The 144,179-nt window shown below is 38.1% G+C and overlaps 2 protein-coding genes across 5 annotated transcripts; both read right to left on the bottom strand.

Moving 5' to 3' along the window:
• Positions 1–44,099: 44,099 nt before the first annotated feature.
• ZC2HC1A (zinc finger C2HC-type containing 1A) lies at positions 44,100–69,715 on the bottom strand. Of its 2 annotated transcripts, none has more exons than XM_039344694.1 (9): positions 69,571–69,715; positions 57,923–57,999; positions 53,849–53,965; positions 52,595–52,736; positions 51,384–51,532; positions 50,120–50,195; positions 49,484–49,586; positions 46,959–47,069; positions 44,100–46,030 (listed from the first exon to the last, which is right to left on the bottom strand). In XM_039344694.1, the coding sequence occupies exons 1-9, from the start codon at positions 69,584–69,586 to the stop codon at positions 45,859–45,861; spliced, it is 963 nt and encodes a 320-aa protein (XP_039200628.1). In that variant the 5' UTR covers positions 69,587–69,715; the 3' UTR covers positions 44,100–45,858. The 2 variants fall into 2 exon arrangements, with proteins under 2 accessions (XP_039200628.1, XP_039200629.1); XM_039344695.1 differs by lacking the exon at positions 69,571–69,715 and adding an exon at positions 69,162–69,299.
• A 5,830-nt stretch (positions 69,716–75,545) lies between these two features.
• Positions 75,546–121,757, bottom strand: PKIA (cAMP-dependent protein kinase inhibitor alpha). 3 transcript variants are annotated; one of them, XM_039344692.1, is made up of 4 exons: positions 121,576–121,757; positions 83,023–83,227; positions 78,939–79,116; positions 75,562–77,668 (listed from the first exon to the last, which is right to left on the bottom strand). In XM_039344692.1, the coding sequence occupies exons 3-4, from the start codon at positions 79,087–79,089 to the stop codon at positions 77,589–77,591; spliced, it is 231 nt and encodes a 76-aa protein (XP_039200626.1). In that variant the 5' UTR covers positions 79,090–79,116; positions 83,023–83,227; positions 121,576–121,757; the 3' UTR covers positions 75,562–77,588. The 3 variants fall into 3 exon arrangements, with proteins under 3 accessions (XP_039200627.1, XP_039200626.1, XP_039200625.1); XM_039344693.1 differs by lacking the exons at positions 83,023–83,227; positions 121,576–121,757 and adding an exon at positions 121,130–121,503 and having other exon boundaries at positions 75,546–77,668; XM_039344691.1 differs by lacking the exon at positions 83,023–83,227 and having other exon boundaries at positions 121,576–121,738.
• Positions 121,758–144,179: the final 22,422 nt, after the last annotated feature.

Below are 144,179 nucleotides of genomic sequence, written 5' to 3'. Positions count from 1 at the left end.
ATTGATGAAGATATTGAAAAGTACTGGGCCTAAAACAGAACTTTCTCTCTCTCTCTCTCTCTCCCTCCCTCCCTCCCTCTCACACACACAAACACATACCATCACCACTTCCAAATTTCAAAACACAGCTGTAGTAATGAGATAGGATGGGGCCAGAAGAGACTTGAAAGCTGTGGGATCGTCCTGCTGCCTATGGACATTCATGCCAAAGCAGATACGAACTGAGATTATTCCATTCCATTAATCCTTTGTTTTGGATGCAGAGCACAAAAGGCAAAAGGTACTCCGCTAACCGAATGTCAGGGATCAATTTGCGGGAGGGGGAGCGGGAGTGAGTAGAAAGGAGCCGATCACTTCCACATGTCTGGCGAAGCCTGAATACCGACTAGGAACTGAAACTTGCCAGCCCATTCCCTTTGGGAGGACCCCCCGCCCCGCCCCGCCCCGCCCAGCATGACACTTGCTGCCATTCTCTCTAATGGTTCTTTCCACTCATTAACGGAGCCTTGGCAAACCCGCTGGTGGAGTGGCGATTCGAGGGTGATCCCACCTCCTCTGTCATCCAGCTATTTCATCCAGGAGAAAAGCTCCCAGCAGTTCCATCGACGCCCGTCAGCGAGCAAGGAGAACCGCGGGAGACAGCGGAGGAACGGTGGAAAGACCGCGCGGCCAGGCAGGACGGAAACATCTGAGCCGCGCAGTGGATGCGGCCTTTCTGCGCTTCCTTTAATTGCAGGTGGAAAAATGCGCAACTCGACCGCAGCCGGGAGCTGAAGGCTGAAACCCTTCGAAACTAGCGGCGATCGTTCCAGCCGGAAAGCGAAACTAGTTCGGTCCAGACGGAAGTTCTCGGCGGAAAAAAGCAAGCAACAGGCAAGTCTGGTTCGACTCCGAGAGCGGCTCCGGCACGCTTTCCTCGCCCTCCGCTCAACTAATCCCCAAAGTGGTTTAAATACGAGGCTATAAGACGGCTCTCCACCCAGCCTTTTTATTTAATGTTAATTATTACGGAAAGCTCAGTACAGACGCCGCCGCGGCCAGGATTTTGCACCAGGACCGTAGCGCCATGGACGTGACTCCGGCTCCATCATGAGCAACCAGTGTCCGGCTCGCGGACCATGTCCCATGGTAAGGCAACGGGCGAATGGCGCGCCCCCAGCCTCCACTCCATGTCCGGGAACGGCGTGCGCCCCCGCGCTATTTTGTCGGCCAGGCATCGGCGGACTGACGAGCGGAGCGCCTTTCCCGCCCCCTCAGCTTGCCACCCACCTCGCCTCTGGCCGGCCCGCGCCGTCTCGGACTACTTCTCCGCAGCAGCTTCGCCGAGTGTTGTGTCAGGTTTTGCGGGCTTCCACTGCGCTTTTATCCCTTTAGCCTCCGGCGGGACTTTCCCAATTTCTGAGGAATGAAAATGGAAGCGCCTTATTCCCAGCAGCTCTGGGAACAGATATCCGGAATGTCCGGAGGGGAAACCAAGGGCATAGATATAATCTAGCGGGAAGAGCAAGGCAGGTCAGAGCGAATCACCCTCGAGGTGGTTTCGTTTGGCTCCTGTTTGGGAAGCTTCCGGCGGCTGCACACCCACAATACCGAGAAAACCCACCTCTTTCCGACTTTGCCGGGCCAAGTTCCAGCTGCTGCGGCGGCATGGGTTCCGTAGACCGAAACTGAATCTGGGCTTGAGTGCGCGAGGCGTTCGCGCTCCTTTTTTCCCCGGCTTCTCCCTTGCCTTTTTCCCAGTAAACCTTTCCAAAATAAAGAATTAAAAGGCAATAGCGATGAAGATAACATTTCTGAAGCAGTCGTGTTTGAGATTTAAGTTCTGATAGCAAGCAGTAGATGAGAATTCTGATAAGTTTGAAATAGAGGCCTTTGATTTTCCGTAAATAAATAAAACAGCAACAACAGCAGGTATAGAGGATTTGTAGACACATAGAGCTTGAGCCAAGATCAAACTTCTGTAGATGTTTTGCAAGCAAGTAATTTCAAATGTTAAATAGAAAAATGTTACAGGAACCGAATTGCCATTATCTCATATATAATCTCAGAAATTTTCATTTCCTGGAATGTTTCCTAAAGATAACATTTTAAAAAAATGTTCATGTCCTATTAAACTAATATGATAGAAAATCATAGACTTTGACTTTACTCACATTCTTTATTTTAGCAGAAGCTTAATCTCTGGCAAGGTAAGGGGGAAAAGAGGCTTGTAATGCCTGCTAAAATCTAGGGACTGCCTGTTATCTTCCTTCTGCTCAGCTTTCTGGAAGTCATGTGTCTGAAGCATGTTTCAGTTTCATTGCATGAGGTTGAATGAGAATTATAAAACTGCCAAGCTCCAATGTTTGCTTTTAGTTCCCAGAAATCATGACTGGACTATGCCCATTAATTCAATAAAGTTGCCAGCTGAGGATCGAGTACTGTATTGCAAAGGTATATATAAACTGTGACTCCCCATTCATTTGCCATTCATTGATGGGATTTCTGTGTAACTTTGCTCCTGCCAGCTTTTTGCTCAATTGCATGTTTATTCACATGCTCATGAATCCCTAATCTATCTGAATTGTTGACTTGGCTCTAAAAACAATGTAAAAAACTAAGGTACCGCTTTGTAGCAAATTGAAATTAAGAATTATTTCTGAATGTGTTGAGGATTGTGTTAATGATATAGTACTCCCCAATGGATTACCCAGCTGTCTTCCTTAGTGTCCTCACTATTTTATATGCAGGTAATTCTTGATGTATGACCATAATTGGGTCCAGAATTTCCATTGCTAATCAAGATGGTTGTTAAATGAGTCATGCCTGATTTTACAACCTTTTTGGCCACAGTTGTTAACCAAATCACTGCGGTTGTTAAGTGAATCACATGGTCGTTAAGTGACTCTGGCTTCTTTCATATACATTGCTTGTCAGAATGTATCTGAGAAGGTTGTAAATGGCAATCATCTGCTCCCAGGATGCTGCAACCACCATAAATACATATATACAAATACATACAAATAAATGCATGCTTATTGGCAAGCATCTGAATTTTGATCAGATGACCATGGGGATGCTGCGACAGTCATAAGTGTGAGGACCAGTTGTAGGTCACTTTTTTCAGTGCCATTGTAACTTCAAACAGTAACTAAACTAATGGTTATAAGTTGAGGAGTACCTGTATACTTGTAGTGCCTAATGGAATATAAAGTAGGATTTTTTTTTTCAGAAGCAACAGTTTTATTGGGCAGAAGGATGAGCCAGTCAAGAATTACCAGTATGTATCTTCTAAAATGGTAGTTTGCTACCTAGGAAGCTACAGCCCCTTTTTATGTGTTTGCAATATGTGCAACACACTTGTAGGAAAGAAGTAAGAGGTTGATTGCCCATTGCCTTGAAAGTAGCTACTGTGAGATTACTCAAATATCCTACTGAGTTTAATTATACTTACTTCTAGGTAAGTGCACAGAAGCACATAATCTTTTTTTAAATTTTATTTATTCCTTTTTCACTATACAACAAAAATAATAAAAAAATTCCTTAACATTACTGTGTTATACATCTCATATATACTGCTCAAAAAAATAAAGGGAACACAAACATATTTATTTTTTTGAGCAGTATATATTATTTACAATTATTTACATTAGTAATCATATCTTTTTGTTTCTCTGTTCTAGCCAATCATAACATTTGTTCCATATCTCGTAGAATTCTGTTGCCTCCTTGTCTTTTAATTCTAGTGTAAGTTTGTTCATTTCTGCACATTCTAGTATTTTATATATAATCATATCATTTATAGGTATGTTTTCACCTTTCCAACACTGGGCATATACCATGTGGGCTGCTGTTAATATATGTACAATAATGTATTGGAGTTGTTTTTCCATCTTTAAATTTATTATACCCAAAATAAATACTTTAGGTTCGAGTTCAATTTGCACCTTTGTTATCTCCTATATCCAGTTCCTTATCCATTCCCAATAGATCTTTGCTTTAGAGCACAGCCACCACATATGATAGAATGTTCCCTCCTTATTTTTGCATTTCCAGCATTCCGGATTCATATTTTTGTACATTTTAGCCAATCTCACCGGTGTTAAATGCCATCTATAGAACATTTTATATTGATTTTCCCTATATGCAGTTGACAATGTCAGTTTACAATTTCTGATCCATAATCTTTCCCATTCTTCCAGTTTTATATTTCGGTCCACATTTCGTGCCCATGCTATCATTGGCCCTTTCACTATTTCTTCCTCCAAATCTACCTCTAATAAATATTTATAAGCTTTTGTTAGAAATTTTCCTTCCTTACCTGTTAAAATTTTATCCAATTGTTGTGGGGTCTGGTTTATTCTGTACTCTTCCATATCCTTACTATGTTTAGATTGGATCTATAAGTATGGCCACCGATCTATAATTATTCCCTGTTCTTCTAATTCTTTTCTTGATTTGAGATTTCCTTGGTTATCTAGTAATTCTTTGTATCTAATCATCTTTTTCTTATCCAGTGTGTTAGGGTGGATCATTGCCTCCATCGGTGAGATCCAATTTGGGATTTTCATGTAGTGTCTTTTAAAACTTTTTCTTATGTCCGAATCAGCACATCTCTTACCTGATGTTGATAAAAATATGTGTGTGTGTTCCCCATAAAAAGGCATGCCAGCCAGCCTGCAGGTCATGCTCTTCAATCATCAAAACTCTTTTATTGTCTAGGTTTATCCAATCCTTAATCCAGAGTAATCAGCTGCTTGGTAGTAAATTTCCCATTTTGGGAGCCCAAGTCCACCTCTATTTCTACTATCTTGTAACATTTTCATGTTTATTTGTGCTTTTTTTGGCCAACCAAATAAATTTGTTTATTATTTTGTTCAATTCTTCAAAAAAAAAATTCTCTAATTTTATCAGGACCTTTTTGGAATAAATATAATACTCTTGGTAATATATTCATTTTAATCAACGCAATCCTACCTAGTAATGATAATTGTAATTTCCCCCAGGTCTCAAAATCTTTTTTCATTTATAATATCAATTTTTTATAGTTGTCCTCTTTTATTGAGGAACATCTTGTGGTAAGCCAAATTCCTAGGTATTTAATCTTTTTTACAATTTGCAATTCCAAATTCTCTTCTAATTTCCATTTCTGTTTTTCAGTTAGGTTTTTAACTAACATTTTGGTCTTTTCTCTATTAATTTTTAATCCTGCCACTATTCCGTATTTTTCTATTTCGTTCATTAAAATATTTCCTCTCTGTAGTGGTTCCTCTATAAAAAAGACCAAATCGTCCGCAAATGCCTGTATCTTGCATTCTTCTGTCTTAACCTGTACCACTCTTTATTAGTTCTAATTTGAGTTAATAGCACTTCTAAAGTCAAAATAAAAAGTAGAGGTGACATTGGACATCCTTGTCTTATTCCTTTATTTATTTCAAAGCTTTTTGTATTATCTCCGTTGATTATCATGCTGGCCTTTTGTGTTTTATATATTGCCTTTATCATGTTCTCAAATTTCTCTCCAAATTTCATATCCTCAATCTGTTGGAACATAAATTGCCAACTGAGATTGTCAAATGCTTTCTGGACATCTAAAAAAATTAGTGCCACCTTTTTCCAGGGTGTGAGAAGCACATAATCTTAATTATACTGTTTTAAGAATAATCTGTATTAAAGTCACTGTGACTTATTTCCATGATTTTGTTAAAGATTTTAGTAACAATAATAAGAGTAAATTCAACTCAGAAAAAGAAGAAATAGAATAAAAAGTGCTAAATAAGAAAAAGAAAAAAGAGGTAAGATAAAGAAAAGGAAAGAGCCTTATTTTCATCACAACAAATAAAAACAAATTTGATAAGCCTTCACTCCCATAAGGTTACACATATCTCTTCCTATAACCTTTCTTATTTATATGCAAATATATAAATCATCAACTTTTCAGTCCTGATGTCAGGAAAAAGTGTCTAAAGGGCTACCAGAGGTATAGATAAAGTCTTAACCATCTTATAAATCTTTATATTCCTTCCTTTTTTTTCTAGCAATGTTGGTTTTTGATTCTTTAAGACTTGGTTTCTCTTCAGCTTTTTTTTTCTCTATCACAGAGGCTTCTTTAAGGGTTTAGCAAACCTCTTTTGTAAACCCAGTAAAAAGTCATTGTCAGGGTCATTCTCTGGGCTTTTAATTTGTAATTTTAAATTCATTCTCTATCTTGTAATCCACACTTTTTATTATCCAGTATTTTTAGTTCTTGTATTTTTGGATCAGATTTAACATGTTCTGGTCAGAGTGTTTCCATTGCAATGGACACAATTGCAGACATTTCTGATATTGTAGCTACTAATGTCTTGTCCCATTTTTTGAAAATCTCTTGAAATATTTAGAATTTTGAAGCAGTTTACGTCATTTTATAAGTTGCCATACCAACTGAAAACCAAATGCAAATTTATACCTTTTTACTTTTTTTCTGTCTGGAATATTTTGTCCCTCTAGTGTAATTTTTGAACTCATAGTCCCAAGTTACTGTTATGACTTAGACAAAATAATTTAGTTCCCATGAAATGCTGTTTATTTAATTATTTACAAAATGTTACAGTAAGAGTCTCAATATTCCGAACTTGTCTGGATTCTTAATTTCCTTAAATCAAAATCTTAATTTAGTTTTTTGCTATTAATTTCCAGTTCTTTAAATTTTAAAACTTATAGTCAATTTTTCCTCTGTTCAAGAAGAAAGGTAAACTCACCAAGTAGGTTTTCAAACTTCTTGTTTCAAAGTTCTTAGAATTTCAGAACAATTTCAGAAGTTGATTAGAAAAAAAGGTTAGCAAAGACGGTAAACATGATAATTGATCTCTTCATCTCCTAGCACTTAGACCAAGGGTGTAAAACTCGCAATGTCATGTGACATGTCGTGACATATTGCGACTTTTTTTGCCATTGCCAGCAATGAGTTGGGCGTGGTTTCGCTATGATGCATCCAGCCCATAGGCCGGCATTTTGACATCCCTGACTTAGACCCACAGGAAACGTTTCTTCACTATCTGAAGCACAAGTGGCTGATCTTTTATCTTCTCCTTGTCTGGAGAGGTTCTGAAGAGATGGTCCACTTGTTGGTTCTTTGGTCTTTGTCGCATTTGTCATTTCTGTTCTCCACGTAGATTTGCTTAGTTCACCAGGCCTCCACTGAGGAAGTCACCTTAATGGGACTTATTTCCAAGGATCACAATACTAACACAATACCATGGTTAATCAACCTAATCAAGTAGATTTGAAGTGCTATAATTATAAAACATCTGTGTATCTTCCTATAGTATCTCAAATAGTGTTTTTGTTTGATGTAGATTTCTAGAAGTTCAAAATGGTACATGAAGAACCATCTTTTAGGTTTACTTTTAGGTTTTAAGCAGCACAAATACATAGAGTTTTTCTCATTAAATCTGGTTTCTATATTGTGTTAAGCCATTATGTGGTCATTTGATTTGTTTGGGGCTGGCCATTTGTGGTTTATTTAATAAAAGTTGATTAAATAATGTTTAGTATGCTGAGTTTTAATCAACAGAAGAAAAATAAAAACTATTTGTACTGATTGTTTGTCCTCCAATAAATATTATGTGTTCAGATATTCACAGAAATACAATTTGAAGGGGCCAGGATGCTATTATCCAATCAACTGCTCAGAGTAGGAATCCACCTTAGAGAATTCCTGACAAGTGGTTGGCTGAATAATTGGCTTTTGCTTCAAGACACCTTCAATAATTGTTTCCACTATTAATTTGTTCTAATTATTATCAGCTGACATCTATCTTTTTATAAGGAGATAGGAGGAGAGCATTATTTTATGTCCTGCACTCTGATGCAGCAGAGGCTGACTCTGACTTTCTGTTATGTGTTCCTGTTAGTAGGAATCTTAGCAATCTTTTCTCAAAACTGAAAAATCTCAGTTCCCATATTCTTTCCATGTACGATTTAATGTCTAGTTCCTGATAATCTGTTTTGCTTTTCTCTGAATTTTTTTTCCAGTTTCCCTGATTATTTCTTAAAATATGGTCTCAGAACAGAAGCAGACTAAAATGGAACTATTACTTCCTGTGATTTGGAAATTGAACTTCTTAGGAAGCAACCTAAAATTATGTTTGCCTTTTAGCAGTTATGCCATATTGCTGACTCATATTCAGCATGTTATCATGTATAATTATAATATACTTTCACATGTACTGTTCCAAAAACTATTACTATATGCTTTTCTCAGCAAAAATTTTTGAATTTATTTCTATTTAATTTCATTTTGTTCTTTTTAGTCTATTTCTTTAACTTTTCAAGATAGTTTTACTTGCTCTTTCTCTGTTATAGTATATTAGCTTTGTGATAATATCTACAGTTCTAATTAATACATGTTCCCTTTCTCTTTTCATCCAAGCCATTCATGAAAATGTGGAAGAATACCGGACAGAGGATTTGAATCCTCTAGTATCCTGCCTGATACGTCATTCTGGTTTGTATATTTGTTTTCAAGTCCATTAATTGTATTAATCAGGAGCACTTTATCAAATGCTTTGCCCATAGGGCTCATCCAATATACTAGGATGAAACAAAATTAAAAAACAAATTTAACATGGTATATTTTGATAGAGGTATTAGTAATAATTCCATTAATTTTATGATACTTAAAGAGCAGACAATTTATTGTGTCATCTAAAATCTTCCCATTTGTTGTATATAGATCCCTGCATTTTTTTCACTTTCTCAAGGAAAAGAGATGGTGTTTGGCTAGACAACCAGCAGTGCTGTAGCTGATTTGGCACTGTAAGTTTGAAAATCAAAGTCCTAACCCTAACTGTCAATGCTGTAAACATTGGATGTTCCTGCTCTGACAGCTGGTGAAAATTGCAGCCATTTTCTCTTTTTGTTTTTAACATGCTTTTTCTTCTATTTAGATATCAGGTGCAAAAAAGAAGGGGGGTTGGGATGAATGCTGAGCTCAGCTAGCCATAATAATGAACACTGCTTTGTGGGAACCCAAGGATGAATTGATAACGTTTTGGCGAGCTGAGGAGAAAGCCCGTGTTTCAGGCTAATTGGAGAACGTGATTTATGACTGCTTGTTGGGGGTGGGAATTTGTTACTTTGTATCTGGGGGGAGGAAACTAGTTTTGGGTTCAACTATGTAGTGTCAATACTGTGTTTCCTGAATAAATGTTCTTTAAGGAAGAATTCTTGCCTTGATGTTCTTTTGATGGGTTTCATATATCAGAACCATGACACTAACTTTATGTTTCTGTCAGACCTGACTGTTGTGATTCATCGCCAGTCAGTGGATCTGGCAGCTGAGTCTGAGGAATCAAATGAGGTAGAGGGGCCTGGAGTGACATTAGAATCAGAGGAAGGCTCTGAGGAGCTCCAAGGCTTACAATCAGATGAGGAGCCTGGCCCCTCTACTCACGCGCAGGTTGAGACACAGCTGTGCTGGGAGCCTGAGTTGGATAGTGATATAAAACAGTTGGGACAAATCACAGATGCATGAATGAGCAGGAAAGAGAAGTGAGTAGAACAGAGGAATGCAATGGGGTGGCTCCAAAGGCAAAGGAGAAAGCATTAGGAAGCCATCCCTTGGCTGAATTATAAAAGGGAAGGTGTGGGGCATGCTGGTTGCCGAAGGCAACCGTTCGTGTTGAGGATTGAGTTTCTGTGGACTGTGTTTGTTTGCCTTGGACATTGACTCAGGTCTGTGAGAATAAAATGGGTTGTTTTTTTCTTGTGGTTCCTGCCTGTTTCTTGGAAGAGGGGTTTCTCCTTGTGGGCATAACAAGGACTCAACATAGGCTAGGACAGAACAGTTTGCCTTCAGCCTTCTATCCCCTATTACCATGGAGCAGTTATATGCGGAGAATGCCCAGATCTCCCAGCAGCTGGTTTTGCTGGTGGCTCAAGTTGCTCAGCTTCAAGTTTTCGCTCCTGCTGCTCCACAACCCTGAAGGAAGTGTCCAGTCGCAGTGCCTGACAAATTCAGTGGCACTCTGGAGATGTTTCCAGCTTTTTTGGGCCAATGCCAGCTCTTTATCAGCCTGAGAGCCACTGACTTCTTCACTGACCGTGATAAAGTGGGGTTTATGATCAACCTCCTCTCTGGTGCTGCAGCTCGTTGGGGCAAACCCCTGCTAGCACAGCCTAGTCCGTTGTTGGATAATTTTAGCAGTTTTTGTGACTATATGCATCTTATGTATGAGGACTCCATTAAGGCGTAGGCCACTACCCAATGCGTGAAAGCTCTGAGGCATGGCTGACGCCCTCTATAGGGATATATCAGTGACTTTCGGCTACTTAGCCAGTATTCAGCCTGGAATGAAGCTATACTAATGGACACTTTCCAGGATGGCTTGTCGGAGGAGCTGTTGGACGAGCGGCCAGTGTCGATGTTCCCCAAGACCTCAATGGGTTGATCCATCTCTGTTTGTGGACCGACACTCAGCTGCAGCAGCATAGGAATCATCATGTCACTCCAGAGACCCGGGTGGTTCCAGTTGTGCATGAGATTTCGGTTCTGCGGGAGGAACCTATGGAGTTCGATGCTGCCAGACCTCGGCTATCAGTGGCAGAAATGAATAGACGTTTGGGGGGTTGTGTTTCTACTGTGGGGACCCTGGGCATTTGGCTGTCTTCTGCCCCAAGAAGCAACGAGGGGCATCAGCTACCGAGCCTGCCCCACGAAAGCAACCTTATCTGTCAGGAAACACCCCGAGCCCAACCTAAAAGATGTTTTGGGTCGGGCTTCCCACAACACCAAGCGACGTCCTTTGGATGCTGCACTAGGAACTCCACGGCACTTGATATTGGCGGCACGCTTGATCCTCCCTGGGAAGCCACAGGGAATTCTGTTACATGCTTTGGTCGACTCTGGGGCCACCATAAACTTTATGAATGCAGCATTTGTGGCCAAATGGGCTGCTTCTCAGTGCCCAGTAGAACTGCCTCTGTTAGTAGAGACTATTGATGGCCCAGTGTTCCTGCCTGGGGTAATTAAGGCCGCCACACAACCGTTGGGTATGGTCATCAGCTGGCACAAGGAGGGTATTCAGTTTTACATAACCTCCAACCTGCATTTCCCCATGGTCTTGGGATTGGCGTGGTTCTGGATGCATGACCTACAGATTTATTGGTCCCAGAAATTGGTTACCTTTCCAAGTTTACAATGTGTGGACCACACCCACCAAGTCTGTGCTGGCCAGGTGGTGAGTCTCCCAGGAGTCTCCCTGCCCTCTGAATTGGTGACTTACACTGATGTGTTCAGCGAGACTGAGACGGATTGCCCCATTGACTTAGTTCCAGATGCACCTCTCCCAGTGGAGCATTTGTATTCCATGTTGGATCCTGAGTTGCCTATGTTGCGGGACTTTTTGGACAAAAATTTGGCTCAGGGTTTTATTTGGCCCTCATCTTCGCCAGTATCTATACCAGTGCTCTTTGTAAAAAAGAAGTCTGAAAAATTGAGGCTTTGCTCTGACTATTGAAAATTAAATGTACGTAATCGATACCCACTGCCCCTCATCCCTGAACTTCTGGAATAGCTCTGGGAGGCAAAAATCTTCATGAAATTGGACTTGAGAGGAGCCTACAATCTGATTTAGGATTCAGTCGGGTGATGAGTGGAAGACATCGTTTGGCACCCAGTACGGGCACTTTGGGTATACAGTGATGCCGTTTGGGCTGACCAACACCCCTGCAGTTTTTCAACACTTCATGAACAACATATTCCAGGACCTGTTAGATCAGTTTGTTGTGATCTATTTGGACGACATTCTGATCTACTCCCCTTCGTGGGAGATGCACCATCATCATTTCCGTCAGGTCCTGCAACGGCTGCGAAATCATTTGTATGCCAAACTGGAGAAATGCCAATTCTATCAAACGACCATTGATTTCCTAGGTCATCACATTTCTCCTGAGGGCATCACCATCGGCCGAGTAAAGTCGAGTCTCTGTGTAGTTGGTAACCCCGATGTCACGTTAAAGATGTCCAGCGACATCTTTGGGTTTGCCAACTACTATAGAACCTTCATCCCCGGTTTTGCTTTCATGACTGTGCCCCTCACTCAGCTCCTGCAGAAAAAGAGTTGGTTTCATTGGGATACCCCAGAGCAACAGGCTTTCCAGGCTTTAAAGGAAGCCTTCATGAAGAAATCCATCTTGAAACATCCTGACCCGCAACAGCCGTTTGTCATGGAAGCGGATACCTCTGAGATTGCCATTGGAGTGGTATTACTCCAGCCTAATGCGCCTGATGGTGCCCTCTTCCCTTCTACTCGCGGAAACTAAATCCAGCTGAGCGCAACTACACCATCTGTGAAAAGGAGCTACTGGCCAACAAAGTGGCGTTTGAGGCCTGGAGGCATCATTTGGAAGGGGCTCGGCATCAAATTGAAGTCCAGATGGACCACAAGAATCTGGAAAGCTTGCAGACAGCCTGGAAATTGAACCAGCGACAGATTCAGTGGTCTCTCTTCTTCGCTAGGTTCAACTTCCTCATTACTTACATACCAAGCAGTCACAACCAAAGAGCGGATGCTCTGTCAAGGAAGCCAGAATATTCCTGTACAGAAGACAAGCTTCTGCCTGGGACAGTTCTCCCCATAGAGTCTTTCTCTGCCATTTGGAAGCCAATAGATGTACGGGCTCAGATTTGGGAGTCACAACAGCATGATGTGTGGGTGGCAAAATAAAGGGAGGAGTTGGGGCCAGACTTCCCATGGACTATCACGGATGGACTCCTGAAATATTGTGATCGGCTCTATGTTCCAGGAGGGCCACTCAGAGGGCTCATTCTCAGCCAATGTCATGAGAATCCAGTGGCGGGGCATTTTGGCCTGTTCAAGACCCTGAACTTCATCTCCTGTACATTCTGGTGGTCCCAAGTACAACATGACGTCCACGCCTACGTCACTTCTTGTATACAGTGTAGGCAGGCCAGGTCAGCGATGGGGGGCCCACCAGGTCTACTTCAGCCCTTGCTGATGCCTGAAAGATCCTGGGGGTGGTGTCCATAGACTTCTTTTTTATATATAATATTTTATTAAGTTTTTTCAGGGTGGGGAAGGGGACAAGGATCATTATGGGTAGTGGGATTCGGGGTAGGGTTCAGGGAAGGATTTAGGGTGGGAATGAATACAACAATGGGGTTGCCCCCAATAACATTTCATGCTTTAGCAAGCAAACTATCGTCCGGATACAAGTATTCATCAGGGCTAATATAATAGTCAGTAACTGTAATCAACAAGAATAACAGAAATTATAAAACATATCAATTAATCAAAAGAAAAAAATCAGTCATCTTAATAAATTTCAATTTCGTTATCTCATTTTGCCAATCATTGATAAAAATTTTCCCATGTTTTATAATAGACTGAGTCTTCTTTCTCTTTAATCTCTAACATTAATTTATCCATTTCTGCACATTCTAAAATTTTCCTAATTATAATCTCGTCAGATGGTATATCTTCATTTTTCCAGCTGTCAATATATGTAATATTAAATACTCGTTCTCTTTCATAATTAGATCCTAATATCCCTAGCAGAACAAATCTGACCTAAATTCTGTATGTGTTTTAGTCATCTTTTCCAGCCATATATGAATCTTGAACCAGTATTTCTTTGCACTGGGGCACACCCACTAGATAGGATAGTAAGTGCCTGGCTTTTGTTTACACTTCCAGCTATTATTCGAAACATCTTTAAACATTTTCGCTAACCTTACTGGTGTCATGTGCTATCTGTAGAACATTTTATATACAAATTTTCTTTATATGAAGCTGCTTTAGTCAATTCGATATTTCTATCCCATAGCTTTTGCCAAGCTTCTAGGTCTATAGAATATCCAAAGTTTTTTGCCCATACTATCATTGTCTCTTTTACTTGTTCTTCTTCCATCTTCCATTTTAACAGAAATCTATAAAGTTTCTTAATTAAGTTTTATCTGTTTTCAAAAGTATTTGATCAAGTTCTATCTATTCTTTATAAAATCCCACTGTCTTTAAATCTTTCTCATATCTTGTTTTAATTTGTAAGTAAGGCCAACATGATAAGTCAATGCCTTGTTGTTGTAAGTCTTGTTTGTCTTTGAGTTTTCCATCATTATCCAGTATATCTTTTTTTTTTTCAAAGATAATTTTTATTAAATTTTTGACATTTTACAAAAACAAAACAATCATCCCCCCAACCTCCCCAACCCTCCCATTCCCTCTCCCGACCTTCCCAGAGCTGGATATAGGCTTAATTAAAATTTCATCAAAAAATCTTAAAAAAAGATATAAACCATAAATAAATCTAACATTAGTTAAAAATCTAAATACATTAATTAGAAAAATTATAAAATAATTAACAATAGTATATATATAAAAGAAACATGAATACAAAAGATAAATGTTTAGAAAAGAAAAGAATGAAAGAAAAAGGAAAAAGAAAAACAAAAAAAAGAAAGAAAAAAAAACCCAAAATATTCCATTTTAAATATAAATTGTTAAAAAACTAATTAATATTTTTTTATATCTAACTTGTATAAAATCTATCCATTTTTTCCATACCACAACATACTTCTCTTGCGATTGAGCCTTTAAAAAAGCCGAAATCTTTGCCATTTCCGCCAAATAAGAAACTTTAAGAAACCACTCTTGCAAAGTAGGCAGAGATTCCTTCTTCCAACATTGCCCTACTAACAACCTTGCGGCTGTAATTAAATTTAACATCAGTGTAGTCTCCTTAGTATCACAATCAATAACGATACCTAACAAAAACAATTGTGGGGTAAATTTTACCCTCCTTCTAAAAATTCTTTGAATATTCCACCATATCTTATCCAAAAGGCTTTTATATTTTTACACGACCACCAAATATGATAATAAGTAGCATCCAAACATCCACATCTCCAACATTTAGGCTGTAAGTCAGGATACATACGAGACATTTTTTGTGGATCAAGGTGCCATCTGTAAAACATTTTATAAAAATTCTCCCTTAAATTCTGGGCTTGTGTAAATTTAACATTTCTCACCCAAATAGTTTCCCAAGTATCTAATAAAACTGGTTCACCAAAATTTTGTGCCCATTTAATCATACATTCTTTAACTAATTCTGCTTCTGAATCCAATTCTATTAACACCCCATAAATTCTCTTAATGTGAGTTCGTCTTTGATCTTTTACTTGTTTAAAAAAATTCTCATCTTCTCTAAGCAAACCCACATTACAATCTACCTTCCACCTATCCACAATTTGTCTGTACTGAAACCATGAATATATAATATTTTCTTGTGCTAAGTCTTCCAAAGATTTTAACTGCCAATTTTTACCATCCCATCTAAGTAATTGTGCATAAGAAACACTATCCATCTTAACTCCTCTCCTTATCCCCTCTATCGCATGCCATGGTATGGCCCATAATGGAATTTTAGAATCAGTTCTATAATATTTCCTCCAAACCCGAAGTAAAGAAATCCTTATAATATGAGATTTAAAAACCCTATCAACCTTTTTATTAAAAATTAAATAGGCATGCCATCCAAAAAGTAAATCCCAACCCTCCAAGAGGAGTATTTCTGCATTTGTTAAATTAACCCAATCACTAATTAATGTTAAAACCACAGCATCATAATACAATTTCAGGTTCGGTACCTTGAGTCCACCTCTCTCACGAGTATCTTGCATAATTTTAAGTTTTACTCTTGGCTTTTTCCCTGCCCAAATAAATTTGTTGATACCTTTCTGCCATTCATTTAAATTAACCTCATTCTTTAAAATAGGTATCATTTGAAATAGAAAAAGAAACTTTGGCAGAACATTCATTTTAATCACCGCAATTCTTCCCAGAAGAGATAATTGCAACTTCTCCCAATTTTTCAAATCTCTTTGTATCTTGACCCACAGCTTTTCATAATTATTTTTATACAATTTTGCATTAGAGACAGATAAAGTAACCCCCAAATATTTTATCAACAACCTCAAAATCTGTCAAATTAACCAAAGTCTGCTTATCAAGATTGGTCATATTTTTGGGTAATATTTTAGTCTTATTATTGTTAATTTTAAAACCCGAAACCCATCCATATTGATGTATCAATTGTAATAACTCTACTACAGAATGAATAGGTTGTGATAAGGTAACGACCAAGTCATCTGCAAAGGCTCTTAATTTATATTCTTTTTTATTGACTTCTATTCCTTTTATTTGCTGCGATTCTCGAATTTTAATCAACAATATTTCCAAGGTTAAAACAAACAACAATGGTGACAATGGACATCCCTGTCTAGTCCCTTTTTCTATTATAAAAACCTCTGACAAACCCCCATTAACTATAAGTTGTGCCGTTTGTTTTTGATAAATAACACCAAGAGCTTGTAAAATTTTTCCTCCAAAGTTCATTTTCTCAACTAATCTTAACATAAATTGCCAATTCAATTGATCAAAAGCTTTTTCAGCATCTGAAAATATCAGTCCTGCAGAAACTTGATTATTTTTATCTAAATATTCTAATAAATTGATGATTTGTCTAACATTATTCTTCATATACCTTCCAGTTATAAAACCTGTTTGGTCTGTGTGTATGACATGATGCAAAACCCTCATAAGCCTATTGGCTAAAATTTTCACAAAAATCTTATAATCTACATTCAAAAGAGATATAGGTCTATAGTTCTTTGGTAAAGTAAGGTCCTGATCTTCTTTTGGAATTAAAGATATAAAGGCTCTACCCCATGACGGAGGAATCTCTAAGCCCTGTAATATATTATTAAAAAGTTCACTTAAAGATTGAACCATCTCTTGTACCAAAGTTTTATAATAAATAGATGCCAAGCCATCTGTACCCAGTGCTTTACCTAATTTTAATTCTTTAATCACCATCTCAATTTCCTCATTAGTAATCAAACCATTAATTTCTTGTTTCTGATCTTCTGTTAGTTTAGGGAAGTTGGCTTCGTTTAAATAATTATCTATATCTAAAACCTGTACTTTAGTACTCTTATATAATTTTTGGTAATAATCTAAAAAAGATCTCTTAATCAACTCCTTCTGATAAACTAATTTACCATTATAATTTATTTTATCTATAATTCTCTGTCTCTGTTTCTTTCTCAATTGATATGCCAACCATCTCCCTGGTTTATTAGCATTACAGAATGTATTTTGTTTCATATACAATAAATTAGTTGCAGTTTGATCAGCCATCAACATATTAAATTGTGATTTAAGCATTTTTATAGATTCTTTAACCTTCTCATCTGTAGGATTTAGAATCAAAGTTTTTTCTTTTAATTTAATCTCATTTTCCAATTCCTTACGTTTCTGAATCTGCTTCTGTCTATGAGCATTATTCATTTGTATCAAAATCCCTCGCATAAAGGCTTTACCTGCATCCCATACCATAGACATTGAAGCTCCCTTATGCATATTTAAAACAAAATAATCCTTTAAATGCTCCTTTAATTTTTGGACATTCTTTTCTTGTCTAAATAAGTTTTCATTCATCCTCCACGATCTCCTCTCCTCTTTTGCATCGACCAACTCCATCCAAACTGGACTATGATCCATCAATGTCCTAGGAAAAATTTTAACGTTCTTTACCCTGAAAAATAAATCAGTTGTGATCAAGAAGAAATCAATTCTTGAAAAAGATTGGTGTCTATCTGAAAAGAAGGTGAAATCTCTCTCCTCCTGATTGCGTTCACGCCAATAATCTCTCAGCTCCCAGTCCTCTTTCAACTCAAAGAAGGCTTTAGGTAATTTAGCCTGTTTGAAAGAAGTAGAAGATCCTTTTTTGTCTCTTTGAGTATCTAACACACCATTGTTCCTGTTGTTGATTTGGTGCGTACAATCCCACTATAAGTACTTTCTTGCCATATAAGGCAATTTCAATCATAACATATCTCCCTTGAAGATCAGATTCTACCAAACAGGCTGATAAGTTTTGCTTAACATAAATAACTACTCCCCCTTTTTTCCCAGGAGCAGAAGATACAAAATGAGATCCCAAACGAGCATTAACTAGATATTTTTGATCTTTAAGTGTAATATGTGTTTCCTGCAAACAAATAATATCATTATTGTGTTGCTTTAAGTAATGAAAGATTTTCTTTCTCTTTTGAGGGGAATTAAGGCCATTAGCATTCCAGGTCAGGAGCTTTACCATCTCCCTTAACCAGAAGCCTGGAGAAGACTGCTTGAAGATCTGCCATTGAAGAATGTGCTGCAGAACTCTTGGGTCTTGCTCCTCCCACCGGCAGTGAAACAATTTCTTGAAGAGATTCTTTAACTTCTTTCTTCTGTTGTTCCTTTTCCTTAGGTCTATATGCTGCACGGGTCATTCTTTGCTCTTTGATCTCTGTTTGTCGCGACCACTCTGCCTGTAGTTTTCCAGCAACCATCACACCTAATCCTTCAGATTGCTGTTCCACCTCTTTATCATCCAGACCTTTCTGCATCATAGATGATGGTGAGCCTGCTCCCAGGACCAAACTGTAAAACTCCTTTGCTTTAGTAACTGTGTTAAGTCTATAACGCGTCCCCGCATGGCTCACGACAATACTCATCGGAATCTCCCATCTAAATGGCATCATTCTTTTTTTAAGCTCATTAGCTAAAAAGGCAAAGTCTTTTCTCTTTCTTAAAATTTTAGATGGGATCTTCTTTAAAATAATGACATCTTGAGCAGCAATCTGGAATCTCTTATTATAGAAAGCTTGTATGATTTCATTACGCAGAGATCTCTTTGCAAAATAAATCACCACATCTCTTGGTAAATTTTTTTGTTTTGCGACCCAAGAGTTAATTCTGTAAATTTTTTCAACTTCTCTTCTTTATTTCTATTCAAAATAACAGCAAGGTCATTTACCACAATCTCTGTCAGGTCCTGCTGCATGTCCTCTTTCAGCCCCCTAATTCTTAAAGCATATTCCATTTCCCTATACTGAGACATAACAATATCATCTTGTGAAATTTCCATCTTTTTTTCCATGCCTTTAAACTTGTCTTCCAGAATGTCAACCTTGTCTTCAACCTCTTCCACTCTAGAGTCTAGCTTCTCAACCACAGAAGCAAGTCCTGTTAATGCCATAACTATGTCTTGCCTCAGAATAGTATTGTTCTGCTCCAAAAGCTCCTTCATTTCCCCTCTGATTTGGATTTTATTCTGCTCTAAAAGCTCCTTCATTTCCCCTCTGATTTGAGATACAGCATTTCCCATTATATCTTTCATATCTTGAACCGTTATTGTTGGCAAAGGAGGAGAAGGTGGTGGTGTAGCTTTAGGTTGTTGTGCCGGTAGAATCGCAGGAGAAGAAGCCACCTTTGGAACTGTAGAAGCTGCTTGTCTCTTTGAAGCCATTTTTTTTAAAAAAACAAAAGATCTTGTTTCTTCTTTCTTCCTTCTTAAAAAAAGAAAAGCAGTAAAAAATATCCTCAAAAAGAATAAAAAAACAAAGGAGAGTTTAAAAAATCTCAAATCCAGCTTTTTAAAAAAGGAAAAAAGTTTAAAAGAAAGCTATATAGTCCATAACGTTCCGTTTGACTCATTTTCTTCCGGAAAAAAAACAACAACTTTCAAATCACCATTTTACTTTCACTCTCCACCCAAACAAAAAGAAAAAAGAAAAAAAATCAACCTAAACTAAAAATCAAATAAAAACCAATAAGTTCAATCCTTTACCCAGCTCTGTCCGTTTTAAAAATAACTCACCAGGTTTCTTTAAGCACGGAGGTGATAGCAGCGTTTTGCTTTGTTCCCAAAGGATCAAAGACGGGAGGCGGAGGCAACCTGAACTCCGAGGGAGCTCTCTTTTCACCCCCCAAGAAAAAAATTCCTGGGGGGTTTGAGAGGCTCTACCTCTATTCGGGTGATTCTCTTCCCCCCCCTTCGCCCGGGAGGGGGATTTCGAGCCGCGGGACAGCTGGTATCTGTTGTGCTCCGCGGTTCTCACGCTCTCCCAGGAAGACGGCTACAAGGTAGCCGCCATCATCGACGCTATCCACCGGAAGTCCATTATCCAGTATATCTTTATAGGTGACCAGTTTGTCATAATTAATTAGATTTGGGTAGGCAAAAGCTTCCATTGTTGAAAGCCACTCTGGTATTTTCATATAATTTTTTTGTTTTATTCTCTCCCATTTTAAAAGGAGTACATTCCTTATAGCATAGCGTTGAAAGTATCTGTGTATTTTATTTTTCCCATACCACAGAAAGGCATGCCAACCCAATTGCAGGTCTAGGTAGAGCAGTCTTTTATTTCTCAACGTTATCCATTCTTTAATCCATGGTAAAATTGCTGCTTGGTAGTAAAGTCTCCAATCTGGAAGTCCAAATCTTCCACTATCTTTAGCTTCTTGTAACATTTTAGTTTTAATTTGTGCTTTCTTCCCTTGCCATATGAATCTTAATATTGTTGTATTTAAATCATCTAAGAAAGTCTTCCCCAGTTTTCAGGGATTGTTTGGAATAAAGAGTAGTTTCGGTAAAATACTCATTTTCACTGTTGCTATTCTTCCTAACAGTGAAAGTTGGAGGTTTTTCCATTTTGCCAAGTCTGATTTTATCTGTTTCAGCAGTCTTTCATAATTATCTTCTTTTAGTGTTGTACATCTTGGTGTAAGATATATGCCTAGATATTTAACTTTTTTGACTATTTGCAAATTTGTCTTTTTTGTAAAATAGGTTTTCTGTTTATCTGTTAAGTTCTTTGTTAATACCTTAGTCTTTTCTCTTTTTATTTTCAAACCAGGCACTTCTCCAATTTTTTCTATTTTCTGCAACAATTTAGTAGATGTTTCTAATGGCTCCTCCAAGATGAAGACCAAATCATCTGCAAAGGCTTGTAATTTATATTTTTGGTCCTTTATCTCCAATCCTTTTATTTCTGTATCCTGTCTGATGTTTCTAGCCAGTACTGTGTCCATGGACTTTTTGATTGACATGCCACCGTCTTCTGGCTTCACAATGGTATTTGTGTTGGTGGATATACTGACCAAGATGGCGCATTTCATTCCTTGCCGTGGCTTGCGTCAGCCCACGCCACCATTCGCATGTTCATCCAGCAAGGTTTCCAGCTGTACGGCCTCCCTAATAGGGTCATTTCAGATAGAGGGACTCAATTTATGGCCCATTTCTGAAAGGGATTGATGAAGGCCCTAGACATAAAAATCTGCCTCATCAGCACATCACCCACAAACTGATGGCGGGAACGAGAAAGTAATTGGAATCCTAGAACAATACGGGTGGACTATCTTGTGGTAGCCGAGTTTGGATTTAACAACTCACAGCACACCTCCACGCATATGACACTACTCCTGGCCAATGTGGGGTATCATCCTTGGCTTTTTCCCCTCTCGCAGCTCGACTCACCAGTTCCTGCAGCTAACGAATATCTGACTGAGTTATGGGCTATCCATCAATTGGTGTGGCGACAATTAGATAAGGCCAAGGCGGATTACAAGAAGGTTGCCGATTGGTCAAGGCGAGATATGACTATATTAACGGTGGGAGATCGGGTCAGGAACCTGCCGTTAAACCAACCAGCCAAGAAACTAGACCTCCAGTACCTAGGACCATTCCCTATCAAAGCTGTCATAAATCCAGTCGCTTATCGGTTAACTTGGCCACAGTCGTTAACGGGTACATCCGGTCTTTCACCAGTCTCTGTTGGTCCTAAAACAACCATGTTACTAACTTAACAACTACAATGACTCACTTAATAACTGTGCCAAGAAAGGTGGTAAAATGGGGGCAAAGCTCACTTAAAATGCTTAGCAACAGAAATGTTGAGCTCAATTGAGGTCCTCTTATAAGCAGGCTGTTTTCTTTTAAACCTGATCCATTGTTCCTTGTCTGAGACTCAGAGTTTTTCTCTTGTGAGTCCTGACATATTTCTGAGCTCCAATGAATTATAATATCTTCTTTTATCTTATCCTATTATATTGTGTTTTACAGTTGCAAGGAATTGGAATTAGCATAATGTTTCTTCTTAAAAGGTCATAAATAGTGCATATTTGTTTGGCTGATTTAGTTCTTGCCTAAACACGATCAAAAGTGCAACAGAAGTAAAGTAAGAAAACAAGAGCTCTAAAACTCATATCTGTTGTTTTTAATCTGTTGTTTGGTAGTTGTTCCCTTTTTGTGAAGTGGACAGCTATACAAATTGGATAAATAAATTCATTGTGCCGCATGACTTAAAATGTAAAGAAGGTGTAATAGTTTTTTATTTCAATTTAAGTTAGCAATTGAAGACAAGTTACTTGGATGATAATTAGGAATCTTTGTTGGATTTGTCCTGCTTTGGATTTACCCTAATTTATTGCCAGAGTGTATATTCAAGTGAGGCTGTAGTTTTTGATAATGGTACTTCTTAACTGAGTATATGATTATTCTGATTTTATCTCTTAATTAACAATATTTTACATGAAACTCTGCTTAGATTACTTATTATCGCACTACGCTACATTACATAATTACATTAGGTTACAATATTATTAAATTAACAGTTTAGAACAAGACTTTTTCTGTGATCGCCTCAATATTACGAATTCAATGCAAATCCATTATTCAAGTCCATCTCTGCAGAAATTTAGAAATGAATCTAATTTGTTTAATATGCATCAGGATATTTGTTAAAAATCACTATTAACACCATCAGAACTTCCTTTATGAAGTTTTTAAACATATTTTTATGTAAATATTATCTTGCTTGAAAAATCTAAATTGAATTTGAAGTCTCCTCCCAATGACTATCCTAAGATATGAAAAGAAAATGCAACATCACCTAGTTTTCCCTACTTATCCCTTTAGTTTCTAGGTTTCTTTACCATCTACTCAAAGATTGCTGATGAGCTCAAATGTTTTTGTAATATTTTAATTGATTTAAACATATCTGGCCTTAATTCTTACATAATATATAACATATTACCTAAAGATTTGCTTTTTTGAAGTATTTTGGTATATCTGTATGCAATCTGAATTTTCATAAGATAGAAATAAATTTTATATTAAATGAATGAATACTTTGATCATGCCTTAAAATAGTGTTTTTATGCTGTTAAGGATCATTAAATAAAATTTTGGAAATGTATGGGCTATGCAATTAAAATTCTTTCTTTCTCTTTTTGCCTTTAAGCATTCAGGGAATTCACTTTTCTCAGTGATTAAATTTATAGTAGTATTTCTATATGGTTCTCCATTCCCTCTAAAGGCTCTTTGAAACTCAATTGTGTGCCAGAAAGTATTAGTATAGAATTAAGAATTAATTTAGCAGTTTGGGCATAGCTAAGCTGCTAAGTGGGCTTTGGCTTAACCAGATGATTACGGGCTCCTGTAGGGAAGTGGAACTGATGTAGAGATTGAGTTTCTCTTATCTGACAGTGCATATGTAAAGGTGTGTTTGAAGTTCTCAGCAGGCTCTGGCTGACTGTTGAAGATCGCCCTCCCCCACATGTATTGAGTGCTGGCCAACTTAAATTAGAGTGACTAGTGTGGGGAGGCTGCAGGTTGCTACCAAATCAACATCCATGGACTTTCTCATTAGAATGAGTCTTAAAAGATTGTTGTAAACTTTCCAGTAAATAGCATCATACATTCTGAGACTGAGTGTCATATATGTGTATATGCTTGTGATAGAATCATAAAGTTGGAAGGGGCCATTGAAGTAATTAAGTTCAACTATCTGTTGCAAGAATCCAAATTAAAGCATCTCAGATATCTATCTAATGTTGAACACATTAAATTAAGAGGTATGTCTAGTTTAATGAAGAGAAGGACGAGGGGTGACATGATAGCAGTGTTCCAATATGTCAGGGGAAACAAAGAAGAGGGAGTCAAGTTATTCTCCAGCATGATGACTGAAGAATCCACCAATGGGTTATTTCAGTCCTCCTGCCCAATCAGACTAAGTTGTCAAGTTGTCACGCCCCTCTTTGTCTGGGACATCCCTGTTTCATCTTAGTCTTTCTCCCATGAGGACATGATAACTTGACTCTCAGTTCATTTGGATAGCAGGTCAGACTAGATTAGTTGTGATTATTCCCTTCTCTGGAGGATCTGAACCCTTTTCCCCTTTCCCTTAAGGGTTAGAGTAAAATCCCTTTCTAGGATAGGGGGGTGTTGCTCTTCACTGAATCCAGCAGTCTGTTGGGTTGTTTCCAAATCCTTGCTAGATAGGAGTGGGAGGGTGTTCCCTTCGTTTCAACTAAAAGGGGATTGAGCATTTCCCACTCCCCTGGCAAGGTCGAGTTTTTCTGGCTAGCGGCCGCCATTTTGAGGCCACGTGGCTTCTTCCCTAACCAGGCCCGGTTAATGATTCCCCATACTGGCTGCCATTTTGACTCTGCGGAGATCAGCTTTTCGCCGAAGTTTCTCTGGCAGAAGAACAGCTGACTTGTTTAATCGGAGGTGCAACGGAGAAGGATTGCTTAGGCTTTATTTATTTTCTCTCTGGCAGTCGCTGAAGAGAACGAGACCTCATTTTCCAAAGGTGAACTGATTGCGCCTAACAGCTGTTGGGCATGACTTGCTAAACTGAAATTGGGTTCTCCAGTAAAGTTTCAAATATCATCTTACTTACTTTAGCTTATCTTTTTTATGGTTGTAAGAATCCTTTCATTCCCATTACCTTCTCCCCCCTCCCTTCTTCATCTGATATCAGCACATCTGCCATTTTGAGGCATATTTCCACAGGGAAACGCCCAGTTAACATCCAGGCTAGGACGCCATTTTGCGAGCTTACTCTAATAGCGTTCTGCAGGTACAATAGATCTATATTAACTTTTTAGTGAGCTTAAGTGTTTCAGGACCTAGGTTTCCAATTGAAGACATCAAATCACAACAAAAGTGTGGAATCATTGCTGAAGTGACGGTCTTCAGGCCCTGCTTGCCACATTGCCTATATCTACCACTCTGCATCTAGTGGTTGCTTCAAGATCCTGACCATTGCCACTATTGTGAGACACGTGTGATTTCGTCACAAACTTGGCATCAGGTCCACTTCATTGCCTGGGTGATGAGTGCTTCGGGCGCCAGGCGTGAGCCCAGGTTAGCCAGTGGGCTGGCTCACGCTAATCCACGTGAAGTCAGTCCCTCCTTGGAGGGCCTCCTGACATCTCTTGCAGAGCGAGTCAGTTCCAGGATCGCTTCTGGGGTGCATCTCAATTGATATGGCAGAAACCACTGAGCCACAGCCTTTGGACACAGACAACACCTCCGTCCAAGCTAAGCCAATACCTGAGGCTCCTAGAGGTAAGGCCAAAGCCAAATCAAAGTACAGCAGGAAGGCTGGCAAGGCAAGCGATAGGCAGGCCGACCGAACACACAGAGCCCTGGAGAAGCAATTCTTTCGGGCCCAACGCTTGTCTGCTGAACGAGGTCATATGCTGCCAACCTCCCCACACCACCTGAGACGGGGGGCACATCTACAGTCCACATCAAGAGCTTGGTCACCTGGGAAAGTGCATCAGCAGGTCTCGACTCAGACCTTTGGTCAAGGAGGACCATCTCTGTTCGGGGAGGACCTTGAGCTGCCCGGCCCATCAACGGCACCCACCGCTGCCATCACACTGACTGCTGCGGGGTTTCGGCCTCCGCTAGAGCAGTCCTTCTCTGACCAGCTCCAAGTGTGGATATCACAGGCTGTGTTCCAAGCCATGGCATCATCGGGTCACCATCAGGCATCTCCCATTCTGGGGCCTTCTTCTGCACCGGCCACCTCTGCACGACCTCCACTAGATCGTTCAGGTATGGTTTCCCCATTCCATTCTCCTGAATCCAACTCTTCCAACATTTCTGGTTATGAGGAAGGTATGGACCATTGGTCTGATTGTGAGGAATCACAATGGCAGAACTCTTTAACGCTTCGCTATTTCCTTCCTTTCTGCGCAGGGCCTGTGCAGAGAGTAAGCTTTCCTCCCATCCGACTCCAACCCCACAGCCTTCCTCTGATCAGGACACTAATCCCCTGTGCTGAGCCTGTAGACAAACACCTCCAAATTCCCTGTCTCCCATTATTCCTAAAGAATATTCAGGGACAATGGGAATCACCGGCTGCTCAGCCGACCCAGGGAGCGGGTGAGTGCAAGATAGTGGACATGGCAAAGAATTTGGCAGATTTATTGGAGGTGCCCAAAGTAAATGAATCACTGGCTCCACTTTTTTTGATAGCCAGTCTCCTGGCAGATGTTTCGGATGCCCTTAAGGTGGAAGATAAAAAATCTGAAATGGCCTTACGCAAAGTTCACTTGGCATCTGCATGGGCAGCAAAGGTGGCAACTGCCACTTCCTTCTGTGCCAGGATTTCCATTACCTGGCTTCGACGGCTGCAGAACAGAATTCTGTTGGAAAAGGTCAGGATCCATCAGGATTTAACCAAACTGATAGCCACATCTGAGTATATTTCGGATGTCTCCCTGTACTCGGCCAAGCACTCAGCCCGAGCAATGGCTTCCAGCGTGGTCGCTAGGAGGCTTCTATGGCTTAAAAACTGGAGAGCTGAGAGCAAACATAAGTGACGTGTGGCCACTGCCCCCTTCACGGGTGGCAGATTATTTAGAGAGGCCCTAACGCTATATCTCATCGAAAACAAACAAAAACAAAAGGATATTTCTCATTTGGCAAGGAGAACTAACAGACGTTTCCTCCCTTACAGTTGCCGACAGTCCTTTTGGACTGGGGCCGCGATGGAGCCTGTACAACCATACCGACCCCCAGCCCCTAAGGCTGAGTGCTCCTTTGACAGGGCAAGGTATAGGGACAGAACCCGGTACCAGCCCCAAAATAAGCATTCCTTTCGTGGCAGAGGGGGTCACCCCTTCTGTCGTGCCAAGTGACTCAGGGGACTCTCCCCATTGGTGGCAGACTTACTGTCTTTATCCGCCAATGGGAAAACACGACCACAGACTCCTGGGTTCTGCGCACCATAAGAGAAGGCCTGTCCCTGGAGTTCAAATCCATGCCAGTAGATCACTTCGTGTCTTGCCCAGCCATGAGAAACTCAATAAAAAGAGGGCTGATGGAAGATGCCATCCAACACTTACTCACCATCAAGGCCATAGAGGAGATCCCCCTGAATCAGGCGGGACTGGGGTATTACTCCATTCTATTTGTAGTTCCAAAATCTTCAGGGGGATGGAGGGCAATCCTTGATCTCAAGGGGTTGAACCTCCACCTTCAATACCGGAGGTTCAAAATGCAGACATTACATTTCATCTTAACCAGTATCAGGCGAGAGGATCTATTGACTTCAATAGATCTAAAGGAGGCATACCTGCATATACCTCCCGGACCATCGCAGGTATCTGCAATTCTGTTACCTCAACCGCCACTTTCAATACAGGGCTCTACCATTCGGCCTCTCCTCGGCCCCCAGGCTCTTTACCAAGATCCTGGCAGTGTTATCTGGACGACATTCTGATCCAGTCCCTGTCAGTCTCAGCCGTCCAGTCGGATTGGCCCTCACAATAAAGATCCTGCAGAACCACGAGTTCTTGATAAATTTCAAAAAGAGCCAGATGACTCTTTCCACCCACCTGCTACATCTGGGTGTGGTGATAGACACGGACTCTTGTCACGTGTACTTATCAGAGGAACGGCGCAGGAACATCAGAGACCTGGCACTCAGGGTGCGCAGAAGCAGGGCTGTGTCATTGGCCACACTTTCTCAGCTCCTGGGTAAGTTAATATCATAACATAGCAATAGTGCCGTTAGCCCAGCTTCAGTGGTTCCTGCTCCCGTACCAGAGACAGCACACCAGTACATCCAAACAGTTGGTGCAGGTTCCTCATCAGGTGTGTCTCTCTCTTAGCTGGTGGACTTCATTGGCCATTCACAAGGGGACTCTATTCAAAGAGCCCAGTCGAGTCAGTGTGACCACGGACGCAAGTCTCTTCGGTTGGGGTGCACACCTCCAATCCCAGATGGCTCAGGGTCAGTGGTCACAGACAGACCTGAGGCACAGCATAAATTGGTTGGAGCTCAGAGCAATCCACCTAGCTCTCAAACAATTTCACACAGTAATCGGGGCAACATGTGCTGATCCTGACGGACAACGTGGCTGCAAAAGCTCACGTGAATCGGCAAGGGGGCACCCGGTCCAAGTCCCTCATGACAAAGGCTCGAGCATTGAGCTCTTGGGCAGAGAAACACCTGCTGTCCGTCAGGGCCGAGCATATCTCGGGAGAGACAAATCGGCAGGCAGGCTTCCTCAGCAGGTCGATAGTGGACCATTCAGAATGGAAGTTACATCCAGATATCTTCAGGGAAATCTTGGACAGATTTGGTCATCCGATCGTGGACCTGTTCGCCTTGCTGGGGAACACTCAGTTGCCCAGATTCTTTTCTCGGTTCCCCTCTCGGGGAGCGGAGGGGGCGGATGCCCTAAGCAGCCGGTGGCCACAAGGCCTATTGTACGCTTTTCCCCCACTGCCTCTGCTTCCAGCAGTTATCAGGAAGATCCTGGAGGAGCAGGCGGAAGTGATCTTTATTGCTCCTCATTGGCCCAGAAGATCATGGTTCGCAGACCTGGTGAGCCTTTCAGCCTCAGCCCCATGGAGGATTCCCAACAACCGAATACAGTTGACGCAGGGGGATTTCAGCATCCAGACCCCCAATGGCTTCAATTGACTGCCTGGCACTTGAACGCCGCACCCTGACTAGGGAATTGTATTCGGCGGAGGTGATAGGTATGATCCAGGCTGCCAGGAGACCAGCGACTAACCGTATTTATGACCATACGTGGAGGAACTTCTGTCGCTAGTGCGACAAGAATCACGTGAGTCTGTCACAGGTAACCATTCCCAAAGTGCTAGAATATTTAATGGAGGGTGTCAAAAAGGGGTTGGCACCCAACACTATCTGCAGACAGTTAGCGGCACTTTCCTCTGTACTCTCATGGGACTCCTCAGAGTTCTTATCTAGGCACCCTACCATCCGATCCTTCCTCTACTAATAGTAGACCCCCTGTGGTTCATAGGTATCCTTCTTGGAACTTACCTCAGGTTCTTCAGGCACTAATCTCCCTTTGAACCACTTAGAACGTGTTCCTTACAGTACTTGTCACTCAAGGCCTCCTTCCTGATTGCAATTACTTCGGCCAGGCGCATATCGGAATTGGCTGCCTTATCGATCAGAAAGGACCTGTGCACTTTTCATGAGGACAGAGTGGTTTTTAGATTGGACCCTTCATTTATTCCAAAAATAAACACGGTATTCCATAGTGCGGTATTCCATAGGAGGTCATTCTTCCAGACTTCTGTCCTCACCCGTTGCATGACTTGGAACGGCAATGGCACTCGCTTGACGTAAGGAGAGCCTTATGCTGTTATATCAAGTGCATAGCGCCTTTCCGCAAGTTGGAAGCCCTATTTGTTTCCTTTCAGCCATCCTCAATGGGCCAAAAGGTGTCAGCTTCCACCATAGGTAGACTTGCCCTGCCTGTTCCTACTCATGTGACGGCTCAACTTGGGTTGCCCATGCCGCCACAACGGCGGCGTGGGCAACCCAAGCATCCATTGAGGAAATTTGCAGGGCGGCGACATGGTCTTCGCCTTCCCCCTTCATTAGACATTACCGTTTGGACAAATTTGTGTCGGCTGAGGCTGCTTTCGATAGACGTATTTTACAACAAGTAGTCACACCATCAGGGGGACCGGCCCCAACTGATCCCCACCCATAGGGACTCGGGAAGCTTTGGTACGTCCCATTGGTGGATTCTTCAGTCATCATGCTGGAGAAGGAGCGTTGGCTTACCTAAGCGCCTTTTCTCAGCATGATGATGAAGAATCCATGCCCTCCCTTCTAGAGGTTAGTTAGGTCCGGGTTGGGGGCCTGTTCTTTTTGTTTTTTTCTGGGAACCTGCTTGAGAGTCATCACGTCAAACTGTTGTCATTGGCTATGCCGTTGATGAAACTGGGAAGTCCCAGACAAAGAGGGGCGTGACAACTTGACAACTTAGTCTGATTGGGCAGGCGAACTGAAATAACCCATTGGTGGATTCTTCATCATCATGCTGAGAAAAGGCGTTCAGGTAAGCCTTCTCCAAAGCACCTGAAGACAAGACAAGAAGCAATGGATGGAAACTAATCAAAAAGAGAAGCAACCTAGAACTAAGAAATTTTTTGACAGCTAGAACAATTAATCAGTAGAACAATCTGCCTTCAGAAGTCATGAATGCTCCAACACTGGAAGTTTTTAAGAAGAGACTGGACACCCCATTTCTCTGAGATGGTATAGGGTTTCCTTCCTGAGCAGGAGGTTGGACTAGAAGATCTCCAAGGTCCCTTCCAACCTTCTACTACTACTATTGTTGTTGTTGTTGTTATTCATTGCAGAGTCAGATGTTCAGACTGCATTTGGCATTTTTGTCTATTGAGTCCTTAGCAAAGACCTGGGATAGGCAGTTGTGGATGTTTGAATTGATGGTATTACAAATATCATCACAGGATGGAAGCTGTTCCTAGTAAGGCCACCTTTTGCAATGGATTTATGGTGAATTTGTCAATGCCAATGGTATCCAAGTGGTGCTGCAGTTGTTTTGGGATTGCACCCAAAGCACCTATTACTTGCCTTTGCCACAATCATTCTATTTCTATTTGTAGGTCTTTGTATTTTGTTATCTTCTCCAGTTCTTTCTCTTCTCTTCTGCTGTCTCCAGGCACTGCCACATCCACTATCTAGACTTTTTTTGTCTTTCTTATCGACAATTGTTAAGTCTGGGGTCTTATGTGGCATGTGCTTATTATCTGTTTGAATTCTAAAGTCACAGAGCAATTTAACATTTTCATTTTCTAGGACTTTCTCTATTTTATGGTCTCATCCGTTCTTGCTTGCAGGCAAATGATATTTCTTGCAGATCTTCCAATGCACCATTGTTGATACTTTGTCATGCCACTACTTGTAGTCAGTCTGTGTGATCATCTTGCAGCAGCTTACCAGGTGGTCCACTGTTTCCTCAGCTTCTTTGCATAGGCAGCATTTATTGTCTGTTGCTTCTTCTCAATTTTGACTTTGTATGCATTTGTCCTTAAGGCTTGGTCTTGTGCAGCCAGAATTAGTCCCTCGGTCTCTTTCTTCAACTTTCCTGCTCTTAGCCATGGCCAGATCTTGTTATTATCTGCTTTCCCAGCTGTTTTTTTTTAAATGTACTGGCCATATAGTGCTTTGTCTTCCCATGTCTCCATTCTCTTCTTCATTTGGTCTTTCTTGTGGACCAGTTTGGTTTCTCCAGTAGTCAGTAAGCCTTCCTGATATACTAACTTCAGTGCATCATCATCATCATCATCATCATCATCATCATCATCACCACCATGATTGAATTTATTGTCCATAATGCTAGTAACCTTACTTAATATTTAAGCAGAATCCACCTACCTGTAATTTAAATCCATGTCTAAGTTTCTTGGGCAATTGAAAACAGGTCTTCCTTGTATCTTTTAAAATATTTGAAAAGTGCTACCATAACCCCATTTTCTCTATTGTCTTTTCTCCAGGGTAGAAGTTCCTTTAGTTTCTATTCCTAATAACTGATCATCTTTGATATCTTTTTCTGTACCAGTCCCAAATTTTAAGAATACTTTTAAAAGTGCTACCTAGAACTGGATACAGATCTTTATTTTCTTCTATATATTGAAGATAATTTTTCATTCAAATATACACTTACCTCATTAGTTCATTTACATCATTCTAGATATGACACTTTATTGATATATTTATTTGAATTTATATAGCTGTCCATTTGCAACAGTGACTGTGAACAGCTAACATAGAATTAAAGCTAAATCATCATCATCATCATCATCGATAGATGGACAAAAATACTAAATCCATTTTAAACATCTGGCTGTCTTCAACCACCCATAATATAATGGCAACTAATATTCATCTCACAGGACTCCTGTGCTCAGGAAAACAGCTTACATAAACCTTAAAAGTTTCACTTAATCTTTTGACAGGCAAATACTGAAATGAACTTTTTGTGTGGAATTGAGTGTCATAGTGGATTGGGTCACATTATAAATCAGCAAAGGATGAGGGAATGTTACCTTTATTCTTAGTTTTAGGAGAAATTTTGAAAAATAGTGATCTTGGTTTTTAGTTGTCCTGATTACAACAGATTCTGGGGACTGCAAAACAATCTTTAGTGCTGTATATTATACATTTAATTTATTGTGTATTTACAGAGTAGGTAATCCTCAATTTACAACCATTCATTTAGCAACTACTGAAGTTACAACACTGAAAAAGTGGCTTACAATCAGTCCTCGTACTTACACCCATTGCAACATTCCCATGGTCACATGATCAAAATCCAGGTGCTTGACAATTAGCATGTATTTGCAACAGTTGCAGCATCCTGGGTCATCTGATCATCATTTGCGACCTTCCCAACCAGCTTTTGACAAGCAAAGTCAATGGGGAAAGCCAGATTTGCTAAATGACTGCATGGTTCACTTGACAACTTCAGCAATTCACTTAACTGTGGCATAAAAGGTCATAAAATTGGGTGCATCTTACTTAACAACCACCTTGCTTGAAAATGGAATTCTGGTCCTGATTGTGGTTGTAAGTTGTGGACTATCTGTAGTATTGAATATTATAGCATGTTAGATGTATGATACTGATGCTGATGGTAATATAATGTAATTCTGATTTAGCTCTTTTAAGGTATGTCTTCATGATTCTGCCATTGTTCTTAGTTCTGGTACCAGAAGCCTCATCTTGTAATATGACTGAAATCCGAAATGATTATGAAAACATTCTAGTCAACATCATTATTCATCTGGTGGGTAGCATTTTTTTTTTTTGCATTTAAAACAAAGCTACAATATTTCTTTACAAGACAGTTTTAACATAGATATCTAAAGAAATGACATTGGAAAGAATTCATGTGGAACTTACAGCTATAAAGATAGTCATACTAGTCAAGGAAAAAAAAAACCTTAATGAATGGAATGAGGTTTTGGGACTTCAGCCTGTCTTCCACTGCTTATAAATACAGTGATGGAAATGTATATCCTATTGCAGCAGTTCATTTGAGTCAATTACTGCTTGATCTAAAAAGAATTACTTGTACTGTCATTTTTTTCCTCTTTCAAGGCGAATATATTGGTTCCCAAAGTCAGCCTGTATTTCATGTAAATCAAGAATTCCTAGTAGGATATGTAAAAAGGGGCATCAAACAGGAACCTTGGCATGAAAAATTGAATGTACTGAACACTTGTTCAATAAATTGGACCAAATATCTGGCTCATCCTCTCCCTCCCTGCTGTTTCATAAGACCTAAGACTTGATTTCCAAAGTGAGCCAAATTCTTAGATTTATAGAAGAGAGTAACTTTTTTTTAATGCATTTGGATTGTGCAATGACCCAGCATTAGTTCTTAGTCCTTTTTCTACATGATTGAGACTATACTGAGTAACCAGTCTGCTCCAAATAGTTAGTAAATAAGTTAATATAGTAAATTAAAAAAAAATCTAGAAATTGCCCATTCATCCAAATGAAAATGAGGGAGTTAGTGCAAAGAAACATAAGGTGTCCCAATGCTTTATTCTAATCCCAATCAGAGTTAGTCCTTATTTAATGACTAAAGTTGGGACTGGCAACTTGGTTCTTAAAGTGAAGTGGTTGCTAAATGAAAAATAATGTGATCACAACTGGTCACATTATTTTTCATTTAGCAACTGTGTTTAGGGATTTATTTCAGTTTATCTTTCTTTTACCTTTCCCGGGAAGGTTGCAAATGCAGACATAGGTTGCAAAATTACTTTTTCATTATTGTTGTAACTGCAATGGTCTGTGTCTGAGGCATTCACTAAGTAAGAATTATTTGTATGATCTTTTTTCATACTGTGTGTATCTATTATATGCAAAACAAACCCTGAACTACTCCCCATAAGAGATATTTCTCTTTGAAAGACCCATGAAATAATGTTTCTATAAATTTATGGGCATTGTTTTGGATATTGAATGTAATCTACAGACCAGCATGCAATGGAAAAGCTCTCTTTGTGTGTCCAGCTTTTTGATTTCAAATACTTATATGTGATTTTTGGCAACTTTGGAGCAGTAAGTATTACTTGGTATTGTATGTCAAATTAAAACCTCTTCACTTTCTAAATCCTGGCTCATAAAATTAAGATTCCTACTAAATATAGATGACTTTCAATTTTTTCATATTGTTAAAATAGCCTTCCTCAGTATGCTGTTTTCTAAACTTGAACAAAGGCAAGTTAACCAGCATTTCTGTGAGTAGAAATAGTGTATTTGCAGGGCATCAGGTATAGAGAATAGACTCACAGTAAAGACCTTTATGTTTTTCCATTTTTAAAAATCTATACATTTATTACAGTATCTTTTTCATTCTAATATGTGAGATTTTTAATATGGTTTTTTAAAAAGCATTGTTTTTTATTGGATTAATACATAGTGATTTTGATACATTGTGCTAGGATTTGTTTTATGCTGCTGTCTGAGAATTGGACACTGGAGTTAAAATGTTTATGTAAAATGTTTATGTAAAATGTTTATGTAAGATGCTTTGGAACCTTTCCCCGTCCCTCCCCTGCATATTAGAGTCCTTTTACTGACCAACAAGATTTCTCTCAGGAGAATAAGAATAATTTTGCAGATTTGTCTCTATATTCTGTAGCCCCATAACGCCAAATCTGCAGCTTCTGCTGGACCAAAGAGCATCCCATTAGCAGGAGGAGCTCCACAGCATACTGTCCGTTGTTTTCAAATTTTCAACTTAACTAACAGAATCTATTATTAAAACTGAAATATATATGGGCACCTCTTTTGATCTACAATTAGTGTAGTGATTAAAGTACTAGACTGTAATCATGAAACCCCAGATCATAATCCTCCCTTAGACATAGAAGTCAGCTGGGTGACTTTGGGCTAGGCATTTTCTTGTGAGAAAAAATAGTGGAAGAAGCATTATGCACACTGCCTTGAGTTGTATAACATTAAGGCAGGAAAAACAGATCTACTGAATAAATAATAAATTTTAAAACTTATTTCTGATATTTGGTGCATTTCAAAATATCCATGTATGATTACTTATTGATAACTTCACTGTTCATATAAAGCAATTTAAATATTTAGAAATAAACTAAAAAATTAATAACTCTTAAAAGTTAGTAACATTACATAATTTAAAACTAAAGAGTAATATTCAGTTCTCAGACATAAAATAATTAACATACTGCATCTTACATCTGAATTTTTTTTTAATAGGAGGGACTCAGTCAGAACATCATATCCAGCTGTAACCCGATCACCACCAAATGTTACCTTTCACCTGAGGTAATGTTGATTCTTCTTGAAGTAATGTGTTTCTAATTTGATAAGCCAATTTATGTAGCAATATGTAATAAGTAGAGGTTGAATCTGAATTTTCAAAATATAAGGAAAGGATATTTTTGTAACATTTTGCCTAATAAAGCATTTTGGAGTATTCATTTGGCACCATTTTGGCTGGTTATGAAAAAGATATAGTGCAACTATGAATGTAATTTATATAAAAATAAATAAATAAATAATTTGTACTGGACAAAATATGACAATGGTTTTACATTCTTTGAAGAATGATGTTTTAGCCACCTGAATCTTTTCAGAGCAGGATAATTTTGTAAATCCTGAAGAGGTACCTTACATTTTGAGAATTATATTCTTTCCAACTATTAGATAGTGCTCAAATGTGTGGCTTAATTGCTTTTTATTTAATACATTAACCAAAATTACTTTAAGGCTTTGCATAGATAGAAATTTTAATCTTTCTTCATTGGTGCTTTGTGCAGGATATTTCATATTTCCATACAAAAACGTCATTTTGTTTTCTGTTTAGAATTTGAAGTGAAAAATTGCTACTTTTTTCTGCTTTGATTTTTAATTGGTAATAAACAAAATATTAGACCTAAAAGTACTCACTGATTTCTAAATTTAAAATGGATTCCTGCAGTCTTTCGCTTATTGTTGAAGCAGTTTTTCACATAGAAGACTAAAGGGGGTAGGTAATGGGACTGGGAAGACTCGATCCAAATCATCACATAACTACAGTATTCATTATGTGGCTCTGAGTTAATCTCTCTCTCAACCTAAAGCTTCTTGGTTAGGAGAAAACCACAGACAACAATTAATCATGAATCATTTTTGATAATGAGAATGCCACCGTGCCAGACTGAACTGGCCAGGTGGATACTATGGCAGGCAAGCAGTCCTTCAAGTAACCTGGCCCTATGCCATGTAGGACTTGAGAAATAGCAACCTATAGCTAGGTAAATGCAATGAAGGAAAGAGCTTAGCTGAAATAAAGGAAATAGCTGTGTTGTGGTCCTCATTCCTTAAAAAGGCTATGTGTCTTAGGGCAGAAGAGACTTCCTCGCAGTAGGAGACATAGCAGCAAAACAAAAACAAAAAACAATGGGAACTTAAATTTGATTGTGACAGTATATAACATGTGCATCAGGGCAAACTTCTGATCAGTTGTTTTAAAATTATGTAGATGTCAAAATATAACCTCTTTGCCCATCATTTATTTAAGAAACAATCTCTTGTTATTTTAGGTAGTTTGCAAAAGGTGCTTTGAATAGAATAGAATGAAATGCTATAATATTGGTGTTCATCAGTGGACTCTTGTATAGTTTCAGTTGAAAGAAACTTGTTATACCGCATTTCATAGGAAGCATTCCAGATTAAAATGCCTAGGTAGCTTGACAAAATATTGTATATTAGCATCAGTATATGTAAATAGTGTGCATCATGCTGTATTAACATTTACAGTATCACCGTATTGGAGAGAGACAGCTCTATTTTTTATCCTTTATTGCCTTCTAATTTGAAGAATAGCTAACATGGTCATATATAGAACATAGATGTCCAATTTAATAGAATATATTTCTTTACAGAATACAAGCATAATAACTAGCCTGGCATTGTGTCTGAAGATAAAGGCAAATTGTACTAAAATTCCTTCCGAATTAAAGAACACCATGGGAAGTGTTTCAGATTTGACATTATACATATTAAATAAGGTATGTGTTCAGGAGAGTTTCATTGCTGCCTTGTTCTATAGCTTGATAGTTTTAAAAAATCCAGAATAATTAGAATTCATGGTGCTAACTGATCTCATTATATATTCTATGGGAAGAAAAGGTGTAACTATAATACAGGAAAGATGCTTATTGTGAGATATATAACTATAATTCACCAAAATTCATTATACTGAGACATGGCAAAGTTTAGAATACCCAGTGCATTCAAAACTAATTCAAGATATTTAGATTTTAGGATTTCAAGTCCAAACCAAATATTCAAGAGGTTAATAATCACAGGAAAAGAAAACCTGATAGTATATTTTAGAGTTCTTACTTGCAAAATATTGAAATAAATGCTTTGAAGTAATATGCTCTCATATGGCTACCTAAAAAATACAAAAGAATACAAAATACCATATTTTCTTTAAAATTCTCATATGTAAATACTAATTGCCTTCATTCACCTATGAATCCAATACAATAGGTCTGATTTTCCAAAGCATTTTCATTAGAAACTGTTCTAGTCAAATTCTGTCAGTATCTTTAAACTGGCAACAAGGGTTACATCTTTCTTTTTTTTACAGCCATGTCTAACTACTGTTATAAATATTAATTATAAACAGCTTATATATTTATGTTTTAATCTAGAATTATTGCACCTTACAATCACACAACCACAGCCGGTATTATCATCAATGCAAGAAATTCATCAGAAAATTTGATTGTACCCATACTTTGTGTTGCCTAAAGAATGTTGTTTCAGCCTTGAGTTCCTGGTGGAAGAAGTTTCTTTATCATGATTATCCCCAAAGGGAATAAAGTTAAATGCAGCTTTTATAATCTAGATGAAACTGTGATATACATCAGACTTTTTCTACAGAAAAGTATGCAAATATCCTCTGCTAATGCCTTGACAAGACTGTGAATTTGTTCCATGAGTCCTACAATGGGAAACATTAGAAGAAAAGAAGTAGGCTGCCAATATATCAAAGGTCTCAAGTGCTAATGACAGTTAAAAAAAATAAGACAATGAATGAAATATTCCATATTTATTAGTTTCTGTTTTATGATGTATACATGTGCTGTATATATTTTGCATCCTAAGAAATCTTCACTAATGTAAGGATTCCTGAACACATTGTTTTCATGCGGTAGTTAATAGAGAGCAAGGCAGTAGTTTGGGGAATGGTTATGACAAAGGTACAAATAGATAGCTTGTAGGAATTAGAACAATGTATTTAAAAAAGTATAATTTCTTTATTATACAGAAGTTAGAAAGATTTTTGCTGAGGTACTTTGCAAAAATGAATAAATATTAAGGTTTTTTTTTTAAAAAAGCATCAGCCCTGTACAAATGTTTATTTAATACAATACCATTATGCTTGTCTATACTTTGCAATTTTATGCAACTGATTTTTTATAGTATTAAGTTAGCTATAATTATGTACCCTACATATTGCAGTTAAGTATTTAACAATGCTTAATTGCAGTGTGTGCTAATTTTTTTAGCTATGGGAGAATATTAGAGGTTGAGGAAAAGTATTTGCTTTATGGTAGAATGCCCCTTACTGACATTTAACAATGTGTTAGGGATGTTCAAATGCTTCAATTTCAGAAAACTGTAAATTGAAACATCCCGTTTTATATTCAGGCATGCTGCTCTTAACTTTGTTGGATATGTGCTGACCCTGAATCATTCTAACAAGTGTTTCATGCCTCTCAAAATAAGACTATATCCTGCATGCAACACTAAAGAGTCACAGTGTTGAAATAGTTCAAATTCAAAATATTATGCCTGCTGTTAATAAAATCAGCTTAAGATCTCATGTTCAGAGATTGAGTACATTCAGGATTGCATAGTCCTAACCAATTTCAAGAGAAGGCACAGATACGGGAAGTACAGAAATCAAAGCAGGGCTCTTCCAAAGCAACTCCAAACTGACAATTCTAAACTTGTTAAATGATTCAAAATGGAATAAATAGTGTCTACATGATTTAATCTTAGAATGTGTGAACCCAAGCACTGTGTTTTTAAAAATAGACTAAAATGTGAAAGCTCCTTCAGGTTATCTATTGGTGCCTTTATGGACATGTTCTTGTAATTTTCAAAGAAAAAAGGTTTGTTTTGGGACTTCTAGGATGTTGTTTTGACTTCCTAGTCAACTTTATGAGTCCCTGGTGGTCTTGCTTAATAGTATTAACTTGTTGGCCCTGCTTAGCTTTTCTCACCTGCCAAGATTCAAAAGAAGATGCATAGCTCTATAGAAAGCCAACTCTTGAACAGAAGGATTAGGATAAGTGAAGTTATAACTCACAGTTCTAGTTTCTAATTGCAATGAATGGACAGTCTTAATTAAACCAATCATAATATTTGAGAGGAAGCAGGGGAATTTGAAACAATTCCCTCAGGCTGGCAACATCCCTGCAGAATCCAAAAGAAGTCCATTTTTCTCAAGTTTCTTACTTCCTACATACTTTATTTCCACAAAGTTTATATGCAGAAAAAATTATGCTTTTTTTTTCTTACCTCCACATTCTATATTTGGGTATGTCTGGAACCTAACATTTGGCTGTTGGATCTTTTTTTGGGGGGGGGGGAACCTCTGTACAACCTGCAAAGAATTATGTTCTCAAACATAGCAAGCTACCCTGTTTCTATTCTAAAGTGTACACATTCCTCGTTTATCCTCCTTCACTCATTTAGTATACTCATTCACCAATGACATAACTAATTTGACTGAAGCCTCAGCCTGTAGACACCATTATCCTTGGAAACAGTGCTGGTTTCAACTCAAACATTTAATGAAAAAAAGAGGTAATTTGTATCAATTCTCATATTCAGATAGCCTGCCAAAGTATGTTCAGTTCCAAAGAAAAGTACTTACAGAGTTTTCCATTTTTGCCAACTCTCCTTGACATATCAGAGAAAAGTAAATATTTACTGTTAAATATTTCCCCTCCCAAAAGAGCCATGGCTATGGCTAGAGTTATACTCCAAGAATTTATCTCTAGCTAGTATATTTTTATTTTCTTCCACTACCTGTCAGATAGCGTTTTAAGTCAATGGGTAATAAAGCTATTCAGCTGTCCAGAGTTACCAGCAGTTGGGCAGCATATACATTTAATTAATTAATATCTAATATTAGTAAGTCCAAAGACTCATGTTTTCTGAAATTAAATCAATTAGAACCAATTAGTCCAGGAAAAAAAACTATTAGGCAATTTCATACATCAGCAAGCTACATTTCATGGAAAGATCAGCTTGTTCTTTGGTCTTAGATTGCTACTCTGTAGATAAAATTAAGATATAACTTAAATTAAGATATAAATAAAACCCAGCAAATATTAAAACTGGAACATTATTATACATATTGAAAATTGATGAGACGTTTATTGTAATGTTTTCTAGAATTGTTTCAAATGATTGTTGAATGAGGGTTATCTGGTAAATCAGTATATTCTGAAACTCATTTTTACATGTAAACACATCTGGTTCCAGTTGAATAGAATCATATCTCCATTCATTTCAACTTTGTACATTTCCCTTCTGGTCTTATGCATTATGGGTATAAATCTTTGATTTGATGACAAAAGAACTGTCTTTCATTTTGAAGACCAGGATGACATTTTTCCCTGAGGGCTTTGCATTTGTGTGCAAGAAAACAGTAAGTGACTCTGTTGTCTTTTAATGTTATTCTTTAAACTAGCACATATATCCTGATCCAGTGCTACATTGGACTATGGATATATACTATTTGTGTTGTATTCAATGTGATGCATTTGGAAAAGAATGCACAAGCTTATTGCTAGCAGTTTCAGTTTATTATATTATGTAGTATTAATTAGATGTCAAATCTTGATGACCCTGTCAGATCTTCAGGATGATTTATCCTCAGTCTGCTGCTTTATATTTCCTACTTCTGTATAGACCCAAGTAAATATTATTGTTGATCACCTATATTAGAAGAATCACACCAGAGTATCTGCCTCCCCTTGGGAAATGGCAGATATAGGCCTAAGGATTTGACCTCAGACATTTCGTCCTTTGAACACACTCTAAAATGTCTCTGTTCTTCATAGAGGAGCCCCTTCCTCTTCAACCAGTGCTTCTACCACAGATTCAAAGTATGGCAAGATGGCAGTGGTTGTTCAATGAAAGTAATGCAGGTAATAAAGGAAGAAGCTATAAGAAAGCAAGAGGAAAAGGAAGAGTAAAATGTAAAAAAACCATTCATGACAGACTGAATGAAAGCAGTCCCAGAGACTAGGATGGGAGAAGGATGATGGACGTAAAAAAGATAATCTCTCCTTTCTTCTCACCATATCCCACCACCTGAAGTGTCAGGCAACCAGCAGCTTCTCAGTTATATTTTCAGCCAATGGCTGGAAAAACAGCTCCAGTTCTGGAAGAAAAGCAATAGAGTTGTATCCAGAGCAACTATATTTATGGCCACCAAGACTTCAGCTGTCAGCAGTCTTGGGGGATAAAGGGGAAATGAGATGGCAGCCACTTAGGACAGCCCAATAAAAAAGGGGCTGGAACCTCTACCTATATTATGAATAGAGAACAAAAAATGGATAATATTTTAATATTAAAAATGCATAGATAAAGAATATAATTAATGGTTGGTTAGGTTAGGAAGGTGAGTTAAAGTTAGGCTATAACAGATACGATAAAAATTTCCTGCCAGTTGAAGAGAAAGAAGTGAGAATTTAATTCAGATAAAGAATAAGTGTCCTGCTTGGAAATAATAAAAGGTTATTCCAAAGCATTAATTACTTATGAGAATTTCTTACCTAATAAAGCTCTAATAAATTTCCTTAACACTGGAAATAATTGAGATTTGCAAGATTGATGTCAACAGATCAAACTTGGAAACTGAAGACATGCAAGCTAACACTATGGTTTATTACCAGACTATAGTTACAATCTTCCAGGTCTGAACGTCCTCCCCTTCTCCCTTACTTTATCTTAATGGGATCTGGGTAGGATAATGTCTGAAATGCTTTCTCAACTTACAGTTCTGGGGCAGATTCAGATTTCTTTGATATGTTATCTTGATTACAGTGGTTCCTCCTGTTCCTCAGCATTATTCCTTCTATCCATTATGCTGACAAATTAAACATTCAAAAATTGGAACATTATTGCCAAATGGGAAGATAAATCTCAACCAGAATAGCTCTCTCACCAAATAATGTAATGGAATATCAGTCAGAGCCCTGAGTTCTTGTTTAAAAAAAAAAAAATCTCTTGATGCCTCAATCTCCAGTTCTGCAGGTGTTTCTTCACAAAGTGGAACTAGGACAGGCTATTCGGCAGAGGCATGTTGTTCCATGATGGGAAGGAGAAGGTAGTTTCTTCAGGCAATTCCCCTTCCCCCATTCTACAAGTAGATACAATTCATTTCGTACTAATACTTACCACTTGTTTCTTACAGACAGTTCAAGTATTTTCAACAAAGTTCAACTTGCAGTAAACAGCTTGCCTCTTAACACATTACTATCTTACCAGATGTCCAACCAGTACTCTCAAGTTTGGAAATTATTTTACATTGATGAAAATTAAAATTACAGTTTTTAATTTTGACTTTTTAGCAGCCCCATCATATTCTCGAATTCCGTTTAGTAGGGCTGTGCAATGTTTCAGATTTCTGCTTCTCTTAAAAGCTGCAAAATATGAGGGAGCATAAAAGTAGTATAAAGATCTATAGCACCTTAAATCAGCTATATATTTTCGATGAAAAGAGATTGGTGACTTTGAGATATTGCAGCCAGGGGCAACATTTGTACTTCCAAATGTCAAAAATGGGTCTTGGAGATGCTTATTAATATTTAATATTACTGCTTATTAATATTTAGCTTATGATTACTCACAATTCCAATATTTTTAATATTTTAACAAATATACTGTACATGTGATTTTTCCATAAGTAAAAATAAATCTTTCTGTTCAGTTTCATTGCTATTTTCAGCCACTTTTCTAACCTATCCAAATAATTCTGTTTCGTTTTTTTACTAATTGTCTCATCCATCTGATGACCATTTCTTTTCCTCATCCAAGTCAAAAATATTGAAGAGGACAAGGACCAAAACAATTCTGTAGTATTCTACTTGTTACTATATACTTCACTCTGATGATGAACTGTTTCAATGTTCTCTAACTATGGTTTCCATGTCCACTCAACAGACATGCCATACTTAATTAACTTTACTCAGGATGCCATGATGCTTCTGTAAGGATGAACAAATATGACCAATCTTTCACAATCAAAATTTAATTAAAAAAATTAAAGAAGTGTTGGTTTGCTGGTTCTTTTCACATTTTCTAAGATTTCTTAAAGATGAGAAATTTGGGTAGATGGTTAGCAGATTTCTTATTACTCTTAACAAGGAATCTATCTGGCATTCAATATGTGAACACATTCAAGGCCAACAGATATTTCCTATGTTTCTACCAAACCTGACCTAGTATCCTGTTCCTTCAGTCTGCTCTTCATAATTGCCTATTGAGACACACATTATTTATTTAATTAGTTATTTATATTCTACCTTTATTATTTTTATAAGTAACTCAAGAAGATGAACGTACCTAATACTGCTTCCTCCTCCTATTTTCTCCATAACAACAATTGTGTGATGTGAGTTGGACTGAGAGAGTGTCACTGTCCCAAGTACACCCAGCTGGGTTTTATATCTAGGCAGGGTTAGAACTCACTCTAGGCCAGCACCTGGCCACATCCTCTTTTCAGCAAAACTTAAGTTAATGTAGGAGTTACTTGATTCCGCCTTTGTTTCCCATTCGTATTTTCACTGAGCAACCAATACACTTTTTCTGTTCTTTAAACATACCTGGGAAAGCTCGTTGTTTTAATACTTTCAGCTCATTCTATGGGTAATATTTCCCAATACAATCCCTAAAGTCTGAGTTATTTCTACATACGTTTCCTCAGACATTTTTCTTTATTCCTATAGTTTTATACAAAGAATTATAATTATGTTTTATTTTCAATTTCACCTAATAACTTTATTTCCTAATAGCTTGTACTACCAATAGAGAGACAAGTCTTTAAGATATAACAATTATATACACAATAAAAGTTTTATTAACAAAATTCTAGGTAACATAGAACAAGCATTTATACAATGCTTTTGTTCTTAAAGAACATTTAGGAAAACAAAATGTACCTAATCAGAATAATGCTCACGTAGCTATTTAGTAGAAATTAGACTACTGCTCTAGTTACAAAGACCAGATTCATTATATTAAACATATCAAACAGATGCAATAATAAGATGTAATAAAGCACCTGCAGGAACATGTGAAAAGCTTTATACAAAAAAAGTGGGTTCTTTAGTGATTAAGACACATATTGTTACACTAACAGTTAATAGGCAAAGCAGAGTAGAATCCACAAAGTCCCAATAGACCAAGGAAGAACTGTAGTGCATTCTGAATTTTTGTAATGTAAGCTCCACCATACCAGTATTTTAAATAAAAAAACAAAAATGCTAATCTACATTAAGATATTAAAGATTGATTTTTACTAATATACATAAAATTAGGTAACAATACAAAATTAGAATACTACATGTATGCTTTTTAAAGAGCATTCTAAGATATAAATTCAATTCTATACCAATTAACCTGTCAATTCTTTTACTTAAAAATTGCAGTTTGCCATTAGCCAATATACTGAAAAATGGGGACAAATCTTGCTCAAATGCATTTTTAATTGTCATCTGTCATAGCAAGCAGGTTTTGACTAGAATAAAGATAGCATTAAAAATAAAGCAACAATCCTACATCACTGAGGTAAAAATTGCAAATTGGCATGGATTAAAAATTGATGGATTAATGGATTAATTTTGGGAAATGCACAAATAAATGTTTTTGTAGTAAAAAAAATTGCTATGGAAATGGAGATTTACTAAAAAAAAGTAACTTAATACTAATGTAGTTGAGTGTTTGAGAAGACTGTAAGAAATTATAATGGTCAGGTCAAAGTAATAGGAAAAAGAAAAATCATGATTGGGTTATCATTTTTCTGAAACTCTAGTGTGTCATAATTATTATAAAATATTCAATGTTTTTTTGTTGATACATTAGTCAATCAAGTGGGAAATTAACTTAGATCATGTTGGCCAAGGTCTTAAAATTAAACACAGCCCTGTTTTTCAGGAAAAGAAGTTGATCCTAAGAACATGATTAAATTATATTTGGTAATTTAATTAATTTATTAGCAACTCAATCTTTTTGTATGAAACACATGAGAAGTTTTTCACATAGAAAAATATCTGTGCACAAAAACTTGTTATAGCCTTTTGGAACAAGAAAAAGGGTAAAATGCCAATTAGTTAACTATAATAATACATTTGAAACTAGTAATTTCAATTTGCATTAAATATATTCAAACAATAAAATTTATGACTGTCAACCAACAAGCTATCATTTAGGTTATCAACCAAGTATCAGTATTTCCATGTATAATATATTTTCTACTGGAACATGTTCTTTAGATCAAATGATTCAGAGCAAAAACTACAAATGAATAAGAACATTAATATGTATCTATTACAAAAACCCTTAGCGCTTGAGTTAAACTTTTGATCCATTAAATATTCTCCAACAATATTTCAAGTATACTATCTTGAATGGCACAGTTTTAGGTATCATACCATTTATATACAATATATTTATATATCTATATATATATTATTTCACAACAAAAAATAATTACCCAGAACATTAGTATGGTGTCTTAGCGCAAGTCCTGGTGGGAACGTGTAGCAGAGATTTTCATACAGCCTTAGCAAGAATTCTATCATTTTACATTAGAGGTGTATTCACAAAATCATTCTTCGAACGCCACATTCACAGCAGTATTTTGCAGATTCAATTGGATATTTGGTACCACATTCATAACAGAATTTTGGTAACTGTGCAAGAGAATTTCCCTCACTGCTTTTTGAACTTCCTCCATTGACAGATGAACAGTCTCCACTGTCGAATCCAGCTCTATGTCAAGCATTAAAAATTAAAAATAATAAACACAACAAAGATTAGGTAAAGAAACACATATTTCAGTGATCTCTAAAATATTCCTTCCTTTTTAGTAATAAAGAATATATGGATTTTTAACCCAAGTAAACAACCTCCCCAAAATAAACTTTTTCAGAATTCTGCTAATATGTTGAAAAATGTTTTATGTTCCACATTTTCAGTGAAAAACATTGCATCAATTAACTTAGTTGAATTACCTGCAAGCATTTATGTGTCCTTAAGAATGCTGACAAATTCACATATAAAATGGAAACCAAGGATCAAAGAAAACATGGAAATTTGGGGGTATTAGGATCCCTTACACTTTTAATATTGCTAACTGAGCTATTGTGAAAATTAAGAAAGTTATGTTCAGAGAACAGTTAATGATTATCATTGGAGTATATTTTGTTGCATGTGTATGTTAGTATACACATTGATGGAGAAGTACAAAATAGAAAATATCTGGCTTAGTCTGCCACCAATGAGAAGGACTTTCCTCAAATCTACTTCCTTGCTTTGCAAAATAAAATTGGCTGGGGAAATATCCTTACACTATAATCCCAATTCTCCTGTGGGGTGTCTAGTTTGACCATTAGGAACAAGGACAGTTTTAATTTCAGTAAGGCTCTGAAGCTATGGGGAGAAAAAAAATGAAAGACTTTCCCAAAAACTTGACTAGTTTAAGTCTGGCTCCATATGTATGTGGATTAGATTAGAATTTTTTACTTGCACGGTACAAGATGCTCATTTCACCGAGAAATGGTTCAATTTCATTGATTATTTTAAACAAAAAAACCCCTGACCCGTTTATGCCTTTTTCTGTATTTTCACTTTTATCATTTTCTTTCATCTGCCAATTACTTAATTTTAATTAAAGTCAAAATGTTCAAATGTAATTTACCTGGTTGAATAGGTTTCAGTACCAAATGCTTTTCTTTTGTTTGCCATCATACCCGGACCAGTGCTTCGTGTCATATTAGTAGATGCTCCCATCCATGGTTTCATGGGCCCCCTTAAAAGATATTATTATTAAATGAATTATGCAGATTTAAAATTATCCAGAATTTAGGTTTATCCTTAACCTAACAAGGATGGCAAGCCTTGATTAGATGCATTCATTTTCCTGTATCAAATTCTGGCACAGCATATTCCATTGATCTGCCTAATTACTCCAGTGATCTTTTCGTGTCTCCCAATATATAGCTGCTGCACATATTACAGCACAGCAAATCCCCTTGTCCTGTCAATCCCATTTTTTCCAGTCTTCCCTTCCTTCTCTCTTTTTGCTTTCTCTCAGCTACTTCTATTGTCCCGGCATATATCCCTGTTCACCAGCAGATTTTCTCCATTAAATCAAGAGTTTATCATCACAATTACAAAAAATACAAAATGTAGAGGGCCTGGCATTAATTAATAAAGTTTAAGAAACAATCACTGTTGCTAGTATTAATGCAATAGTTTGCTAAAGAAAATTTGCAGATTCGCTATCCATTTTTCTGGCATTGTCATTTTATATCATTGCAATGTAATTGTTCAGTCAGTGCAGAGGTGTCAAACTGCCGGCCCATGGGCCAGTTGCATCATGCGGATGCCGTGCCCACCCCAGCTCCGGCAACGCAAAAGAAGTTACGACACGTCGCAACACGTCACATGACGTGGTGAGTTTGACATCTGTGAGTCAAGTGTTTTTGAAAAATGAAGAATCATATTCTTATGCTATTTAATATAAATCAAGTGCTTATCATTGGTTTGAGTTGTAGCATAAAAATATTAAATATCAAATTATTCAAGAAACAGAAAACCCAAAACAATGTTTGAGAGATTAAAAAAATATTGTTGAGCATTAAAAGCATTATCTGTCTCACTCAACAATCTGTCTCAACAAGAGAGAACAATTGGAACTTATCCAAACTCAAATTATTTATCACCATCTTCAAATTTCTTAAAATTTCCTGGTTTTGATACATTAACCACTTCTTATACAGAAGCTAAATACTGCCATCTAGAGGATAAGGACAAACTTTTACTATTTAATTTCTTTATATCCAGTAATTGAACACAATCAAATATTTTACTTCAAAGGAGAAAACACCTCCAAGCTGGTAAAAGAAATAGGAGGACAATCAACAGGTTCAAAATTTCTTTATTCAAAAAGTTCAAAACTATAATATCACTACAGGTGAGAAAGCATTAAAAATATACTGCAAGGGTTACCAAGCAGAGCCAAGCAAAATATCAGAGCTCAATCTGTTTTAAAATAATAACTGCACTTATAAATGAAACACCTGGGGCTGTAACCTGAAAAAGTGGATAGGTTTTCTCCTCTACCTGCCCCTCACAACAGATAGATGGAGATCTTGTCTTGCCCTGAAAAATGTTATATCTTGCTGAAAAAATTCCACAAGCTATATATAATATGGAATGCTACAAGAAGTAGCAGGAATTAATTTAAAATTTAATCACTCCTAAAGTGATTAAAAATCACTTGTAATTTTATATGCATTAACACAGCCAATGGTGTCACAGGCTTATAAAGAATATTCAACAGCAAATCATTTACAAATTATTCATAGTTGGAATCCATCTACAACCTTAATTCATTGGAATGGATACATTTATAAGACATTTAACAACAACAACAACAACAACAATAATAAAAAGTTGGAAGCGACCTTTGAGGTCTTCTAGTTCAACCCCCTGCTCAGGCAGGAAACCCAATACCATTTCAGACAAATGGTTGTCCAGTCTCCACTTAAAAACTTCCAGTGTTGGAGCATTCACAATGTCTGATCATATGTTCTGTCATTTTGATATAGACTATTTAAATAAAAGTAGAAAACAGGCTTGGTTGCAAACCACAGAAATGCAGCAGAGTGGATGACCCAATAAATAAACACTTTCTATTTACTTTAAAGGTCGCAGAATTCCTAAGAGATAGAGGGCTACAATTCAGCTTTCCCAAGTTCTGAAGGAAACCAGATAGTGACTGATGATATCATTAGAAGTGGTGTGACCAATTTTTTGGGCTGAGGGGAGAGCTTAAGAATGGATTAAGAGTAGGAGACCTTTCTAAGGCTAAGATATTTAATTATCTGTAACCCAAAACAGCTTCAAGTCATATTTTGAGATATGGAAAATGTGGTTAAGACAACCACATGGACTCATAAAACCATATCCTGAGTTGCTTTTGCTTTCAGAATTCTCACTGCCACTTAAATGGCATAACTACCATTTAATGAATGACTATAATTCATTGACAGGAACACTAAACATTGCATTTCCTCTAATATTCTCATCAAGGAATGCAGATTAGTTAGTTGGACTTTGCTTACATTATTATCAGATTTCCATGGAAATGAGAGCAGATCAAATATAGTTCTACAAACGTTCATCTCATTGGCACATTTCTTTTAAGAATATACTTACCCTATTTGTGGACTCGCTTTCATTATGTTTTTATGAGCTGGAGAACTCTGGATTTTGTTTCCTATTTGTCCACCTGGAGACAGTGTTTTATTTGCAGAGGAACCTTGTCACGAAAATATGAAAAACACTGTTTCTTTCACTACAAGACTGACTTTTCAATGCTATCAACTTTCTTCTATAGTATTAACAAGCCAGGAGAAGCAGTGAGAGAATGATAGGGAGATAATCAAGACATTAATATAGCAGTAACTATTCAACTCACTTGTTAATTCATCTCCTAGGAATCTTATGAAGCAACACACTGAAAACAGCACAATTGCTTTCAGAATTATTCATCTCAGTTTTTAAAAATACATCTTGAAATTGTCGTTTTAATTGTTAAGATGTGGTTGCAGAGAAGAACTTAAAATGTTTATTATGGTATATAATTACCTCAAACATATGATCAGAACTTCATTCACATTCTGCATATTATAGGTTCATCTGGATCAGCACTATCTATCTTAACTTCTAGCAGCTTAGGCTAAATCTGTCTTAAGATTTAAATTCCCTTTGCTTAGTGAGCTACAAGTGAATGCCTAATTATAAAATTCCAGACAAAGAAAACACACACACATATGCACACATGTCCATTACTTGGTTGTGGTAAGCGTGATAAGGCTGGTGATGTTATCCCTGCAGAAGGTATCTTCTTAACTGTTGGTGTCTTGTACTGAAATAACAAATATGATATCCATTAAGCTAGTAATTTAACAGGTTAAATAACCTTCCACAATCATGCTGATTCAGTGTTACTATTCTAGTTCCTCATATTTTTAAGGCAGACTGCCTTTTTTATATATTACAATTAAAGCATGTTACTTTGTTTTTGAATAAGCATGATCACTTCCAACAACTGCAATATAACAAGAATAAACCAGTATGACCTGTGCATTATTTGCTGCTAAAACATATAAATTGAACCACAGAATAATGGTCATAGTGTCCAGGAGTTATGTTCAACACATATAGAGAACCATAGACTCTAATGGTTGTTCTACACTGTGGCAGTAGTTCTCCAAGATCTCAAAAAAGAGGAGTCTCCTTCCTTCCTTCCTTCCTTCCCTCCTTCCTCCCCCCAATTAACAGAATGACAAATATGTAAAGCATGAGCTCTAACACAGAATAATGGGCTTTCACACCGAATATACATTAATTGTATGTAATAGAATTAAGTGTAAAGTAAAATTGATATTGGACTACATATTGAATGTATGGATTAGACTGGCTAACCTTTGTTTATTACTATCCCCCTCTGAAGGATGGAAATGACTCTAAACTTACTGCAAGTATAGGTACTGATGAAATTGAAAATCTGTCCTAATTAAATTATGGAGTCTTCTACTGTAAGGATCCTGTGACAGCCACGAACTTGGATAACAATAAATGGGGATTTATATAAATTCATAGAAATCAAGACTTATAGGTAAATTATTTATGTGACTAAATACTCTGACATAATCTACATAATAAAGAGGACACTGAAAAGAATTCCCAGCAAACAGGGTAACTTTGGAAAATGATTTGAGACAAAGTGATTACACTTTAAAATTTGTTTGCCTTTTTATTTCCTCAATGAAACAGCTAACATAAATTAAAATAATAGCTTATCTGTAATGTTCAACTTGTCACAAAGGCTTATTAAAAAGCAATGTGTATGGATTCTGTATTAATTAATTAATCCTGGTTTCTTAGCTCCTTCCCAGATTTTGTCATATTGTTGTTGTTTCTTAAATATTCAAAAGAAATAGAACTTTCAAGTTTTGACTTAATTTTAAAACAAGTCTGTTTTTAAAGCATGCTAAATTTAGGAAATCAGTAAAATGAAAAGAATGAAATGATGGATAGTAAATTTATTTACCTGTATTCTAGCTGGAAGCTTCCCTTTTACTTCACTAACTACTTTCCCTTTATTGGCAATACGTGCTGCCTGTTCTTTGCAGAAATTGATATGTCGATCAGCTGCATTTTGATTAAATCGTCTCTGGCAGTATGGGCACTGAATATAATCTACATTCAACAAAATTTATGCAATACAGATATATAACAAATGGGTATTCATTATTTCACTCTCTCAATTCCAACACAATTTTGCTCTCATGATAAACTTAGAATTAATGCCCTCATGTCATAACATTTATGATAGCTATTTCCACCAAATATATATATATATATATATATAGGTGTGTGTGTGTATATATATATATATATATATATATATATATATATATATATGTGTGTGTGTGTGTGTGTGTGTGTGTGTGTATGTATGTATGTATGTATATGTATGTATATATATATATATATATATATATATGTGTGTGTGTGTGTGTGTGTGTGTGTGTGTATGTGTGTATACATCAATCTCTAGAATGTATATACATTATCAAGTTACTGGAGCATTTCATTATTTTCTCTTAACCACACCTAGGTTAAAAAAAATGTTTTCACTATGTTTTTGTCTACCATCACAATTTCCAAATCTATGAGTCTTATTTCAAAATGTTGAGACTAAGCAGGGAACCAATCAGTTCTCTTCCATCTAAACAACAGAACTCTTTAAAAGAACAGATTCTAACTACATCCACCCACTGAGATATCCCTTTGCCTCTATTCCATGTGTGCTAACAACATAATTTTTACAGCAGCTTTGGTTTCATACAATATAGGACTCCCATGTATGTATGGGACGAGGGAAAATGTATTGGCTGATGGCTGTCTTTAGCTCGGTGGTACAGTTAGTTGCCTGAATTCCTTTCCTAGGACAATTAGATTGAATAAGGCCTTATTTTGTGATCACACATGGGGAAGTGTGGTAAAGCAAGTTAAATCGTTCCTATTAACTGTTGGTTCCTTTCCAATTCCAGGTCTAAAAAGTTTTAGTGCAAAACCTCTGAAAAATAAGCAATGACAAATAATCAAGGCAGCAGTGACTCAGGACACTTTCTGCTGATATAAATGTGCATTTCCAATATAATAATTTAGAAATGATTTAGCTATGTAATTATTCAAAAATAATACTGCATGAACATATGCTAAAATGTATACATATCTCAAATTCAAGTTATATACCAGGATCATAAGAAGGAGGTGGTGGTGGTGGCAATTTTCCACCTTCTTTAAGAACCTGATCTACTCCTTTGGCTGCTCTTATAGCTGCTATGAGCTCCTCGTGCTTTCGTCTCCAGTTTGATGGTTTCTTTGGAGGTTCTGGCTAAGGAGACAACACAGACAGCAGACATAGTTTTGCAATGTAAATCATGTGATTTTTCTTGTACTCAGTAAAGTATGCAATAATCTAAACAACACCAGCTAAATAAAATTAATGTATTATTTTTAAGCAGGCTATTTGCAAAACTACACTTAGTCTTTGAGAAAAGTACTATGATAGCAGTAGGCAAATAAAAAGTAAATTTAATATTCCATGCAAGCTGAACTCCAGGTAAGAACAATGTCTGCTTATAATCACTTCCTTTTCTTAATCACTTCCTATGCTTCTGAATGCTTGTTATATTTTCCCTGTTGTCGTTAAGAGAGCTATTTTCTTGTTTTCAAGAGTTCAATATTGAATAATGCAATACTGCATTAAACTTAAAAGTAATTACTGTTATGTAACTGCTGATATAGGAATACACAACTATATTAAATTAAAGCATTAGATCTGCCCAACACCAAAAAAATATATCTAGTACAGAGTGTAGAATTATGTGTTTTCTATCTTTCTCTTACAGAGAAAGTTAAGTTTCTGAGAGGCAGCATTATTCAATTATATTATCTGGTTTTTTTCAGTTATCTTTAAAAAAAATCTTATCACAGAAAATCAAATGCCAAAATCTTGCATTGTTCATAGCGTTATATTACCCTGCTCTAATTTTCATTATTGGCTGCAATTCTTCAGGACTATCAGCTCATATAATAGCTTCTATAGTATGGAAAATAGTAGACTCTTTCTAGTCAAGCTTGTTTTCTCTTGTTAAGTCAATGAACATATCATGTGTTTTCAAATTTCTTGCAAGTATTTTATAAATTTGCTTCTACCTTCTAAATCTAGCCTATAGCCCTGGTATTCCTAATAATATACATTCTCAGAACAGTGCAATATGAAGTCTGAAATCAATATTTTGATTTGATGATTAAGATAATGCCAAGACAAAAGTATTATACAAGCAGTATGCTTAAAACAATTAACAGTTCCTTAATCAAAGAAAAAATAAATGAGTACACTACTTTGAATAAGTTCCTAAATGCTCATAACATATTTGCAACCAATATTACATACATTTTTTAAAAAAAATAACAACTACATTTCAGTATTTATGTACTTACCCGTGGTTTCATAGGTTTTACTGTAGAAATATCAGTTCCCTCTGCTCTCTGTCTGCTAGAGTCAAATGCTTTCCTTCTTTTAGTACCAGTTTTTTGGCAAATGGGAGCATGCTTTTTCTGTGAAATGAAAGTTTTAAAAAGTTGAATATTTATATTTGGATTTTTAAAATTCATTATTAGCTCCCTGTCATGAAAGAGAAGCAAAGACCCCAGGAGATAAAGCTTACAGGAAGTCCTTAACCTACATCCATAATTGGACCAGAATTTTGATTGATAAGCAATGTGGTCATTAAGCAAATCATCATATGATTCTACTACCGTTTTTACCATGACCGATAAGCAAATCACCATAGTAGATCCAGCTTTGCTGCATTCACTTTGACTGTCAGAAACCAGCTTGAAACTAAGCCACAATCATATCATTGCAGAACACTGCAACTATCATAAACATGAGCTAGTTGTCAAATGCCCAAATCATAATCATATGACAGCAAGGATAATGTGATGATTCTAATTTTAAGGACAGGTCATAACTTTTTTCAGCACCATTGTAACTCCAAACTATGAATAAACACATGGTCCTAAATTGAGGACTACTTGTATATTTATTATATTAATTTACTTTATATGAGGTTCTCTCTACCCCATAAGGTACACCCAAGGTAATGCGCCTCTGAAGGAGCCTCAAGCCAGTTGGCGTAGCCAGGTTTTCAGGCTCTTCTGGAAAAGTAGGAGTGTGGGGCAGATCTTACCTCCGGTGAGAGAATATTCTAGAACAGCGGTTCTCAACCTGTGGGTCGCGACCCCATTTGGGGTCAAACAACCATTTCACGGGGGTCGCCAAACAACGCAGTCCACCATTTCCCCCCCTTTTCCTTAGCTGTGCTACTCCCTCTTATTCTATTGTCTTTTGAAAGCCAATAGAATAGATTCTATTCAAGAGACTCTATTCTATTAGCGTTCGAAAGCCAATAGAATCTAATGGCTTTCGAAAGCCAATAGAATAGACTCTTGAATAGAGTCTAATTCTATTGGCTTTCAAAAGCCAATAGGAATTGTCCAGGCTGTCTCTGCCCTGCTGAGTCCGCCAAAAGCCCCAGTCTGCAAACGGTGCTGCAAGTTGTCTGTAACTAAGGCAAGGTTTCTGAACGTTTCTACCCCTCCCTGCTAAATGTAAGTAAGAGGGCCAGGGATGGGAGGTGGGAGGCCGGTGGGCGCAGGGAAGGTTGTGGCTTACCTCCCTTGGGCTGGGCCAGCTGGTGGCCCAGCCGGTGGTTGGCCTGAGCCCGCGCTGCTGTGTGCCATGGCCGCCCAGGAGCGCCTGGGCCTGCCTGCTGCTGCACCAAACGTGCGGTGGCCAAGGTAAGGCTAGTGGGGCAGCGGCGAGCGCAGGGAGGGTTGCCGGTGCGCGTGGGGCCCGGCGGGTGGCTTACCTTCCTTAGGCTGGGCCAGCTGGCGGCCCAGCCGGTGGTCAGCCTGCGCCGTCGCTTGCCAGCTACGCCTCGGCCGGCGCAGGGGGCGGCACCATGCATGAGCGGTGCTCCTGGGCCGAGGCGGTTGCTGGGCGACGGCCCGCGTGCAGTCGCAGGAGAAGAGGCGGAGCGTGCGCACCTCCTCCTGCGACTTGCAGGTAGTCCTCGACTTACGACCATATGGTTGGGATCGCGGCATTAGGAAGGTTGAGAACCACTGTTCTAGAAGATGATGGCCAGAGCAGAAAACAGTTTATGCTTTTCATGTTCCATATACCCACTGTAATTCTCTGTTTGCAACTTCATATTTTTTCAGAATGGCAATATCAGCAACTAGATGTCCCAAAAGCTTTAATTTGGCTACATCTTAAGCACCATTGCTATTCCAAAACATCTCCAGCTCTTCCCCAAGAGCATGTTTAGTGCCATATGACCCAAGGGGCCCAGCATCTGGCACTGTATCAACAATCACTCTGCCTTGTCTATCCCTGTGGTTTCCTTGATAAAACACAGAAGTGGTTTACTCATGTGCAACATGAAATACCTTCATCATTGTCACTAAAAGAGATCATTTGTTTCCATAATCTTCCTATGGGCTATAACCTGTATAAGCTCTTGGTTGCTATATGTGGGGAGCTGAGATGACTTCATACCTTGGGTGACTCTGCTAGTAGTACATATTCTTAGAATATAATGCTCTTCACTCATTCCTCCTCAGATCACATTCAAACTGGCTTTAGATGAGAAGCCAAGATATATACTAGCAGCTTCTGAAATAAGCTCCTGACTTGTAACAAGCCTTACCAATTTGGGCGTAACCCAATGCCCCAAAATGTCAGGTAGGAGCAAGAAAATAACCTGGAACAGCCCCAATAAGAATACCAGAACCCAAAAATCTAATAAGGCAACCTGCCATTATAAGGCTGCTGTAAGACTTGAGGGGCTATTAATATATTTAGTACTGGGTCATTAAAATAATGAATCTATCAGTCCTATAAAAAGATGGGCAAAAAATAGGGATCCAATTCTAAATTATTCTATATAAATAGAAAATCCAGATGTTCCACTTGATTGAAAGTTACCACCTCCTCATCTACACACCTGGCCAGGGTCACCACTATTAAGAACCCTATCTTACATGTCAAGTTCCTGATAGGAATTCAACAAATGGCACCAAGAAGAGCTTCTACAAAAATCTGTAATAGTAGCATAAATCACAAATACAGATAGGATGAACCAAGACAAACCTTTAAGGAAACATTTCAGTGAAAGGGATGTTTTATTGTCTGGAAAAACAGAGACTTACCAAGATAGTGAATGTACATGGCAATTTCTCAGTTATCACCATAATTAAACCAGGATGGTGGTTTAATTTTAAACAATATTATAGAGATTATTTTCAACTGAAACAACGCTGAACTATGTATCAGTATGGACTTGAATTGAGCGTTCTATCTATCTTGAATAAGCCTCTCCCTCATGCTGTCATGGTGTTCTATACCTGCTCTTATGGGAACATGAAAAAGGAGAAGGAAGCTGATGAAAGCAGTGAGGATCAAGGGAAGAGAAGGGGAAATTCACTAAGGAAGAACATTCTTTTCGGGTCTTGTGAGAGGTTGATTATGCCTATATAATGCCATTTTCCAAGGCCAAAAAAAATGGACCAAATAAATGAAAGAAAAAGCATTAGCTTGCTTAGGCCTTCAAATTACACAAAAGAACTGGTAGAAAATACTAGAGCTTCTACTAAAATACAGAATCAGACAAGACTTGGCACTTTTCCCACAAGTAAGCTCGCAGCCCCCCTTTAGAGATTCCTTGGATCAGGTCCCTGATGATATGGCTGGAGCAATAACGACTGTCTTAGAGTCTTTCATTTGGGAAAGGACTTGATTATTTGTGATGTTTCCTGCACTTTTGCAATATCATGCATGAAGTAGCTCTTGTGAAAAAGATCACAAAGGAGGAATTGAAAAATCTTTGCTCAACAAGGTTCTGCACAAGCACAGTTTTTGTCTCCTGAAGACATTTCTGTAGGCTGAAGTGAACAAGCAGTCTTCCTGCTTTTGAGGGAATGCTGCAAAGCATAAATTGGCAGCTCAAAGGCTTTTGCATTATTAGGCCTTTTGACAAGGCCAAAGATAATCAGTTGCTTAACCAGCCTTTCCACTTGTCTATACCTAACAGGAAAAAGAAGGGAGAGAACTTCTACAGCTTCTTTTTTTTTAATAAAAAAAAATGGGCCTAAAGTTGGCAGGAAAAAAAGCTTTGCTCTTCTATAAAAAGATGATGGGGACATGTTCTGCCTTTTACATAACAGCATATAACCGCAATAAGACTTAGGACTTATATACCACTCTACAGTGCTTTAACAGCATTCGGAGTGGTTTACAAATGTTATGATATTACAATTTGGGTCCTCATTTTACCAACCTCAGAAGGATAGAAGGCTGAGTCAACCTTAAGCTCTGTTAGGATCAAACTCCAGGCTGTGGGCAGAGTTAGCCTGCAATACTGCATTCTAACCACTGTGCCACCAGGGCTCCTATCATTTGTCATCTTGATTTAAATAAATTCATTATGCTCATATACTCATACTTACTAATGCAGCTGGAAAAAAAGTCCTTCCACAAATCCGACATGGTAATAATTCTTCAGGCTGTTGTGCATCTCCAGAATCTGAAAAAGAAAGATACATACAATCGTTGGGGCAATAAGAATCCTACTTAATATTTCTTAGCCAACAACAATATATTGGCCTACTTAATATGGGCTGTGAACTTGTAGATTTAATTCAGAAAATGGTCTTTAAAGATGGAAATACCCTGCATTTCTCACATGGAAGCATAATACATTTCCTTTTCCAAGCTTTATCTATAGTACTGATAAATTTATAGTCCTTGGGAAGGTTACCTGAAGTAGGAGATAGATCAATAATAAAAAAAATACTAGACTAGTATATAAATAATTTGAAGGACTTGTATGATAAAATTAAGGAATTCAAAAATACAAGAATCTGGAAAGAGACACTCTTCTATTGTATTGTATTCTGCTTGCCAATTTTCCATTAAAAAAAGAACAATGCCATGTGTTTTCTTTTTCTAAAAATTTAGTGATGATTCAATTATGGAATAGATAGTACTCCATATAATTTTTTTATCTAAAACAAAGCATAGCACAGCGTTCAGAATGTTTTGGTAATTTTAAATAAACTCAGCAAAAAAATGAATTATTCTGGAAGCACAAAGGACTGAAATCTTTTTGGTCATACTGCAAACAGATATAATAAATGTATTAATATTCATGCATTAAATAATCAACTAAACAAAGGATGAGAAAGTAACACATGGTACTCCATTCGCATATAATTTTTTGGATTCTAAATTGGGATTACTGGAAAATCCATAAAAAGAAAACAGAAAAGAAAAACCATAATTTCCAAGCAATATGTTAATAATATCAATATCCAAACCTTCTTGTGTGAGATTTAAAATGACTGTTTCATTATCAAATGAAATTCTTCTATTAAGCTTATTTGACTAGAAAACAAAGCTTCCAAGGCAATGCAAAGAAGCTGTGAGTCACAACTGATTTCCAGAGAAGTCTCAGTTATTTTCCCAAAAAGAATGTGGAACTGGGCAGATATTACTCAGTTCTGCCAGAGTATACTACATTCCTAAAAATAAATAAATAAATTAATAAATAGCTCATATTCAGGGGATCTTGAGTATATGCTTTTATCTTAGATTTTGAAAATAACATTAAGGAAATAATAATTGTTTATAAACTTATATTTTACAATGTTAACCACTTATGCAAATAAAAATCACTATTCTTTTAAGAAATTAATTGATACTAATGATTTTCAACCAATCTAGGGGCATCTATTATGTTCTTTTGGCATAATGGTAACAGATAGTACTACAGAATATTCAACAATTTCCATGTGATTGAACAACAGCAGTACTATATTTGCTTTCAACAATCTCCTATCTCTGACCTACTGCTGTTGGCATATTTCCAACTGACTGCAGTTTTATTTGCCAAAAACAAGTAATCTATTAGGAAGCTAAATATTTCCTTTATTTTTCAATGATGTAATACAAAGAATGAAATCATGAATGGTCTTATAAGCACAATCTTTCCATATATAGTGATATATGTGCATAAATATAAAAGACCCAATTACATTATCTGCGTGTAACCACACACATTTTTAAAATGCTATTAGAAATGAAGCTGGAACATTTGTGAAGTTAGATTTTCAGCCATAGATTTCTGCAAGTACATATAGAAAAGGAAGCAGGCAAATATTTATATTCATAATTCACAATGTAACATGTCTTCCAGCACTTTGAAGTAGTTCAAGGCAGAAATAATAGGAATTATCTTTTGGGACCACATTATTCTTGGCTTATAAAATCTAAGAATACCCTCCCTCACCCTCAGAAAAAATGGAAGCGGGAGAAAAGAATACCCAACATATTTTTAAAGAATTTTAGGTAATGTTTTAAATGAATCTCAAATTAGAATATATATATATCCTTAGATTAGAATAAACCTAAACTCTTTAATTGGACACTTGTTATTACAGAATAGTTCAGTTTTATGAATTGAACTGGAGTTTGTGGGAGCAAACTAAAAAGATACTAATCTAAATATATTTTCCAAAGAAAATAAAGCAGTAACTCAGCTAGAAATCAATTAGATACAATACACCTCTGACTGAAAGGAAAAATGATGTTTCAGTAGACAAGCAGATCCTGTTCTTCCCCCACTTTCTCAAAGGCATTCATCCATATGCATCTCTATATGCACATTCTCAAGGCAAGATAAACTGTGAGTTTAGCCATAAACACTTCGGCATAAAGAAAGCTGATTCAGGAAAGGAGAGGTACTGACAAGCAAGGCCACTTGAAAAAGTAACAGCTCAACAAAACAAATTCTAAGGCCTCTTTGTTTAATTCAAGTAACTTCAATGTATTCACCCCATTACCTCATCATCCTAAGCTCAAAAACACACATATTGTCATAACTCAAACTGTTTGCTACATTGATGCTCATCTCCGTTTCTTGGCTGAGAGAGCCAGAATTGTCTGAAGACACTTTTCATGGTCATGTGGTCAGCATGGCTTATATGCCAACTTCAGGATGTTGTAAGAGTTAAATGAGGAAATATAACTTCAAATTTGAATCAAGCCATCCTGATCAGGAAGTCACACTGGCCTTTTAACAAATATAAGACAGGCTGTCATAGGTACCACAAAGTAAAAAATGATAAGACTTTGCATATGAATACCAAAATTTCTTACAATTTTGAAAATCTTGCATACGTTCTCATTTAATCTCCTATAGTCATCATGCAAACATATTCAATGACATAGGCAGGCCAGAAAACATTAGTGGCCATCAGTATATGGAAAAGTGATATGAATCCACAGCCATACTTTATTCAGAAGCACACAATCAATACTGAAACTCTGACTACTTAACATTTCTTAATTAAATGAACCCAACATTTTAAGGGTAATACTGTAAGTCTGTGTAACAGAAACCCTTTCACTGCCTTTTCTCTCTCCCCCTTGAATAGAACTGAAAGGAATCTGCATGCTGCCGAAATCTTGAATCAATTCCTTCTATTCCACCATGAAAACACTTAATGTACCATTGGATTCCATGTATTATTATTATTTACAGCAGGGATGTGCAACACATAGCCAACTGTTGATGGAAAGTAGACATAGTTCCTCAGTTATCCCATTTGTAGCTCCTATAGCCTACTCAGGAAAGATGGACCTGGCAATTTTATTAATGGCATTAATGATTAAAATGAGTATCTTAAGCACTCACAATATGTCTTAAAAACCTGGACTTTCCAGGCTAGGTTGATTTCTCCTATAATTTAATTTAATTTTTTAATTTAATTTAATTTATTGGCCACCCATCTTACCATAAGGAACTCTGGGCAGCTTACAGTCCTAAAAATATATCTATATTAAAACATAAATAAATGAAAAACAAATATTAAAATCTAAGAACATGTGGGGAGGGCAAGGGTGGAATGGGGGCAGGTGGGATTTATTGTTATTCAATCAACCCCCTTTGGGCCCCCAGGCTAATTGGCAGAGCTAGGTTTTTAGGTACTTAGGAAAGTATAGGAGGGTTGGGGCCAACCTCCCTTTAGAGGTTTTAAGGGAAAAAATGTGGGTCATAAGCTCTGCAAGGCTTAAAATTCAATACAGTACCAAATTATCTATAGCGTTCTACATTTTTCATCAGTCTCCACAACCGAGCAATGGCCATCGACAGTACATGAGATCTACAGTACATGAAACTTAAAGCAGATGTTTCTTTTAGGACATTTCCAGATACTAATTTTTGCCAGACAGTTGTGACCATCCCAGCATCATATTCTTTTGCTCTGAGAATTCCATATAATCTGGAATTGGGCATGTCTAGTCTAATGAAGAGAAGGATGAGGGGTGACATGATAGCAGTGTTCCAATATCTCGGGTGTTGCCACAAAGAAGAGGGAGCTAAGCTATTCTCCAAAGCACCTGAAGGCAGGACAAGAAGCAAGAGATGGAAACTAATCAAGGAGAGAAGCAACCTAGGAGAAATGTACTGACAGTTAGAACAATTAATCATGGAACAACCTGCCTCCAGAAGCTGTGAATGCTCCAACACTGGAATTTGCCTGAAATGGTGTAGTAGGGGGTTGGACTAGATGACCTCCAAGGTCCCTTACAACTTTATTATTATTCTATTATTTAGTTTGACCCCACACTATATTTGCTATACTGTAGTACAATCTTTTTTCTGTGCATCACCATAAGAATGCAGAGATGACAGGACAAGTTGAACATGATCAATTCTTTTGTGAACACTAGTCTAACCTCATCTCATTGCTTCTTTTGCCTACATGGCAAAAGTAGTAAGATGCAAGCCCTCAGGTTTCAGGTTCAAGTTTCACCAATTTCAAGATACTCAATGGACCAGTTTATATCCCGGAGTTGTGAGTGCTCCTTCATTGGAGGTTTTCAAGAAAAGACTGGACAACCGTTTGTCCTAGATGGTATAAGGACTCCTGCTTTAGGCAATGGGTTGGACTAGAAGACCCTCAAGATCCCTTAAAGCCCTATGGTTTATAATTCTACTTTAAAAGCACACAGTTGAAGCTACAAAATACAGTTGAAATACAAAATAACATGCATTACTATGCAAATAGGCTTTGTGTTATGTATTAATTTGTTGTATAGAGAGGCTGAGTACCACTTACAGTCTTGTAAGTCTATGGAAGCAAGACTGCATGCAGCCCTGAAGTATGATGTTTGCAGCTCTCCAAGTTTTCTGACAGTAGTTTCTTGCCATTTTGAAGTGGGAAATTATAGAATACGTCTTAATATATGTAACTGACTTTCAAAATCTGGAAAGAAAACCCTCAATTCCTCTACTCCATTTCTGCCCCACATATGTGATGTGGTCACACCCTTTTTAAAACCCAAAATGTTAAGTGCAACAATTACTGCACAGATAGAATCATGTATCACAGAGGGATGGAACAAAGGTGGAATTTTGGCTGTTTTTTTTAACAAAGACATTTCCTTGAGCAGTGTAGAGTCTGGATTGCCATATGCAACCCTGCAGAACCGTTTTGTGAAATTTTACTGGCAGTCGAGCCAGATTTCAACAGGCAGTATGTAGAGGCAATACAGTGCAACCAGGGTAAAGGCTGAAAAACACTGTTCCAACTGTTTATATGTGTGGAAAAATGGGAAAGCTCTGTATCTTACATTTACTCCAAATACTGACTAGTTTCTAATAGGAAGAAAGAAAAGACAACAGAGGAAACCTTCAGACAGCTGACAGAAAGATCACTACATCCAATTGTGACTAAGAATTTTTATTCTGCTTCCAACCTTCCATTTTTAGACAAGGCTGTTGAGAAGGTAGTTGGGTTACAATTTCAGAGGGCCCTGGAAGAAGTGGTCTAAATTCTTTTCTGTTGGGTTTCAAACACAGATGTAGTTCTAAGACACAGTACTATCAATAATTTCTGGGGGTCAGTATGGGGTGGTGTCATCATCCTTGTCCTTGTGGCTCTTTCACCCATTTTCAATACCTTTTCTTCCAGATTAGCTTTGAAGGGCAGACACAAGGAGGATGGTATTGTGATGTTGGTAGAGTGGGTTCCTCAAGATTTTACATTTTCTTTGCTCCTGTTTAACATCTACATGAATCTGCTGTCAGCATGGGGCTTAGTACCATCAGTATGATGAGGATACTCAGCTATATATCGCTACCCAGACTGACCAAGTGAAGCTGTCAAACTATTTTCCTGGTGTCTAGAAACTGTGGGGGATCTGATAGGGGAAAAAATGGGCTTCATACTAACTTCGGCAAGTTTCAATAGCTGTGGGTTTTGGAACCTCTAGTTCTGGAGAACTTCCATCTTTAGTTTGGGTTGGAATAGTAACTCACAGTTTGTATAATTTGGGGGGTCTTCTTGGATTCTTGGCTCCTGCTGAAACAGTAGATAATGGCTGTAATTAGAAAGCGTTTGCAGAAATCCAGTACACCAACTACATTGATTCCTGGATTGTTAAACAAAAGGCAGAGTACAGTTGGAAGAGAAATGCAAGGGCTGTTAACAGATAAAAGGTCTGTAAAAGAAATGTAATCCTAAGAGAGTAAGTGTAAGAAAGAAGTTTTGAATAATCCTGCCTTGATACTGATTGATAGAAAACAGAGAAATTCTGGCATAACACTGAATATATTAATATAAAGTTCCAGAAATCTTTGCAGTGTTTGTTTTCCTGACCTGGTATACTACGAAGGGTTGATATTGGTCCCGATATTCTGCCAGAGCCTCTTTTTATCTACTCTTATACCTCATGCAACATTAAGATGATTTTTTTTTCTTGCTTACTACTCTCCTGAACCTGAAATTTAATTTACAGCATCTTTTATCTATTATGTTCATTCATGATTCTCTTTGCCTCCCTGTGCAAACCAGGAAAGCCTTGTTCACAATCATGCCTTGGTTGCCCCTTGTTTGGACTCTTAACTATATACAAAGGATTGTCCTTGAATACTATGTAGTAACTATAACTGGTTCAGAATTTTGTGGCACTACTAATTTGTCAGCTGTTCTTACTCCTAGCAGGCTTCTGGGTGTAATTCAAGCTGTTTGTTACCACCTGTAAGTTTCTTCATAACACAGAGATACATTATTTGTGGGTCTGTTTATTTTGAATCTGACAGAGTAGGCATGTTCCAGGTTCCATCAATGAAACAGTTTTTTGCTGCAGCCTCTGTCCTACCCATGTTCAGATTGTCTTGACCCTTTGATCTTTTAGAAAGCCATAAAATCCTGGCTGTCTTTCCAGGCATTGGGCCAACGTATTAGATGAGCCCATATTATAATGGTTTAGGGAAATTACAGTGATTTACCTTTTATTTTTGTTATTTTTGCTGGCTATTTTAACTCAGTAATATGTAAAGCACACATTTTCTTATACTACAATTTTGGTTCAGTAAATGGTGTAGTTTTAAAATAACATGGAAGCACCTCCATGTGTTTGTTCAGTTTCTCTATGACTAAATGATACTTGAATCTAGTAGATGTTTCTGTCAGAATAGAAAAATCCTCTGGAGCAAATTGAGGAACAGAGAAGCTGCCAACAAAAAAGAAATTGTTTCCCTTTTACTAATAAAAACCTTTATTAGATGTAATGTCGTTTTTCTGGGAAATACAGTAACTGGATGTCATTCACAGAAAGGAAATGTCAGTGCAGTACTTACTGGGTATTATTGCTTATTTTAGTACCAAAATAAAAGCTATCGTGAACCATCAAATTGGAATGGGCCATTTAGGCTATTTAGCCCAAGTCGTGCCTAAGTCAACAATCCAAATTAAAAACTTTCTCACAGATGGTCTCTCTTCTGTATGAACACATCCAGGAAATAGGTCCACTGTGCTCTCTAGCAGGCTCTGTGTTTAAAAAAATTTCTAGTGTTATTTTAATAAATATTTAAAAATACAATCAGTAAGAAATATGAAAAGGAAAGTAATGTTGAAATGTTTAAATTTGGTTTAATAGATTTTTCTAACATATAAGTGGTATATACTTTTCTGTTATATAAGACAAATATTCTTATGGGTCCATTTGAGTTGAGCAATTACAACAAATCTAAAATTAATAAAACATTTGGTCTTGTACTCTAGGATGAGGGGACCAGATCTTTCTCTGTATCATACTGTTCAAATAGTTGAAAAGGGCTTTTTTGTTCTCTTCAGTTGTTTGTTCTCTAATTTCTCCTTCAAAATCTTAATTTTTAGTCCACTGATCATCTTTATTGCCCTCCTCTGAGCTAATTTCAATTTATTTGAATCCTTTCTAAAATGTAGCCCTGATCTGGACATAATATTTAAAGGGTGGTTTGACTCAAGCCAATAGAGTGGCACTATTACCAGAATTTGGAAATTATACTTTTATTGACAGTAAATAAAACTGTATTTGCCTTTTTTAGCAACCATGTTATAGTGGTTATACATATTCAAGTTCTAAAGTGTTGCTGGCAAGCTAGATTTCCTTAATTTTATAACCGTGCATCTGATTTAATGTTCGTAAGTAAATAACTTTGTTCAAACTTTATCAGCATCCTTTTAAACAAATATAAACAAATGAAATCTACAGGATAAATTTTGATAGAGAAGTCTGGAGCTAGACCAAAACTCTGTGGGTGGTCATAAAGAAATAAATAAACAATATAGTTATCATTGACTGAAAAAAATATTTAAAGTTTTTTCAATGGGGGGAGGAGCATTGTGCATTGAACATTACTGTATACAAAAAAGTTAGATTCAAGTATGGTATCTTGAGGTTTGTTTCCAGCTTGCCTGGCTTTGTAGTCTTTGTAGATAGGATTTTCTGAAAACATCACACTAGAATCTGTTCTTGTCCAGCAATAAAAACAATTGTGAAACCAAAAATACCTATTCTATGTTCTTGACTTAGGTTTATTTTAATAGTACTTATGGTAATTTGGTCACCTTAAACTGTTCTAATACATTCAAACTCTTCCATTTTTAAATATTAGAAATCTAAAACTTCAATAATATTGAATTTTATTTCACAAAGACACCAAAGGTTAAGTTATGATAGATGTCACAATGGAAGGAAGCAGGAAACTATCTTCCTTTTAATGCTGGGATTCATGCATGATTTTAATAGTTGGCAAACTCATATTTTAACCATTTTCCAAACAAAATAGGAGAAAGTACACTCAAAGGTGACACATCTTCTAAGTGTACAAGACATCAGGCCTGCATATGCAAAGCTGTGCCTCTGGCCAGTTGTTTTGGCTGTCACGCAGTAGATATTCTTTAGGACAGGACAGGGCCTGGGCTTCCCAGATCTCTTGGGTTTGCTTCTGCCCACTCTATTTACCCATCCCGTTTGACGCTATCTTCTTTTTTTCCTTATCTGCCTTCTTATTTTCTCCTCTGGCACAGCAGCAGATAAAGGTCCTAGACTACAATGTTCCATGACATCCATGGTCTTGTGGACAGAAAAACTTATACTGAACCCAAGTTCAGTTTTCTGTTTCTTCTGCTGTAATCACTATTATATATATTTTCCACAATCACAGCGATAATTTCAGCAAGAAACAGAACATATTACAATAACTATTTTGTAATACAATTCATACATTCTACTGTCATCAGCCCTGCTGGGCAGTTAATGGGCACAGTACAAAACATCTGGATGGCATCATAATATGGTTTAGAAGTGCACTGCTAATCAACTAATGTACATAAATTGGCATATAGTTAATATCAACTGTTCTGAAAAGAACTGAAGAGGAGGCTATTAAAAATGAAAACTCTGATTTAAATTAGTCCCAAATCAAATTCATAGACTTGCAGCATTGTTAGATATACTTGGTGTGATGCCCTGATGGGATCAGTTTAACATTCCTTTTCCTTGTCAAACTCAATACTTTAAAAAACAGTTCAAAGCCCAGAAATAGTGTAATTAGATCTGACTTGACTCTCTGAAACAATGTAAAATATGTCAGATTCATAAAAAATGTATTTCTGCTTTTAGTACAAATATTTTAACATCCATGCACACTTAGATTGAACATACACATTTGGAATTCATTTTACCGCTCAAAGAACTAGATATATGCATAAATCTCTACATAGTTTGAAACACAAATTTACCTAAAAAGTAATCCTGTGTATCAAAAGAACTAGTTTTTCAGTGTATTCAGTGTATCGATTTAAAATAAGTTTATACAGACTGCTTTTTTTCTTAGTAAGAACACTTTCTTCTGCACTACATATAAAATAAAAAAAATAAAATAAAAAAACATTAGTAATAAGAAAAGCATTGCTGATTTTGATTTAGGAAATAAAAGAAGTAGAAAATCAATTCAAGCCAATCCACACAAAGAACAACAGAGATGCCAAGGCACTTTAAATAGTGCTGTCATCATCCTCAGCAAGATTAAATGAGGATTCTGTTGACTAAATGTGGCAAGAAAGCTTTGCTAAACCCAATTCCAGTATAGCACGGTTTTTAAACCAGTGGTACAGGTACCACCTGTGGTACATTGGCATCTGGCAAATGGTACGCAACCATCCTAGAAAAGTAGTAGTGGGGGAGGGGAATGAGCTGAACCGGTGGCAGCACCGCACAAGCCTGAGCTAAGGATGACTGGAGCTGCAGGGCTGTCAGGGCTCAGGGGAAGCTCCAGGATTAGCTCCTCTTCGGGACTGTCAGGACTCAGTGGAAGTGTCAGGATCAGCACCAGGCTCCAGCTGGACCTTGGCGCTGATCCTGGCGCTTCTGCTGAGCCCAGAAGAGGCGCCGATCAGCTGGAATGTTGCAGCATCTGCAGGGTCTTGTGATTTACATTCAGATGCTTGGCAACTGATTCATATTTATGACCGTCACAGTGTCCCAGGGTCATGTGAAGTGACCAAAACCTGCTGCAACCACCCAGTAGACAGGGAGAATAAAAAACCAACCACCCCCACCCCACCCCCACTGTCAATCTTCAACAGAAATGCTCACAACAATGAAAACCTCAAACAGGAGGAAGAGCGCCACTGGGTGGGCAGGCAGGTGTCTTGCCTGGCTGTGCCTTGGGGAGCACTTTTTTCAGTGCCCTTGTAACTTCTAACAGTCACTAAGCGAACTGTTGTAAGTCGAGGACTACCTGTACTTTATCACTTTTTTTCCTTTTTTTTTGTCATCAAGTTTTTGACACCTTGCTAGGGGACTGGTGGTACTCGGATATTGCCATATCCTAAAAGTGGTACAATGGTTGAAAAGGTTGAAAAGCCCTGCACTATAGGATAGATTTTTAAAACTAACAAAGGGATCTTTCCAAGAGTAAACCTTAGGCCTTTTCCACAAATGACAATAAAATCTCCTCCCCCCCCCTTTTTTTTCTTTGCATCCCTAATTGAATACAAAACCTCAACTGGCTCAAATATGTACTCACATTAAAAACAGTTTTCTCAAGATTTCCACGCGAATATGCGTTCTAGCCCAACTTTCCCTAGCATCACTTCTGAAAATACATTACAAATGGGCAAAGAAAGAAAAAAAGCAAATTCACAGACCAACCACTTACCATTTTCACGCGGCTCCCTCCCCCGTGGCTACCTGTGCCCCGAGTGCAGTAGCTAACAAACTGCGTTAATCATCCAATTAGTAGTTCAAAACCTGACTTCGGGCTTCAGCGTGACTGACTTGCACAGTTCAGAAAAAGATGCAGAATAAATGACATTCATCTGTAGAAAGGCCCGTTTTGGAACTCACCAGCCATCCCTCCAACCCTTCTTCAAAAATGACCGCCGGGGTCCCAAACGCCCCGGCATTAACCGATCCGCCGCAGGAAGGACGGGGCAGCGTTTGGAATAAACACCCAGCCGACACGCCCAGGAACAAACGGACGGGCCGCCTTGGCGGGGGGGGGGCAATGCCAATCCCTCGGGAGACCCCCCTCCCCTCCCCTCCCCCCAGTCTTTCCTCTTCAGCCCCTTCCCGGGAGAAGAGAGGCACCTCCCGCCTTCTGGGGGGGGGATTTCGGCATCAAAAGTCCTCCCACCTTCTAACCTTTCCCCCGTCGCCCCCGCCCTCCCCTCTTAGGGGCCTCGCGTCTCCCTCTGTTCGCGGCAGCCTGGAGCAGCGAAGGGTCCGCATCTCTTCTCGCAGTACCCGCCCTTACCCTCCTGCTCTTCCATGGCGCTCCCTGCCAGACTCCGGCTCACGGCCGCTGCTGTAGCAACACGGCCACCTCCCAGCCGCTAACATCCCCGGCGTCTATTGGTTTCCCAGCACAAGGAGGAGTGGAAGGCGGAGCGGCGCGGCACGCAGTGCGGATGGGCTGGACTAGGCTGCGGCTCAGTCTCTGTCTCCTTTGCAACAGGCAGGGCTTCTTTCTTCTCTGCGGTCACCGCCCTGGCGTAGAAAAGGGCGGGCTTTTCGGTGTCCAATTTTCTACTCCCAATACCTTTAATTGGCCGTATCTCCCAGGGAACTTTTTTTTCTTATCTTCTGACAGAGTATTTTTTCTTTTGCATCGCGCCCACCATAAATACCAGACGTTTTATTTTTTTGCTTTTCCTCAGGGAGGGGAGGATTCGCACCGTAGTTAGGCGCCATGGCATGGTTGGAGTCCTGGTGACTGCAGGAGTGTCTTTTGGATCTTATAATAATGTATGGGACGTGAATGGTTACAGATCAGATGAAGTTAAAGCTGGTCACATTAGAGCAAGATTGCCCAACCTTGGCATCTTTAAGACTTGGGAACTTCAACTCCCAGAATTCCTCAGGCAACATGGCTGACAGGGGAATTCTGGGAGTTGAAGTCCACAAGACTTCAAAGTTGGTCACCTGTATTAGAGGCTCAGTAAAAACAACCAAGAAGCAAAAATAAACATTTTCACTGAAGGGAAGAACATTACAAAAATATAGTTTACACCATCACTCAGCAATGGTCATAGAATCATTTGGGTCTACGGCCTCCTTGAAAAGGGAAACGTTCAGTGCCTTTCTAAAGCAGAGGAAGGATGGAGATGAATGGGCCTGGGGAATGCTATTTTGGAGGGCAGTAGTAATAGGCACATTTCTTCAGGGGAACTGAAATGTGTCCATCTTGACATGAGTTGATGGGACAGGCAGAAACAACTGGAGACAGGCTGTACCGCTTTATTGAGTGACCATATTTTCTTGAATAAAAATAAAGAGCAAGTTGTCTAAATTTGATTTTTGACCCAAATGTAAGCTGAAACAAACCTGGTGGGGAATCTCAGAAGGAAACAGAGTGAAATGGGTATGCTTAGCCTCTTTTTCCTTATTCTCTACATTGCTTATCCACTAGCCTGTCTACCAGTCTTCTGAAATCATTCCTTTCCTATTCTTTGTTTATCTCTTCATTCAGTTCTTGTACTTATTCTTAAACCTGGTAGCAAGGGACAGTATTTGTGAGGGTTTGGTCTGTTGTTGTATAGTCATCTCTTTTCCCATCTTTTGGTTAAATCCCAGGAAATACATAATAAAAAATCTCTGCTTTGAGATTTTGTTTCAAAGGAAGCATCCTCTGTCACTTTGCCCGGTACAGTAATCTTGTAAATATCACCAAAAGACATTTGCAAGAAATTTTAATACACTGTATGTAAATGACATTCAAAAACAGGATTATCTTTTGCAGGGAAAAGAAACATTTTGAAAATTAAAAAAATACACAATGCAAATATCATTTTAAGTATGGAATTCTAATACAGTAAAATGTGAAATAAAATAAAATGAATATATACAAATGTGTCATTGAATTTTTTTTTACTGTTTCTTGCACATTTTAAGTTCATCTTTTTTAAAAGAATACATATAAGGATATTTTAATGTTTACAGCTCAGCATGGGTACACAATACTTACTGTAATAAAAGAACAGATGAATTATTGTCAACAATGGTCAGAATGAATATTAGGTAAAGGAGTATCTGTTAAGGGGACAGTTGAAAGTGTAGTATATCCCGAAACTACTTTCTGAATGAGAAGATCAAAATCTGCTTGATGGCATCTGTAGTGTCACAATCCAAGCCCTGTGTCATTTGTACATGCCATTTGATTTTGATCATCATCTGCAAATGGTCCTGGGCTGAAGATAAAGTTGTATTATTGATGTCAACAATTTATTAATATAGAAGTGCAGTTTTTTTGGATCATGTTGAAAAGGTGCTTAAAGCCTCATGAAAGCTGTACGTTTTTATGGCTTCATTTGGCAGTGTTTGAATTAAGGAGATACCAAAAGTACATATATTTTGGTTCAAAAAAAAAAAGTTGTGAGTAAGAGGCTTTAGAACCCATATTTCTAATTATTATCAATAATTATCATTTTCCTCCCTTCACCTCTCTGCCTTTCTTTACTGATGTTCTACTGTGTATACTTATAAGTCATTACATGTCATCCCATGTGCCAACTTGTAAGATCATGGCAATGAACTGAAGTAATGAGGTTTGATGCTCTTTATAATTCAAAAGGTGAATTACAGAATATAGAAGACAATCTAGACCTAGGTGAGACACCAACATTGATCAATACCCAACCATAACTACTCTCTAAAGAATTCCCCATTCTCACACATTTTTTTAAGAATGCGGAGACTGCCAGAGAATGGAGTATGCTCTCACGCAATCTCTGGATCCTCTAGAAGTTGTGTGGGAGGGCTGTGCTCTCATGCGGTCTGCAGAGCTCCAAAAATCACAAGCAAACTGCATGCTTTCATGTGATTTTTGGAGGATGCAGAAGCCAAAGAGCAAGTTGCTTCATGAATGAAGGCCTTGTGTGATATGGAGCTGCCTTGGGTAGGCTGCAGGGGCTGACCAACAGTAAGAGAACACCACCTGGAGATAAGGGGTGCAAATCAGATCCTGGGGATCATATACATGAGTGGACTATATATTTAAAAATAAATGAATATGTAAAGATTGTTTTTCTTTTGTTCGGGGGTGATGGAGGCAGGAGGTGACATATGAGCAGAGTCAAGTGAGGCATTTTCTGAATTTTTGACATGCTGAGCCCAAAAAGTTCACCATCACTGGTTCAATGTGTTATGCAACCCCAGAAAATGTTTAAGCAAAGTATTTTTGTTTAATCATGAACAAATACGTTATGTGCTATAAACATAGCCACAATGACAGTCAAAAGTTCAGTGTGTCATCAGATTTGCAGATCTGCAAAATTATGAACAAATAAGCAAATTCTTCTCATTAAATCATAAAAACAAAAAAATGTCAACAAGGTGTCTTTCTAGAATAATTTGTTTTTAAAAATAATTTATAATGGTGAAAACATAGTGTTAGAACTCCCCCTGCTGGCTCTGAAAAATAATTCTGCACATTTTTTCAGAAGTATAGAAAGTTGGAAGTTATGATATTGCTGTTGTAGCATCACTGGGATCATGCGATCACAATTTGGTTGCTTGCCAGCAAGCTCAGAGTTATGATGGTAAGAATATCCCCCAATCATGATTGCCATTTGCAACCTTTACTGGTAGCTTCCAACAAGCAAAGTAATGGACTGCCGGCAGGAGGTTGCAAATGGTGATCACACGATGTGGTGCCTAATGACTACATGTGGTTCATTTAACAACAGCAACTGGAACTGCCACAAGTGTCGTAAGTTGGTGCGATTATGTGACATTAACACTAAGCTGATTAGAGGGGTTACCCGTCACAATTACTGGCATTAAGCGAGGACTACCTGTTTGTTTTGTAGGTTGTTTCACTAAATGCACAAACTATTGCACAAAATGCTGTAATCTACTGCAGCAGTCTCCAACATTTCCGGCTTTGTGGACTGGCGGGTGGGGAGAAGAGGGGATAATTCCCCATGAGCAGGTGAGCACGTGCAGCTTCATTTGTGCTTGCTCGTCCACTGTACATGCAAGTGGAGTTGCTTCTGTGGCCAGTTCTGAACAGGCTGCAGTCCAGTGGTTGGGGACCTCTGATCTATTGCATAATTATTTACAATTTCATTACAAACCTGGCAATGTGTATGTTTCTTAAAGTGGCCAAGTTTGAGGACCCCTGATTTAAGGCAACTTGAAATGTGATATGTTTTTACATGTTTGTCCAAGACTCCCGTCCTGTTTTGATGTCACTGATGTCCCTTGGTAGCAAAGGAAATGTTGATAGAAACATACACATTGCCAGGTTTGGAATTTGTGATCAATTTATAATTGTTAGAATGTAGTGGTATCAGACGTATCCTTTCTGTAATCACTATATGGTTTATATGAAATTGCCTTGTATTCATGAGACATTTAGACCAAGATGGATTTCTGTACATTTCTGTAGCTTTGCTAACAATGTCTTAAGATCGTGTCCAAACTGTGGTACTGACTAGCATTTCTGCTCAACAAATTGTTGGCACTGTAGGTATTCCAAAAAGGACAGCATCCCTAAATTTCATCTTTTTTCTTACAATTGCAAATTCATTCACTAAAATCTCTCTGTAGATGGCAAGATTTATATAGCATACTTAACACATTGGCAAACCTTGTAATCTCATGTCCCTCTAAGATGGTAAATAAATTTATGAACCCCTTCCCTTAATAAATAAATCTAACAAGCTCTTCTTTGGTAGCAGTGAATGTGCCATCTGTTTAATATTAAATGGGTTCTTCACTATCAATTATTATCCCATTTATGTAAGCAGAGTTGGAATTCTTTCAGGACTTGTCCTGTTGTTGCCTTCTCAGAACACAGTATAAATTTGCATGTGCAAAATAAGAATTCTTACAGGGCTTTGACTCTGCAAGCAGATATGCTTTTTGCTCTGGACAGCAAAACATCCATTCACTATTGATTTGATGTATTTGCTGTTGACTAGTTGACGGCTGCCATGTAAGAGAGATCCATCCTTGCAACTCCTGTATGCCAAACAAGTAGGGCAATGTAACTGCTGGTGTCTTCTGGACTTCAGCTTTATGCATGCAAAGATGAGTCATACAAGAACTTGGTTCTGTTCTTGCTAGACAGCTTGTCTAGGGAAAGCAGATCTGAGTTCTCTCAGAATTCTGCTTTGCATACATGATACCCCAGTTACAACTATCCTCAGATTTAAACTTATACTTTGAGAAATTTTGCCCCAGTGCATGGAGATTGAAATTCCTCAAAATCATCTGCCTGGAAATCTTAACACTAGTTCTGAGATAAAACCAAGAAGAGAGAGAGGCTGTTAGGTAGCAAAAATAAACTATATATGAGAAGCACCTTTCCTCAAAATTGTCAACTTTATTTACAGGACCTGCATCTAGCTGTCTGCACAGCAATAGCAATAGCACTTAGACTTATATAACGCTTCATGCTTTACAGCACTCTGAGCAGCTTACAGTGTCAGCATATTGCCCCCAACAATCTGAGTACTCATTTTACAGACCTTGGAAGGATGGAAGGCTAAATCAACCTCGAGCCTGTTCAGGATTGAACTCCAGACTATGGGCAAAGTTAGCCTGCAGTACTGCATTCTAACCACTGCACCACTAGGACTCTCTGATCACTACCAAGATTTCCTACATCATAGATGTATATAAAACCATACATGGAATGAATATTGAAGTTTTTCTTCCTTTTTCTTCATAATGCTAGTACTTGAGATCATGTACTAAACTAGATACAGGGGACCAGCAGGAGAAAAAATCTTTTCACATACCGCATAGTTAAATTGTATATATTGCTAGCAACTTGCATGGTTTTAAAGATACTTGGAAAAGTTCATGAAGAATATTATTTACCGGAAGATGACAGGAAAGGGCTATTTCTTCCTAGTCTTGAAAATGCACATAGTTGGCCACTTAATAATACAGACTGCTGGGACAGATGGATGTAGAGGTGTAGTTCGTACACTTTTATGAGAGAAAAGGATGCTGATGACTTCTGGTGGGAGGCAGATCAAAACCCACAACCATTCAAGGAAAACCTGAAAGAAAATTCTATTTTTTAAGCAATAAGGAGGAAATAAAACAAAGTTAATTACAGTTAACAAATCTAGAGTTTCTGCATTTTAAATTTAGGCAGTAGTGAGAAATTGTTTTTTAAATACTGCATTTTATTTATTTACTTATTAAATTTTTATTCCATCTTTACTGTTTTTTATAAACAACTTTTTATAACTTTTAAAATGCTTGATTCTTTCCTTTTTTCCATATATTATTTGACAGCTCTCGTTCCATTTTTTTACTTTATTATTCTCTTGGATACCATGGTGTATCTTGTTAGGGAAAAAGTGCTATTCAAGATAGAATTGAGACTGTAAGGTCTGTCGAGGAGATAAACATGCTGTGTAATTAGAAAGACTATCATGCTTAACTTGTTCCCTAGAAGAAGTGGAGGATACCTGTTGCCAAGCTAGTTGAGATTTCTGGGAACCGAACTATAAAGAACATCCTATTGAGACGACTGCTTTAACAGATGTCATAGATATGCTAGGGCTGGCTTAGTGAGCACACTGCTTAAGTATACAAGTGACAGGCATGCACCATTTCCCAAAAGTGACCCATTCCTGCATGACATATCTCCAATGAGTCTAGAAGAGACAAAACTGATGAATCAGATTTGGCTATACATATTCTTGAACTCCTGAAGAGTGTTAGATGGGTTAGACATACAGTGCTTGCTGTAGAAGACAGGCACACTGTCAAGAGCTAAACATTAAATGATGAAGGTCATCAGAATAGAAACCTCAAGTTAACTTTTGATTGAAAGTAGAAGGTTCTTCAGTCAAAATACGCATATAACTAATGAGCGTCTATACAAGCAAAGACATGGAGAAGAATACTATGCTAATGAGCCATAAATATTCTGCTGGTTGTTATTTATTAACACTAATTACCAAATTCAATGCCAATTAAAATATTTACAGACCTCACACCAACAATGTCCATGTGACAACTGTAAAATAGTAATATTGTGAAAACAACAACCTTGGTCACAACAGTAATGTATGTTTTATTAACCAATGTTTAGATTTACTAAAAAGTGAAGTTATACTAATATTTTAATAAAATTGTAAGTATCTGAAAAGTGCACGGTATTTGAAACAAAGTTGAAAATATGTCCACTTTTTAAATAAAGAAACAAACATTAGGACTTGGGACAAATTGTGATTGATATCCATTTGATTGCCACAACAAAATAACTTTTTACTTTAATATTGATTGAAAAGTGAGAAGAGTCCAATTCTAAAAGCTATAATAAATTCTTCTTCATTTTAGGAAGTAGGTCTTTACTAAAGTGTTGGAGATTTTACCTCTCACCAGCTATGAGCTCATTTCTTTTATTTCTCACCCGCTATGAGCTCATATCTTTTAACATATATACTGTGCTTATTCTTGTACTTTAGCAATTACATAGTTGCCTGAACAACAAAAATACTCCTTAAAGAATTAAATATTCTTGGATTTCCAACTACCCACAAGCAAAGAACTGTACTGAGAACACAAGACACACCTGACTATACATTACTTATGTTAAAGGTTTCTCTTGTAAATGAAAGAATGCTGATTCCTAACTAAATGAGCAATTTCATCAGTTTAGCAATTGATTTGATGATCACGTGCACACAACACAGCAGAAAACAAAAACAAAACTCTAGCCCTTTCAAAACAAGTTGTAGAAAAATTCATTGTCACAGTTGCTTTCATAAGCATTTCAAAGGGCAGTGTGGAGCATCTAAATTGTACAATATAAAACATTGTAAGTAATGTGGCTGAAAACAGAGAAGCAGAGTTCTTTAAAAACAAACAGTGCTTCCTTTACAAGTGATTTTTTTTAATAGGTGAATACTCTAGCCAGACAATTTCAGAAGATCACTGAAGCCATTGTGATACAATCCAATTCAAGCTTCTGTTCACTTGAATGCTATTTGCTACAAGATCTACATCATTTTTATTTTGTATTTCAATGTGGCATTTGTTTATGAGATCCATCTGTCAACAAAGTCTCCTGATCAGTAACCAGGTCTCAACCATTACTAACAAAGGTAGAAAATGTTCTGTCTACTGTTACCACCTGCATTCCCTCTTTTTGTACTGCATTGTGCAGGTTCTGGTAACAAGATTCGTCCATTTTAAATTTATTTTTTGTTCAAGTGGCTTGCTCACAAGATGCAACCTTTTTTCAACAGGCTTTTGCAGTTGGAAAATATTTGTACAGTTTTAACTGTCAATCAACCTAAAACGTCAGCTTTCTTCTTTTGCTGCTTCTCCCTGGGCTTCCCCAGTTTGTTCGGTGGGGTTTCTCTGTGCATCTTCTTCCCCTTCTGCAAGAAACAACGATAATTTTTAGTAACAATATATGAACAATGCAACTGAAATTTGCACATTCCACTGTGTTCATATCTGGCAGATATAGAGGTCTTGGCTGCTTTTGAACAACACTAACTGGTTACCTAAATTTTATATAATGAACCTAAATTGTATAAAATGAGAGATTCAAACTATAGAAGCAGGCTGCCACTTAAGTAATGCAAAAATGCTGCAGAAGACATTAAATGGGACTTCATTATGTTAGAAATGATTGGATAGCATTCTATAGCCAGAGAACATGCCATTCCTAATGTTCTATCTAAGGAAACTGATTTTAGTATTTCAGAGGAGCAAATTTAATGACAGACATAAAACGTGTGGTATAGCATGTATGTATTGTTTTTTACATTCTCCCATACTTCATAATTATGGCATGTACCTCAGCATATTAGTTAGTTTAATGGCTGACTTTGAGACATACGAAGGGATAGACTATCATCTGTACCACTGTTCTTACCTTTCTTAAAATAGCTAAACGTGTGTGTGTGTATACACAAGTACACACACACACACACACACACACACACACACACGCATACATATAGTTCAAAAGCATTTTATAAGATGTATCTACAAGGAGTTAGTAGAACTCTATGTAGGGAGAATTTAACTATCACAACTATTAAATCAAATTGTCTCCTGAATTAACCTTGGCTTATGATCATTGCCTTTTGACCCTACATAGGTTATAAGTAAATTGGCCTATGATCTCCACCATGGCCATGAACCCTAGCTACTCTATATGAGATACTTACTTCCCTTTTCTGGAAATATGGGCTAAGCTATTCTTATAACAGCTGAGAAAAATTGCATCAATTCATCTCCTGGAAGTGATTTTTTAAAAAAATTCAGTAGTAATCATATTTATTCTAATATTGGCCTGAATAGCATACGACTCATCATATCAGCTAAAACTCACCACTAATAGGCTTAACAAACCCTTCTAAGTAGTTCATCCTTCCTGTCCCTCTACAACCATAGAAACAAAGGGGCTACTGATCCTAAAAGATCATAGGTACACCAAAGGTGCTATCATTTCTAAGCTATGAAGTGTTTATATGTCTATGTGCATATTCAAATTATACTTGATCAGTATATACGGAGTGTGTTTGTGCATATTTGTGAGTGTACACCAAGTATAAATTTAATAGTGCATAGATACCAAAACCTAAAACACTGTTTTCTAGAATGATGTCTCTTGCATAATTTTCTTTGGATCCTTACCAGTTTTATTTATATCAAGTTCAGATAATTTCAGGGATAGTTCACTAGAATTCCCACTTGTTGAAGACACAAGTATATCATGAAGAGCATTTCTTCTTCCAGTTCTTCCTGAAGCAATGAAATCTGCATATGTAGATTCCACATCAGTCATTGCTAACAAGTATCCTCATAGCAATATCTTAAAGAAAACATAAAGAAACACAGTCTCTTTACTACAAAGAAGGGCAAACATTTGCAAATGTTTTAATAATAATAATAATAGTAGTAGTAATAGTAGTAGTAGTAGTAGTAGTAGTAATAAAGTTGAATCTGCAGCCTAAATGTAGGAGATGTGATTGTTTGGACGCAACGTATTATCATATTTGGTGGTCATGTAAAAATATAAAGGCTTTTTGGATTAAGATTTGGTGGAATATTCAAAAATTTTTTAATAGAAGGATAAAATTTACACCACAGTTGTTTTTGTTAGGCATTATTGTTGATTGTGATGATAAAGAAATTATTTTAATGTTGAATTTAATTACAGCGGCAAGGCTGTTGATAGGGCAATACTCGAAGAAGGAATCTTTGCCTACTTTAGAGGAATGGTTTCTTAAAGTTTCTTATTTATCTGAAATGGCAAAAATTTTGGCTTATTTGAAAGATCAATCACAAGAGAAATACTTTTTGGTGTGGAAAAGATGGGTGAATTTTATACAGCACAAATATGAGATTAAAAAGTATTGTCTAGCTTTTGAATAATTTATGTTTAAAGTAACGATTAGAACTATTGTTTTGTTTTGTTTTTATATATTGGAGTTAAAGTATTTAAAATTTTGTTGTTTTTTTGAATGTATTTATAATTGTTTGATGTTTATTTAAGTTGTAAGGGTTTTTTTTTTTAGTTTTTATTAACCCTGTATTCAGCTCTGGGAAGTAGGGGGGAGGATGATGGGTGGGAGGTGGGGGTGGGAGAGGGGGATTATTTTATTGTAAAACTGTAAAAATTTTCAATAAAAAAAAAAGAGTTGGAAGGGACCTTGAAGGTCTTCTAGTCTAATCCCCTCCTTAGGCAAGAAACCCTATACAATTTCAGACAAATGGTTGTCCAATCTCTTCTTAAAAACTTCCAGTCTTGGAGCATTCACAACTTCCACAGGTTGTTCCACTGATTAATTGTTCTGTCAGGAAATTTCTCCTTAGTTCTAAGTTGCTTCTTTCTTTGATTATTTTCCATCCATTGCTTCTTGTCCTGCCTTCAGGTGCTTTGGAGAATAACTTGACTCCCTCTTCTGTGTGGCAACCCCTGAGATATTGGAATACTACTATTATGTCACCCCTAGTCCTTCTCTTCATTAAACTAGACGAGGGGTCTTCAAACTTGGCCCTTTTATAACGTGTGGACTTCAACTCCCAGAATTCCTCAGCCAGACCCCTGAACTAGACATACCCAATTCCAGCAACCGTTCTTTATATGTTTTAGCCTCCAGTTCCCTAGTCATCTTTGTTGCTCTTCTCTGGACTCTTTCTAAAGTCTTAACATCTTTTTTTACATCGTGGTGACCAAAACTAGATACAGTATTCCAAGTGTGGCCTTACCAAGGCATTATAAAGTGGTATTAACATTTCACATGATCTTGATTCTATACGTCTGTTAATGTAGCCTAACACTGTGTTGGCTTTTTTAGCAGCTTCTGTTGGCTTTTTTGGCAAGATACTTGATTTACAGTGAAATTTCATATGAGATGAAGGGTTTGGAGGATACTGTATCCAACAGGATACTGGACATAAAATCCCTAAGCAGGAACAGAACAGAAACAATAATTCTTATTGTACCACATACAATTATACTTAATGCTCCTAGTGACTATTCTATATACCTATCTCAAAAATAAGGGCCGACACTATCATAAAATAAGGGTCAAATGAAACAATATAAACAATAGATAAATAGTACCAAAGCACACCAAAATAAGAAGAAGCTATGTAGCTTACAATTTCATTTCTCAATTGCTTTTCAAAAAAACCCAGTCTTTATTATTTATGTTATTACGTTATTTTTTACAGTAAACTACCCAGAGTCACATAGTTGAAATGGTAAGAAAAATAAAGGAATCCCTGCTGATTTTAGTCCAGTAGTCATTGTCCACTATAGGGGGAGGTACTTTTCTCTGTTTCAAGCCATTGAGCCAGTGCTGTCCGAACACATTTTTGTGGTCATGTGGCCATCCTGACATCATGAAGTGCTGTTTCCTTCACATTGAACTGGTACCTATTCATCTACTCACATTTGCATGCTTTTGAACTGCTAGGCAGGAACTGGGGCAAGGATGGGAGCTCACTCTGTTGCATTGTGCTAGGTCTTGAACGTGGGCTGCCTGCTTTTCAGCCGACAAGCCCAGTATCTTAACTGCTGAGCTACTGCACCAGCTTAGAGTGGGGCAGAAATTTTATTAAATAAATAAGTAAGGTTTTAGGACATGGAGGATTTTGGCAGACCTTTGTTGGGAAAGTTCCATATCAATGTTGCTATAGCTGAGAAGACTTGTCAGCCTCTCTTCAGAGAGCTCACCAGAGGTGAACAGACATGGAAACTAAATCCCCTGTGCATACTATAGTGACAGCATGTAGTTGTCTATGTAGCATATCAGAGCAGTGTTCCTTGAATTGTGTTGTGTGGAAGGCCACAAACTGGTGCAAATCTTGAAAGAATCATTTATTTCTTTAAATATATATGCCGTCTAACAACTGTAGATGGTTCAAAAAGGAAAATAACAAATGAAAAAAACACAATACAATATAGAATAACATACAAAAATGAAATATATGGAGGATGACACAAAACCAGGCAGGAATGAAAAATAAACCCACATAATGCAAATAAGAGCTTTCTGGGTTTTGGGTCTTTTTAATTTCATCAGTTAAAGAACTCTATTTACAAATAAAGACATGTTTACATATCTCTTCCCAGACATCACACTGAAAGAACAAGAAAAATAATATAGCAATGTTGGATAAAAAGATCAAAGTAATGTAAGCTTTTAAATGAAGGAGCATTGAAGGTCCTATTCTTTTTCCTTCAACACATCTTGATAAAAATTATAATTATTTATTGATATTTTATTATTTAATCAATATGTCTATTTCTGTCTTCTTTTTTATGAAACAATTTATTTTGTTTCCTTAAATATATATTCATGTATAATATATATGTTATAATCAAAAAAGGAAGGAAAAGTTTAAGGTATCCATCTGCAGGGCACTTAAGAATTGGTACCTAGAACTATGATTTGGGTTAAAACTGAACAGCAGAGTCAAGCTAAGATATTTTTGTTAAAGTATGGTCTCCTCACTTCCACCAACATTTCTGCAATTGCTCATACAGGAGGTTATGTCAGTGGTGGTAGCAGCATCTAATAAGCACTTTTCTAGCAGGTTACAGCTATCCCCTCCTGAAGTGAAGAAGTGGATTTTGGGTTGAATGCAGTACTAAAAATGTTATTCTGTTCGGTGCCTTTTAATCAGTTTCTATAACCAACTGCTTTCAAATGGAAGAACACTCCTGAGGCAGACCTGCTGTCTTTACAAGTACTTGGATATTTTTAGCTTAACCTCTTTACTTGTGTGGTTTCCCCCTCTTCTTTTCCTTTGCTCAAGCAAGCCAAATCTAAAAAATGATAAGAGCCTTCATGGAGTCACTAGAACAGTTATTTGATAAACAGGAGGACAGGGATTAGGTACAACATTTTATGCAAGCTAAATATAGCCATATTGAATATCTCCAAGCAACTTATATATAAACAGCATGTGACACAGCCATCTGCTCAAACACATTGCTTTAATCTATTAAAGAACCTAAACTGGAGCTCATGAATTCATTAAATCTTTCCACAACAGAATTACCTCAAGAAATCTTCAAACTAACAAAAGGTTCTCTCATGCGTCCATAATTCATATCTGACAGACCTTTTTCTAGGACAAGGATGAAATGTTCACAAACTGCAAACTGTAATTCCAACATGAGCCAAAATTCATCATTATTAGAAGGATCTAAGCTTAGAAACTATAATTTTACCTTTACCTGATCACACTGTTTTATCCTTACCAGATAGTTTGAAGCTAGTTTTATTTGTTTATTGCATTTAAATTCCACTGAAATCCAGATCAACCTCAGGGGACACATGCCGTTCTGGGACACAAAGCACCAGCAAGAATGGCATGGGCTCTCTTTTTCCAGCACAATGCGGTTTCCAGGCCTAGAGCAGTTGGTATGAAGAAAATGATAGCCCAACTTCACAAGAACCATTTGTCTGCCAAAATAAATTGTACCACAACAAAATAAAAAAGAACAGAATGAGGATAGAATACTTTTGCAAACTATTCCTTAAATCTTATTCTTTTCTCATTAATCTAATTTTTTATTCACTTTTAGCAATCTTCATCTCATTCCTATGCAGGGTTTCATTTTGACGCTTTAAAAATCCTTATAGGACATAAATAGAATGCTGCCCTTTTCTCAGCTGGAAAATATTTAAAAGGATATACATCTTGCAACATACTTTTTAATTTACCTTCCCTATAACTTGGGGGCTTATCCCAGAGTGAGAAACTGTGGTCTTCAACATATTTTGGCTGAAAATTGTTAGGCTATCTGTAGCCTTCCAACACTCCATTTTTGCATCCTGATAATATCTTGGGCCAAAATGTTTGAAGAAGGGATTTTGGGAGTGGGGAAGAGGTGAAGTAGAGATAGCTAAAGGAATCCACCTTGCCTCTTTAAAACATCATTACCATCTGCCCATTCAATGATGTTGTTATAAGCCACATAATGTACAGTACTTACAGGTAAAAAAATTGTAACCAAAAAGATGCACCTGTAACCATAAGGATGTTGCGTAAGTGTTGCAAGACCTAAGTTCAAGTACTCACATCATATAGCATCCTAAGTAATTTTGATCAATCACTCCCCCCTACAACTTTATCCTTATTCCTATCATAAAGAGCTAAGCCAGTGATGGTGAACCTTTTAGAGACCGAGTGCCCAAACTTTAACCCAAAACCCGCTTATTTATTGCTGGGTGCCAGGTGGGCATGGCCCACTGGATGGGCGTGGCTGTAGTCATGGCAGATTGGGTAGGTGTGGCCAAGGTGGGCATGGTCACCTCAATGTTGCTCGTGGGGAGGGACGCCTGTGGGGGGTGGACAGGGTTGGGGGAGATCCAGGGGGTCTCCGGCAGGTGGTAGGCAGGAGGCTTGTCCTGCGGGGTAAGGCGAGGCAGGGCAGCTGCTGCCTGACACCATTGGCACCCGCACACAGGGGCCAGCGAGCGCTTGGGGGCCAACGTTGTCCATCAACAGCCACAGCCTACTGGCCCTTTGACCGGTGCACTCTGGAGCTCTGCAGCCCGCTGCCAGCAGTTCAGAGAAGCTGCCTCTGAGCTGGATGGCTGGCCGACAGCTGAGGAGGCGATGTAGTGGGTCGTGCCTGGGAAAAGGAGAGCATGCAAGGCCAGGAGGGACGGAATGGGGGGAGGGAAACCAGCCATGCTGGGTTGCATCCAGCCACGTGGGTGAGTTAGTTGCCATCTCTGGGGCATGATGCACGCACCCACAGAGAGGGTTCTGAGTGTCACCTAGGTTCGCCACCACTGAGCTAAGCTCTTCAGAAGAAAAAAAGAAAATACACATGCAATAAACAAAACTAGTTGGAAGCCAAATGATTGCATTTAAAATATTGGGAGGGGAAAGAAAGATGTGTGTAGCTACTTTATATGATTTCACTTTTCTACTACATCAAATCTTGACCCAGAATAAATCAGTATATACACATTTGAACATTGATTCGGTTTGCCTATTTTCCTGCTGCTCACAGGGAAGCTAAGCTCTAAGAATGAGGAAAGATACCAATTGAGGAACAAATTAAAAAGAATTGAGCAATTGCCAAGAATTGAATTTTGTGCAGCAATTCAAAACCCACACTGGTTTTGGGTAGAATCACTTTTATTTTTTATATTTTATTGTATTATTTTTATTATGTTTTAGAATAGATTTTTCTTAAAATGCTGCAGCTAGAGGGCAATGTCATAATAAGATTGTTTCACGGCCTCTATAAATTTAAAATAGTTTTTATTTATTTTTTCTTAAAGTTGCTCCTTTTATCAATTGCAAAAGTGCAGGGAAAAAGGGCATTTTCTTTCTCATCAGTAGAACTGTATATGAGACAGCATCATACTGAAACTAAATGCTGCAGATACTTTTCCCCACTGTGAAGCATTAGAGAAATTGCAGTTTCAATAAGTGTTGAGTATGATGGTGTAGGAAAGACAGTGAGGGAAGCCAGGGAGATTTGATGGGAAGTTGACAGCAGATGGTCTGCTGTTGAGAGGGTGGGGGTAAGGGAGGAAATAAGGTGATATAAAAGTAGAAAAGCCATCATAAGAGGTAAAGAGAAGAAATATAAACAGAGAGAAAATAGCCAGAATGATAGAACTAGACAAAAGGAGAAAAGGGCAGAGAGGGGTTTTTTTTTGGGGGGGGGACAAAATCCCAGAAAGTGCAGTGAGCAGAGGGAGGGGTATCACAGGTTACATCCAACCTCCTGCAACTGGCGAAAGGCCATGTTTTCAGTCGAATCTTTGAACAAGGAACTGCAGGTGTGCCACAGATAGCTATTTGAATTGGACCCCAGGGAACTAGCAGTCTCCACAGCCCAACAACTAAGCAAAGCAACAGGAGAACTAGAAAATAACAAACTCTGTGGCTGATGGAGAGCCTAGAAATATGACAAGGCAAAGCCTTCATTTTTTTACGTTCTAGACTGCAGCTGTGGAGAGGAACCAGTTAAGTGCACCTTAAGTTGTCCAAAGTTCCTTCTAGAGCTTTAAGATTAATTTTAATTATTAAAATGGTAAACCATGTTAATTCTTTATTAAACCCAAGTATTTCAGCAGAATATCTTTCCCATTATGTTCAAATTCGACTTTTACCATAGTGTTAATTTCTCAGGTGATCTGGAATCATGTTCTAGATATGTTTTTGATTACCCATTCCAATACTGGACAGGCAAGGAAAGAAAGTAGCAAGAATGCCAGAAGAAAGGGTAGGGAGGAAGGGAAAGGAAGATTTTTCAAGGATTATTTAAGAGATTTTGAACATACCATAAAAGAAACACATAAAGAAATATTTTTTTTCTCAATTTGTCTTCTTTTAAATTAAAACTACCACTAAAAAGCTTGGTTTTCCAAGCTAAAAATCAAGATGCACATCAAACAGTGAGGGGACAGTGAATTAATTGATACAGAACATCCCTGTCCCCAGCAATCAAAAAATTATAGGGTTAGCAGTGCATGTAACATAGATGTGTGCATGGACAAGAATATCAACCTTGCTGTCAAGCAAAATCAAGTTTTTAATAGTGAGTGCCACACAAAGTGCACTAACCAAACAGGTGGTAAGAAAATAGGGGAATTCAGTCATCACACAGGTTATGTAGAAAGTAAACACAAGGTCAGTCATAAAGGACTCAAATGTCTATACACCAATGCACAGAGTATGAACAGTAAACCGGGTGAACTAGAAATTCAGGTAAATGAGGGCAGATATGATATTGTTGCCATTACGAAAACATGGTGGGATGAAATGCACAAATGGAACACACAGCTAGAGAGATTTAAATTATTTAAAACAGACCAAATAAAAGATTAGGTGGAGTTGCTCTCTATATAAGAAATAACTACATCACTACAGAAATAGAGCACAACAATGATGAAAATTGTCTTGAATGCATAAAAGGGGGAAAAATGACATTGTCATAGGTGTATACTATAGGCCACCCAACCAAACAGAGGAAATAGATGAACTTTTTGCTAGTCAGCTAACTAAGGTATGTAAGAAGCACATCACAATAGTAATGGGGGACTTTAATTACCCTGACATCAACTGGGAGACAAACTCTGCACCAAGTGGAAGATAAAACAGATTCCTGACAAACCTAGCAGACAACTTTGTCTCCCAAAAAGTAGAGAAGGGAATTAGGGGATTAGCCATATTGGATCTAATCCTCACTAACAGAGATGAAATGATAGAAGGTGATGAAGCCACAAAAACCTTGGGGGGGAAGTGATCATGCAATATTGGAATTGAACATTATGGAAGCACAAGCAATAGAACAGAGTCAAACTAGAGTCTTGAACTTTAAAAAAGCTAATTTCAATAAACTTAGAGAGAGCTTGAGGAGGATTCCATGGATGAGAATCCTCAAGGAGAAAATAACTCAAGAAGCTTGGGAAATTTTGAAAAGTGAGATAATAAAAGCTCAATACCAACAAAGAAGAAAAATAACAGCTCTCAAAAGAAACCAGAACAGCTGCATAAAGAACTCTCTGATAAATTGAAAGATAAAAAAGACAAGTATAAAAAGTGGAAAGGGGTCACATAACTAAAGCAGAATATCAGCAAATAGTCCGAGCTTGCAAAGATGAAATGGGGAAAGCTAAGGCTCAAAATGAACTAAGGCTTGCCACCAAAGTCAAAAATAACAGAAAAGGTTAAGGAAATGATTGGTCCATTAGTGGGGGAAAGTGGCAAGAAGATGACAAGCAACAGGGAGAAAATAGAACTATTTAACTCATTTTTTGCATCCGTCTGTATTACACAAAGGGAAAAAACAGTCCAACCTATCAAAACAATACCATAAAAAATAGATTTGAAACACAAGTTAAGATAGGCAAGAAAATGGTAAGTGAGCACCTTCCAGCCTAGACAAGTTCAAATCACCAGGACCAGATGGATTACATCCCAAGGTTCTCAAGGAACTGGCAGATGTGATCTCAGAACCACTGAACTATATTTTTCAAAGATCCTGGAGCACTGGGGAACTACCAGAGGATTGGAAAAGAGCTGATGTAGTTCCCATCTTCAAAAAGAGGAAAAATAGATCCAGGAAATTACAGACCTATCAACCTGACCTCAATACCTGGGAAAATTCTGGAAAAGATAATCAAACAATGAATCAGCGAACACCTAGAGGCAAACAAAGTCATTACTAAAAGCCAACATGGGTTTGTCAAAAACAGATCATGCCAGAAAAATCTTATTGCATTCTTTGACCAAGTGACAAAATTAGTGGACCAGAGGAATGCTGTGGATATAATTTACTTGGACTTCAGTAAGGCATTTGATAAAGTAGATCACAACCTGCTACTTGATAAGATAGAAAAAATGTGGGTTAGACAGCATCACCACCAGATGGATTTGTAGCTGGCTGACTGGCCGTACTCAGTGTGTGGTCTTCAATGGAATTACATCTACATGGAGGGAAGTGTGTAGTGGGGTGTCCAAGGGCTCTGTTCTAGGCCCAGTTCTCTTCAACATCTTCATCACAATTTAGATGAGGGGATAGATGGGGAACTCATCAAATTTGCAGATGACACCAAGCTGGCAGGAATAGCCAACACTCCAGAAAATAGGTTTAAGATACAGGAGTATCTGTACAGACTTGAACACTGGGCGCTCTCTAACAAAATGAAATTCAATGGTGAAAAAAGTAAGGTTCTACATTTAGGCAAGAAAAACCAAATGTACAGGTATAGTATAGGTGGTACCTTGCTTAATAGTAGCAACTATGAGAGGGATCTCGGAGTCCTAGTGGACAATCACTTAAATATGAGCCAGCAGCATGCTGCAGCTGCCAAAAAAGTCAACACAGTGTTAAGCTGCATCAACAGAGGGATAGAATCAAGATCACGTGAAGTATTAATACCATTTTACAATGCCTTGGTAAGGCCACACTTGGAATACTGCATCCAGTTTTGGTCATCACGATATAAAAAAGATGTTGAGACTCTAGAAAGAGTACAGAGAAGAGCAACAAAGATGATTAGAGACTGGAGGCTAAAACGTATGAATGGTTGTTTGAATTGGGTATGTCTAGTTTGGCTTATGTTGGCTTATCTGAACGCCTGTTCTCAGCATGATGATGAAGAATCCACCAATGGGTTATTTCAGTCCTCCTGCCCAATCAGACTAAGTTGTCAAGTTGTCATGCCCCTCATTGACCAGGACCTCCCAGTTTCATCGACGGTGTAGCCAATGACAATAGTTTGATGTGATGATTCTCTAGCAGGTATACAGAAAAAAACAAGAAGAGGAACAGACCCCCAACCCGGACCTAACTAACCACTAGATGGGAAGGCATGGATTCTTCATCATCATGCTGAGAACAGGCATTCAGGTAAGCCAACGCTCCTTCTCCAGCATGATGACTGAAGAATCCACCAATGGGACGTACCAAAGCTCCCGAAGTCCCTATGGGTGGGAATCAGTTGGGGCCTGTGAACATGATGGTGTCACTACCTGCTGTAAAATACGTCTACCGAAGGCAGTCTCAGCTAATGCAAACTTGTCCAAGCGGTAATGTCTAATAAAGGGGGAAGGTGAGGACCATGTCGCTGCCCTGCAAATGTCCTCAATAGATGCTTGAGTTGCCCATGCCGCAGTTGTGGCAGCACTGCGGGTGGAGTGAGCCATCACATGACTAGGAATGGGTAGGGCAAGAGACACATAGGCGGCTGCGATACAAGCCCTTATCCACCTACCTATGGTGGAAGCTGACACCTTTTGGCCCATTGAGGAAGGCTGAAAGGATACAAACAGGGCTTCTGACTTACGGAAAGGTGCCATGCGCTTGATATAACAGCGCAAGGCTCTCCTTACCTCTAGTGAGTGCCATTGCCGTTCCAAGTCATGCGACGGGTGAGGACAGAAGTCTGGGAGAATAACCTCTTGTGCCCTATGGAACACTGTGTTTATTTTTGGAATAAACAAGGAATCTAATCTAAGAACCACCCTGTCCTTGTGAAACATGCACAGGTCCTTCCTGATCGATAAGGCAGCCAATTCCGATATATGTCTGGCAGAAGTAATAGCTATCAGGAATGAGATCTTTAGCGACAGGTACCACAAGGAACATGTTCTAACTGGTTCAAAGGGAGAAGAGGTTAATGCTTGTAGAACCTGGGGTAGATCCCAAGAGGGGTACCTAGAAATCACAGGGGGACTACTATTAGTGACTCCCTTGAGGAAAGACCTGATGGTCGGGTGTCGAGACAAAGACTCTGAAGAGTCCCAAGAAAATACCGTGGAAAGAGCCACTAGCTGTATACGAATAGTGTTGGATGACAACCCCTTGTTGACGCCCTTCAGTAAGTATTCTAACACCTTGGGAATGGTTACCTGTGACAGACTAACATGATTCCTGTCAAACCAACAACAGAAGTTCTTCCACGTATGGTTGTAAATCCGATTAGCTGCCGGTCTCCTGGCAGCCTGAATCATATCGATCACCCCTGGTGAATAAGACTCCCGAGTCAGGGTGTGGCGTTCAAGTGCCAGGCGTCAACTGAAGCCATTGGGGATCTGGATGCTGAAGATTCCCCTATGTCAACAGAATGCAGTTGTCTGGAATCCTCCACGGAGCGGAGACGGAGAGGCTGACCAGGTCTGCAAACCATGGTCTTCTGGGCCAGTGAGGAGCAACAAATATTACTTCTGCCTGCTCCTTCAGGATCTTCCTGATAACTGCTGGCAACAGAGGCAGTGGGGAAAAAGTATACAAGAGGCCTTGCCGTCATTGGCTGCGTAGGGCATCCGCCCCCTCCGCTCCTTGCGAGGGGAACCGAGAGAAAAATCTGGGCAGCTGGGTGCTCCCTGGCGAGGCGAACAGGTCCACTATGGGATGACCAAATCTGTCCATGATCTCCCTGAAGACATCCGGATGTAATTTCCACTCCGAATGGTCCACTATTGATCTGCTGAGGAAATCTGCCTGCCGATTCGCTTCCCCCGAAATGTGCTCTGCCTTGATGGAGAGCAGGTATTTCTCTGCCCAGGAGCTCAATGCCCGAGCTTCTGTCATGAGGGACTTTGACTGGGTACCCCCCTGCCGATTGATGTGGGCTTTTGCCGCCATGTTGTCCATCAGGACCAGCACATGTTGCCCCTGACTAATGTGTGGAAATGTTTGAGAGCTAGATGGATCGCTCTGAGCTCCAACCAATTTATGCTGTGCCTCCGGTCTGTCTGTAACCACTGACCTGAGCCATCCGGGTTTGGAGATGACTACCCCAACCGAAGAGACTTGCATCCGTGGTCACACTGATGAGACTTGGCTCTTTGAATAGAGTCCCCTTGTGAATGGCTGAGGAAGCCCACCAGCTGAGAGACATACCTGACGAGGGACGCGCACCAACTGGTTGGAGGTACTGGTGTGTTGTCTCTGATACGGGAGCAGAAACCACTGGAGGGCCCGAGCATGTAGTTGAGCCCATGCAGGATATCAACTTTCCCAGTAGCTGGGAAAGGAGAGCCAATGATACTGTCCTGTTCCTGCATGCCCTGAGTGCCAGGTCTCTGATGCTCCTGCGCCGCTCTTCCGACAGATACAAGTGTCCGTGTCTATTACTGCCACCAGGTGTAACAGACGGGTCAACGGGGTTGTCTGGCTCTTTTTGAAATTTATTAATAACCTGTGGGTCTGTAGGGTCCTGATCGTGAGTGCCAGATCTGACTGGGCGGTTGCTGATAGTGACTGGATCAGTATGTCGTCCAGATAACACTGGATGCGCATCAGAACCAACCTCAAATGAGCTGCCAGCACTGCCAGTATCTTGGTGAAGACCCTGGGGGCGGAGGAGAGGCCGAATGGGAGAGCCCTGTACTGAAAATGGCAGTTGAGATAACAAAATCGTAGATACCTGCGATGTTTCGGATGGATAGGAATGTGCAAGTATGCCTCTTTGAGATTTATTGATGTTAAGAGATCTCCTCTCCTGATGCTGTTTAGGATGGAATGTAACGTCTGAATCTTGAACCTCCGGTATTGTAGGTGGAGGTTCAGACCCTTGAGGTCGAGGATTGCCCTCCATCCTCCTGAAGATTTTGGTACCACAAATAGGATGGAGTAATACCCCAATCCCCGCTGTGTCAAGGGGACCTCCTCTATGGCTTTGATGCCCAGAAGATGTCGAATGGCATCCTCCATGAGCCCTCTTTTTATGGGGTTTCTCATGGCTGGGCAAGAGACAAAGTGATCTATTGGAGCAGACTTGAACTCCAGGGATAGACCTTCCCTTATGGTGCATAGAACCCAGGAGTCCGTGGTCGTGCTTTCCCATTGGCAGATAAAAAGAGTGAGTATGCCGCCAATGGGGGAAGCCCCCCCTGAGTCACTTGGCATGGCAGAAGGGGCGACCCCCTCTGCCACAAAAGGAAGGTTTGTTCTGGGATTGGTACCAGGATCTGTCCCTATAGCCCGTTCTATCAAAGGGGCCCTCTGTCTTAGGAGCTGGAGGCCTGTAGGATTGTCCCTGTTCTGGAGTGGATCCAGTCCGAAAGGACTGACGGTGACTGTAAGGAAGGAAACGCCTGTTGGTTCTCCTAGCCAAATGAGAAATGACCTTCTGCTTTTGCTTATTCTCAATGAGATATGGAGTTAATGCCTCCCCAAACAGTCTACCACCCGTGAAGGGGACAATGGCCACACGCCACTTGTGCTTGCTCTCAGCCCTCCAGTTCTTAAGCCAGAGTAGTCTCCCGGCGACAACGCTGGAAGCCATTGCCCGGGCTGAGTGTTTGGTCGAGTACAGGGAGACATCTGCCATATACTCAGACGTGGCTATAAGTTTGGTCAGATCCTGATGGATCCTGATCTCTTCCAGTGGGATCCTATCCTGTAATTGTCTAAGCCAGGTAATAGATATCCTGGCAAAAAAGGAGATGGAAGTTGCAGCCTTTGCTGCCCATGCGGATGCCAGATGACCTTTGTGTAAAGCAAGTTCAGATTTTTTATCCTCTGCCTTAAGTGCATTTGAAACATCTGCTGGAAGGCTGGCTGCAGAGAAAAGTGGGGCTAGAAATTCATCCACTTTAGGCACCTCCAAAAGGTCAGTCAAATTCTTAGCCATGTCCACAATCTTGCGCTCAGACGCTCCCTGAGAAGGTTGAGCTGCTGGAGATTCCTATTGTCCCTGAATGTTCTTCAGGAATATGGAGGGACATGGAATATGGAGGTGTTTGTCTACTGGTTCGGCAAACAGAGGATTAGAGTCCTGATCTGTGGAAGGTTGTGGGGTCGGAGTTGTAACGGAGGAGAGTTTGCTCGCTAAACAGGACCTGTACAGCAAGGAGGGAAAGAGCGATGCATTGAATAGTTGTGCCATGGGCTGAGATTCATGTGTAGGTTCCTCACACTCAGACCAGCGATCCCCACCTTCGTCATAATCCGAGACATTGGAAGATTCGGATTCAGGAGAGTGGGATGGGGAAACCATACCTGAACAATCCAATGGAAGAGGAAGTTGGTGCAGAAGAAGGCCCAGGAACTGGCGACGCTTGATGGATACCTGATAATGCCACTGCCTGGATCACCACCTGCGATATCCACGATTGGAGCTGGTCTGAAAAAGATGGCTCTAGCGGAGGCTGTAACCCCGCAGCCATTGGTGTGAATGTTGCAGTGAGTGCTGTTGACGGACCGGGCAGATCAAGGTCTTCCCCAAACAGGGGTGGACCTACCTGACCAAAGGTCTGAAATGAGACTTGCTGAATTGCACTCACAGGCGACCAGTCTCTCGATATGGATAGTAAATGCGCTCCCGTCTCAGGTGGTATGGAGATGGAAGGTGTGTGACCATGTTCTGCTGACAAGTGTTGGGCCCGGGAGAATTGCTTCTCCAGGCTCTATGTGTTCGGTTGGCCTGCCTATCGCTTGCCTTGCCAGCCTTTCTGCCGCATTTAGATTTGGCTTTGGCCTTACCTTTAGGCGCCTCAGAAACCGGCTCAGGTTGGACTTTTGCTTCAGCAATAAATCCACCAAAATTGCTGATCTGATGATTCCAAATGGATAGTAGATCCTGAAACTGAATCTCAATTGCAAATTAGGCTAAAGATATATGTTGGTGAAAAATATCAGCAATAGCTGTGAATTAACTGCATGCAATCAAACCCAAAATGGCGGCCCTGCCTGCCCTGGGCGGTTCCCTATGGGAAAGTAGTTGACAAAATGGTGGACGCCCTGAATTCAGAGGAAGGAATACTACTTCTGCCGGTGGGGGGAGGGGGAAGGGAGAAGAAATGAATCCCTGTACCAGTCTTTGAATCTTCCAAAACCAGAAAAACTGTAAAATGTAAATAATTCGATCTTCCAAGCCTCTGATGAGCAAATCGTGTCTAACAGCTGTTAGGCGCGATCTGTTTGCCGCTACGGAACGAGGCTTTGCTTCCTTTAGCGGCAGCTGGAAAAAAAAATTTTTAAAGTAAAGGGATCCTCCCAGAAGCACACTCCGTGCGGCAAACGGATCTGGAAGATAGGCCAAAATTGCTTCAAAGAGAAAGGTAGGCCAGCGGACTCAAAATGGCGGCCGTTAATGAAAAGCTCTGACCAGGCCCAGTCAGAGAAGAAGCCACGTGGCCTCAAAATGGCAGCCGCTGGAAAGAATGCGTTCGCTGTGCAAAAGGGAATTGGAAGAACTCAGTCCCTTTATTTTCCTGTAATGATAGGAACACCCCCCACTTCAACCCTTCAGTTAGATTGGGAATTAACTCAGCGAACTGCTGAGTTTAGGGAAAATCAGCCACCCACCCCCTGCAAGGAGAGGAATTACTACTCTGTCCCCAAGAGAAAGGGGAAAAAACTCAGAGCTCTCAGAGAAAGGAACAACCAAACTATAATTCTCCTATTCTCCAGGAAGAATCCACCAATGCTTTAACAATATCTAGTCTGACATGCTGTTCAATGAAGAGAGTCAAGTTATCATGTCCTCATGGGCGAGAGATTAAGATGAAACTGGGAGGTCCTGGTCAATGAGGGGTGTGACAAGTTGACAACTTAGTCTGATTGGGCAGGAGGACTGAAATAACCCATTGGTGGATTCTTCAGTCATCATGCTGGAGAAGACATGATAGCAGTGTTCCAATATTTCAGGGGCTGCCACAAAGAAGAGGAAGTCAAGCTATTCTCCAAAGCACCTGAAGGCAGGACAAGAAGCAACAGATGGAAACTAATCAAGGAGAGAAGCAACCTAGAACTAAGGAGAAATTTCCTGACAGAACAATTAATCAGTGGAACAACCTGTGGAAGTTGTGAATACTCCAACTCTTTAAAAAGAGACTGGACAGCCATTTGTCTGAAATGGTATAGGGTTTCCTGCCTGAACATGAGGTTGGATTAGATGACCTCCAAGGTCCGTTCCAACTTTAATAATAATAATAATAATAATAATAATAATAATAATAATAATAAACACAAAAAGCTTAACACAGTAGAAACAGTAAAACTGTGAAAGACTATATTTCCCGGATCAAAATCTCTGATTCTTTAAATATAAAGATATATAATAGTGTGCTACTCATACTACTATTTTTAAATTTATATCACACTTTTTCTCTGGGAACCCAAGGAAACTTTTTAAATTCAATTTAACTCCAAAGCTGAGTTCTAAGATGAAATGCAAAAGCATTGGGTAAGTTAGCAAACAACCTTTAAAGCAAACAACAGTGGAACTCTATATTAATTTAGTCCAATGTCACATACTAATTATCCCTATCAGAATGTTCGTTCACAGCAATCCATTAAGGTGGAAGCTTACAATAAATCTTGTTTTCATGACCTACATAAAATTGTAATCACTAGCTGGCAATGAATATTCTTTATCAATCAATTAAAGATACTTTAAAGCCTTTTTCTTTTCACAATAGTTGCATATTATTATTGCTTTCCACATCCAATGTCTATGTTAATTAAAAAATAAAATCATTTAAGCAAATAAAAATGATGAAACTGATCTAATATTAAAACAATGGGTACAGCCTTGAGTACATGAATTTAAATACATGCATAGAGAAATCAGAAATCCTAACCCTATGGATTATGAAAATGTCCTACTTCCTTATCCCAATAAAAGATTAGCCACATTTTGTCTAGGTGGCAAGCTGTAATTAATACAAAAAATAAAGTGAAAATTTCTGAACTTCCTCTCTTTATGACAATCTGTAGAAAGTGGGGAAGAGTTCAATTGGTACAAGAAGATGTAACCTACACCAATCATGGAGCAAATGTAAGAGAACCTCCTTTAGTTAGCTTGCTATAAATGTGTCTGGGAATTTACTTAATATTATGTTACTACTCTGACTAGCATTAAAGATACCTCTTTAAACTCTGTATGGAATTTACTTCTTGGTGTTGTCAGTTACTGGGGTCTTTATATCTTTGACTGTTGAACAGGTTTTGTAGTAAACTTTAGACAATATTCTACTGAGGACAGATATTATAGTGGTACCTTGGTACTCAGCTGCTTCAAAACTCATCAAATTTGGTACTTGACACATTTTGTTGTGAAAATGTTGTCCTGATACTCAGCGTTTGTTTGATACTCAACGTGCTGCAAAAGGAAGTGGGGGACAACTGCAGAGGGCAGACAGGAAGTAGGCCAAGCTGGGAAGGTTGCTGAGACAGGAAAAGGGACAGATAGGAAATCTTTTCCAGCCAAAACAAAGGGTTATGTGGTAAGTCATATGGTTTGCTTGGTACTAAACCTTTTTAGTACTCATGCCTCCTGGAACCAATTAAGGATGAATGTTGAGATACCACTGTAATTGCATTTTAAAATATTTAAGTAGAGAGAGAAGAGGAAACAACCAGAGCTGTCTTTACCTAGAAATAGTTTATTTTGTGCTGCTTGTTCAAAACACAGGTAAACTTTATATCAAGATTTAGAAAAAAGTATACTTCCATTAAGAAAAGTTCTATTAGCAACAAGATATGATAACAATAAAAATACAATTCTTGAAAAGACAGAAGATAAAGCTATTATTGGGAACATTCTAAATAATGAAAATGGCTCCTCCTCTGTTTCTAATATTATCCCGCTAGCTGCTTCAGCATTTTTTAATTATTTTCTCTATGTATATTATGTATATCAGTGTGTGCCTTGTATGTCTGAGACATAGCATGATGCCAATAAGTAAATATTTTCCAAGTATACAGCAGTAGATAAAGGTAAAGGTTTCCCCTATCCAGTCGTGTCCAATTCTAAAGGGTGGTGTTCATCTCTGTTTCTTAGCTGAAGAGCCAGCTTTGTCCAAAGAAATTTTTGTGCTCATGTGGCCAGGATGACTATCCGCTGAGGTGCATGAAACGCTGTTATCTTCCCAATGAAACAGTACCTATTTATCTACTCGAATTTGCATGCTTTTGAACTGCTATGTGGGCAGGAGTTGGGGCATGTAATGGGATCCTGGATCAGGGAATGTCAATGTCATATGTTGTTTGTGCCACATTGCTAAGCCTTGCTACACAAAATAGCAGCTGAAACAGGAATCGTATTAGGGTTTCCAATGCAGTAGTGTTATAGGCAAGTGCTTATGTTTGCCCCTGTATTTGGAGTTTATCTGACATTCACGGAGTTGATAATTTACCTAATCGTAAGTTAAGCTAACATTTATCTTGTCATAACATAAACAATGCAATATTTATATTTAATTTTGCACAACTGCCTAAATTCACATAAATGCAAACTTTTGGAATGGATACAGTAGAATTACCAATCAGTTGTAAATCTAGGATTCCCATAGTTTGTTTTTCTAGTATAGCTACAATCCTGGTTTGAGGATTAAAATGATACTGAGAAATAATTTTTAAAAACTGATATCATTATCCAAACCCATATTTTATGTTTATAAGATAGAGATTACAAAATTCTAACTTTCATTTAATGCTTATATTTAAACCAAAAAGAGGAAAAAGATACAATGAAAATATTAAAAACCTGAATACATAAATAGATTCAGTATAGTATCCACAATATAATCTATTTTAATTAGCAAATTGTCACTGCACCTCTTGCTCAAATATTTTAGAAATAAAACAGGGATCATCAGAGATGGATCACTATGGCTTTTCTAACATTTGAAGGAATCTACTAAGGAGGACCAGCACATTAATTTTCTATTACAATACACTAAAAATTTGTTCAGTCTTGTTTTACTGATCCAAACTGACATATTACAATATTTGTAAAAGGAAGCAGGTTGATTTAAAAAAAGTGGAAGTCAATTCAATAGGCATTTTTATACAGGCGCCTCTTTCAAAACAGGTATGAGGAACTAAAGCTTTTCTTCAAAGGGAAAGTTAATATACTGAAAGCTTAAGAGAACCAGTAAAGAAACCGTATTTCAATTATTTCCAGGAATTAACCTACTAGAATGATAAAGAGATTTCAGGAAGTATATGGAACAGCAATTTAACTTTCTAACATGACCCACCTTTTTCAGAATTTACCCAGCCAGCTAGTTTCAGAGAAATATTATTCATATTCAATTATTTAATGCAAACAACTACGTTAACCTTGATGCATAAGAAAACTAATTGGTTTGTTGCAGTTTTATGTTAGTTTTCCAATTATTCAAAATATATGCAAAATTAGAAGAATAAATTTTCTGAAAAGGCTGCCTGAAATTATTTAAAATGAATATAATTTATATGTATTCAATAAACCATATGAATTACTTTAATTATTTTATATGGAATCTTTGCAAGTGTACCTATAATTTCTCCTAGCTTTTCCATTTCTTTCCAGAAACAGATACTAATTTTCCCATGCTATCTCAAAGGCTTCCAAATTTCTAGAAATGTTATTTTTTGGTGTGCATTTAAACTGGATCCACACCAAACACCGTACTCACCAACAGTGTGTTTGCTTTGGTTGGATTCAGTTTGTTTATTGAGGTCATTTGAATTTTACCAGTCATTTGAAATTGATCACAACAGACTTTGCTAAGACTCAGTGTATCAAATAACACTACAAAGCCTTTAGAGCAGAGGTCCCCAACCTTTGGGCACCAGGAACTGGTTCCATGGAGAGAAGTTTTTCCATGGACCAGAGGATGCATGGTTTTGTTTGCTGCCTGCATCTCGTGGATGGGGCTTTGCTTGTTAGTGGGGACCGGTTGCTGGCATGCTGCGGCCTGGTACTGGTCCATGGACCAGGGGTTGGGGACCCCTGCTTTAGAGAACCCCAGACACGTTAACACTTTATTGAGATATTGTTTAGCAACCTGGATATTGCTTAGACATAATCCAAGATGTCTGTATGTGTCAGAATCCAATTATATTTCATCTTTAATTATCAAACATAGAAACTCCCAATTCTGCCTTCTCTGGATTCTGCCATAAGAGGGAGAAAAGGGGGAGAGCAAAGGGGCTTTATGGCCCTCACTTCCTTCAGCACACTTCAAAGGACTGAATGTGTGTTTATTGTGGCCTCTAAGCTTTAACATATCAAAGAAGAGTAATTGCCTTTCATGTAGTTATCTGAAGTCTCCATCCAGACGGAAGAAGAAAGGGGATGGAATTGTGATACTTGAAACTATCACTGGAAGGGGGGTTGATTGGGTGGGACTACTGGGGAACCCCTTAAAACCTTGAATGGGAGAGCTTGAACCCCAAGTCCTGTCTAGCATGCCTGCAACCATTTTCTCTTAATAAAGGATTCCTGTTGGAAGAGCTATTCCAAGAGTTCTGTCTTCTTAAGATGCAAAGTGGGGTGGGTCCTTACATTAGACAGGACTTGCAAAATTAATCCACCTGGAAGGTAGACCCTTGCCGGGGGATTTTGCAAAAATTTACCATGTCAGACAACGAAGCAAGAGAGGGAGAAAACTCCCTGGAAAGAGAGCCGCTGACCCAGTTGGAACCTTGCCAGATGTTGGGATCCGAGAGGCCAGATTTCTCAGAAGAAGAAGTGGTGGAGACACAGGACCACAAGCCTCGCTGGTCGATGGGCGTTGGAAAGAAAAGCGAGTGGGGAAAGGAATCAAGAAAAGTGACCCTGAGACGGGGAACCAAGCAACCAGAATGGAAGCAGGAGATGGAGAAATCCCTGCACGCAAGTGAAGAGGGAGGAAGCTGTATGCCGTACTCAGACTGGATCCTAGAGAGAGCTATTGACCTGATGAAGAGAACTCTCAGCTCCCTAGGAGAGGAGATTCCTGAGCCCTACGCCCGCCCCAGTTCCTGGAGCCACAAAGGGAGAGACACCGAGGGGGACGTGGAACCTGCAACCCCAGGGACATTTACTGATCCAGGAGCTCCCACCCCCTACCGGACCACAGATGGAAATCTGGACGGAAGACACTACCACCCACAATGGAGGCACCGATCCATTCCAAGACGTCCACCGTTGGAGGTGAAATTCAAAGGGGAGCCAACACGCTTGGGGTTTTTCCTAACCCAAGTCCTCAGCTACATGGAGGAATATGGGCAGGACATCCCCAGCGACAAAGCCCGCATCCGGATCGTGCAATCTGCCCTGGATGGACCAGCTGCAGATTGGGTGGTGAACCTGCATGACTCCAATGCCCCAGAACTCAGTAACTTCAACCGTTTCATGTCCTCGTTGAGAAGACGGTTTGAAGACCCCCTGGCTGATCGCAAAGCCCGTGAAAGAATAACAACGATGAGGCAGGGCAAACGCCCAGTGGCTGAGTATACACAAGAATTCCGAGCCATTGCCAGCAAACTGAATTGGCCAGAAGACATCCTCCTTGGCCGTTTCAAAGACGGACTAAACTATGATCTATATGATGCTTGCCTGCCCCGAGGAGACCCACATCGACTTGAGGAATGGTACGTCTTGGCAGAGGAAGCAGAGATCGACATATTGAAGAGGCATCGCCGAGGAAAACAATGGAGCCGCCCCCCGCCTGAGCTGACACACCAACCGGTGAAATCATCGGATACAGCCAAGAAGCAGATGGGGTGTTTCAAGTGCGGAAGAGAAGGGCATCGAGCTGTAGAATGCCGCTCAAAGGCCCCCCAGCACAACCCAGACAGATCCCCAATCAACAAACCCAGAGGGTATTCAGCTAAGCCAAAAGAAACAGCCATGAAAATGATGGAAATTGCAGAAAACCCCACCTCTGCTCACCAAGGGGAAAGAACTCCAGCCTACACCACAGGGACGGTGGATGCCTCAGATGACAGCTCGGAAGGCGAACCCCTGGTAAGTGGACGCATCACACCCATCTTCAAAACAGTGACTATATTAATCCCCCCCATGCCCGAAGCTGTGAAGGTGAAAGCCTTAATAGACTCTGGCTGCACCCGCTGCCTCATTAGCCCAACACTAGTGGGGAATCTGGGCATCCCATCCAGGAGACTGGAACAACCAATCTCATTTGGCCAGCTAGATGGATCCATAGCAGGGGGGGTGCCAGCTACCCTAGCCACTCTGCCAATACACCTCTCCCTGGGCAACCATGAAGAGGACTTAACGTTTGTGGTGACCCCAGGTATGGAATGCCCAATGATTCTAGGGATGGAATGGTTGAAAAAATGGAACCCCTGGGTAAATTGGAGGACGACAGAAATCAAATTCCCGAAGGGGGACCCTATGGACTTAAAACCCCAAGAGAGGCTACCAGAATCAAGAATAGAAAAAGCATCCATAGGAGAGGAAAAAAGATTAACAGAAATACCAGAGGAATATAGGGACCTTGCTGAAGTCTTCAGTGAGGAGAGGGCGAATGAGCTTCCCCCCCACCGACCCACAGACTGTACCATTGAATTCAAGCCTGGGGCAAAACTCCCGAACCCAGATTATACTCCATGAGCCCAAAGGAGAAGGAGGAAATGGAAAGATTTATAAAAAAAAACCTGGAGAGAGGTTTCATTGAACCAGCTAAGCCTAAAGTGGCTGCCCCGGTCCTTTTTAGAGAGAAGAAGGATGGCTCTTTACGTTTATGCGTGGATTATAGGGCCCTGAACACAATCAGTGAAAGCAACCTATACCCGCTGCCCCTCATGAAAGACATGCTGTCACACCTATCGAAAGGGAAAATTTTTTCTAAACTAGACTTAAGGGAAGCTTACTATCGCGTGAGAATCAAGGAAGGGGACGAATGGAAGACTGCATTTAACTGCCCCATGGGGTGCTATCAATTCAAAGTCTTGCCATTTGGATTACAAGGGGGCCCTGCAGTCTTTATGCAATTAATCAATGACGTTCTAAGGGAGCACCTGTTTAAGGGGGTCCTTGTTTACTTGGACGACATTCTTATCTTTACCGAAACAAAAGAAGAACACGTCAAACTTGTCAGAGCGGTTTTAAAGAAGCTGCGAGCCGCTCACCTATATGCCAAACTCTCAAAATGCGAATTCCACCAGGAAAGGATAGACTACCTAGGCTATCGCATATCCCCACAGGGCATTGAAATGGACCCAGAGAAGGTCAGAGCAGTATTAGAATGGGCACCACCCCGCACAAGAAAGCAACTACAAAGTTTCCTGGGCTTTGCAAATTTTTACCGCCAATTCATCCCCTCATTTGCACAGATAGCCTTGCCCCTCACCAACTTACTAAAAACGAAGGGAACATCCTCAGTAAAACCTAGCCAGCCACTAACATGGACAATGGAGTGCCAAGCAGCGTTTGAGAGACTAAAGAGACTTTTTTCTGCCGAACCAGTACTAAGGCACCCAGACATGGACAAGCCCTTCATAATACAGGCAGATGCAAGTGATGTGGCAGTGGGGGCTGTGCTATTACAAGAAAATGATGATGCAGTATTGCAACCCTGTGCATATACATCTAAGAAACTCACGGAAACAGAACAGCGCTGGCCCGTATGGGAGAAGGAGGCTTATGGGATACGTTGGGCATTACTCACGTGGCGACAGTTCCTGGAAGGCAACAAAATCCCCTTCCAGGTATGGACTGATCACAAAAATTTAGAAGCCCTGAAAACTTCCAGGAAACTCAATCCCAAACAAGCCCGCTGGTCCCAGCATTTTCACCAATTCCAATTTAAGCTCAAACATTTACCAGGAAGAAAGAACTTCCTGGCAGATGCACTATCTCGCATGCCCCAATATAACAGCGCACGAACCACAGACTCTAGACCAATAATGGCAGAATCACAACTGGCAGCGCCAGTAACCACAAGAACCCAAGCCAAAATAAAACCACAACTGGACAGCCAAACTGGGATTGAATTCAGAAAAAGTTTGGAAACAGATGATTGGTTCCAGAAAAACAAACATGTGTGCACAATGAGAGACGGATTGCCTTGGGTAGGGGAAAAGTTATATATACCAACAACTCAAAGACTAACTTTCATGCAACTTTGCCATGACACAAAATCAGCAGGGCATTTTGGATTTGTAAAAACTTTACACTTAATTAAACGGCAATTTTGGTGGCCATCAATAAAAAAGGACATAGAAAGTTATGTTGCCAGCTGCCCAACCTGTGCATCAGCAAAGAGGTTGCAAGGGAAATCGCCAGGGCTGTTACAACCAGTGGCAAGTCCCTCAGCCCCCTGGAGGGAAATAGCCATGGATTTTATAGTGGAATTGCCTGAAAGCAATGGGAATACTGTTATCTGGACAGTCACGGACCTATTTTCCAAACAGGTGCACTTTATCCCTTGCCAAAAAATTCCCACTGCAAAGGCCTTAGCAAAACTTTTTATCCAGCACATTTACAGATTGCACGGGGCACCCCAACGCATCATCTCTGATAGGGGAGTGCAATTTACGTCTACATTTTGGAAGGAATTTTTATCCCTCTTAGGGACCACTCAGGGACTGACATCTAGCCATCACCCTCAGACAGATGGACAAGCGGAACGCTGCCAGTCGGTACTTGAGCAATATTTGAGATGTTTTTTAAATTTCCAACAGAGTGATTGGACGGACTTACTTCCTTTTGCAGAAGTTGCCTACAATAATGCAGTCCACTCCAGCACAGGCTACACTCCTTTTCAAATAGCCAACGGCCAAAGTTTCAACCCTATGCCAGAGTTAACCCCAAAAGAACCAACGATCCCTTCACTGAAAGAATGGATGGAAAGCCTACAAAACACCTGGCCAATAGTCAGAAAATCACTAGATGAAGCTAGGCGGGCATACAAAGCACAAGCCGATAAAAAAAGGGTTGAGCCTACACCATTCATTATAGGAGAAATGGTGTACTTATCTACAAAATACCTAAAGTCCCTACAGCCCTGTAAAAAACTTGGACCAAAATATATAGGACCTTTTCCAATTAAAAGAATCATAAATCCAGTAACAGTAGAATTAGAATTACCCAAAAACCTCAGGCAAATACACCCAATTTTTCATTGCAGCTTGCTGAAAAGAGAGCATCAGTCACCTCTACGGCCAAAAATCCCCCCCCCACCACCTCCAATCATGGTGGAGGGGGAACAACACTTCGAAATAAAAGAGATCCTTGACTCTAGGAGATATCGTGGAACAACTCAGTACCTAGTTGCCTGGAAACACCTCCCTGCCTCACAAAATGAGTGGGTCCATAAACGTCACGTCAGAGCCCCGAAGCTATTGAAGAAGTTTCACACAGAGTATCCTAACAAGCCTAACTAAATTTTTTACTTGTGTTTTCTTTCAGGTGGATCTCTCTTATTGTTAAGAGGGGCCGGATGTCAGAATCCAATTATATTTCATCTTTAATTATCAAACATAGAAACTCCCAATTCTGCCTTCTCTGGATTCTGCCATAAGAGGGAGAAAAGGGGGAGAGCAAAGGGGCTTTATGGCCCTCACTTCCTTCAGCACACTTCAAAGGACTGAATGTGTGTTTATTGTGGCCTCTAAGCTTTAACATATCAAAGAAGAGTAATTGCCTTTCATGTAGTTATCTGAAGTCTCCATCCAGACGGAAGAAGAAAGGGGATGGAATTGTGATACTTGAAACTATCACTGGAAGGGGGGTTGATTGGGTGGGACTACTGGGGAACCCCTTAAAACCTTGAATGGGAGAGCTTGAACCCCAAGTCCTGTCTAGCATGCCTGCAACCATTTTCTCTTAATAAAGGATTCCTGTTGGAAGAGCTATTCCAAGAGTTCTGTCTTCTTAAGATGCAAAGTGGGGTGGGTCCTTACAGTATGTTTCTGAAGAGGTTTAAAAAACTACCAGAATCAGAAAGAAAGTAGCCTATTTCTAAAGTGTTGATATCTTTCTGAGATATCTTCAAAACAACACAGCCATAGATCTCTGAGGTTCTTGCCCAGCTTTTATCTGAAATTTATTTGAGAATTCAAGCACCAAATATCCTTGCTTTGCTTTCTACAGATCACATTACCTGTTGTTGTTTAGTGCCTTCTGATTCTTCAAGGCCCAATGAATATATTACAAGAGTGTCTGACATTTAACCTAGTTCTTGGAGTTCTTATAATATCATATTTGTGCAATCAATGGTACTGACTTGTCATCATGTCTTCGGTTAATCAGTTTCTAGCACATATGTAGAGACAGGAATGTTTATGTGTATGAGAGCAAAGTCATTTGTCATCAGTTCATAAAAGCCCCAAAGATGACACTGTCACTGCTTATTTGATTCCACCCTAGAACAATTTAAACTTTTAGATATTAGATATGTTGGTTATCTTGAATGATCTATAAAATAATAATCCTATAAAATAATAATAATAATAATAATAATAATAATAATAATAATAATAATAATGTATGACCATCCTAACTTTTTCCAATCAACCATAATCCAATTGCTAAATAATGATCATTACTTAGTTATAGTTATACTTGCAATAGTGGGGAATATCTGCAACTTCGATGTAGGATGAGAGTGAAGGTTTGTTCTTCGAACTTGTGGGTTGGTTTCTGAATGTTTCATTACCAGGTTAGGTAACATCTTCAGCAGAGTTTAGGGGAATCCCTTATAAACAGAAAACTGACATATCCCCTAAACTCCACTGAAGATGTTACCTGGCCTGGTAACAAAACATTCGGAAACCAATCCACAAACTCGGAGAATGAACCTTCACCCTTATAGTTATAGTTAAATCACTACCTGGAATGATTTAATTTTGTTGTTAACTGGATTCTCTTGGAAAATGACAAAGAACAAATGACAAAACAAAAAAATAGAAGCAAGTTTAAAAACCCACACACTGAAGAACAATACAAAACAGAAAAAAGGAAACCAGCAGCAGACATACTGTAGATGAATTGACTAGGTCATAAAAGAGCCAAGGTTGCCAACCCTTGGACTAGGAATATGCATATAAGGTGCAAAACTCCCTGGGGTAAATGCAATTAACTAGTCCAACTGGGATATTATCCACTTTCCTCAGAGAAGACATTTAATGTAAAGTCCAATACATTTGAGAGATACTGATTGAAGGAAGGCTGGATTAAAGAAGTGAGTGGGTATATTTGCTTCAAGAATAAATTAATATGATAACCCATTAGGATAAGAAGCTTCTTTGTAGCTAAATTGTACATGCTTTTCTCAATCTTTTCCTAATTCAAGTAGTTATACAATTAAGGGTTTTATTTATTTATTGCTAGTTGTAGCAATGCCTTTGCTTCTGTTGCTAGGCAACTCTGTAATATATTTTAATAGGCCTTTTGCCTATTATTACATGGGTCATTACAGTTCTTCCCACTGCATAAGATAAAAGCCATTCTGAAATTACACTTAGATCACATTGAAAAAAAATGGAATTTGTTTAAATGTCTTTTAGTAAACAACTAGAAACAAACATAGAAATAGAATAGAATAATAACGTTATTGTCACTTTAAATGTACATTAATCAGCATACATTAAAATGAGATTTCATTGCATACAGCCCTCAAAGGGTAGCCACCTCCAATATACACTGCATAAACATGACAAAAAAATAAATAAATTATGCATATACCCACATACACATACATGTGTGGCCCAGAGAAACAACACAGTCTAGTTCTGAAAACATTTCTGAAAAAGTACAAACTTAAGAGATTTCATTTTTATTTAATGAAAATGCAAGGAATACTTTATTAGACACCTTTAGCCAGTTGCTAAAATAGAAATGTTATTAAAAGTCTTTACCATTGTTGAAATACATCTTTCACCCTCTCTTTGATACATGAAGAACGCAGAGAAAAGCTTCAAGTATTTCATGCCATTATTTTGTCATTGTATTCAACAGTATACCTTAAAATGATGTTTGTTTATGGCAGTGGTTCTCAACCTTTTTAATGCCACGACCCCCAACCGGTCGTAAGTCAAGGACTACTCAACCGGTCGTAAGTCGAGGACTACTCAACTGGTGCAGCACCGTTTGCAGAATGGGACTTTTGGCGGGCTCAGCAGGGCAGAGACAGCCTGGACAATTCCTATTGGCTTTTGAAAGCCAATAGAATTAGACTCTATTCAAGAGAGTCTATTCTATTGGCTTTCAAAAGCCAATAGAATAAAAGGGAGTAGCACAGCTAAGGAAAAGGGGGAAAAAATGGCGGACTGCGTTGTTTGGCGACCCCCGTGAAATGGTCGTTCGACCCCAAATGGGGTCCCGACCCACAGGTTGAGAACCACTGGTTTATGGTATCTAACTCCTTGTTCAATTACAGTCCAGAATTAGCCTCTACATAGCTCTATGATTAACAAATACAAATTGATTGTAGTTTATCAGTCATTTGTAGCTTGTTATTTCTAGAGGCTCAACGTAGATGATGAAAACTTATACACCTCTTCTGCCTTTTATGTATTGCATCAGTTGTGTTATCAGCCTGTCTTGCTCTAAACAGTTGCCCAATACTGGCAGAAAATATAAAGTATGCAAGACAAAAAATTGATGAAAGCACTATGACACTAAAGTTCTGACAAACAAGCAGAATGAGACTGATTTCCTCCCTTCATTCTAGTTGCCAAGATACAAGCAATGATTAGTTGAATGTACTTTGAGTCTCTCATGTAGTATCTGCAGACAAAGCTCCTTTATATGTTCCTGACAATAGCCAGGTGCCTTCCAGGAAATATAATGCAAGAATGGCATGATCTGGTGTTATCTGGTTCCGTTATGCAAACCCAGCTATTTTATATTGTAAACCATGTTTATGATGTGTTTTGTGTGAACATAACCAATTGTGCTTTAATCAGCAATCTTTAATAAAGGAGGTTTTGCATGTATGAATCCAGGAAATTATTTCTTCCATAAGGCAGATTTGTTTTAAAAAATGAGGCTTGTACCATAACTTAATGTGTAATTTTGTGAAAGAAACATTTCTGCAAAAATACTGCGTGATCTGAGTTCTTTTATTTAATACACTATGATATCAACTTAGAATGGGTTGATAAATCAGTTATTTGGAAGAATATAGGATCCTTAATTGGACTAGCTTACTTTTCCAAGTAACAGAATTTGCCACTTTATGAGAAATGCACAAATTTCAGTCTAAGTATTTGGTTTTGTACTATAACACAATGTGTTATCACATTTAGTATTTCTTGCTTTCTTCAGGATAGTGTTGGTGAATGCATCTGCTTTTTGGAACTTATTGGGAAACATAAGTTATTTTATAAAATATTTTGTCAAGAGCCCTTGTATATAAATTAATTTGAACAGAAACATATTCAAATTAAACAATTTAATATTTTCTAAGCCTCAATTCGGGGATGGGGTAACATAAAAATTAAAATAAAGAGAAGCAGAAATGCAGATGTCTGTATACTTCAGCATTCAAATTTGGAAGTGTAGGAAGTAAACTTTATAAAATTCAAAGGATAAACTATATATAAGTGCCAATACTTCTCAGACTCATATCTTTTCCTAACCACCATTAATTTCCTCTCTACTTTTTTTTTTTCTTTCTGATTCTGCATTCCCCAAGCATGGAAAAGTGAAGGGCAGCTATCCTACCCTTGACACTTACCAGAAATTAAAAGATTGTAAAGATTTTTAATGTGGGGAGCTTGATGGGATACCTACTGGAGATCTTGGGCATAAAATATAATTTTATTATGAACAAACTATAGGATGTAAATCACATGTTGGAACGCTGACTATCCAACCCCTGAAGAAGGGGCAGAAATTAGCACTTATTTGATCAAACCTGTACCTACTGTAAAGCAATGAAATCCTGGTCTCACCTCTTTAGTTGATATTACGTCATCATCATGCCCAATATATTCCTTATTCTGGTGGCTGAATAAGGCTAATAGTCCAACATTAATGGTTGCTGATCAATATTCAATAATTATTACCAGTTCCTATTATAGTAAAAAAGAAGCAACATTAATCTTAGTCTCTTTTTACTGGATGATAAAGGATTTTAATGTGTGTATACTTCTGAACCAGAAAAAAGTGGCAAAAAAATGACAAGAAAAAAAGTATTCTTGGTTAGAATGGACTAGAATCTCTCAAATAGGTGGGGACAATCAATCTCCTTGAGAAAGATTACCGGTACTTATGGTGAACAATAAGAGAGCTAGTTTCTAAAAATCACTAAAAACAAAATGCAGTAAAGTAAATATAATGGACAGGGATAAATGAGATACAGGTTTGAATTAAGCATTTGGCTATGATAAAGAAATGCCTGAAGATACTTCACACTATTCTTTCAAAAGGAGGAATACTTCTAAACATTTGCTTCCTTTGTTCTTCTTACTAATGGACTTATATAGTATGCTAGAAAGTGTTCCAGCTATAAAATCTAAAATAATTATATTCTGAGTATGCATTTTACCACCCACTTAGAGGAATTAAAAAGAGGAAAGGAAAAAGTAAATGTAAAAAAGATAATCTTTTATTCAGTGTTGAAAATATCTAAATAAGTTATCGTTATTCAAATAAACTAAAGGTGAAAATAAAAATGATGTAACAAATTTCCATAAACTATAAATAACTGTAAAGATAATTCAGTTGGCAAGTTTTTCATTAAATCTAGGCATAGTATGACATTTCCTAATTTTAAGAACACAAAGACTTTTCCAAAATAGAATTTTTAAACAAACTTATATCTTAGAGACTAATTTTCTTTCTAATTAGCTAAAATTATCCTGTATCATACTTCAGGCTTGCTAGAGCTAAAAATTGCCACAAAGTGGTAAAATCCATGTTTTAGGAATATAGTTCAATATCACATTATCCTTAACATTTATAAATCCATAAATAATTTTAAAGTAGCATATGCTCTCCAAATAGATTTGGAGGACAGAAATTGTAATATCTTATAAAACTATATACCTTCACCCATCCTCCCAACTGCCTACACACACAGACATAGAGAGAGAAGGAGGGAGAGGGAGGGGGAAATTGAAAAACTGTTATACTGGAGAATCTGGTAAGTTAAATCATATAGTACTCAAAATTTAGCTGAAGATATTCTTGGATCTTAGCCTGCTATAAAAAATTTCTCATTAACTTATCTAGCTGTATAAAATATCTAATGGGAATTAACACTGGAATCCCTTTTAAGATACACATTAATCCCGATGTAATGTTCATTTTGATAACATTAATTTTACCTCAGAGATTTATTGGGACTTTAACAATGTCACAAAATGAAAAGTTAGTGAATCAGATATCTAAAAGCACACTAGTTAAGACTAAGGATTAAAGTTCTGTGTTACTGCTACATGGAATATAACAATAGCAACAAATTAAACTTACTCTGAATTTGCATAAGTGTTTCTATTGCAGAGCTCTCAAAGGAATACACAATTTAAAATACAATACAATCACAGTCACATAACAGAAGTAAACTAAATAGTATTATACTCTATCAAAGGCCCTGTATAAATACAACATTTTTAACTCATCTAAAATTCAGAAGAATCAATGTGTTTTCTCTCAGAAAGTTCTACCTACTGAATGCTATTACAAAGAAAACTGTCTCACAAATTACTCTGTTGATAATGAGACTGTCTCTCTGTCTGTCTTTCTCTCCCTATGTATATGTTTTCTTCTTGAACAACTGCCTATTATGAACTATAGTGAATTCAAATATCCTGGAGGCACTTACAATACTTCCTATCGTGTCTTGAATTCTCCCCACTCTCAGGAAGCTGATACTTCTCTTACAGACAAGTAGAGCATCTCAGGGGAATTAAGCTTCTAGCAAGATTATTTTGACTTCTTCACCAAAGCATCTCAATTGTGCTAGGACTCAGTGTTTCTCAACCTTGACAATTTTAAGGCACGTGGACTTCAACTCCCAGAATTCCACAGCCAGCAATGCTGGCTGTGGAATTCTGGGAGTTGAAGTTCACATGCCTTAAAATTGTCAAGGTTGAGAAACACTGTGCTAGGTGATAATGGAACAGATGTTTGCTCTCCAAGGTACTGAAGTCTGATAGTTGAAGAACTGGGTAGAAACCTGCCATCTCCACCTTCCCATTTGGTTACTTCTTGTGTACTACTGATAACCCATGACACATTTGATCATCCTTCACTTCCTGTCTTCCTCCTTCTTTCCTTGAATTTTCACCAGTTCCCCCATTTACTTTGCTTGCGGGAAGCTTGAAGACAGAAATTAGTGGGGAAGCCAGCTGGAAGTTCCAAGGCCAACAAGCAGGCAAATGGCTGCTGGGTGGAATGGGACAACTTGCCAGAGCCAGCTCGCTGTGGCCACCTCATCATGGCCAACTCACCACAGCCAATTCCCCATGGTCAACTTGCTGCAGGACAACTCATCACAGGACAATTTATCAATTCAATTTAATTATTTAAAATAAATAAAAATTACTTTAATTTTTGTCATTCAGATTTCATTTTGCCCTTACATCCTTTCTTTAATGATTCTATTCCACCATTTCTTTGATATCAGTGAAACTCTTGTCCCGCAGCGAGTTGGCCATGGCGAGTTGTCCCATGACAATTTGGCTGTAGCAAGTTAGCCATGGTGAGTTGGCCACAGCGAATTGAAAGGAGAAAAGGAGCAAGTGTGTGGGTGGGAGGTGAGTCAGGAATGGTATGGAGAGAGTGTGTGTGAAATGCCATATGGGCTGGGAAGGAGTGTGAATGTATGCCAGGGAGCTCTGTGGATTGGGAAGGGTGTGTAGTAGGTAGTATATTCAGGAAAAGTATCTGGGGATGAACAAGAGTTGCTGTGCGGATGGCGAAGGATGTATGAGGGGGATGGCACAGGTCAACAAGAGTATGTGGAGGTGATGTGGTGTAAGAGGTATCACACATGTAGGGTGTGGGGGCATATGGGGGGATGCATGTTATCACAGGGCTATGTAAGAGGTGCCATGCCATTCAATGATGGCACATAAGGGAGGCAGTGTAGGCCATAAGGGTGTGTGGGGCTGCCCAAGAGGGGCTGTAATTAGTTGGGTTGTGGGTTGGGAAAGGTGCATGGGAGTGCACAAAAGGAGCTACATTCATAAGGAAAAATGCACAAAGAGCGGTGTGGGTCAGAAAAGTGGATTGGTATGTACAAATAGGTGTTCCACAGGTCATTGATGGCATGCATGTGGATGGTGGTCACTGAAGCCATGGAAGTAGCATAGGAAGTTTGTAGGAGAGTGGCATGGGCCAGGAAGGTCTATGGGTTTTCCTTCCTCTGTTTTCCTCTACTCTGTTCCCCTTCCCTTTCCAACAGGCAAATAAGTGGCTGCTGCTGGTTGGGGGAGGGAACAAGAAATTGTGAGACTGGCTGGGAAACTGTCCTGGGATTTTGAAAATGAAGATCATGTGATTGCAGCAGCAGCCCAGCCACAGCCAGTAACAATGAAGCAGCCACAACTTTCCCAAAAGGTTTTGACCATGATCAGGAGTCATGAATCCCAGATTTTGGACACATTCTATAAATCAACCGATTTGAGGTACCTTAGTTCAAAAACTGTTGGCCTATGATGCAGCCTTTTACCAAGATAAAAGTCATGACAATGAGAGTTTTAGTAGTATGTATTATCCAATGTCTCTTTAGCAGATAATGAAATATCTGATGAATCAGGACAGAAATTGATCATATCATTTTAGTTTAAGATTATTGTCACAAATGGTGCAACATAATTGTATGAATTAACAAATTTGAGAGTTTGTGGTTTTACTGGTAAGAATACTTACTGTACTATGATTATGTACCCTCATTTTTGCCAAGTCTCTAGTTATAGAATTATATTTGCTCTTTTGATTTCACAGCAATTATTTCTGAACAGACTTGTTAAGGAGTTCATTGTCATTCTCATTATACCATAGGATTTTTTGGGGGGAGCAGATTCTACTTTGTATCATCCAGACCCAGTCTGGTCTAATAGTTAAGGCCCGAGGCTAGAAATCTGGAGGGTGTAACTTCTAGTCTCGCCTTAGGCATGAAAGTCAACTGAGTGACTTTGAGTCAGTCACTTTCTCAGTCCATGCCAGACTCAGTCAACAAGTCAGTTGGTCAATTCCTGTCACAACCAATGGTTTAATCAATTTATGAAAAAAAAAATAGACCCTGCACTTGTGGAAAAATGCTAAGTAGGAAAAAATCTTTATGAGTCATTAGTTTCTATTCTCTAGTGAATACAACAATTCCATTGACTGCCCAAATGCTGCGTCAACATCAGCACCTACATACAACATTTTTCACAAAGAAAAAAAGAAAAATACTCCAACAATGTATTCTGATCAGCAGAAAATCAAATGAAATATGCACAATGTGTGAACAATATGCAGAAATATATCTAACTATGCTCTCCTTAGACATCAAGAAATTGTTTAGGAACAGCTACAGCTAAGGGCAGAAGGCAATAAATATATACATCTAATTAAAACATATTCTATGTTCTATATGTTCTATATATGTGATATGTTCTATAGCACAGGAAAAGTTAGGTGAGAAGAAATCAACTAATCGGTTATGATTTCTACTATTCTGGAGTACTTTCAAAAGAAATATTTTAGGGCCTATGGGTCATATTTAATAGCCATGATTTAATAATGAGCATTTATCTTCATTAAAGTAAGATTTTATCAGAAATCATGTATCATATTTATTACAAACACATAACAAGAGATAAGTATTTTTGACCCCAATGATATGAATTCCTAAAACATCTAGGAAGTGGTGTTATATCCTTTCAAATTTATTGAACTTAAAGAACAACTTTTGAGAATCATGTTTTCCTGACTGAATAATAATACTATTGATTGAATTTATAAGTTGCCCGATTCCCAGGAACTCTAGGCAGTTGATAGTTGTTGAAACATTTGAAAAGCAGAGAATACAAAAAATTCAAAAACAGCACAAGGCAAGTTGTCAAAGAGAATAAACTCAGAGGAGAAACAGAATGTAAGAAAGGGTCATCAACTGGTTTCTTCAAAGACTTTGGCAAAGAGCCAGGCCTTTAAAGACCTTTGAAATACCAGTAGGCTGGAACTCATTTGAATTTGTCCTCATTCCAGAGTCAGGAACTACAGGTAGTCTTGAGTTATGAGTGTAACTCGAAAACTCATGTGAGTGAATCTCGTACCTCGAACAAGAACACACCCTGCTTGTTAAAATGCATGGGGCTTGTTAGTGCACATGAGGTATCTCAGGGTATCTCCCCTGACATCCATTACAGTGCATATGGCCTGGAGGTCCCCTCCAGGCCTGGATCCAACCTCTGAAGGCATGCAGAAGCCTCCCCTGATCTCCGTTCCAGGCGCAAACGGATTGGAGGACCCCTCCAGGCCTGGATCCAACCTCCAGAAGCTTTGTTCTGGGTGGCAGCAGCTTGGAGGACCCCTCCAAGGCCTGGATCCAACCTCCAGAGGCATGCAGAAGCTTCCCAACCTCCATTCTGGGCGCAAACGGCTTGGAGGACCCCTCCGAGGATCCAACTTCCGGAAGCTCCATTCCAGGTGGCAGCAGTTTGGAGGACCCCACTGAGGCCTGGATCCAACCTCCAAAGCTCCTCTGGCTTCTGTTCCAGGAGGCTTGTAGGAGGCCTCCAGGGCAATGGGCTCACTTTCTCCCCTAGTGTGGCGAGCTCCGACGGGATGGACATGGGTGAGAGGTCTAATAGTTAAGGCCCGAGGCTAGAAATCAGGAGGATGTAACTTCTAGTCTCAGTTGAAGGCTTCAGGTCTGCCCTCAGGCAGAAAGGAGTTGGGTGCAGGAGCAGGAGACACACCTTTTGCATAGAGAATGAAAGTTTCTAAGGTACGAGATTTGGGGCAACTTCAAACACTCACGCGAGATCACGGACTCCAGAAACTTCCATTCTCAGTGCGAAAAGCATTTCCAAGCCGACTCTCTTCTCCCTCAAAGGGAAAGAAACCACAGCAGAGATGATTTTTGCAAGGTGAGTGAGTCCAGCATGGCAAGAAGAAGGGGAAGCAGTTGTGGGGGGGGGGGGAATAGGGTGAATGTTGCAGAGCTTCTGCAGTGGCTTGTAAGGGTAAATGACTGCTATGGTGCAGCAATATTCATAATTTTAGGACTTGCTCATAAACACTAGGGGTACTGATCATGCATCTTCAAATGAGCATTAAGTGAATGCTCATAATTGGGGACTACCTGTACTATAGAGAAAATGTATTTCTGGGGTTCCGATAGGTGGCATTGTTTAACTGATGGAACCCAGAGCACAGCTAACCTTGTCAGGTTGAAACAGTTGGGCTGAAACTGTGGGAGACAAGTGGCCCCCGCATTTTAGGGGTTTATAGGCCTTGAATTGAACTTAGAAGCAAAATGACAACCAATGCAGCTTGCAAAGAAAAGGCGTTAAATTCTTGTCAATATATTTTTTTCACTAGTTTGCTTCTGGATCAAACTTCGTTGTTTAGTCCTAAACTGTTTTCTTCTAAAAATATAGTCATAGAACCTGCAAAACTCTAATCCCAAGTAGCAGTCCTGAATGCAGTCTGAGCAAAACCAATTTACAGCTCCAGGATTTTTGTCAGCAAATATTATTTCCCGCACCTTGATGCCTTGATAGTTTATGAGAAGCTTCATTATTTTGAACTGCACATTTTTGTCCTCCCACAAACCACAATAATCTGCAGACAAACTCTAAATTCAGCAAAAGATGGTGGCATGTTAATATTTATATGAATCTTGGTCATACCACCCAACTAATTGTCATCCTACTATATAAGAACCACATTATAAAGCACTTATTCTGAATCTATTTTACTCACAACTGTAAAGTTGCAGGTCTAAGACTATATTTATTTGGCAGATTCATAAGACAGCATTTTATATAACCAGGCTGTAAGCCATTAGTATTTTAAAGAATTAAAAACCAATATCTGGGACTTGAACTTGGGAAACAATTGGCATTTATTTAGAGTATAGCAGTGGTGCATTGAAATCCATGAGTCTACAATGCTATTACAGAGTAGATATTTGGCTGCCTAAGACTGCTAGCTTGTTCAGTTCATGCTTGTATACTATCAACGGTGTACCACAGGGGGAGTTGCTAACAGCATTCTGCAGGAGAGTTGGTGTCATCTGGGGTTTTTCTCCTCCAATTTTGTCTTGCAGTCAGACAAGTCTGGCACCATTTAATTCCTTGCTTCTGCCTGAAATGCCATTAGGTTTTTCCCATCAGAGTAGTACCTATTTATCTACTTGTATTTTGCACATTTTTGAACTGTTATGTTGGCAGGAGCTGCGGCTTGTGATTGGAGCTTATTCTGTCATGTAGTGCTAGGACTTGAACCACTGGAGTACAGAAAGCCAACTTTCTCCGCTTGGCAAATCCAGCATATTTAAACCATTGATCCACCCGCTTCTAATCAATGGCAATCAACTTCACAGTTATGTTAGCCCAAATCCCAAGTTCCATTAAAGTAGGAGTAACAAAATAAAATAAGCAGGCCAATAAATCCATATTCATAGAGCACAACTACAAAGTAAGTCAGAAGGAAAACCAGCAAAATAACCTTTTCTGTGCAGTTGTTTCTTAAGCACAATGTACAATATCTACATGTAGTTGACAAGTAAATTAACTCTCAAGCATGACATAAGTTAGTTAAAGGTAGCAAGAAAACATGAAACCACTACTCCACAACTACATTACTGTCTTTTAAAAATGAAGATGAATAACAGCTTTTCACACTTCCTACACAACGTCTCTTTCTGAATGCTGTTATTGGATTTGGCACTCATAAGCTGCACTCTGAATTTGTAGCTTATCCACCTGTCCACAAGCATCATGAGATGGGCTGTCACCTGAAATTTATCTAGACTGAACTTATAGAAGAAATAATGCACAATTTTCACTTTAATCTCTGGCTCTATATATTAATTAATATTAACAAAGGACCAGAATAGGTGAGAAAATAAAGTTACTTAATTTAATTACAAGAACCCTAAAAATACATAAGTTTACTTGGTATGCTATGATATTCAAAATAGCTTTGTATTTCAACTTCATGGTATATTTTCTGTCATCCCTGATTTGATTTTGGCTTCCCCATAGCTGTATTTCTATAATGGAGAATACAGTTTGATATAAATAGCATCCTTTTTTGTATATTCTGAATTTTTGCCTATCTTTGCCTATTATCAAAGATAATATGAGTCCTAGTAATATATAATGAGAGTTTGAATAAAATAATCAACAATAAAGTTTGGTGCCTGTTTCATAAATAAAATAATCTAACAATTAAAAGAGCCATTTTCCTTTTGCTTCAATTGAGAATGTGTGACTGGCCATATAAATGACTCAGGGGAATAGGGACTTGAAACTGAATCTTCTTTATCTAAGTCCAACAACCCTATACTACACTTGCTCTACATATTAGCTGTAGTAGGCCACTTATAAGAAAAGGGTAAAACTCAGACACTTGTTAGACTTTCCTTAGAAACTAGGAACATAGCAAAACAGATGATGATGTCATGAGACTAATGCAGCGTTTCTCAACATTTGTGTGACGGCGACCCCCGCCACACGGATGCGCTGCGCATGCGTGCCGCCGCCCCCATGCGCGGCGCGCATGCGTGCCACCCCATGCGTGCCGCGCATGCGCGGTGCTGCCCCTGAGGGGGGGGAATGGCGGATCACGTTGTTTGGCGACCCCCGTAAAATGGTCGTTCGACCCCAAATGGGGTCGCGACCCATAGGTTGAGAACCGCTGGACTAATGGAAAGTAAAAGTCTTTCATATTGGCATATTTCCTGATCTTTCCTATGGTACATTGATACTATATAGCAATAGCATAGCACTTACGCTTATATATTCTTTAAAGCACTCTATAAGCCAGGGGTATCAAACTCACGGGCCGGATGCACCATGTGCAGTCCAGGCCCATCCACAAAGGCAAAAAACATCACGACACATCACACGATCGAGTTTGACACCCGTACTCTAAGCAATTTACAGAGTCTCATTTCAGTGACTGCGAAAGGATGGAAGGCTGAGTCCTCCTTGAGCCGGTCAGGGTCAAACTCCTGGCAGTGGGCATAGCATGCACATAATGGGGGGGGGAAATTTCATGAAAACCAATGCTCACATGGTATCTTCCATGAATTCAATTACCTCCATATCTTTATCATGCAGAGGAAGTTAGATATAAGGAGTTACATTCTTAAGGGTTTTTCTTAGCAGTTAACATATTTTTACGTCTCTGAAACCAGGCAGTGAATCTAATATCAAGAGTTAGGTCATATCTATGTTCTTCACCTTGCCCAATGCTACCTTTACCTTCTGGATGAAATCCCAAATAGACAAGCTATTATTGGATTTTTATCTCTGGCTGCTACTCTGGCTGCCAGTAAATAATTCTTAAGGGCTGGCCAGGCTTCCTACCCCACATGATTTTTCATTTCTTTTAAAAAATAAAGTAGCAGGGTATAAAACAAAGTATCTGCCTCCAGAATTATTATCCCCATGAATTCCTCAAATTCTATGCCTAAAATAGGAGGCTGTAGTCCCTAGCACTTAATTTGATGGTATGTCTACCTATCTCAGAAACAGGACAAAGATAAGCAGAGATAAAAGGGAAGGGAAGCTTCAGCAGAAGCTGATCAAGAAATCAATTGGCATTCTAGTAACTCTGTCCTGTGTAACTTTTTATAATTTTATGGCAACAATCCTAGTGTTCCCACAACACAAAAGGGTGGCATATCCCTGAGCTACTCCAGTTATGAATGCAGGAGATGCACTGTAATAGTCATGATACTTTATGCAGAATATATCCTAAATACTCTGGTACTGAACTACAAGTTTAGCTCAGAATGGTATTCTAATTCAAAGCATATTTCATTTGTGTGCATCTACAGTTCATCCCTCAATCATGGTATCATATTTTTTAAATAACCTTAGCTCACCTCACTGATAAGACCATAGGAATTTTCTGCACACAAGGGGTTCCATATAAATACTGACAACCCTGGGTTTGTTTCTTCACAGCGGAGTTCTCCAACCTTTCTGGCTTTTTGGCTTGAAAGGGGGGGAGAGAGGATGATTCTGCACGAATGGTGGGCCTGCCCATCCCACTGCTAGTACAAACGGAGCATGTGTGCGTGCCCACTACTCACCCACTCCTTCCATGGCCCAGTTCTGATTGACTCAAGGTCCGGCTTGAGGGTTAAGAACCTCTGCTTTACAGCTTCTCTTTTTATTTTAGAATTGAAATTTGCAATTTAATATGCTTCCTTTTATTTGAGCTTATGCATTCAGGACTCTCATCCTCTGAATTCACTCTTTATTTTTTCTCACCTCCTTTTTAACTATAAAATCCTATGGAACATTCTATTTCCAACAAAAGTTTCATTATTCAACTATCTCAGCTAATAATAAATTAGATTAGCTGAATCATGGTGTATACTGAAGAATGGACAATTAAGCGTAATAGCCAAGAGTTATACTCGTCAATATAAGCTTCCATTATAAGCACCTATGTTGATTTTTTTTAATTAAAAACACAGACCTATATTAAGGAAAGTAAACAAACAACACATTTTTTGGTATCAAATCAAGCTTTGTAATAGTCTATATGTAGAGGAATTACAGGTCTTTGGCCCCATATAAAGAAGATTAAGATACCTGAAGCATATATTTATAGACATGAATCATTTTACCAAAATAACTAAGTAATGTGACTCACTCTCCTTGGATCAAAGAGGGCTAAAAATTATGAAAGAGGGTTTCATCAATATTTATTAAAAGAATAGCAAAATGTGGTAATTAGTCAGTATTAGGAATGCCTTCCAGAAGCATTTTCCTTTTTCTGATTATTTATTTCTGGTTAATTGCTTTCAAAAACAGAGGAAGCTTCCTTGATGCTCAACAGACTATTGGCATAACACATTTCACATTGTGGCACAAAGTGCATTTTCAATCTGGAAACAGTTTCATTAATTGAAGGGAAATCATCTAGACAACCACCAAGGGGTGGGTGGGTGGGGGAAGAGGGACTAATCCACATGCTTCCAATATTGAAAGCATCTAACAGTAAATATGGGGGCTGCTTCTTGGCACATTTTCTGTAATTGAGCACAGCTAGAATCAGGAGTCCAGAAACCTTTATAGAAAAGCAGCTGGTGAGAATCTCTATGAATTGAATTATGACTTCATTAAATATAATTAAATGGATGGTTACCAACCCAGGGTAGACAAAATTATTCAATTCAGGACTAAATAACACAAATGTGGCAATCTTATATTTGGCAGTGCTTTCAGGAATTTTTTTCAGTTCAAGTTTGTTGGAAAAAAAAAACAAAAAACCGATGAACGCTAGAAGGCAACAAAGAGACACACAGAAGCCAACTCTCTGCAGCTCTCTAGTGGTAATCTGACTTTATGCTGCCCAGATTTGCTAGATTTCCTATTCAGCACCAAGGAGTATGCTTGCTCTACAAAATGTAGATAACTTGCTCTACAAAATGTAGATAACTTCCTTCACAAAATGTTGATCCTATTTTGAATCGAGTAGGTGAAGCATCGCATATCTAATAAAGGAGACTATATATTCCATTGCTCGCTCCCATTCAACAAATGCATTTAAAATTATATTGCTAAACCATGGGTCTGACGACTACATTTTTGAGAACAGCTTCTTGAACTCATGCCATCAACCACTCACAGATACTTTATTATCAACCAGTACTGCAAATTTATGTGTATGAATTAAAATGGCTGCTTGTGCAGGAGAAAAATGGAGGTAAGGTAACCTTTAAGGGCAACTCCCAGGGTAGTAGCAGGAAAATTGAAGAAAGCAGTGGGGCAAGCAACAGTGAGATCGAGGAGGAAGAACGGCTCCCCCCACCCCAGAAACTTGAACTCAATCCTTCCCACTGTATATAGCCTATTTTTCTATCAACGTAGAGCTAATATAAGTCACACATTTTAAGCTTCGTAGCCATTCCGATGGAGCTTATTTCTTTCTGCCTGCCGTGATCCCATGGGCCACCTCAGACGCCTTTCACCGAAGCAACACGCAGGTTCTGAGGAAGCGCAATTCAGAATTCGCCACACTGACCTTCCTCCCGGCTTTCCTCCTCCCGCCGTCCCTCCGACTCGCGACTATTTTTAGGCAGCCGAGAAAACAAGCGCTGACCCCTCAGGCGCGGGGAGGCGCCTCTATGCGCGAAAAGGCCGGGCTCTGCCTGGGGCTCCTCGCCGCTGGTGCGGGGGGAACCAGCCGCCGTCCCCTACCAGAGCGGAGGCGGAAGGAGCCTGGCGGGGATCCCGGCTTGGATTCCAACAGAGAAACGCTCTTCCATTAGCTCCCGCGAGCCGCTTCCCAGCAGCCCCACGACGCGTCTTTCGAGCTCGGCGACCACGTTAAGGAGCCACACTCACACGCCTCTGGCCAAGCACGTGCTATGCCCGCCGTCCCGTCCCCCGCGGGCTCCGTTCCCTGCCCTCTCATCCCACGCCGTTTGGTTGCGTCTCAGGAGGAGAGCAACGTGCGCGTTCACTCACCTTTCCGACGACCGATTATTTAACCATCTGCTTGGCCCCTCGCTGCGGCTAAGCCGCCGCCGCCGCCGCCGCCGCTGGGCGGTTGTTTTCAGCAGCTTCTGGCCAAGCCACCCCCTGCGGCTGAGGTTTTTAAAAGAACGCTGGGGAAGCAAGGTTCGCCAGGCAGCCGCCCGGGGGGACTCCTGCTGTCAATCATTCCCCAGCATACAGCTTGCAGCTGCTGATTCCAAATTCACGGCAGTCCTGCTGCATGAAGTCATCTGCTGCTCCTCCCCTAGCTTACCGCATTCAGCTTCCACACGCGGAGAGGAGGGGTGGCGAACAGGTTTTCCTTCCCCGTGGAAAGCTGGATGGGCCGAGGATGCGTGTTCCGGGATTTCAAGGTGATGAGAAGTTCGGCGTTTCTCTTGAAGGTTCGCATGTACCAACCGTCCTTGGGAATAGGGGGCTCTTGAAAGGCCAAGGGAAATTCCCGACCTCCCTTGGCTCCGACCCCGATTTGGGAGGCTGAATGGATTCTCCCACTCACAAGACTAGAACGTCTCTTTCCCCCCTCCCCTAATTTGTCTCAAGCGCCATCTATTCTATGTAGAAGGCTTGGCGTTTATATGTGGAGAGGGAGCTCCAGCACTGCCGCCTTCCTTTGGACGGAACAGACTGGAGAGCGATCAAACGAAAACCTGGTTTTTCTTTTGCCTTGTAATGCGGTCTAGGGGGAAAACAAGGCAGGAAACAACCCTTTCCCACTGAAAAGTCTCCTGGAGTCTGTGCAACTCCCCTTTCCTTTCAGCTTCTTATGGCAGGAAATAGTTTGTGTGTAAACACACATATACATATATAAAATACACACTCAAATACACAAGAAAAAACAATATTCTGTTTTTGTTTTGGCATTTCTTCTCCTCTTGCTCACCTGGTTTGAGCCATTTCTTCTGCATATTCTTTCAGCTAATCATCCAGAAAGGAATTAGACAATCAGTGGTGGCACATCTGCATATTTGCTGTACCTGCTTTCACATTCCAGATGATCTTAAGTGAGTTAGGAAGGATTCTGTTTAGCAAGAGCACCACCTATAGAAGAGGTCATCTTCCTCTTGAGGTGGATACATTCTGCTGTCAAAGGGAATAGTAGAATGAGTTGTCTATGAGGGATATTGTTTATTGATCTAAGCAATATTGCTCACTGGTGTCAACTCTTATCAACCAACAGACAGATTTTCTCCATGATGATCTCTCTGTAACCTGGTCCTTCAAGTATTCCAATGGTATATCCACTACTGTTGTCGAACTTGCTGCTGGTAATCTTTTTCTTCTCTTCCCTTCCATCTTTCCCAGTATTAGAACCTTCTCCAGAGTCCTAGATATTTGATAATGTGTTAGAATAATTTAAACCTGGTCATTTGTGTCTTGAGTGAAAATTCTAGGTTGATTTATTCAATGATACATTTGTTTGTTTTCTTGGCTGCTCAGGGTAATTTCAGGACTTTTTTTCCAACTCCAATATTCAAAAATGCTTAAAATTCAAAAAAGTTCTTTTTATTCTACTTCTTTAAAGTCCAACTTTCGCTTCCATAGAATATCGCATAGCATACCACTACTTGTACAATTTTGATCTTTCTAAGTATAGATACATCACAGCATCTGAATATTTTTTAAGATCTTCATGGCTGGTCTTCTAAGTGCTCTAGTCTGCAGTGTTTCTGGATTGCTTAGTCTTTTACAGTTGATGGCTAATCATAAAAGTCAGAAGTTGTCTACTAATTCAGTATCATCTTTGTCAAATGATGGAGTTATACCTTCCTTATTTGAGCTCTCAAACTAAGAGGCAAACTGTTATAATATGTCATGTCCTAATATTGTTAAGTTCCATGACTGATACGGGGAGCTATTTTCCACCACAATTTGTAACAATATTTTGGTCACTAATTAATATGGTCACATGATGTCTTGCTTTTTGACTGCATTGCTTAGTGACCAAAATTTTGGTCCCAGTTGTGGTTATAAGTCAAAGACTACCAGTATATGGTTTTACACATGACTATCAGAAGGCAGTGTATTATTCACTGGTATTCATCAAGTACACAGAGCTGTTATAGATAATATTAGATATTATGTGGTTTAAATCCCTTTACTAAGAATTGAAATCTAGGGTGTGTGTTATACTGTGTCCCTGTTGTGTCCTTACTTTTATTGGATGATAATGGTAGAGCAAGGGGGTAGAGCAAGTTTTGCTTAAGGGACAGCACAAAGTTTTAAGTGATGAAAGATGCTGGTTATCTCCAGCATCTGGAGATGGTCCTGGTTACCTGCATCATGGTCCTGGTTACCTGCAGGATTGCCTCTCTTCTAGGGTTGCTGTCAGGATCTACCTGTTCCAGCTTCCTCCATTAAACAATGCCACTTGGTGGAACCTCAGAGATGTGTCTTCTATGTCATGATACCTGCTTAATGGGAATTTTCCCTTGAGATTTGAAGAGTCTTGGTCTTGCCGCCTTCTGGAAAGATCTGGCTCTTCTCGGAGGTAAGGATGTTAGATGAGCCTGATACAGGTGTGGTTTATGTTGTAAATCTTCATTATTGTATTAATTTTGTTTTGTAAGTAGAGTTTTTATTATATTGTTTTGTGGATTGTAGTTAGCTACCCAGGGGTTGGATGTAGGATGGACAGCTATATAAATTATCTCTCTAAAAAAATTACCACTGTCATGGAATACTGATCCAGGTAGGACACAAATTTTGATTGATGAAAGGAGCTGGTTATTTCCTTTAAATCCCTGCATAGCACAGGGCCTGGTTATTTGCGGGCCATGCAGGAATTTAACCAAGCCCATGAGTACTAAAGGCAGACCCATAACAACCTGGTGCCCCCAATTCTCAACTCATGCAAGTGTTCCATAAGATACCAAAATTGATCATAGTGTATACTAAGAAGTCTAATAGTACCAATCCCCCTATCTAGGCCCATGCAAATATAATTCATCACCGTGCCCAGTGATGTCTCTGCCTGATTTTCACATAAACCATGCTATAATTCTCTTTATCTGCCACCCCAACAGTCTTTCTTAGAAAAGGAAGGTTGGAGACCAGACTGAAGTTCAGAAACTATCAGATCCACAAAAAGGCCTCTTTAGCTGATTTTGAACTTTCATCTTCCTTAGTTCCAGAGCATTAACCCATCCTTTGGGTTACAGTGACTGTCTCCCTTATGAGTATCTAGTTGTATTGCCACCATGTAGACTCATATATGAACTGTAATTAGTGTTTGCTCATATCCACTTTTGATTTTTCATCACACTTGCTTCAGTTACTTCATGTGGACACCTTTCTAGAAATTGAGAAGTGGAACTGAGAAGATTTAAATAGAGACATGGTGCTATTTGGAATATGTAGCTGCTATTTGGAGAAGAAGCAAAGTTGAGGATTCTCAGATAATGAGAAATTTCTGTTAATCAAAGAAATAGGCAATATGGTATGACTGAATGATGGAAGACATAAAGGTTGCAACTTGAAAGGAACATTCTTCTAGAAAAAGGCTTGAAGCTCTTCAGCAACTGAATGGTTGAAGAGAAAGATTATGAACAACAGAAGAGACAGCAACCAGTAAGTCTCTCTTATTATCTAATTTTAAAACCGTAGAAAAAGAGAGAGAGGAGCAAACAGCCCCCAAACCTATTTAGTTAACGGTTAAGAAAATGTTCCCATGCCAAGTGAAAGAGGGTAATTAAAATAGGTACTTTGTTAATAGACTGGGGAGAGTGAAAGTAGATGTGATATATACAAAAGCAGTTGAAGAAAAATAATAGTCAAGAAATATGGAATCCTTAAGATATGAAAAGAATAACTTAAGAAAATTAAAGGAGGATTTTTTTGTAATATAAACTTGCTGTAAATAATAATTCATGTATCACTGAATAGTTGAAGGAATAAATCTTATTTCTTTTCTCTTCTCTTGGAATAAACTTTAAGCTTATAAATATACTGGGGTTTTTTTTTGCCATCTCCAAAACATTTGATGTGAAGACATGCAGTTTGGTCAGACATACAGAAAATGTAAATATAGTGGGCTACAATTAACTATTCACGTTTGCATGAATATTACCTTACATTATACTTTCCCTAAAAAATTGAGCAATTTAGTGATATTTTCAAGGTAGATTATTTTACTTGCATTTGTTTTATTCTGTGAACTAATGACCCTTCTAATTCTAATCTATACATATAAACGGAAAACTTTATGTAGTGGTGAATCCTGCAAAAGCAGGATTCTCAAAATCCTCAGCCAACTATCCTGTTCTGTCCAACATGTGGACATTGTTAGTGGAGTAACATTTCCCAGTATTTACTAGTGCTGATGGCTCTATTCCGTCTCCAGAATCAGAAGTAGTGTATACTGTACCTCAGTTAGAATTAATTTCAATTGCTAGGCTGCTAGACTATAAATTAGTCTAAATACCTGAGGTTAGATTTTGCTTTTTCTGGTTGCCTAGAGCTCACAATAGAATTTCCAAATTCCCATTGCGCCGCTAACATGGGTAGCATTAAGTTGAAGAAGAATAGCCAGAGTAATGTTATTTTTGATGCAGGACTAATGTGTTTCTTTTAACATGTTCACAGTAGTTATTTCTCTGCATAAAATAATCACACCCCTAGAATAAGACACAGGTTAGTATTATAACTACCTGATATACGGTAGTCAGCATAAGTGTGTATTTTCCATGTTGCTACATCATGCAGTTTTCAATATGGATCAACATGCCATTCCTGAACTAAAATAGATTTTATAATAGATTTTATCCTATTATATAATCTGAAGAGAATAGTCCGTGTCTCCTATCACCATACACTATATTTTGTGTTTTCTGCCCTTTCTTCTTCTCTTTACTACCTCACCTATGGTATGATTTTGATTATAAATGTCAGTGTTCCTTCCAACATGACTTTATACAACTATTTTTAATTGCTTGCAAAAATAGCAACTGTATATACTATGCATATTCTGCATTTTGTGTTCTAGTAATTTTCACGATGGGGCTTAAAGCATCCAAACAATGAAAGAAAAGGTATTCTGGAAATACAAGCTCATAAAATAGAATTTCACATGAGATTTAATTTTGAACCAGTTATGTCTTCAGAAGTTTGGAAGGCCTGCAGACAAAAAAGAGAACATTGGTGCCTTAATTCTTTTAATATCTGCTCTCAGGAAAGGAAGTCTGAACATTTTGATCTTGTTCACTCCAACAACATAATTATGTCACCAGCTGTGCCTTTTTTTATCTCCCTGGCAAAGAAAATAGAGAAAGTTTACCTATTGTGTTGCAGAGTCATTGCTAGTTGAAATAGACTTTACTGAATCGCACAATACCATAGAATTGCTACTGGGAATAACCATTTGCAACTATGTTAGAGTTCTTAAAAAGCCCAAAGGGTGAAACCTGCTATTTTAGTGGCTATTTTTAGAACTACACGTTACCACTTTATTATTGGATCAATATACAAAATGAGTTCCTGACAAAAAGGTTTTATGAATTTCCTCTATTTACTACTGAAGCAGACCTGGAAGGGCCATTCAATAAAAATGAATGTTTATATGTGTGTGAGTAAGAAAGAGGGAAGAAAAAAGTGGCAGAAATAATAGTTGTGTGTTTTCAAATGTTTCTTAAGGACTTCATAACATCTATAAACGAAATATATCAAATCTGGTGAATAACAAAACTCCTATGAAAACCAAAGTTATGTGAATGCAACTTTTCCACTGGTGATACATATAGTACACTAGTTCTATTGAGTAACTCTAAAGATAAAAACAAGGAGCAACTGTGTTTCGAATGGTACCCGGAGAAGTGAAATAGAAGAAGAACTTTCAACCAGCCTTTCATTGGTGCTGTAGCCAAAAGGTGGAATCAGCTCAGGAACATCAAGCCACACAAACACACTTAAACACACTTTTTGAAGTTATTCATGTAGTATATGATTGTTTTTAATGGTCTAATTTCAAACATTGTTTTGAAAGAGAGTTTTCCCCATATTTTATTTCATATTTTCAGCTCCCTCTTGTTACAAGATCCATATAAAATACAAAAACAAAATGACTGCCATAGTAAACAAATAAGGTCAAAGGTGCCAAACTAAGCTGCATGGAGCACAGCAACAGAAACTACAGCTTTAGTTGAACCTGGAATGAACCAATCCAATTTATTTCTGAGCTTGAAGTGTGATAGGTTGGATTAAATGAATAGGCTGATTTTTTTCTGATGTACTTTCTGAAATATTAACTATATGTTTGTTGGTTAACCTTATATGATATATGCAAACAGTCTGTTTCCAAAACATTATTCTTTCTTCACAGAATGGGCTGTTCTGATCACTTTGGAAATGGTTCATCCATTTCTAGAAATGTTTCTGGTAAGAGCTAATTTGTGTAATCAAGAACTAAGTGGAGAACATCTGACAATCTTTACATGAAAAAGATTGATGAACTGATTATGGTCTATTGGTGAATCACTCAAACTTGGCATCTTACAGGAACATGCTAGGCAGATTATTAATATTGTTTGATATTTATGTATTTATCAAATTTAAGTTGGGAAGTTTGTGTAAGATGGTTTCCTTACATGCTGATGGCAAAGATGGAAGCTTCAAGACTAACAATTGTCATACTATGAGAATGAAGGCAAGGAATTTTTTCAGTGATAATTGATGAAACAATAGTTCATGGAATATGATAAACCTTCATCTGTGAAAAAAAATCATAGATGGAAAACTCATGATTACAACATAGATTTGAAGTATCTTTAGACATTTTAGATCAGTGTTTCTCAACCTTAGCAATTTGAAGGGGTGTGGACTTCAACTCCCAGAATTACCCAGCCAGCATATCTGTTCTAGGTAATTTATCTGGTGTTCTATATCAATGGTACATTATTTTATAAAAGTCCTCTATAAGAGTATAACATAGTATAAATTTCAGTCTTTTCAACCATATATTTTCCTACTGTATATTATAACTAAAAATTTTAGCCTACTTTATCATACATTCTTTCACTTCTTTTGTTTCAAATTTCAATAAAAAATACAACTAGTCCTCTACTTATGACTACAATTGAGCCCAAAATTTATGTTGTTAAGTGAGAAATTTGTTAAGTGATTTTTGTTCCATTTTATGAACTTTCTCTGCACTTATTAAAAGTAGCATGTTAAATGAATCTGGCTTCCCCATTGACTTTGCTTGTCAGAAGGTTGCAAAAGAGGATCACATGACTCTGGGACATGGCAACTGTCATAAATGTGAGTCAGTTGTCAAGCACCCAGATATAAATCACATGACCATGGGGATGCTACAACAGTCATAGGTGTAAAAAATGATCATGTCACTTTTTTCAGTGCTGTTGTAATTTCGAACAGTCACTAAACAAATTGTTGTAAGTCGAGGACTACCTGTATACATTTTAGTGATCACATGTTCATCATTTGGACATAATTCCATTTCAAAGTCAGACTTACAATATTTGGAACTTTTTTGCTTTCAAATCAAGCTTCTATTTTTCTCACTGATTCATACGTGTCTAGCAGAACCATGCAGAAACTGTTTAAGCACTGTGCATAAAAGCATAAAGCAGCTTTCAGAGCTCTATTTTTCTCTCTGTATTTTCTGCACAATGTGTTTATTGTTTCTCCAGTGACAATATAATGAATGACCAGACAGTTCATGCATTGTCTAGAGCATTGTTGCTCCAGGGAGTACCAATACAAATGATCTGTACCAAAATATATGTTTTACATTATTGGTTCATTGTGGCAAACCTCATTAAAATTGTGGATTGACATTTAAAATACAGCAACAGGCACAAAAGGTCACTAGCGTCCTGCAGATTTAACAGGATGATTTCACCAAAGAATGTAGTGAATTTGATAACATCTTTAAGAATGGTATAGGTAGAGGAACATGGTTTTATATTATTTTTAATACAAAGTGGGTCTGTAAAGTTCATTAATGACAAATGGTTATGCTGCAAGATCCAAGAGATACCCATGAAACTTTGCAACAGAAGATTCTGGGGACATTTTCTTTGTGCACAGGTTTAGAACTATAGAATAGGGAAGGACTGTATAGATTGATGTTTTTGAATCTTAACCATTTTAAGATGTGTGGATTTCAACTTTCAGAACTCCTAATGCTGCTGGAGTATTCTGGGAGTCCACACATCTTAAAATGACCAAGGTTGGGAAAAACTAATTTAGATCATCTAGTCTTGCCATCTTGGTAGTCCTCCCATGAACACCCAATTTGTCATTTTATTTTTTTGAATGGTAGAACTGGATACCCATGTATGGAAAATGCAATAGGCATTAAATGACTACACTATTTGTTACAGAAATATAGGTATACATGGAATAATTGAATAGGATAGGCCATTCTTTAATTATAAGAAGGAATTGGAATGGAAAAAGGAAAGAGAGAAGGGATGGTGAAAAAAAGAAAACAAATACTTTTTTTATGGATAGACAAATGGTCAAAGAAAGCAGAAAGAAAGCATATGTTAATGCCTTTATTGGACAGTCAAGTACATCAAGTAGTGATTGCAGCCATTTTTATGGATAATAATTTACCCAAGATGATCAAAATGAAATAAGGTTAAGAAGAATCTCTCCAAAGATAGTGAATGGGTAACAATTTTTTGAATAGTGGTGATAAAATAAATGTCAACGTGAGACAGCTGTGAAAAAGCAATCTGGAATTGTTAAATGCTTTTTTTGCAGAATTATAATAGAAATTATAGTCAAAGATGGGTGTTACCAAGCTAGAAAAACTGCAAAAAAGAGAAGCCAAAAGAATAGAAAAAAAAATGATTTTTTTTCATATGAATGGAGAAAGTATTGTAATTTAACATATTTCTTAAAATCTCTAAGATAGAAAATAATAACTATTTGTCCTTCCCTATACAAAATGCATTTATTTTTCAATACTTTGTAAGATTCTTGTTTCTAAACGTAGGCATCCATGAAGGGAACATGTCAAAAAAGTCAGGATGGTAGTTCCATCTGTGAGAATGGAGCCCTTTCTGTTTTGCAGGTATTCTGAGCATGATACATACAAAAAAAGGACAGAATTAAAATCCCACAGTCATACCTGTTATATTTTGAGCATCCCCTCTCCCTACCAGAACATGCCTCCATAATTATGGACTTGTAAGAATAATGCAATGAAGCAAATTGCATACTGTGGAATCTTTGATGCCCTCTGAGCTGGATTGTTTGCTTGCAGATGTATCATTACCCAACTAGGTGACATCATCAGTGTTAGAAGGGAGTAATATTTGCTCTCATTATTTTACCCTGCCAGTTTTGGTGGCAATGTGATTTTTCTCCTTGATTAAGATACTGTTTCTGCTTAATTGTTTGTCTGGGGTTAATTCCTGCTTATTTGGGTGTTGGCTACTGGAGCAGATGTGTTCTTGTCTTTTAGTTTCTTTTCTAGCTGTTTTTGAACTATGTATATTCACTTCTTTGAAATTGTATACTATTAGCAAATTATAAACTCCTTCAAGTCAGCCTCAATTACTGGTAAATTTGGAATATTACACAATAATAATAGTTATAATGAAAACAAAAATAATATTGAGACCCTGGGTAGTCCAGAAAAATTGCAAGTCTAATTTGAGTTAGGTTTATTAACAATAAGGAAAATGCTCCCTTTCTCGTGGGTGAAAATCAAAATGGTTTTGCAGCATAGATTTAAAAGCAATTTTGTCTTTTTCTTATAGTTCTCTGATTTTAAAAAAATCTATAAAATATTTTGTTCAGCTCATTTTTAATGCCTTGAGAAGAAGTTTTATTTGAAGATATTCAAAGACTGCCACCCTGTGGTGAAGTGTTGTCTTTAAAATAGGGATGCTTACATTATGTCATATTTTACGAAGACAAAGAAATGTTGCTGTGAGAAATTGCCTTGTTGAGCTGATCTGAGAACTAGGGACACAAAGGTATCTTTTGACATAGATTGTTCTTATTTACGGCTTGTATACATTGTGGAGTATTATACACAATCCTACTGTGCTTAATACCTAAGTACAAAGGAAAGAAACTCTGTTTATATGTAATACTGTTTATTTGGTTGATGACCTGCAGGATTTTAAAAAAAAATAAAACACAAAAATAAAATCAAGTAGTTAAGATAAAATGCTAGCGCAAGAAAGATAAAATAAGAAATAAAAATGTAACATACGCTACTATAAGGATAGGTTTATTACACATGCAAGTATACATCTAGAACAATAGAATCTATGAAGTAAAAATATATGATATCTAAAACAAGATAGCTAACATGAACTAAACTTGAAGTAACTATTTCTGTGGCCAGTTATATTGGCAAAATTGTCATCACAGCAACACAGAATTTAGCTATTGCTCAAGTAGTGAAGGGTTTCAAGTTTTCTGGAAAATGGTTCTCATAGTAACTGTCTGACCTTCCTGAAAATTTACATATTAGGAGCACTATATACGCAGAGATGATATCCTTGTAGAAGATTGCTGATACGTTCTTCCATTTCAATGTAACATTGATGTAGTTATAGTATATATTAATAATAGCAGTAATTCACCTAGAAGACTAATACTAATACTGTAAAGAGGAGAAATACTTAATTACTGACACAATGACTAGAGATTCTTAGCCACTATTACATGCTAGAGAATAGAGCATTCAGTCTGAGTCAGGTTTTTTGCTTACAAAATGTAACATCTTTTTTGTCTGTGCAGAGTTTATATGTTTTCTTGCACTCAGAACTAATGCCAATTTATTGTTGCTTTCAAAATTTGGTAAAACAGTGTCACATATTTTATAACATAAACCGTTAGGCATTTCTTAGCTGATACTGGATATAGTATTCCAAATAAGATACAGATGATAAGATAAGATAAGAATGTACAGATGTAAAAGTCATGAAATATAAAAATGCTAGAATAAAATAAATTTAAATAGATGTTAAGGACATAGAATTAGGATTTTTCATTCCAATTAGGGGTGGGTGGTGGGTAGGAATTTTATCAGTAAATTGGCTATAGAGAATTATAAAGATGACCTAAAAGAAGGAATGCATCAGTTAGGAAAACATGATTTAAACATGGAATAGGAAGAAAATGGTGAAAACAGGATGCTGGCTAGGCAGTTCTTGGAGTTGAATGCACACATCTTAAAATTTCCTAGGCTGAGAAAGACTAGATCTCCATGTTCTACTTGGAGACTGATATCAAATCCCCACTGCTTGACTGCAGCTGCAGCTCTTGACATGAGAAGCTAAATTGCTATAGATCATTCTGAATTTTGGTTTTCCAGGAAAAAAAAAAAAAAACCCAGAAGGATCCTGGTGGCAGGGAACTGCTAGAATAACAAATCTTGACCAGAAATAGAACTGGCACATGTGGAACCTAGATTCCATCAGGATCAGCTAGGTTTCTAAACATAGTCTGCATTTGAAATGCAGCAAGATGCTCTGAAATACAACAAGGTACTCTTAGAAATCTCGACTGAATAATATCTAAGGGTTTTCATTATATGCACATGTACCTGAGAACTGTTTAACATCTGGGAGATGGATTTGGCTTTAAATTTTCATGATATAGTCTTTCCTCCTTTAGCATGAAAGAAGCCTATAATGACCTTAGCAATGTTGTTGCTATTGTCTGCCATAGATTTAATTGCTTGCACCAGATTAGTTTTCAATATGTGAAGAATAAAAACTGGTCTATATTATTATTGCCATTATTGTCATCTGTCATTGATGTTTGTGGCATCTAAGTCCCTTTGAGAAAACAATGGTTTTGGGACTTCTGGGGCTTCCTTTTTATAATGAATTGAAGATGACTCTGTGAAAGCAGAGCTGATGACTGCAACAAAGACCAAGGAACTTCTCTGGATAAGGAAAGAACAAATCACCCACTTGTGCTTCAGACGACTGCTTCTCACATGAGGAGACCATAGAACAGCAATTTTGTCTGGGTCTGACTAAAAGGAGACAACAGAGTTAGCCACCTTGCTTGCAACCACCGTGGAGACTATTAAAAGACACTAAACTGATGAACTTCACTTTCTAATCACTTTTAAAAATTGCTCATTAGCTATTTCTAAGCTATTAGAGAACTTTAGAAGGACAAGTTTGAAAATACCAGGTAAGTCTGTCTTTAATCCTGAATGAAAGAACTTTTTAATTATAAACTTAAGAATTTAAAAAATCTGTAATAAACAGCAAAAAAGCTAAATAAGATTTTCATCTTAGAACGTTATTAATGTACAAAGGGTATAGATAAAATTGGTATACTGAAACTTTTACAATAAAATTTGGAATTAACTGTACAGAACAAACAGCTTCTTGTGGAAAATAGATTCTGTTTTGTTCTTTACAAGACATAATAAATATTAGGAATTTCATGATTTCAGAAATTGGACACTAGAGGGGACTAAAGATTTTAAGTAGATGTTGCAAAAGGTTATTAAATAAAAATACGGAAGAGTTTGAAGAATGAAATCACAAAATAGTAACCACAATATCAACAATGTCAGTAATGATACCTGTTTCTATGCCCAAAATATGCTATTGAAGAAATAACAGCTATAGAGCAAATTTTATTTGACAAGATGGATATAGTATCAAAAGTGAATTCACAACTGATGTGCAAAAAAATGACTTGGCAAAGAGGTTTCAATGGATCTACAAAAGAAATTGACTAAGGTTTTAAAATGTAAAAGGGAAATAAAATGACAAACCAAGAAAGTGACTAAGATAATTTTTTCTGTTGCATTTACCAAGAAGCTTGTTAAAGCGTTGAAAAACCCTATGCAATGGGACAAAAAAAAATGAAGACAAATCAAATCCTCCGACAATATTTGAATGAACCAAAGATTAAGAATATTAGAAGTAAAAGGAAGAGATATAAAGTTGTTTTATTTGATCAAGGTTGCAATATATGTTATTACATCTGGCACCTGTGGACTTTCTGTTGAATAGCAGGACTGAAAAAATGTTTTATGGATTTGATTACAGGTAAAGGAATGGGATATGGAATGAAGAGATAAAAGTTTGTAACTTCAGAAGGTTACTAAGAGTCACTAAATTTGTTTATAGTTGTGATGAAAACAAAGTCATTTTTATATATTTCTTTTCTCTTTATTATATTCCTTTCTTTTTTCTTGCATTTTTTACTTTCCTTTAAGTTTAGTTGTGTTAGGTTTTAGTATTATAACTAAAATTCTTAATAAAATTATATATAATCAAAAAAAGAGAAAATTTTTAGAAATTTCAGTTTTAGGATATTTTTGTGAATGTTTCCTCCTTATCAAGGCCAACTTATAAAGGCCTACTTAGACTTTTTCTAAGGTCACCCTGAATTTAAGAAAACAATGGCTGCATTATCAGCCTAGACAAGCATAGCTGGGTTTACTGCTAAGAAAAGCAGAATGTAGCCCTGTTTTTTGAACCAAGAAATCAGCATAAGAGAGGCTGCTACATCTAACCTGTGTAACTGTGTTCACATGTAATATTCTTATTAAGAAAAGCAATCTCCAATATATGAAGGAATGAAACAACTTCTACCAGAATCTTCTCTAAAAAAATCAATAAAGGTGATTCATAAAGAGCTGTGGTATGTGAGCGCATATCTCTTTGCTAGGAATTGTGTGTGTAGTGTGAGCAGATGGATCCATAGTTGACCTGCCCTTCCTAAAGACCTTTTCCTTGACACTTGCCATGTTTGTTTTTAGTTTGTTCCAAGCTGTTTCACATTTTCCTGACATCTATCTTAAATCTATTTTCCATTCATTCTGTTGGATATTAATATTAATATCCAATACTTTTTTTTCCCAGAAAGGACTTGTAGTCTCTCATCCTGTAGTTTTAATTCCAGTCTAACTTATTTCTTTCCATGTCTTTTGTTTTCTAAAGAGCCTCTCTTTATACTACCGAAATTTGGCTTGTATCACATTCATAATTTCTCATCATTCTTCGGCTTTCACCAATTTTCTCAAGTTTTTATAATAAACAGTTAAAACCGGCATGCACTGATTTATCCCCTTTTCATGTACATGTATGAATGGATATCCCTTTAAATTATGTATTTGAACTAAGCAGATCTTTTGCTAACCAATTTTAGTTTAGATCATTTCTAAACAAATGCTCACCAGCCATTATTATCATTAATTTTGGAGTCTCCTAATTCAGGGGTGTCAAACTGCCGCCCATGGGCCGGATGCATCATGCTGAAACTGTTGCCGGCAATGGAAAAAAAGTTGCAATATGTCGTGACATGTCATGTGATGTTGCAAGTTTGACACCCCTGTCCTAATGGCTCAAAAAATTTTTTTCAGTACTTTTTCAACTTTTTTTCCATTCAAATCTATTATCAGAATAATTTTAAACCATGGGCTGCATTCATTCAGAATGTTGGTCAGTTTTCTCATCACTGGTTCTTCTATCAGTATTTACTGGAATATATGAACCTATCACCAAATTATGGATCTATTCTTTCATAGACACTACCGGGGATTTCCAATTAATATTTTTGCCATATCTTAACTTTTTAATTCATGATTAAACTTATAATTTTACTGCCTATCATATATTTATTAATTTCAATCCATTAGTGCAGTTCTCAACTCTTCAGGTCTATTGCATCCTAGTGTTTTTCTTATTTTCTCTTTGTTAATATATTAATTCATGCTTTTTACAGTTTACTCCTGCTATATTCTAAGTTATAATATCCATGTGGCATAGCTATTACTACAGATAACTGATTTCTGCCACAGATCATGGTTTTGCTTAATCACATAATAAAGCTTATTAGTAAGATAGAGAATAGACAGACTAGGTGACCAGCCTTCATAGTATCTGTGTCAGATTCAGCATTGCCTATTAATGGTAAAGAAAGTACTGCAAATTTTGGCCAATATACTTTAACTGCAAAGCCCAGTTTTATTCCAAACTTTTGTTACTCCAGGAAAGCATATTGGAGTCAGTTACATATAATATTCTCTTGAATTTTTCTTCACATTTACTAACCCCCACAATAAAACCTTCATTATTGTGTTTAAACCATATACTCCTAATATGGGAAAAAAATCTGTGATCATTGTTTAATCTTTGGATCAGATCATGGACTATCTTTTTTTTTTTATTATTGAGAATTTTTAAAAGTTTTTACAAATAACAAAAAAAACAATAACAAACAAAAAAAACCAAAACCACCCTCACCCAACCCCTCCCAAACCACCCCCTCCATCCCCCCCCGAGCTTCCCAGAGCTGAATATAGGCTTAATTAAAATTTTAAGAAACCTAAACAAATTTTAACAACTTATAAAATAGTTAATAATAAAATATATATGACATAAACATTAAAAAAATACTTAAAAAGGAAAAAAAAGAAGAAAGAAAGAAGAAAAGAAATAGGAAAAAGAAAAAAAAGGAAAAAAGAGAAAACAATCTATAAAATATCAAAAATTATATACAAGTTATAAAAAAGCTAAATGATATTTTTTATATCCAATTTATGTTGTATAAAATTTATCCATTTTTCCCATACAACAAAAAATTTCTCTTGCGATTGCTCCTTTAAAAAAGCCGAAATCTTTGCCAATTCCGCCAGATAGGAAACTTTAAAAAACCACTCTTGCAAGATAGGCAAAGATTCCTTCTTCCAATATTGCCCTACTAACAGCCTTGCGGCTGTAATCAAATTTAACATCAATATAACCTCCTTAGCATCACAATCAGTAACAATACCTAGCAAAAATAATTGCGGAGTAAATTTTACCCTCCTTCTAAAAATTCTTTGAATATTCCACCATATCTTAATCCAAAAAGCTTTTATATTTTTGCACGACCACCAAATATGATAATAGGTGGCGTCCAAACAGCCACATCTCCAACATTTAGGCTGTAAATCAGGGTACATAAGAGACATTTTTTGTGGATCAAGGTGCCATCTATAAAACATTTTATAAAAATTCTCCCTTAAGTTCTGGGCTTGTGTAAATTTAACATTCCTCACCCAGATAATTTCCCAGGTATCCAGTGGGATTGGTTCACCAAAATTTTGTGCCCATTTAATCATACAATCTTTGATTAATTCAGATTCTGAATCCAATTCCACTAGAACCCCGTAAATCCTCTTAATGTGAGTTTGTCTTTGATCCTTTACTTGTTTAAAAAGATTTTCATCTTCTCTAAGCCAGCCCATATTACAATCCATCTTCCATCTGTCCACTATTTGTCTATATTGAAACCATGAATAGGTAATATTTTCATGTACTAAATCTTCCAAAGATTTTAACTGCCAATTTTGACCATCCCATCTAAGTAATTGTGTATAAGAAACCCTATCCATTTTAACTCCTCTCCTTATCCCCTCTATCGCATGCCAAGGTATAGCCCATAAAGGTATTTTAAAATCACTCTTATAATACTTCCTCCAAACCCGAAGTAAAGAGATCCTTATAATATGTGATTTAAAAACTCGATCCACTTTTTTATTAAAAATTAAGTAGGCATGCCATCCAAAAAGTAAGTCCCAACCCTCCAGATGGAGTATTTCTACATTTGTTAAATTTACCCAATCACTAATCAATGTTAAAACCACAGCATCATAATATAATTTCAAATTCGGTACCTTGAGTCCACCCCTCTCACGAAAATCTTGCATAATTTTAAGCTTTACCCTTGGTTTTTTCCCTGCCCAAATAAATTTATTAATGCCTTTCTGCCATTCATTTAAGTTAAGCTCATTCTTTAAAATAGGTAGATCATGGACTATCTTGTCAGAGTAGTGATATGCCAAACTTATTGTTAAGGATGGACATCAGACTTGGTTGCAAACTCTGTCAGCTCTGCCTTAAGGCAGACCCAGGTATGGAAGAACAGGCTGCTTAGAATAATTGAGGCATCTGTGCTGCCTTCTCCCCCTCCCATTCAAAACTTTTCTTCAGTCAGTATGGCAGATTACAAAACTGCAAGTTTGAAACAGGTATGAGAGGAGAATGGAATAGGTATGTGTTTTGGAATCTCTGCAGCCACCAGCAAATAGAAATAGGCAAAACCAGCAACACTAAAAAAACACATTTTTCCTTCCTTTGAAGTGGATGGTCCAGAGGAAAAAGAAAGATGGAGGCCCAGTAAAACAAAACACAAATGGAAATGGCCAAGTACTTTACATGCTGGCCACTAACTAGGAAGAAAAAGAAGAAATCCCAAGACAAAAGGCAGAAGCAAATTTGTAAGATGAAAACATTGCTAGTAATACTATGAAGTATAATACTGTAATAATGAAGAGGAAATTGTGTAATAATAGTTATATTATATAGTATAAAGGAAATATTGTAATAGTAATTGAATGGCAGAAGAATAGAATATAGGATAGAGACAATAGAAGGCACTCGTGTGTGTGTGTGTGTATAATAGAAATAAAATAGTCCGAGCACCAGGATAATATTAAAACAAAAACTGTTTAATACAAAAGCTAAAGCTAAGCTTTTGTCGGCCAACACTGCTGACATCATCAGAGCATAATACAAGATTACTTTTATTGCAAAGAATTAATAAACTATTCACTTGAAGAAATCCTGTGTATAACAACAGGCCTGACACCTGCTGTGCATGTATGTCAGCCCAAAGTTTTAAATCATGGGGCTTTTCTTCTCATCTTTTAGAGTCAAATGATATTGATATCTCTTTTCCTGGCCTTGCGTTTTCTGCCAGGACTTCCTTGTTACAAGCTCTTCTCTCCCCTCTTCCCGTCATCTCTGGCATGAGAATTAATGGCTGCTGCCTCACCAACTTCAGGCCTTACAAACTAGAGTCACTAATCTAGAGACTAACCTTTTACATATATAGATGTGGGATTATTTAGCACAATTTCAAATTAAAAACCCTAAACTTCTTGCAGCGATAGAAACTTCTTTGAATTAAATAATACAAATGTAAATTTTATGAAAAATAGAATCTTCCCCAGAATCTAATAATTTTTAATCTGTGCTCTGGATTGTCTACATGATTGGAATGATGGTCTTGGTTGGAAACAGAAATTACAGTCACATTTCCCCAATGGGTTCATGTAATGCTCAGGCATTTTGTGATTATAGATATTTTAACAAAGCATTAAAATCGAATTGTAAAAATTAAATAAACAATGTTCCAAATTGATCACTATATCCCCATTCCCCCAAAAATATCATCTGGATTTTAGATATGTTTATAATACATGTTTCTGCATATTTTTTGCCCTATTCTGAATATACTATAAAAAACAATGAACTCTGATGGTTGTAATGCATTTTCTATTCTAGCCTCATGGTGGCACAGTAGGCTATGAAATCATTTTATATTAGCTATTCTTGGATTGAATATCATATGTCACATGAGGAGATAGAAAGTAGGAAGTATTAGATTGACAATTCCTTTGTCTGCATCCAGTTTTTCTGCTTTATTTTGAATATTTTCAATTTCTTTAGATTATAGGAAACATTGGAGGAATTTAGAAAACTGTTATTGCAACAATTGGAAAAGCCGCATCAAATGGAAGAAAAATGACACAATTCTTTTAATGTTCATATTCTAAGCTTTTTATGTGGAAAAGGGTATCTTTTTTGTTAATGCCTTACAAATGCTGTCTGTTTTAGAAGAAAAGTCTAGTGTGATTGTCCCTATGTCAGAGTGAGAGATGAAACCAAGCAGTATAGTGTGAAAATTATATGGGGGATGGGCAGATATGATAAATGTGACACTGCATTATTTTCAGATGCTATTATTCTCATATGGCAGGTTTCACAGAGTTTTATCTGAGAGACTTAAAGATAACTATATAGCTTATTGTTATATAGCACGATATAGCTTATTGTTAACATCTCTACATTTTATTCTATGTTCTTGAGCTGAGTAAGTAGCTGCACGGTTGCAGAATTACAATCGCTCCAAATTAGGTCCTTGTATTATGCTCCTTGCATTTTAGATGAAAGTCAAGTCTAGTGGATGGTAGTTTATAATAATCTTTTAATACAAGCTATAAGATCTGATAAACATTTAGTCTTCATGGGTGAAATGCAGCAACACTTGCATATTGTTTACAAGTCAAAGATAAGCATCATTTATCTTTGACTACATATGTCTCAATGTATACATGTATTCCAAACAATCATGTGTTAGGATCTTTAAACAAAGTCACTCTGTGTTCATGGATATAATTGGGACACTCAGGTGGAGAAGAGTCAAAGCACAATAAGCCAAAGGTTTAGTACTCAATTTATGTGATTTATTATAAAAACAGGAAGAATGTTTCAGGAACTGACATTTGGTGTAATCTGCAAATCTAATGGTTAAATATAATAAAAGGAAAAGAGAAGGAGAAAAAGTAAAGAAGAATCAACACTGAAGAATGGAGGAGAGTGGACATTGGCCAAAGAGGTACAAAGAAGAGAATAACAAGATACAAATGTGATTAGTCAAATTAGTTGTATTATGGATATATAGGCAGTTATTGAAAGGCCAAAAAATATGTGCAAACTGAGAGTAAGAAAAAGTTGGAATGCTGTTCTTATATATTCCTAAGTGAAGTGGGGGAGGCTGGTCCTCAAAAGGATGCATGGATATTTGCAGGGAATATGTAGGGTGGGGGAGACAAAATGTGTGATGCAAACAAATTCTGCCTCTCACTATGTGGAATGAAAGCATGCAAGATAATATTTTGGGTTTTAATGCTATGACACGTGTTTCATCATTTTCATGACATTTTGACTCACTGTGGATATATATGAAGTGTATTTGGGTCCAAAGAACCAGGATTTCCGGCATTGCTCCATGAAAGTTATGGAAGGTCTGATCTTCCAGTCTTCTTAAAGAAATATTTCCTAAAGAAGATATTCTGCAGATGGACTTAATGTAAGCATGCTTCTTAGAGCAGGGGTTCCCAACCCCCGGGCTGTGGCCCACTACTGGACCATGGCCTGTTTGCAACTGGGCTGCATGTGAAATGAGCTGGCGTGCACCCATGCACATAGCTCGACTCACACAAGTGGCAGGCTGGCACACATGTATGCATGCATAGCTCAATTAATCAAGTTGCACATGCATGCAATGCATATGTGTGCTTGCTGGCCCGCCGCTTGCGTCAGTTGAGCTGCATGCACATGTGCACTGGCCAGCTACTTGCATGGCCTGGTTCCCCTCACACCCCTGCCAGATCATAGAGGTTGGGGACTGCTGTCTTAGAGTCCTCTTCAGATTTATAAAGCAAAAACATTGTTCTTTTTGAAATCTCTAGAGTCAATAAATTGAATGTATGCCAAAACAGGAAAAGGTGAATAAAGATGTGGTGGTTTTTTTGCGGAACAAGGAGAAATAAAATTTAGGAATAAACTGACAAACTCATTTTTACTTGCAAAAATATCCTGTTAAAACTTTTATTTGGGAAAAGGAATTTTCTTTTAAAAAAGGAAATGGTAAACCATACAGATAAATGTATCTCCCCCTCTTTATAGGCAAGTAATTAAATATTTTCTAAGTTTCATGGATGGCTACCACCATTTGCCAGGGTTTTTCTAGAGTTTTAAACAAAGTGCTTTCTCTCAGTTTAGGACTAGAGAGAACACAATCACTGGGTATACCTGGATGAAATTGAATGCAGTAAAAAACAAACATACACTGTAACTACAAATTTTAGAGAGTGGAAACCGCTCTCATGTTGCATGCAAATGAAGATGTATTTCAATATCACCTTTTGGACCATGTTGGTATCGACAAGACTGATCTCTCAAGGCTGTCAGCTTAATGGACTAATGGAGGAAGGAAGGTCCACTAAAGCTGAATATCCATTAAATATTGAATAGAATTTTTTGAGCCCCAAAATATACTCATAAATGAGAAAAAATGGAATTAAAACTGCAGCTGAAAAGCATGGAGCAGCCTAAGCCATGGCTTTTCAAGGATTAATGCCGTGTTCAAAGGTGATTTTATCAATTCTGCTCTGGATCATTGGAAACTGCAGTATGCTGCCATTTTCCTTTGAACAGCTGTGGTTAGCACCTTCCAATAATTGGGAATGTTTACCTTATGTTGTGCAATGGCCCTGTGCTGAAACCCATTCATTATCCTCTTTTGTCTTTCCGCTTCAGAGGTTCAGCATCCTGTTTCTGAACTTGGCACTTCCTGTATCCCTTTTGTTAGAATTTATCTAAGAAATTTCCATCCTCAATCTAGCTTCAATTCTGGTCAAAGCTATTGGGAAAAGTAACTGGATGCGAAATTGCCAAAATGTTATCATATCTTCAACAACAGGCCTTTAGAAGCTACAGAAAAATAGAGGCTAGGAAGGTCTGAGGGAGATTTCAGTGCTTTTGTTAACATTGTTTATAGCTGACCTTCAGATACACAGCTTCCCTCCATAGAAACACTGCGGATATTTTTGCTATCCCCAGACAAATGCACACAAAAACCTGCACTGAAAATTATGGTTTGGAGCACGGTGTATGCTAGCAATTTACTTCTTTTTTTATGCATTAAGGGGATCAGATTGGACTTGGTTAGCCAAAGAGGAAAGAAAGGAGCACTGCCGGTTGATTGTATTTTCTGAATTTTGAGTTTATCAAAACTCAGATGATTTCAAACTTCTTTGAGAAAGATGGGGAGAGCTGTAAACTGTGATAATGTGGAGTTGTCTAAGAACTGTTATTATTTACTTTTCTGTTTTAAAGTTTGACTAAACCATGCCTTGGTTTATTATAGCTTCTGCTAAAGAAAGTGGAGTTTTTAAAGCTGAGATGGTAGAAAAGTGAAGAGCTAAATCCTGGATAAGGACATTTCTCTCTCTGATCTCTACTCAGATTTCTGTTCTATTCAGTTTATTATACTCTGTATGCTCATAATACACAGAGTGCTTGGAATAAGTTTGGGTTGACAGTATTTGTCATATTGCCTCAAAATAATAACACGGCTCTAATGATTGTTATAGTATGTCAAATAAAAATACTGATCAAAGTTCAGGTGTATTGATGGTAATGCAATAAACTGAGATTTTGAAAAAAAGAAAGGTTAAAAACAATTACTTATTTTTGTCTTAGCTTGGTCATTTAGTTGCAGGTAGTCAGAGATTCCCAAAGTGTGAGTGGAAATTAGGTAGATGTGTGTTTGTGTGTGTACACACACACACACACACACACACCCCTGTGGTGACGCAGTGGTTAGAATGAAGTATTGCAGACTAATTCTACTGACTGCCAGCAGTTCGATCCTGACCGGTTCAAAGCTGACTCAGCCTTTTGGGAGCAATATGCTGACTCTGTAAACCACTTAGAGAGAAGTCTAAAGCACTGTGAAGCAGTATATGTCTAAGTGCTATTGATATATATATATATATATACACACACATATTCTGAGGTTTTCACGGGTGTTTGTATGTAGGTCTTTGGTTATTCGGGTTTTCTCCCACTTCCAATTTTACGCGGGAGAAAACCTGAATAACCAAAGACATACATATATATATATATGTATATATAAAAAACTTGAAGTCCAAAGAGCTTCCATTTTATGAGACCTCGCATTCCTACGCAACTGCCGAGATCAAAATCTAATCC

Source organism: Crotalus tigris, unplaced genomic scaffold, assembly GCF_016545835.1.
Source record: "Crotalus tigris isolate CLP2741 ecotype Arizona unplaced genomic scaffold, ASM1654583v1 scf7180000017935.1779662, whole genome shotgun sequence".
Classification (NCBI taxonomy): domain Eukaryota; kingdom Metazoa; phylum Chordata; class Lepidosauria; order Squamata; family Viperidae; genus Crotalus; species Crotalus tigris.
Note: the sequence above shows the minus strand (reverse complement) of the source record. Positions and strands in the feature narration are given on the sequence as shown.

What these genes read in the sequence shown, in the direction of transcription:
- ZC2HC1A (XM_039344694.1), bottom strand. An exon ending in ACCTCCTTCTTATGATCCTG is followed by an intron (nt 51,533 to 52,594) that starts GTATATAACTTG and finishes TGTTGAATGTAG; the next exon opens with ATTATATTCAGTGCCCATAC. An exon ending in ATCACGCTTACCACAACCAA is followed by an intron (nt 49,587 to 50,119) that starts GTAATGGACATG and finishes TTTCGTGACAAG; the next exon opens with GTTCCTCTGCAAATAAAACA.
- PKIA (XM_039344692.1), bottom strand. Translation starts at nt 79,089, where the DNA reads ATGACTGATGTGGAATCTACATATGCAGATTTCATTGCTTCAGGAAGA. An exon ending in ACTTGATATAAATAAAACTG is followed by an intron (nt 77,669 to 78,938) that starts GTAAGGATCCAA and finishes TGTTTCTTGCAG; the next exon opens with AAGGGGAAGAAGATGCACAG.